Source organism: Mixophyes fleayi, chromosome 4, assembly GCF_038048845.1.
Source record: "Mixophyes fleayi isolate aMixFle1 chromosome 4, aMixFle1.hap1, whole genome shotgun sequence".
Taxonomy (NCBI): domain Eukaryota; kingdom Metazoa; phylum Chordata; class Amphibia; order Anura; family Limnodynastidae; genus Mixophyes; species Mixophyes fleayi.
Window position 1 is genome coordinate 258,321,687 of NC_134405.1, and position 144,179 is coordinate 258,465,865.

The window sequence follows — 144,179 nt, forward strand, 5'->3', positions numbered from 1 at the left end:
TCTGATTGGTTGCTATAGGCAACATCTCCACTTCATACCCGCAGCTTGATAATTTTACCCCAGAGTGTTAAATCAATGGAGGGTGCTTAATGTTTTTTTTTTGTGTTTCTTTTAGTTAGCACTATCGCAACATCTGCTATTGTATTACCTGTGGCTGCAATGAGTGTTCAGTTTTACAATGGAAAACAGGCTGAGGTTCTCTCAAGCAATCCAGCAGGGAATGCTGTGACATTGTTGCGCGTGTGGGACGGTATGGAGACCTCTGCTGTGCTCTGTCTAGTGTAAGTCAAGGGTATTGCACTTCATTCTCCATGCAAAAACATGACCCAACACTAGAAAAAAAACAAAAAAACTGAAATGAGCAACATCATTGGTGAGAATGAGATTAGCCACCTGCTACTGAATACTTGCATTACTTTTTAATGTTTTAGTTTTAGTTATTGTGTATTGTAAGGGTTTGTGGATGGGAAAAAAGCTCCTTAACAGCATACCCAGCCAAATACCAAATTATTGTTTCCACTTACACTCGCTAACTTTCATTTTGTGGACACACTTGATGCACCTACAGAGATCATAAGATGAAATGTGAGTGGTGGAAGGGATGGGCAAGAACATGGGGCAAATGTGGGAAAAATGCAGGTGCACACAAAATAATGGTTTGTACAGAAAGGGATTGAGTCGTTAAGGCACGCATACTGAGCGCATTGTGCGTTTCTTATAAACCGCGGGTAAAGAGGCTCTCCGTACTCCCGAAATCAAAAGGGAACTGATCTAAAGATACATGTGGTGTTGACGACTGGAGGAGTTTTACTGTGCTTTACTAGACCAGACAATGCAGGATACGTACAATTCCTTTGTGTTATATAAAATTTCAAAAGAACGCACAGAAAAAACGATATTAAGCAATTAATGTTACCTATAGTACATATAGTTACCTATAGTATAGTTATTTATGATTATAAATTAAAATTTTAAACTAATTGTTTTTTTATTTATATTTTTTCCCTTTGAAAAACATGTATTAGGCTGTTATTAATATCTACTGTATATACCGAACATTTTTACATTTGCAGACACATGTTATAGCATGCATACAATACTGCCATCACTAGAACTCATCACTTAGACTAATCTTATAGCTGGTACAAGAGATACGGCAAAAAACAAGTATTTTAGACATTGCCAGAGCTTGATTCGGACGTGGCTGTGTGTGCTTGAGGTTTGGCATGCCTTTACTGTAAATGGGCTATGACCAAACCCCTTTCTCACCCTGGTGAATCCGCAAAATGGTAGGCTGTAGCAAGTGTGCATCAACGTACGTAGAAGGCAGTGCTGCATTCTCTACATTATCTCCAGGTTCTTGGTATACGCAGAGTGAATTTACATACAATATGCTCAACATTGGCAGAAACGTGTCTTATTGACTCAAGGCCGAAGTTTTTTTCAAAGTATGTCTGCAGGACTTAGTGTAAATTTATAATGTCTTTATATTTTTATTTTAACAAATTATATTGCGTACAAATAACACTTGGGAGATATAGGGCCTGATTCATAAGCGGTCTCACCTGCAGATTTTGCACGGATTATACGAAAATCCTCTCAGAGCATGCCCAGAACAGGGAGATAAGTACGAAAATCCATCACTTAATAAAAATCTTTCTTAAGTTAAGGCCGCAATCGTTCTTAAGTGCAAATATCATCATCATCATTTATTTATATAGCGCCACTAATTCTGCAGCGCTGTACAGAGAACTCATTCACATCAGTCCCTGCCCCATTGGAGCTAATTAATTATTTGTATCATGTGAAGCACTACATAATATGTTGGTGCTTTATAAATAAAGGATAATAGTAATAATAGTGTTCAAAAACCACCTATGTAAGGAATGGTCTGTATACATATTAGTACAATAGTCTGGGCTACTCATAATTACAGTCAAAAGAAGACATGTAGACAAATAACATTTGTGGATTTTTGCTGTTTAGTTCTTTATGGTCCGTGCACTGTCAATGACCTGATTCTCCAGTGGTTAGCAATTCAGCTATTTAAGCAAAAGAGGACCACAATTCAGAATCATTAAAATTGGTTTTGCAGATGTTTAATAACAATCTTGTCTTGAGCACAAAATTGCAAGGATCACAGAGACCTTATCTTGTCTTAAAGCCACAACATACTTTCCTTATTCAGTATATTTACTCCTGTGCTTTATATACAGTTATTACAAGAGAAGAGCAGTGTGACAATGACAATACTTACTGTTAGAGATGGTCACTGACCCCCGTGTTTTGGTTTTGGATTCGGTTTTGGATCTGGATTGCCGTCGTGTTTTGGTTTTGCAAAACCGCCATTGCGTGTTTTGGTTTTGGTTTTGTTTTGCTATTTTGTTGGAAAATCAATGTTTTTGGGCCTAAAATAACCCAATTTAGTGCTCCGACTGTTTTAGAGATAAGTAATCTAATTGTAGAGGTAATAAATCATCCAAAAAACAGTTTAATTCTTCGTTGGTAGGCCTTCATTTATTCTACACACAAAACAGATTGTCTTCCTCTCCATCTATGCATATTGGCAATGCAGCCATCGTCTTTGGATGTATATTACACCCTACACTTATAGTTAAATATGTAAAGAAATGGAAAAAGGCAGTTTGCTTTCTGTCTCTATAGGCCCCCTCCACTTCTTTAAAAAACAAAAGAAATCAGCCGTTATAGACTGTACAATATTAATTGAAATGGACAAAGGCAGTTTGGTTTCTGTCTATATAGGCCCCCCTCCACTTGTCGATAATACAAAAAAATTCAGCCGTTATAGACTGTACAATATTAATTTAAATGGAGAAAGCCAGTTTGGTTTCTGTCTCTCTAGGCTCCCCATCACTTGTAAAAAAATACAAAAAAATTCAGCCGTTATAGACTGTACCATATTAAGAGAAATGGACAAAGGCAGTTTGGGGTCACTCTGTCTATGACACCCTACCCTTAAGGAGAAATTGCCCAAACAGCAGCCTTTCAAGACGGTACGTGATATGGAAATGCCCCAAGTCCCTTTCCTCTTTGGGGGTAGATTGCACCCTACAATTACATAGAAAGTTTTAAAAAGATGTTATCGTCATCATCTTCAGTTTCATCCTCACCCTCATCAGCATTTATGTCATCATCACAGACTATCAATTCATCGCCGCTTGAATCCGCCATTAGAGAACAGTCAGTGCTTGGATGTCTTGGATGGTGAAGGCCTTCCTCATGGAAGATGTAGTTGATTTTTATAAACATCATTTTCTCCACATTTTTGGGAAGTAACCTTCTACGGTGATCACTGACTAAATTCCCTGCTGTGCTGAATACTCGTTCAGAGTACACACTGGAGGGTGGGCAGCTTAGGTATTGCAAAGCAAGTTTGTACATGGGTTTCCAAATGGCCTGCTTTTTTTCCCAGTAAGGAAAGGGGCTGTCTGACATTTCCATATCAACTACCTCTTGAAAGTAATCCTCCACCATCCTTTGCATGTTTATACTCGTATTGAATGGAGTTATGGGCAAAGTGACACATTTTTTTGAAAAATCCTTCAAACCAGCCCAGATGTTAAATTGTTCTGGTCTGCCCCCTGCGTCTTCCCTGCTTCTTTTTGGGAAATTACATTTTTTACGAGCAGCAGCAGCTTGAGAAATTGAAGGAGGACACGTTGTCAAGCCAAGGCCCAGTTCAGCAGCCAACTTGCTGAGCAATAGCTCCTTGCAAAAGTTCACATCTCGCTCATTTACAAGTAAAGACTCAATGTAGGTTTTAAACCTTGGATCAAGCACAGTGGCCAAAACGTACTGATCTGAGTTCAAGATCTTAATAACTCGAGGATCATTGTGAAGCGAATTAAGTACTTGATCGACAAGGCCAACATACTTTGCTGAATTGCTTGCTTTCAGCTCCTCCTTCATTTTCTCAAGCTGTTTTTCCAATAGTCTAATTAAAGGAATAACTCAAACTAGCAGAGTCTGTACTCACCTCACACATCACAACTTCAAATGGTTTCAGCACCTTGCACAGGACTGAAAGGATTCCCCACTGTGCAAGAGTGAAATACATCCCCCCTCCTTTCCCAATGTCATGGCTTGTGCAATATGCTTATATGGCTTTGCGCTGTTCCTCCATCCTCTGGAGCATGTACAGGGTGGAATTCCACCTAGTTACCACCTCTTGCTAAAGTTGGTGGCAGGGCAAGTTAAACTGCTCTTGGAGCTGCTGTAATTTCCTACATGCTGTGGCTGAATGCCTGAAATGGCCTGAAATTTTATGGGCCACCTAAAGCATCTCCTGCACCTCACGGTTATTTCGTAGGAAGCTCTGCACCACCAAGTTGATGGTGTGAGAAAAACAGGGAATATGTTGGAAATCACCCAGCTGTAATGCTCGCACTATATTGTTGGCGTTATCAGAAATTACATACCCTGGGGAGAGTCCAAGTGGTATAAGCCATGCATCAATCACATCTCTCAGTTTGCGTAACAAATTGTCAGCTGTATGCCTGTTAGTGAAGCCGGTGATACAAAAAGTGGCCTGCCTGTGACAAATTTACGTAGTGGTGTACATGCTGCTGCTGTTCTTGCTGGTGAAGGTGAATGACCAACCCAGTGGGCTGTCACAGTCATATAGTCTTTGGTTTGGCCACTTCCACTTGTCCACATATCTGTGGTTAAGTGGACAGTGGGCAGAATGGCATTTTTCAGCGCAATCTCTACATTTTTGCACACTTTTTGGTATAGTTGTGGAATTGCTTTACGGGAGAAATGGTGTCGCGATGGAATTCTGTAACGCTGACATAAAACCACAATTAACTGTGAAAAACCAGCTGCGTTTATTGTGGAGATTGGACGCAGATCTAACACTAACATTGCAGCCATGGCGTCTGTGATTCGCTTGGCGACTGGGTGACTGCTGTCATATTTGTTTCCCCTCGCAAATGATTGTTTCACAGTTAATTGCTGAAATGTAGGACTGCTCATTTTCTTGACCTGCCTCTGGGATGACGATTCACCCCCAGCAGCAGCAGTGGGACTAACGCTTTCTTCAAAGGAATCAATAATAGTGCAGGAGTCATCCAGCCTTAACTAACTTCGAGCGCTACTGAGGATATTAATGAGGATGGTGTGGTGGATGTATTTTGTAGCCGTCGGGATGTCGGTGAGTGGAGGGTCTTAGCTGATGATGGAGTGCTTGTTTTCTTTTGGGAAGAACTTTCAGCTTTTCCCAACACTTTGCCATGAACTCTCGTTAAATGGCGTAACATAGACGAGGTTCCAAGATGGTTAAGGTCCCTCCCTTGACTGACTGTGGCTTGACATGCACTACAAATGGCTATACAATTGTTGTCTGGATTTGGGTAGAAATAATTCCACACATAAGAAGTGGATTTTTTTGTTTTATGCCCAGGCATGACAATGGCCTTTTTCTTTTCACGTGCCAGAACTACTGCCACTGGTGCAGGACTTACACAAACAACCTCATCCTCATCAACATCCTCATTAGTGCCCTCGTCGCCTACACAAATCTCCCCCTCATCCTCTTCTAATTCCAAAGTGGCATCCTCAATTTGGGTATCACTGGCTACACTCAGGCTATTAAGGCACACATCAGCAGAATGCTCATGATTAGACATCCCACTGTTGGATAAACTCTCCACAGGGATTGTTGTCATTTGTGAATCAGAGCAAACATTCACCTCTAATACATTACTGTTATCTTGCAGCTCGGCTTTGAGGTGTAACAGTAGTTGTGCACCAATTGTAGGCTGGGTAACTTTTTGTGATTTGCCACTAATAGCCAAAGGTGATGGCCTCCTTCTCTATTTGCCACTGCGTGTGTAGAATGGCATGTTTGCAAATTTTTTTTTATTGGCACTCAACTTTTCCTCAGTAACACTTCTTTTTCGCTTCAATATAGTAAAAATTTTTTCGTTTTTGCACTGATTTGGAAACAATCTGTTGTTTGACATCGCCTTGGCCAGATGACATACTGGGAACACTAACATCAGGACTGGTGACAGAACCTGGTTGCTCATTCTGATCATATGTGGACTGCTTTGAATCCATTCTGAGCGCAAAGTACTTGTAGTGGTAAAAATTAGTTGGTAGATACTGCTGACAGATATGACTTTTGACAGCCATAAATATTTATGCACAATTATGGGGGACACCCCAAAAGCATTGAGGAGTGCTAAAAATTAATTGGTGGATACTGCTGACAGATATGACTTTTGACAGCCAGAAATATTTATGCACAATTATGGGGGACACCCCAAAAGCACTGAGGAGTGCTAAAAATTAGTTGGTAGATACTGCTGACAGATATGACTTTTGACAGCCAGAAATATTTATACACAATTATGGGGGACCCCACAAAAGCACTGAGGAGTGCTAAAAATTAGTTGGTAGATACTGCTGACAGATATGACTTTTGACAGCCAGAAATATTTATGCACAATTATGGGGGACACCCCAAAAGCACTGAGGAGTGCTAAAAATTAGTTGGTAGATACTGCTGACAGATATGACTTTTGACAGCCAGAAATATTTATGCACAATTATGGGGGACACCCCAAAAGCACTGAGGAGTGCTAAAAATTAGTTGGTAGATACTGCTGACAGATAGGTCTTTTGACAGCCAGAAATATTTATGCACAATTAGGAAGGACCCCATAAAAGCACTGGGGAGTGCAAAAAATTAGTTGGTAGATACTGTTGACAGATATGACTTTTGACAGCCAGAAATATTAATGCACAATTATGGGGGACACCCCAAAAGCACTGAAGAGTGCTAAAAATTAGTTGGTAGATTCTGCTGACAGATATGGCTTTTGATAGCCAGAAATATTTATGCACAATTATGGGGGACACCCCAAAAGCACTGAGGAGTGCTAAAAATTAGTTGGTAGATACTGCTGACAGATATGACTTTTGACAGCCAGAAATATTTATGCACAATTAGGAAGGACACCCCAAAAGCACTGGGGAGTGCTTAAAATTAGTTGGTAGATACTGCTGACAGATATGACTTTTGACAGCCAGAAATATTTATGCACAATTAGGAAGGACACCACAATAGCACTGGGGAGTGCTAAAAATTAGTTGGTAGATACTGCTGACAGATATGACTTTTGACAGCCAGAAATATTAATGCACAATTATGGGGGACACCCAAAAAGCACTAAGGAGTGCTAAAAATTAGTTGGTAGATACTGCTGACAGATAGGACTTTTGACAGCCAGAAATATTTATGCACAATTAGGAAGGACACCCCAAAAGCACTGGGGAGTGCTAAAAATAAGTTAGTAGATACTGCTGACAGATATGACTTTTGACAGCCAGAAATATTTATGCCCAATTATGGGGGACACCACAAAAGCACTGAGGAGTGCTAAAAATTAGTTGGTAGATACTGCTGACAGATAGGTCTTTTGACAGCCAGAAATATTTATGCACAATTAGGAAGGACACCACAAAAGCACTGGGGAGTGCTAAAAATTAGTTGGTAGATACTGCTGACAGATATGACTTTTGACAGCCAGAAATATTAATGCACAATTATGGGGGACACCCCAAAAGCACTGAGGAGTGCTAAAAATTAGTTGGTAGATACTGCTGACAGATATGACTTTTGACAGCCAGAAATATTTATGCACAATTATGGGGGACACCCCAAAAGCACTGAGGAGTGCTAAAAATGATTTGGTAGATACTGCTGACAGATATGACTTTTGACAGCCAGAAATATTTATGCACAATTATGGGGGACACCCCAAAAGCACTGGGGAGTGCTAAAAATTAGTTGGTAGATACTGCTGACAGATATGACTTTTGACAGCCAGAAATAATAATGCACAATTATGGGGGACACCCCAAAAGCACTGAGGAGTGCTAAAAATTAGTTGGTAGATTCTGCTGACAGATATGACTTTTGACAGCCAGAAATATTTATGCACAATTATGGGGGACACCCAAAAAGCACTGAGGAGTGCTAAAAATTAGTTGGTAGATACTGCTGACAGATATGACTTCTGACTGCCAGAAATATTTATGCACAATTATGGGGGACACCCCAAAAGCACTGAGGAGTGCTAAAAATTAGTTGGTAGATACTGCTGACAGATATGACTTTTGACAGCCAGAAATATTTATGCACAATTATGGTGGACACCCCAAATGCACTGAGGAGTGCTAAAAATGATTTGTAGATACTGCTGACAGATATGACTTTTGACAACCATAAATATTTATGCACAATTATGGGGGACACCCCAAAAGCACTGAGGAGTGCTAAAAATTAGTTGGTAGATACTGCTAACAGATATGACTTTTGACAGCCAGAAATATTTATGCACGATTATGGGGGACACCCCAAAAGCACTGTGGAGTGCCAAATATTAAAAATAATAATAAACCTCTATCCTCCTCTCTTCTCTAAAGATTTTTGCTAGAGCAATTGCAAGAAGATTTCGGGTAGGTTCGGTTCTCGGGGAACCGGACCCGCCCATCTCTACTTACTGTACACTTCATCATACATCCACTGTACAATTAGTATATTCACTCTTCTCTGTACTTCCGCACTCTCGCTTTCAGTCTCTAGTACACTCCTCATAAAATTATGCCAGAAGGATGTATACATACATATGCTCTTGCTCTTCATCCTGCAATAACTGTATAAGGAACATACTAGTGATTAACAGCATCTGCAAAGACTAATACTTCCTCTCACCTTCCAGTGTTTTCATTACCTCTGTTTAGTAGAGCATGAAGGGAATGGCATTTAGGGGAGAGCTTATGTGAACATTCCTACATATGAGAAACATATTTGGTAGAGATTAATCAATAGTTTTAGATTTCATACAAATATGACATTTTTGAAATACAAATATTAAAAGTCCAAATAATTATAAAGAATGTTATTCTGTTGAAGTATAAATGAACCTGTAAGTGCTCTAGCAGATAGCCACTTCTTATAATGTGAAAAAGCAAATCTAAATGCTATCAAACAAAATTTGTTGACTCATTAAGGGAATTCAAAAAAACCTTAACAATGGGAAATAACTTGGTTTGCAAATTTATTTTGTAATTACGAATAGTAGGCTTATGGTCCACAGTATTTCTTGCTTTGTGAGGTCTCGAGTAATCTCTGTTTCCTCATTCTCAAAATGTTAGGTTTGTTTAAGTCATTATACTCTTTAATTTATATGCTCTGGGTTAATGTAGTCGAAATGTTGACTGTCAAAATGCTGACACCATAATGTCGACACTCATAATGTTGACACAATTAAAATATTGACATGTAACATTTGGACATGATTGTAAAGTTGACATTAAACTGTCTACATAAATAAACAGATGTAAACAAATTAAAATGTAATGCAAGTACAAACCGGAAATAAATGTGCAAAAAAAATTGCATGACACTCCCCTCCCCCCAAACAGGTCTGTGTTTTATTTACATTTTTACTGGGTGCAGTACAAGTCCCAGCAGGCCCCTAAGTGTTTCTCCAAGTGATAGAATGCCCTGGAATTCATGGGTATCTGATGCTGCAGTACTACAAGTGCCAGCATGCCCAAACTAATAATAATAATATTAATATTATTATCGTAGATTTGTAAGGAGCCACAGTGCTCTGCAGTGTCGCACAGTAGGGAAAACAGGACATACATAAAGCAAGGATATACAAGGCAGACAAAATAAATGCAGACATGAAAAAAGGGTATGGAGAACCCTACTCATTAGAGAGCTTACATTCTAAGTGGAAGAGGGCACAGCTAAAATAAGAGGAGCAAATGTGGATAACTAGAGAAAAAATAAGCTGGTACCATATTATATATGGAACCAGCTGCATAGCAATGAGCCTGCACTCGGTATATGCCATATTTTAAATGGTACCAGCTGCATGGTAATATAAATACCAATATATGTATACAAAACAATAAGGCAGTTGTTTTCAGTGTTTATCCTTAACACGGCATATCTGTGTGTATCTAGCAAAATGAAAACATAAGGTAATAGTTCATATTTTGAGCAAAACATTCAAGCCTGCATCCCAACATCAAGGGCACCTCATTATATGCAGGACCTCCACTGGCCTATATGCTTTAAACACCATTAAAATGCAGCTAAAATTAGATACACTCACCTCCCAGGTACAGGGGCTTACATCTAGCAAGGGCTGTCTTGTAAGCCACATCCAAATGAGCCATAAATAGGCTTAATGGACAGCTGCTATGACACCATAAGGCAATATTGCAAGAGAAAACCAGAGAAAATATAAACCTGCGCTCAGTATATCTCATATTATATACCGAGCACGGGCTTATCCAGCAGCCAAACATAGATAGCAACAGCAATCACAATTTAGCTCAGTTAGCAGCTGAACAGATGTTGAAACAGCAATGACAGTTGAGCTATTTGGTTCCCACAGCTGAACAGAGATGGTAGTTCAGTAGATCCTTGAACAACCTAGTTTTTCGGAATGAAATTGATCCTCAGCGCATCAATGTCATTGGGTTTATAGAATGGGCCATTATGAAGTAAGGCGTATTCTCTGTCTTGGGCTAATAGATCTATGACCTTTCTTGGCATTCAATTGCCAAAGAACACTTATGAGCTGCAAAATCTTAATATAAGTAGTGTGGTTAAATCAGCAGTGGATGAAATGGCCAGATGGAAACACTTAACACTGTCTTACTTGGGTCAAGCCAACCTAATTAAAATGATAGTGCTTCCTAAAGTACTGTATCTTTTACAAATGTTGCCTATATTAATTTAGCCATCAGATGAAAAGAGACTGAATAGAGAATTCAGAAATTGTATTTGGAAATAAGCCTACTTAAACTTCATCAGTATGTCAGAAGTTGGCAATCATTTTCACAATTTAAAACTTTATGACTATGCATGAACCTTAAGATTTTTTAGAAAATGGTTGCCTGATTGGTAATATATTTGTAAATTATAAGTTGGAACAATAGTTCCTTTCTGGAGAAAGCCTGACTGTTTTTCTTCACTTCAGAAACAAAAAATTCCAAGAGATATTGTGGATAATCCCCTTTTGATGACAGTCTGGAAGGCATGGCATGTCATTTGATGCAAGTTTCATCTGAATAGCAATTATTAACTGTATCTACCCTTTTTACATAACCAGAATTTCAATCTGGTCATGCTCTTCATCCCTTTAACCATTTTCATTTGTGGGGTATTAAGTTTGTCAAATCATTGGTCAATGTTCACTCGCAGGATCCTCTTACCATATCTCAAATCTTGTCTTACCATATCTCAAATCTTGGATAGATTTGAGCTCCCGGACTCAGATATTTGTGATGTTTCAGACTAGGCATTATGTAAGTATTTTGTTAAAGTTTTTACATCCTGCTGATTGGATCGGTTTTTAGATAGGGCACTTGTTGGTAGGAAAGCTATCTAATTTCAAAATAAATTACTGAAAATATCCTTTGATTTTGCTAAAACATTTTCGGGACTATCCCAGTGTTGAATGTTTTTCCTCGTATTTCAGTTGATGTAATTCTTAAGACGTTAGTATACTCACTTCACACTCTGTCTTCTAGCTCATATAGAGAAATGTTTTATAATATCTTTCATCGAGGGTATCTGTCTCCAAACCGCAGATACAACACAGGTATTTCTGATTCTAGTAGTTGCCCTAAATGTCATGTGGATTAGGCTTCTTTTTGTCATTATATGTGGAACTGTTGTTATATTGAACCTTTTAGGAGGCAGGTACACCGATATGCCTCAGAGATCTTATTGAGATGGGATTCACCCCTAAGACATTTAGGACAAGAAAAGGAAGCAGGAAGATGTTGTTGATTGTTTCTGCAGTTGCTATAAAAATTATATAGCAGATGTGGACTCATGAATCTCCACAATCTTTGGCAGTATATAAAAAATTTTAAGTGGAGTTCGAATAACTTTTGGTTAATGATAGATGTGCAATGTTTATATATGGCAATTGAACTTAAAAAAAGTATTATTGCTTGTAGACAATTTTCACACCAAGACCTCCTTCCCCCTTCAGACTCCAGTGCATAAAGATCTTATTTGTGAATGAATTCTTTTCATTTTAACTAATTTGTTTTCAATTTAACACATAATTATTTTAAATCTTTAGACACAGGTATGTGGTACGACCATGGGGACAATTTTCGCACCAAGATTTGTGAATTTTTTTGCTAAGTTGGGAACAGGAATATATTTTAAACCCTAACCCCTTCCCTAAGCATATACAAATGTATATGAGATATATTGATGACATACTAATGGTATGGGAAGGTGATCAGGATTCCATTGACGGATTTTTATCCTATATTAGTAATAATGATTATAATCATAAATTTACTGCAAACTGCAATTCTAAAAGTGTTCTGTTAGGTGTTAATAATAACATTTTATAAAGACAGTATATACCAACAGTTATCTTCACTATGATAGTAGACATGTTAAGAGGTGTTAAACTAATATTCTGTACTGCCAATTTTACAGGATAAAGAGATATTGTACTAATGAGTCCCAATGTAATGAGCAGTTGTCCACTTATGCCCATCAGTTTAGAAACAGATGCTTGATAAGGTAATTACAGATGCCATAGTAAAAATTGAAGGGGTAAGAAGGTCTGATCTACTGTAATACACATTTAATGACAAGGAGAAAGATAGTATTCCCTTTATTACTGATTACAATTGTTGTGAGCATAGAAACAGATCTACAATTGCAAAACACTAGGACATCCTGAGGATGGATTCACTGTTAGCTACCATTTTACCTGAGATACCAGACATTATCTTCCGAAAAAACAAAAATCTTAGTCAATAAAACCTTCTTAGATGTAAGTGGGTTTAACAAGTGAAATCATTGTAATATCTGCAAACTTGTTGGTTCAGAAAAAAAGATCTTTTATAACTGTGAAAATAGTATCAACTTCAATATAAACAGTTTATTAACTGTCAAACATATTCAGTGTTATGCTTAGTAGAATGTTTCTGTGCATATAAGTATGTGGGAAAGACCAAACGACACCTCATACTTAGGATTCAGGAACATATCAGGAATATAACAAATAAAGTGGTAAGCCACTCAGTGTCCACACATTTTAATTATAAGCATAACTCGAACCCAAGTAACCTCACATTTAAAGCTTTAGAACATATCTTTCTAGATCCAAGAGGTGGGGGATATCCAGACGAAACTATCCCAAAGTGAGATGTTCTGGCAGTTCTATTTAAATACTTTGACCCCACATGGTTTTAATAAAGGGCAAGAGATTGTCCATCTTTTTTATAACTATTCTATCATCATCATCATCATTTTTTTATATAGCGCCAGCAAATTACGTAGCGCTTTACAATTGGGAACAAACGTTAATAAAACAATTCTGGGTAATACATACAGATAGAGAGGTAAGAGAACCCTGCTCGCAAGCTTACAATCTATGGGACAATGGGAGTTTGAAACACAAAGGCATGTGCCAAATCCTATTGCAAACTGGACCAGCTAGAATGCAAAGGTAAAAGTACTGAGTGGGCTGTGTATGTACCAATGTTTGTCAGAGGGTTGTTGTCTTGTGTTAGCTGTTTAAAGGGTGGTAATAGGGGAGATTAAGATGGTGGTTGAGGAATATCATAAGCTTGTCTGAAGAGGTTGGTTTACAGAGAACGCTTGAAGGTTTGGAGACTATAGGAAAATCTTCCTGTGCGAGGAAAGGAATTCCACAAAGTGGGAGCAGTCCGAAAAAAGTCCTGTATTCCATAACTTCTTTATAGTATGTAAAAAAACAACAAAAAACTTCTACGATATTTCTTACTATGTATGGTTTTACTGGGTAATGTATAGTTTTGTAATGTGCTGTGTTATCCTGGGATATATAAATATTGTTTTACTGGGCTAGTGTGTGTTGAACCATATATATATGTATACCTTCAAGTAAATCTTCCTTTGGGGTGCTCCGCAATAGCTCCCATTTCCATAGTAACTAGTGCATATTCAAAAAGTCAAAAAGTAGAGAAGGCACTCGCCGTTTAAAAAAAAAAGATCAATCTTTATTTTCAATCCAGTTCACATTTTATTGATACAGATATGTTACTTTATAAAGATGTTATACTGTGCTATACAACATACACAGTATATCTATCTATCTATCTATCTATCTATCTATCTATCTATCTATCTATCTATACATATATATGCTACCTTTTTTATAAGGAGGGTATCCTGTGACATATATTTATATAAGCTCTAAAATAGGCATAGTTTATTAATAAAGTTTAAAATAGTCCTGTCTGCCCCTTTCTAAGATGGTTACACACTGAAAAAATACAGTATGCAGCTGGAATATTCCCCATAAGAAATATGTCTGCAGCTATAAATAAACTAAATTAGGATGGCCGCCATGTAACATTAACTTTATAATTGTTTTTAGTTGATATGTTATCTCCCACATAGTTGTATTGTTTACATAGAACTTGTAGTAGACTCTTTGTGATTCATAATCCTGTTGCTATGTTTAGTATAGTCAACATCTGTACCTTGCATACACAGTACAACTTGCACAGTGTGCATGTACAATATGGCCACCCGCATCATTATAAATAAAAGCATATTCTGATGTATATCCCTATCCTCCTGACGAATTCCATAGCAGCGAAACGCGGAGAGGCCAAATAGGTACATATAGGTACCTGAACTTGCCAAATTTGTGTCTGAACCTATTTATCAGTGTCGGTAACTCTGGACCCCTGGACCCCTGTATCACTGGAGTGATGAATAACGGACAGGAGACAACTGGTGTACAACTTTTCATGGATTACAGATAAGTCTATGCTCTTTTTATTTATTGTGAGCGTGCCTTTTATTATTGGTCAGTAAATTTGTTTTTTATTAAAATACTACACCATATGGCGGCGGTTCCCAAACTGTGCGCCGCGGCTCCCAGGGGTGTCGCGGCGCTGTCACTGGGGTGCCGCGGGCTAGCCATATAAAAAAAAGAAAGAACACAGTAACTTACCAATCCGCTGGGTGCCGGGACCCAGCAGACTCCTCTCTCCTGCAGCAGCTGTCACTGACGTCGATATTCAGTGACAGCTGCTGCAGGAGAGAGGAGTCTACTGGGTCCCGGCGCCCGGTGGATTGGTAAGTTACTGTGTTCTTTTTTTTTTTTTATATGGCTGGCCCGCGGCAGAGGAGTTAGAGGGATCGTGACAGCGGGGCAGAGGAGAGGCAGAGGAGGGTGACAGTGGGGCAGAGGAGAGGCAGAGGAGGGTGACAGCTGGGCAGAGGAGAGGCAGAGGCAGGTGACAGCAGGGCAGAGGAGGGTGACAGCGAGGCAGAAGAGAGGCATAGGAGGGTGACAGCGTGGCAGAGGAGGGTGACAGCGGGGCAGAGGAGAGGCAGAGGAGGGTGACAACGGGGCAGAGGATGGTGACAGTGGGGCAGAGGAGAGGCAGAGGAGGGTGGCAGCGGGGCAGAGGAGGGTGACAGCGGGGCAGAGGAGAGGCAGAGGAGGGTGACAGCGAGGCAGAGGAGGGTGACAGCGGGGCAGAGGAGGGTGACAGTGAGACAGAGGAGGGTGACAGCGGGGCAGAGGAGAGTGACAGCGGGGCAGAGGAGAGGCAGAGGAGAGTGACAGCGGGGCAGAGGAGAGTGACAGCGGGGCAGAGGAGAGGCAGAGGAGAGTGACAGCGGGGCAGAGGAGGGTGACAGCGGGGCAGAGGAGAGTGACAGCGGGGCAGAGGAGAGTGAAAGCGGGGCAGAGGAGGGTGACAGCAGGGCAGAGGAGGGTGACAGCGGGGCAGAGGAGAGTGACAGCGGGGCAGAGGAGGGTGACAGCAGGGGCAGAGGAGAGTGACAGCGGGGCAGAGGAGGGTAACAGCGGGGCAGAGGAGAGTGACAGCAGGGGCAGAGGAGAGTGACAGCGGGGCAGAGGAGAGTGACAGCGGGGCAGAGGAGTGAGAGGGATTGTGACAGCGGGGCAGAGGAGAGTGACAGCGGGGTACAGGAGGGTGACAGCAGGGGCAGAGGAGGATGACAGCAGGGGCAGAGGAGAGTGACAGCAGGGGCAGAGGAGTGTGACAACAGGGGCAGAGGAGAGTGACAGCGGGACAGAGGAGAGTGACAGCGGGGCAGAGGAGGGTGACAGCAGGGGCAGAGGAGGGGCACAGCGAGGCAGAGGAGAGGGGCAGTGGAGGGGGACAGAGCGTGAGAGGTGCAGTGGAGGGGGACACAGCATGAGACAGACAGTGGAGGGGGACACAGCGTGAGAGGGGCAGTGGAGGGGGACACAGCATGAGAGGGGCAGTGAAGGGGGACACAGCGTGAGAGAGGGCAGAGGAGGAGGACAGCGTGAGAGAGGGCAGAGGAGGGGACAACGTGTGAGAGGGCAGATGAGGGGGACAGCATGACAGAGGGCAGAGGAGGGGGACAGCGTGACAGAGGGCAGAGGAGGTGACAGCATGACAGATGGCAGAGGAGGGGACAGCGTGAGAGAGGGCAGAGGAGGGGGAGAGCGTGACAGAGTGAAGAGGAGGGGGACAGCATGACAGAGGGCAGAGGAGGGGGACAGCGTGACAGAGAGCAGAGGAGGGGGGACAGCATGACAGAGGGCAGAGGGGGCAGTTTGAGAGAGGGCAGTGTGTCTGGATGCAGAGGGGGCAGTGTGTCTGGATGCAGAGGGGGCAGTGTTTCTGGATGCAGAGGGGGCAGTGTGTCTGGATGCAGAGGGGACAGAGAGTCTGGATGCAGAGGGGGCATTTTTGCATACAGCTTTCTGTCCTGACCTATTATATTATTTATGTATTTATTACAATTTTTTGACCCAACTACTTCTAAAACAGGACTGCTCAATAATTATATTGGAGGGGTGCCTTGAAAAAATTTGGAGACTCTGAGGGTGCCGCGAACTGCAAAAGTTTGGGAACCACTGCCATATGGTATTCTCCAATTTTCTTGTTATATTTCCTGATGGAGAGGAGTGGATATAAGCAGTGATGAACTGGAAAAGAACCTGTACAGAATCTTTTACCTTCTGGTACGCATATATACTGGTGACTGGGTATATTATTGTTTGTGGGATTAGTCCATAATGCTGGAAACATTGACCACATAATAAAATACCAACTTTTTTCAGATACACAAAGGAGACTAAAATTTGAGTTCAAAATATAAAGTTTGGAACAGCAAATATATTTATCCACAAGAATTTATATACTTTTTAGTGTTTGAACAAACACAATATGAACAGTTTATGAGTAGGATGAAGCTGGATGAATTTATAAGTTTTTGATACATTTTTATTATCAATATAATTGCCACAAGTAGTTGGTTTATTGGATGTCTTATTATATATGTGATTTTATTTGTTTCAACTTATTTCTAATCATAATAAATATGAAAGATATTTTTCACTTTAACATGCAGTCTTCTTCATGTGGATTTGTCAATTTTTGATTGTTATAGCAGGGACAGTAGCTGCTTATGCTGTAGCAATGACTAATGAAGCACCCAAATATACCCGTTAGCAGAACCTAATATAGTTTTGTGAGGTTTTTTTGGGTATATTACAAACCCACTGATGGTTTGATAATAGTCTTGTTTTTTTGCAATATATATATATATATATATATATGTGTGTGTGTGTGTGTGAAAAATATTGGTTGATGAAACCAGAATTTAAGAAATGGACACATAGCACATCAATAGATAAATCACACCTTATTGAAAATATGTATTTGTACATGTGTTTACAATGCAAGTTGTATACACTTTGACACAGGAACCAATAGAGCATGAAAGGATAATTTATTTATTATTGATTTTCTGTGAAATGATCACTGTATTTCAATGTTTTACTTTTACATAACAGAGCACATAGGAGACAACATCATAGATTTAAATGTGCATGGCAACAAATGCGCCACAATTGTTGGACAGACGGTCGTGTGTGCACACACTTCTAAATTTGTGCAACATCATTCCATTGTTGATAGTCATTTTTAGGATGCTTAGGAAACCAAATCAAATGATAGATTGTACTTTGGAACAAAAAAAACATGATTGTGGGAGTGTACACAATATCTGACCAAACAATCATTTTTTGTGTAATCTGCATGATAATTGCTTTAGCTTTTCCCAACCAGCTCAATTTTAACTTAATGATTTCCAGCTAAAGCTGGGTACACACCTATGCAGTCATTCATCAGATGCAATTTAACCACCATTGAAAGTCCTGATGAGCATGTCAATCCAAGCTTACACACCTACACAATTTACCTTCATCTCATAACCATCTGCTGAAAAGATTGTGACTCTGCACAAATCTTCCTATGCTGATGGTCGCGAGTGTGTACACACTTTTACACTTGACTGACATCGTTCTATCACTGATTGTGATTTATAAGAAGTTCATAACACCAAATCAACAGATGCGGTGTGTTTTGGTACGATTAAACATGATCGTGGGAATCTTGTGATTTGCACGATAATTGCATAGATGTGTAGCCAGCTTTGGCTTAGAGGGAACAGGGATCTGCATATCTGATGGAGGTGCAAATCTTTATCTCTGTTTTCTACCACATGTGCACTAGTGACATTTTGTTATATAAACCTGATTTTCTTTTGAAGACAGTGGGTAGAGAAACATGAAATGTATCCTACTTGAATGGCTCAATTCCTCTACATAGATGAAAAGGCCTCATTGTATACAAATGTTGGGAATTAAGAGAAACTGTAACATCCAGCAATGTAGCAAGTGTATTTGCAGAATGTGCAGTTTTTGTTGAATGAATACAAAAGGGAAACAAGTTCACAAGCATTCTTACAATCTAGATGTTCCAAATATAATATACTATCATAACTGTATCTCAGATAAGAGAGAGAACAAAGCATTTCAAAGAAGATCAAATTTATCATTATCTATAATGACAGAAAGAGACACATATATGGTATACTGAGAAGGCATTGGTATACATTATGTTATATAATAACCTTGGTCTCTGCAATGTTCCAAACAATTATACAGTGTTTTTTTTTTAAAATGGTACAGCAGTGCATCACTGTCAGCTTCCTCCATCACTCCCTCTGTGAATGACTGACAGTGGAACTAAAGGAGATTAGAAGGGAAATGAGCTTCTTCTTCTTCTTCTTCTTCTTCTTCTTCTTCTTCTTCTTCTTCTTCTTCTTCTTCTTCTTTCTTCTTCTTTCTTCTTTCTTCCATAATATGCGGGGCTCATTCACATCATCTCATGCCTCAGTGGAGGTTACAATCTATATTTCTTAACTTATATTTCCTGAGAGATTTATATACACATATGTGTATATTTTGATGCATTTTTACTTTTTCGTTCGTGGTTTGTGTATATTTGGGATTTATATGAAATATAGTATATGATTTGATTTATTTTTATTTAATCCCTCTATGGAATTTGTGAGTTTTTGTAGGTATGTAAGGATTTATTATATCACTGTGTTTTGTTGGATTAAATGAATATATTATACATGGTAATTTATTAGATGTCTATTTGATGACAATGACATTTTATATGGGGTGTAATTAATTTCACAGCGCCTTAGTTTTTTTGTTTTTGTATGAGGATTTTTTGAGGGTTTGATGAACCCTGTTGGAGCTGCGGTGCAATTGATACCCCCATATTTATTTATTTACATATGTTCTTTTCCCCTTTTTTACTTATATCAATTTAAAGCCTTTCCTATACTCCACCAGTCTTCTAGCACCGAAGGTGTTTCCATAGGGGTAATAATTGATATATTCCTTAACATGCACACAGAAAGCCATTTAAACTACCATGTATGTCTTTAACCCCCACAAATACAGAGAGAAAATCCACAGATAGTCGGATTTGAATCCATGACCCAGAGCCTTAACTTAAAATTTTAGCACCTGAGGTGAGAAAGAAAAATGCTGCCCCTGTAGCTCTGAATTTTAACCAAAGGAACCTAAAATATTCATAAACTGCGCCCCCCTTCAGTGTTGCACCCTGGCCATTTGCCCCTATTGCACAGCCTTAGTTATGCCCCTACCATGACCCCAGCAATGTGAGGCAGCAATGCTAACCATGGTAACACCATGCTGCCCTTAAAGTATCCACTCTCTTTTGTAGCTCCTGTACTAAAAATATCAAACAAATAACACCCCATATAGTGGTCACTGAATGAAAAAAGTGATGACTGCTGCCAAGTATAAGGGATGAAATGGAAGGTGCAGAGCGGCCAGGAGCTTAGGAAAGAACCTTGTATCTGCTGTCCCTAGAATTTTGCCGCCTTAGAATAGGTCTCATCTTGCATAATGGTAGAAATGGCACTGTGCATTATTTGTTAGGAATTTTGTGGCACATATTTGCACATATGATCTATAATCTAACAATAAGTTATAATATGATTTCTGCATATGTTATAAATTTGGTGAGCAACGCTATTTTTTATATTTCTCACCATGTCAAGATATTGGATTTTATAAGTTGAGTAACAATAGTAACCAGTTAATGGCTGGCATGGCATTTCACCATGTAATCTGCAACACACAGATCCGTAACTTAGAGCTCTAGTGCCTGGGGCGAGAAAGACAAATGCCGCCCCCCCTAGGCCTCAATTTTAACCAAATTAACCTAAAATATTCCTAAATAGTGCCCCCCCTTCAGCGTTGCGCCCTGGGTGGTCACCCCTGTCGTACAGCCCTAGTTACGGCCCTGGCAACACATTTTTTCACTTGTTGGTTGGCCCTGTGTGAAACTAGACTGCATCTAACCAGCCTGGTATATAGTACTTATATAGTACTTAATAGAGGATTGTAGCTCAACTAAATGAATTACATGTCTGGTTAAAGCTTTAGGGTAAATAATCATCACAATTTAAAGGATTATAACACCCAGCATTCATGTCCAAATATCTTTACCTAAATAAGTAGCAGCAGAGTTCACATGAACAACAATGTATAACACATGGTATGTTGACATATGCGATCTGGGGGAAAATGTATCAATCTGCGGGTTTTTCAACACCCGCGTGTTCAGCCTCTTCCGCGATTAAATTTCAAGCGGCGCTGCATTGTAAAGGCTTGAAATTTAATCGCGGAAGAGGCTGAACACGCGGGTGTTGAAGAACCCGCAGATTGATCCATTTACCCCCTGGTGTTAAAAAGATATATAGAATTATTGCAAAATAATACTGAATACTTATCAACAGCATAGTTAAACTGATGGGGCTCATTTAGAGTTGGTATGCCAAAAGTGCAGGTGTTAAACATGTCCTGTAGAAAAAAAATGCATTTATGTATTTATTTTGATTTGCACATATCTTACGATATCTGCAATTCAAAATAAACATGTAAATGTGTCCACATTTAAAGGCCTATTAAGATACACGTCATACCGTTCATCATCAAAAACTTGATGATCGTAAATGGAGTTTTATTTAGAAACATAAATAATTAAATAATAAACAGAGCTCCCCTAAACCAATGTTTCCAGCATCATTGCTCATAGAAGCCTCTCTGTATTGTATCTTGCCGTATAAAGTTATACATTATGGTGGAAGTTTTGGGGCACTTGTGAAAATCCTGGCCTTGTATAGAGATGGTGGCACATATTCTGCTTTTCAGACAGGGAGTGGTGCTCTAGGTTGTGACATCTTAAGCCAGTACCACCCTCCCAGCATATCATGGATAATGGATGAGAATGGTGCTAGTGGCGTAAAGAAAGTAAAAAGTCAGCATTATTGAGTAAGGATGCAGGAAACATTTTCATCGGTGCATTCTGTGCATTCTTGTTATCAGAAAGAGCTGGTTTTATATATATATATATATATATATATATATATATATATATATACTCCAGTAACACTAAAGGCATAACTTGAGATTTGTGCGCCCCATAGCTAAATGCGCAAGGGCCCCATGCTAAGTGAAGTCGACCAATTCTTACTTTCTTCACATTACTGAACCTCCCTCTACTGCACAGTCTGTGACTATTGTTATTTAAACAAATAGGAAGCAGCCCCACAATCACAACTTCTTTTTTAGTTACTGACAACAGCCACAACCTGATCACTAGAGGGAACATCAGTATGCCAGTGAAGGTGAAATATTGTCTGCAGCTTCAGACAAATCTTATCACCACCCGTTGCCACATCAGTTCTATCCTTGAGTAGAATCAGTCTACAGTATCCATTGAAAACTACATAGATATTAGAATTCACAAAATGGTTTTGTGATCATATAAAAAAATGAAGCTATTATATACACCTGAGGTGATTTCTGGTCCGTAATAATTTTGACTCATTGGTTATAAGAAATGGCATTAGAACTCACTATTGACTATGAGCCTGATTCATTAAAGAAAGTTAAGCAAGTGTAAGCAAGTAAGGCAAAACCATGTTTCATTGGAGGGGAGGTAAATCTAAAATGGGATGGCAGATTTATAGTTGGGGTAGAGCATTTCCTAGATCAACTTTACATTTCAGTGTACAACTAAGCTTTGAAGTATTTGTGTGCTACATTTTACTTATGTGCAAAATAATAAATTCATTTGTGCCCCTTGCATTGCAACATGGTTTTGTCCAGAAATCTTACTAAATTTTTGCTTAACTTTCCTTAATGAATCAGGCCACATATATATATATATATATATATATATATATATATATATATATATATATATATATATTGTGGCAAGAGTCCGCTACTGCAGAAGCACACACGAACAACTTCTTCCTTTTTATGTAGTTTTATTGTCAGGATGGTAAATGTTTTGACACCGTACAGATTTCACAGCAATACTTGGAGACCCTAAACGCTAGCTATACATAGACCAGCTCTCTCTTAGGACCAGCCAGCTTACCCAGCGTTGGTCTCCGTGCACAAATGATACAAACAAGCTTTTATACCTGATACTCCTCCCCCAGCCTTAGCTTGATGGACAGGTGACACACCCACCTTCTCTTTAAAAGGAAATGCCCCATCACAGGCTCTGTTTGCACTAAACAGACACACCCTGTCTGTTTGCTGAGAGGAAGGATTTCTCTATCATGTAAGTTAACCAAACTTAAACTATTGTTTGTTACACATAGATCTTTACATTCAATCTAGGTGCATTGCTGCACAAATGTTTTAGTTTACTTCCCTGCTTTCTCTGCATATTGCCAGCTAAATGCCTCCTTTTGTTACAATATATATACACAAAATAGAACAAAGTTGTTGTACAGGTCAAATCTGTATATATCTCGCACAATACATATATTATGTATTGATTCATATTTTAATCAAAACATTTAAGTTCACAACCAAACCTAAGTGTCAACACTCATATATATGCTTTAAATATCACTGATCAGCAGCCAGGCACGGGCTGGCAGGTTTCGGCCCGGGGGGCGCACAGGCGGCCGCATCGTGTGTCACGTGATGCGGCCACCTGTGTGCGGCAGCATCACGTAATTATTACTGGCAATTACACGTCAATATTACCGGCAATGCGGCCGCCGGTAATATTGAGAAATTATTTAATTCACGGGGGGAATGGGGGGAGGCGGCCGGCCTGAACAGCCGTTAGACTGAGCGGCGCGGGTGCCCGCTGCTCCCTTAGCCCCAGTCCAGCCGTCCCCTGTCAGGAGTACACACTAGACAGAGCAAGACAGAAACGTTGCCTTGACCCTAATTCATAATAATCATCTGGAAAATGCCAGGTTTAGCCTATTATTCTAGTTACCTCCTTTACTTTTTCTACTGCTTTCTTTTCCATTGAACGGCCATCTTCTCCTCTGTCCCACAAGTCCACTGCCTCAGTGTTATCCTTGACTCCTGCCTTCCTTTCACCCATTGCAATCAGTTCCTCAGGACTCTGTCCCGACTGCAGAAACAGTCGAGAGGTATATCTTTGAAGTGGGTGGGAAAGAATGGCTTACCACTCTCTAAAGTTATAGTCATGCCCCTTGCCTGATAGGCGCACCCACTTCTGTAGTGTAACGATACTCAAACTGGTGGAGCTATGGCTATGTAGCGCCTGCGGGGAACAGGACAGACGCAACACAAAAGGACTTACCCTGTAAACGATGGTCACCTCCAGTCCGCCTCCGATATCCCAGCTGTGACCCTATCCCAGCTGTGACCCTATCCCAGCAGATCCGCAGCCGCAACCCTTGTCACCTCCAACCAAGTCCCTCTAAGAAAGAGACAGAGATTACGGCCGTGCCTACCAGGTAAGGGCTGTCCGAGAATACGGCAATGAACAAGGACACTCTCAGTCCAAGCCCCCTTGCTGCCTCCTCACTTTGCTCTTGCCAAGGCACGGGGGACTACAGGCACTTGAGACCAGGACTAGTCCCGCCTCAAGATCCTCGCACACCACCCGGTAAGGGCCTAACCGAAAGGGGGAATCGAGCGTGATACTCACCGGGACACTCCCACTTCCGATCCGGTTCTCCTGCATCTCCCTGACACCTGCGGATGACAAGGAACACACAGCCTCCCTCTGCACTCTCAGTGAGACTAATATGGCCACCCACAAAACTCAACTGACTACAACAGCGACCCGACCCTAACAACGCTCTAATGGTCGGCCACGCAACTACGTCAAACAACTATGACTAACTAGGTGTGGTGCACTAACGGAACTGCTCACTAACCACTATGGGGAATACCAGCCGGTGCTCACGGACTAAATCGGAGGGCGGTTCCTAACCCCCTCACCCAGGCCGTACCAAGAAGCTGCCTTCTTGCTATGGGGTCACCCACGGATCCTAAGGACCGGCTGCACCAGGCCCGACTGAGGCTCACTGGAACAGCACACTAACCTGCATACAAACTGCCGCCCGGAACAGCTGATCGAAACTGAACCGCCGGACTGCTTGCACCCAGATATCGAACACGTATCCCACTCCGGAACCGCCAGGGAACCTGCACGGAACTGAGGACTGGGACACTCAACCAGAACCACGGGACGCCCCCTGGAACTGCATTGAGCTGTGCTGCACTGCCACTGACTCACTCAGTCACCCCCTCTGGAAACCAGTGCGACCCCAGGGACCTAAGGGACGGGAAAACTATGTATGTTCTTCCCTGACTATGTGTAAGCTGGTAACTACACTTGTCCCCACAGCACGGGTTAGTACAGGAAAACACAGGGAACAAGAGCCTACCTTTAATGGGGGCCTGACGTCTTGCCCCTGGACACAATTATGTAGCACACCCAAAGTTACAGTAATACAGACAATACTCGCCGCACAGACAGAATACAGTAATACAGTACTTTGTACGCTACTCACCAGAGCACACCGCTGCTAGCCAACCAGCTGGTTGCTACAGCACCCACAGGAGCCTCCGCTCTACTGTACCTCTCAACGTGCTCACCTCACACTGGACCGTGTCCTACACTTACAAGGCTCTCACGCCTCTAACACATCACAAGCATGGCCTTCTGCCAACACACCATGGGCCTCTGCCCAACTATACACAGAGCCTTGTGCTCTTTAAGACTTTGGGCCTCAGCCCCCTCTCTAACTCAGGGCTCTGAGCCCTCTAACTAAGGGCCTTGTGCCCTACTACCTAGGGGGACTAGCCCCTGCCTACATAGGCCTTGTGGCCTCCCTAGCTAACTGCTAAGGGCCTTATGCCCTCTATAGTCTACAGGCTATCAGCCCCTACTCAGGCCCTGTGGCCTTCCTATGGCCTCTAGGCCACTAACTACCTAAGGGCCTTGTGCCCTTGTACAACAGGGGGTTCTGAGCCTCCCCTGCCTAACTAGCTAATTAACAGGGCCTTGTGCCCTTTATCAATATGGCCTACTGGCCCACTACTTTATCGGGGCCTAGTGCCCAATTCCCTGGGCCTTGTGCCCCTATTACTTGCTCCACGGGCCTTGTGCCCGACCGTGGCCAAGGGCCTAGTGCCCGACCTACTGCTGAGGCTACTTACCTGCTCCGCGCAGGAATCTCAGCTTGCCACGCCGTCTTCTGCCTTCTTTTCCGGGTCTTCCAGACCCTCCAGCCGGCGGCGCCTCTTCTCCTGTTCGGCGCTGTTGAAGGTTGCTTGGCGGGGGCGCTCTCAGCCCTTACAAGGGCTCCCCGCCGATGTTCTCTGCTCCGGCGGCTTGCTTGCAGTCTTTTTTCTCCGCCGCCGCTCCAGACGTCTGCTCCCTTCCTCTGCCGACGTACTGCTGACAAAATGGCGCCGCCCGGCGACTTATATAGTGGCCGGCGCGACGTCATCAGCAGGCGCCGCCGCCGCGAGCGCTGATTGGCTCGCCGCGGTGCCAATCTTTCAAACGGCCGGGCGCGAGCCGCGATTGACTCGCGTATCCGGCCGCTTATTGGCCAGCGGGGAAAGATGAGCCCTGATTGGCTCATCCTTCCTCCGCTGCCAGAGCCTTGGGAAAAGGAGCGATACTCACTGCGGGAGCGCTGGACGGGTGAGTAACCTTCTTTCTTCACCCGCTTGTAGGGCTCAGCCACCAGGGGAGTCTTCAGCCCCTCCAGGGGCACAGTGACAGCCGGGATCTTCGCCTTCTTCACGGGCACCGGCTCCGTGGACATCTCCACAGCTACAACATGATGCCCCTTTTAGAATTTTTCTTAGGTCCATTTTAAGTTCCCAACATGCTATATAGAACACTCTTTTAAACATCCCTGGTATTCATTACAGATCAGCCCACATTTATATCCGCACCCTCACAAAATATATACACATAGACTTACATGTTAAATTAATCGTGAACTCTAGCAATGATTACAGTAAAACACAGACAGTAGCTTACAATAGTAATAATTACTTGCTTTCACAATCAATGTTTCATTTTATCATTTTAGGACACTATGACGGTTATATTTCATTTATACATATGCATAAAAAGGCACAATGGTATAAAATTCAGCCAATACTAGCATTTGTATGTTGAATCCAGCATAATAAACAGTAACCATGTAGCAATATACATTTTAACATTGGGAATATGAAAAAATGGGTTGCAATATTTCAAAAATGTATGTGCATCTTGAGAAAAATACAATTATTTTCTGACACTTTAGTTTCTACTTTGTGCAAATAATTTTATGTCTGAATAACAAAAAACACATTATAAATCAATGATACAGATGAAGAGGCTTTCTAATCTGTCCAATCACCTCACCTGCTGCTGAATTATGCTCTCCCAGAAAGTCCAGTTACCTTTCCCAGAAGATCAGGCTACCCTCCTGCATCCTGCCCACTTTCTAACAAAGTGGGGAGGATGGGGGACCTCAATGATGTGACACAATGACACAATCTTGGCAATTCACCACAGGGTTTGGGGGAAAACAACACAATTCACTTTTCTACCATTTAACCCCACCCCGGACTTGCCAGTTAATTGGGAGCATTAGAAAGTTGTCAAGGTTTGCAAGTATGTGCTGAATGTGTAGACATGTCACACTCAAATAGATAACTATAAGAGTTAGTGGGCCTAATGTAACATGCTCTGGAGCATTGTCAACAGTTAGACATGCACCGTATTGTGCCATTTGTACTAAAGAATGTATAGATGAAAAGACTCCAGAAACAGTTAAAGCGAAAAATAAATTGTCCAACCAAAAGTTACTGAAAAGAAAGAAACAAAAAAACTGTAATATAGTCAGACATCTAAACTGTTACAGTTGAAGAATATAAAATAAACCCATTATTCTAACTTAAATACTATTTTGATCACACTTAAAAAATAAAAAGTGAAAATTGAAATGGCATTCAATTATTCCAATTTGGTAGCAATCTTCCTATTGTGACGAGATAAGAAAGTGGTACAGAATGCATTAAATTCAAAGAAAGAGCTAAATGTTGTAATTGCATGTCTTTTGTGATAGCAGGAAAAAGGCAATAAAGAAGATCTTAATTTCACAAAATATCGCTTGCGTTTGAACCCTTTCGGTTTAATTCATTGTGCTATTTTTCAAGGTCATTTGTGACAGAGAATAGATTTGTCCCCTCGTACATTTTCATGTTTGTCACAACACTATATGGCATAAGAATACAAAATGCTGCATATAATGTACAGGGGTGTGATTTTAGTTTTGTATTTATCTCAGTGCATTTTCTTACTGGTGCACAACAGGTCCCACATTTTTGTTCTACAGGCCCCGCACATCCAATCAGTTTTGTGTTGCCAGGACTTGCTGGGACCAGTAGTGTACCAGCACAAAATACATTTATGGAAATTAACTCTTTTGTTATCCCACACCCACCATTTCAGGTATGTGGGAAAAGTTCTAGTGCTCTTAGCACTGGGCTGTTTTCCCCAGGGAGGTACATTTGTTTTGCAGACTCGATTTGCCTTGGGAATTCTGTCCAATGACAAATGGGCTAGGAAGGGTTGACATTATGACAGAGGGACTGCACACTGTGGGTTTTCCTGTTATGGGGTCACCTGCCCACCCTGCCATAGCCTAGGGCTGGTAGCAGCTTTTTTAGGGGGATTCTACTGTGTTCTTCCCACCAAAATTTCCACTACCAGCCTAGATTATGTTTAATGGATGAGTGGCCACTGATGACTGGCTGCCCATTTATTAAGTAGGCTGGCTTAATGGACATTAACTTGGAGCAGTCCTATTCATCTATGCGGGATTTATTTCTCCCTATGGAGTACGTCAGATCAAGAAAATGGCAGGTAAGTATACGGTCATTCAACTGCACTACAGAAAAATATAAGGGGAAAATGATCTACAAAATTAAAAATAACGTGGGCAAAAAATAATAATATCCTATTAAATAGAAGGGGTAGCTATTAATTATACTTATATTGAAGGGGACACAATTTATTATGAACTAAGTTACTCAGCATTGTGCTGGATAGCCCCCATCCTCAATAGTGGCCTGGAATCAATGCTTAGTAGCTTGGCCTGTCACAGATGGGGAGGTTTTGTTGCAAGTTTGAATTTAGCAAATCTGGCAAATTAAAAAACACCAAAAAAGGCAGAAAAATAGCAGTTTGTTTTGTCTTTGGTACTCACATTTGTGAGTGTACCACCCTTCATATCTAGTGCAGTTAGAGTTTCAAGATTCTTCAACTGATTGAGATTCACCTTGGATGATATTATATACTGCCTCCATTTAAATTCTTAGTGCTGCTTTTCATTCCTTCCCTCCTTGATCGTGTTGTCACTGGTGAACGGTCAGAGTTCATAATGGGTCTTCTGATACTAATATATCATTTTTGTTTAGAATTGTGGTCATAGGCGCATGGTAAGATCTGGATAAAATGAGGTACCCTTAACGCTGGGATTCTGGCTCAAATGTTTTGATCAAAATATGACTGCCAACCTCCTGTTTTCATTTTGCTAGTCTCATATATGCAGTATTAATGATAAGAGCTGACTACAGTATGTTGCCAGTTGGTGCCATGCATATTATAAGGTTAACCGAACATGGGGTTATTTTTTCTCTAGGTATGTTATAATGTTGTATTGGATGTTGCACAATTCCATAATTCCTTAAATTTATCCATACATATTTTCTCATTGTACTAGCTTCTGTTACTTCCCCTTTTTTTAATTTCAAAATCTTGCCTCAGTATTTGTTCTTCACTATTTTGCCAATTGCCATGTTATTGTCATTTAAATGTTTAATTTATTTACAAAAAGCAACATAGGCAGATAGATGCCGTAGTACTTTTCCATCAAAGGTGGAAAGATTATTTTCGTTGAACAAAGAAAATAAACACCTATAGGAATACAGAACGAAACACTAAGCATTCATTTAAGAATTTAAATCTACAGTGATTTTGATAATTACCAATTATCCTGCATAACTAATAAAAATATTGCAGTAACATTTATTTCCAAATGGGGTAAATAAATGAGACTTCTTTGAACTTCTTAGCTTTAGTGACAAATTTAGAATCAAATTTAAGGTCTGTGGGCTTAGTTGACCTGAACAGAGACTACCTGGGGATTCCGGTTTATTTGGCCATGGCCATAGTCTTGATGGACACAAGACATTTTTAATTTCTTGCATACAAGACTGAGATCAGCATTTCCTAGAATGGGTGCAGTCAACATCAGTCCCCTATGATTTGACCTTGCCCAGCTTGTCAGTAGGCCCCATACAGCAGCCTGACATTCTCCAAGGCAATGACATAGTTTAATAGCTCATTACTGCTCCTGTAGCCATGTTAGTATATTAAAACTGTTTTTCCATTCAACGAGATCCTCCAGCTTCAACGTGTGCAATTAAAGTGCATTTAACATGTTCAGGTCTATGTAGGGTTAATAAAAGTGAGAGCATGTTTTGCATGCTAGCAACAAGATGGACACCTATAGGAATATGAGAAATAATGAATGGTTAATAAACATTAATATAAGAAATTAAAGCTACAGTTTGAAATGCATTTTGAAAATTGACAGTTAACCAGGGTAACTAAATTTAGAATACATCAATATTTATTTTATTTGGTGACAAGAAGTACATAAAAAAGTTATATATCTGTGAAATCAAAGCTTTGGGGACAATCTGAATCTGTCCTGTTGGTTTATGTAACCTAATGTACCAGGGAGGGATAGCAACAAAATTCAGTTTCAAAGTTATTTATTACAAAGAAGCAGGACCTGGTCAGCCATTGGGCTCATCAGGCTGCAGCTTGGGGCGCTGTGCTGCAGGTATTTTTTTTTTTCTATTATTGAAATGGCGCGCTCTGTGGCTGTCTGGCATCAGGGCCTCGTCTGGTCCCAAGGGGGTGGCCCCAACTGTCACTATGGAGACAGGCAGCCTGACAGCAAATCCTATGCTGTTAGCTGCCTGTCAGTGCAGCCATGAAGCTCTTAGTCAAGTCTCGAGAGATTTCCACATCTCACTATACTTGACTAAGAATTCTCTGCCGCTGCACTGACAGGCAAGTGGATTTCCTGCAGGCTGCCTATGTAGAAGAAGATGACTGCTGTAATGAGATAAGTGAGTTCAGTGGGGGGGAAGCTGCAGGGGTGTGTGTTAGACAAATAGTTGCAGTGGGGGTAAGAAAAATAGCTGCAGGGCAGGAGGAGTGAGTGTAGAGGTGTCCCCGGGAGCCCTGGATCTGGTGCCTGTGAAGAGGGCAAAGCTGAAAGCTGATGCCGTGTCCCTGGCGGGACAGAAGATGGCCCTGCCTGCTGTGCCAATCAAGAGGGCGAAGAAGGAAGAGGAGGGGTACTCACTGTTCCAGCGATCCAGCATTGGTGAGTATATCTTCTCTCCCGTAGGTCTGGGCAGCGGAGGAACAATGAGCCAATCAGGGCTCACCTTTTTCCGCTGGCCAATCAGCGGCCGGATCGGTGAGCCAATCACGGCTCACCACCGGCCGTTTGAAAGATTGGCACTGCGGCGAGCCAATCAGCGCTCGTGGCGGCACCCAATGATGACGACGCGCCGGCGAGTATATAAACCGCCGGCTGGCACCATCTTGCCAGAAGTTTGTCGGCGCAGAGAGAGGAGGACGACGTGGGAAGTCCGGAGCGGCGGATCAAGCAGAAGAAGATGCTGGAAGTGGCAAGGTGCCCTTGTCAGGGCAAGGAGCTACCCTGCCACTGTCACTCACCGCCGGAGACATCGGCGGGGAGCCCTTGTAGGGCTGAGAGTGCCCCCGCCCTTAGAGCAGCTGGAAGAGCCGCGCCGAAGCGGAGAAGAGGTGCCACTGGCTGGAGGGTCTGGAGGACCCGGACAAGAAGACGCTAGACCAAGTTGAGTATCCTGTGCAGAGCAGGTAAGTATACTCTGCGTTAGGTCAGGCACAAGGCCCGTGGGCACAGTCGGGCACTAGGCCCGTGTCCACTAGTCAGGGGCACAAGGCCCAGGGAGCTGGGCATTAGGCCCTTGTAGGTAGAGGGCTGGTAGCCCATAACGTATAAAGAGCACAAGGTGTCACTCACCGGACTGTGAGTGCTTCTTCCCGGACATTTAGGAACCGTGGCCGTCCTCCATCCTGAGGGACTGCGCATGCGCAGCCCTTTCCAAACCTTCAGTGTATGTTCCTTTAACTTAATTGGCAGATCAGGCAACCTCCCTATATTAAGCACCTGTGGTCAACACCACGTTGCCTGATCTTGGAGTCTCATTCCCCATGAGTCTCTGAAGGTGTTCCTGTGTTTCCTCGTTTATTCAGCCCAGCTGATTCCTGTGGTTTCCAAACCACTTCTACCTCTGTGGTTTCCAAACCACTTCTACTACTGTGGTTCCCATACCACTTCTACCATCTACTGTATCATCGTGACTGTGAGCTGATTCCTATCCGCTGCCTCCGTGCACTACAGTCTTCAAACCACTTCTCCTACTGTGGTTCCCATACCACTTCTACCATCTACTGTATCATCGTGACTGTGAGCTGATTCCTATCCGCTGCCTCCGTGCACTACAGTCTTCTAACCACTTCAACTCTACCTTGTATCATTGGGACTGTTAGCTGATGCCTATCCGCTGCCTCCGTGCACTACAGTCTTTCATTCACATCCACTCACCTGTTCATGATTGTGACTGCCAGCTGATTCCTATCCGCTGCCTCCGTGCACTACAGGCTTCAACCTGCAACTCGTCTGTGTTTCATCATCGTGACTGCTAGCTGATTCCTATCCGCTGCCTCCGTGCACTACAGTCTTCAACCTGCAACCCGTCTGTGTTTCATCGTGACTGTTTAGCTGATTCCTATCCGCCGCCTCTGTGCGCTTCAGTCTTCAGCCCTTGTCAACTCTCCCGTGTTTCCTTGAGTCTGCTGCCACTATTGCTACCCGCTACTCTCCGTGATCAACTGTTCCAGTTCAACTCTGCTCTGGTGTCCTATCGTTACTGCACCTGCTGGTTGCTATTGGCTACCTCCGTGTTCCCGCAGAGACCCGCTGCTGTTACTTCTCAGCGCTACGCATCCATCTACTGCTGATCCGCTCTCCACGCCTTCCTGGATTCCCTGCTGGTCTACCTACCTGTGCGCTGCACCTGCTAGACCACCGCTTCACCCATCCAGGGACTTTGCATCCTGCCGGCCTCCTGCCGTTCAGGTATCTCTGCACTTCTGTCTGACTGCCTTCTCCTGAACCACGGTATGCATACTTCCCATTGACTGTGCTGTGTATTGCATACCTTGCTGGACTGTGTTGGTTCTCCTCTGGAGTGTACTATCCGCTGAGTCTATTGCCATCATTGACTGTGTTATCTCATGCTGGATTACTTCAAGAGACTTTCTATATTGGCAGTGTTGTTCAGTCATTTATACATTTATATTGTGCATATTACTGTGGATCAAAGTCAAGGTGCCCGTGTATATATTGTGTTGCAGTCTCTCCCCGTGCACCTCCTCACATATATATTCAGTAGTACAACTTGCTAGTGGCAGACCACTGACTCCTGTTTACAGTTTCACCTGTTCCAGTATCCTCTCACATAGCAGTGGTACACCTTGCTAACGCAGACCACTGACTCCCCGGATACCTCCACTTGGATTCCATTCCTTCACTCAGACAGCGGTACAACTTGCTATCCGCAGACCGCTGACTCTCATCACCTCCTCGTTTCTGTTGGACATTCCTCCTCACTATAGCAGTGGTACAACTTGCTACCGCAGACCACTGACTACCTTCACGTGTCCTTTGTCCATACAGTTCCTCGTGTATTACTACCTCCATATTGCCAGTGCTGCTAGTCATAGACTTTCCTGAGCATCTCATCATCTGCTTTTCCTGTTCCGTGATCACCCTGCTACCAGAGTACCATATTACCACCTATACTGCTCTGGTAAGCCTATCACCTGGTGATCCCTGGGTAAAGACTCCTAGTGCCCGTGACAGTAAGATCAGGCCATGACAGACCCAGATACGGAACCTACTGCTAAAGAGATGCTGCAGCATCTGGTCAGCCGTGTGGAGCAACAGGATGCTCGCCAACAGCTGTTACTTCAATGTTACCAATCGTTAACCTCCCAAGGAACATCTGGACAGACTGTTACAGCTAGTATTGAAGCTCCTGTGCTTTCCTCCGTTTCCCCAGTGCCATCCCAGGTGTCTACAGCTCCTACGCTTCACCTGCCTACTCCGTCAAAATATGACGGGGACCCCAAAACTTGTAGAGGTTTCCTTAACCAATGTTCAGTCCATTTTGAACTCCAACCTCAAAATTTTTCTACCCATCGTTCCAGAGTGGCCTATCTTATCTCATTGTTTTCTGGACAAGCCCTGGCTTGGGCCTCCCCTCTGTGGGAGAGAAACGATCCAATTCTACAAGATAGTGCCAAATTCATTTCCACGTTCCGAAGTGTGTTCGATGAACCAGGTCGTGTGACCTCCGCTGCTTCCAGCATTCTTCGTTTGCGACAAGGCTCCCATACAGTAGGACAGTATGTCATTCAATTTAGGATCTTAGCCTCTGAACTTCAGTGGAACACTGAAGCATTAGTTGCCGCCTTCTGGCAGGGGCTCTCCGATAAAATTAAAGATGCACTGACTACCCAAGAGCTTCCTTCGTCACTAGAAGATTTGATCTCTCTTTGCCATCGTGTAGACATGAGATTTCGTGAAAGAGAATCTGAGAAAACAACTTCTGCTAAAGCACCTCTTCGTTTAAACCCTCAATTTCGTCCAGTTTCACCTTCTGTGATTCCCATGGAGATAGGACGTTCCAAATTATCTTTAGAAGAGAGGAAACGAAGAGTAAAGAATAGACTCTGTATCTATTGTGCTGATTCCACACATATGCTCAGTTCTTGCCCTAAGAAATCGGGAAATGCCAGGCCCTAACTAGTTCTGGAGAGGTGAAGTTAGGGTCCCTGGAGTCCTCTCCATTGTCTATGAAATCTAAAGTCTGCGCTTTCGATGTTACGATTTCCTTTGCTACCAAATCCTTTGAGTCACAGGCATTGATTGATTCCGGAGCAGCAGGAAATTTCATTTCTAAATCACTAGTGAATCAATGGTCCCTACCAGTGATCACTTTAAAAACACCCATTACTGTGACGGCTATAGATGGATCACGTCTCATCAATGGTCTCATCACCCAGAGTACGTCTCCAGTAACCCTTCAGATTGGTGTACTACACCATGAAGAAATTTCGTTTTTAATTCTTCCTGTTACGACAAGTCCGATTGTCTTAGGCCTTCCATGGCTTCAATGTCACTCTCCCCAGATTGACTGGCGCACCCCTCAAGTTACGTCTTGGGGGCCTGAATGTCACCATCGTTGTCTCTCTCAAGTTATTCCTCTTAAAGTACAGCAATCTTCCATCTCATCTTCCTCCCCGGGACTCCCTCCTCAGTATGCTTCATTTGCCGATGTGTTTGATAAAGCTCAGTCTGAACGTCTTCCTCCTCATCGTTCTTGGGATTGTCCGATCGACCTTCTACCTGGCAAGACTCCTCCCAGGGGTCGGGTCTATCCTCTCTCGTTACCTGAAACTCAAGCCACATCTGAGTACATACAGGAGAATCTCCAGCGTGGGTTCATTCGACCTTCCACCTCTCCCGCTGGAGCTGGGTTCTTCTTCGTCAAAAAGAAGGATGGATCATTACGCCCTTGTATAGATTTTCGTGGACTCAACGCCATTACTATCAAGAATCGGTATCCCATTCCGCTGATCACTGAGCTATTTGATCGCATCAAGGGAGCTCGGATATTTACTAAGTTGGATCTTCGTGGTGCCTACAATTTAATTAGAATCCGTTCCGGTGACGAATGGAAGACCGCGTTTAACACCAGAGATGGGCATTACGAATATTTAGTAATGCCCTTCGGGCTGTGTAATGCCCCCGCGGTTTTCCAGGGTTTCATCAATGAGATCTTTCGGGACTTATTATATGTATGTGTCGTTGTCTACCTGGACGACATATTGATCTTCTCACAGGACCTGCCTTCTCATCACCAACATGTGGCAGAGGTCCTCTCCAGACTACGGAAAAACTCGTTGTTCTGTAAATTGGAAAAATGTTCATTCGAGTTACCCCAGATTCCATTCTTGGGGTATATAGTTTCCGGAGTTGGCCTGAAGATGGATCCAGACAAAGTAAATGCTGTACTACATTGGCCTCAGCCAACTACTCTTCGTGCCATCCAGCGTTTTTTAGGTTTTGCCAATTACTATAGACGCTTCATTCAAGACTTCTCATCCATTGCATCTCCCATTGTGGCCTTAACTCGGAAAGGGGCTAATGCTAAGCAATGGTCATCTGAGGCTCTCCAAGCCTTTCAAATCCTCAAAGAGTCCTTTTCGTCTGCTCCCATTCTGCGACAACCTGATGTGACACTCCCCTTCTTCCTAGAAGTAGATGCCTCTAATGTGGGCTTAGGAGCTATTCTCTCCCAACGCTCGGAGCAACAAAAATTACATCCTTGTGCCTTCTACTCTCGGGGTCTTCTGCCCGCAGAGAAAAACTATACTATCGGGGACAAGGAGTTGCTGGCCATCAAAGCTGCATTAGAGGAATGGAGATACTTGTTGGAAGGAGCTCGCCATCCGGTGACGATCTTCACGGATCATAAGAACTTGTCATATTTGCAATCTGCTCAATGCTTGAACCCTCGTCAAGCAAGATGGTCTCTTTTCTTTTCCCGTTTTGAATTAATTATAACCTTCAAACCAGCTGCTAAGAACAAGAAAGCTGACGCTCTATCTCGAGCTTTTGTGACGTCCTCTGATGTAGAAGAGGTTCCCAACCATGCTATTCTAGATCCCAAATGTATTTCTCTGGCTGCTTCATCCACCAAAATGCTACCATTTGGGAAGACCCTCGTGCCTCCTACTCTGAGGAGGAAAATCCTTTCGTGGTTCCATGCCTCTCGTTTTTCTGGACACGCCGGTGAACATAAGACCTTTGAGATTCTCTCTCGTAGTTACTGGTGGCCTTCAATGAGGAGAGACGTCAAAGAGTTTATTGCTTCCTGTGATTTATGTTCTCAGTTCAAATCCTCCCGCAGAACTCCAGCAGGGTTGCTGCGACCACTACCCATTCCGTCCAAGCCTTGGACCCATATTAGTATGGATTTCGTTACTGATTTGCCACCAAGTAAGAATCACAATACTATTTGGGTAGTGGTAGACAGATTTTCGAAGATGGCTCATTTCGTCCCTCTGTCCGGTTTACCTTCCTCGTCTACTCTGGCTGAACATTTCATTAAAGAAATCTTCCGCATCCATGGATGTCCGTCTGAGATTGTGTCAGATAGAGGAGTACAATTCGTTTCCAGATTCTGGCGGGCCCTTTGTAAAACCTTGGGCATACGATTAGCACTCTCATCGTCTTACCATCCGCAATCTAACGGACAAACGGAACGAGTCAATCAAGATCTTGAGACTTTTATTAGGATGTTCTCTTCAGCCAACCAAGACAACTGGGTAGAATTGCTCCCTTGGGCTGAATTCGCCCATAACAACATGTACCATGAGTCATCATCCAAAACTCCATTCTTTGTGGTCTACGGTCACCATCCGTCTTTTCCGGAATTTCCTGCCCTCCCGCCCACCCAAGTTCCTGCTGTGGAGACTGCTTGTCAGACCTTCAAAAATATCTGGTCTCAGGTCAAAACCTGTTTAAAGAAGACATCTAACAAATATAAGTCTTTCGCAGATAAGAAGAGGCGGGCTATTCCACCACTAAAAATTGGAGATCGTGTCTGGTTATCTACCAAAAATATTCGTTTGAAGGTTCCATCTATGAAATTCGCCCCTCGTTTTATTGGTCCATATAGGATCATTCAAGTTATCAATCCAGTATGTGTTAAACTTCTTCTTCCTAAGAATCTTCGGATCTCCAATGCCTTCCATGTGTCCTTGCTCAAACCTCTCATCATCAACCGTTTCTCGACTCCTCCCTCAGCACCGCAGCCAGTTCAAGTTCATCAGGAGGAGGATTTCGAGATTACTGAGGTATTGGATGCAAAAATTTCGCGAGGAGTCCTCCGTTTCCTCGTTCATTGGAAGGGCTTTGGTCCTGAAGAGCGTTCATGGATCAAAGCTGAAGATCTTAACGCTCCTGCCCTTCTGAAGAAGTTTTATTCCAAAAATCCGGACAAGCCCGGTTCCAGGCGTTCTGTGCCCACCTTTAAAAGGGGGGGTACTGTCACTCACCGGACTGTGAGTGCTTCTTCCCGGACATTTAGGAACCGTGGCCGTCCTCCATCCTGAGGGACTGCGCATGCGCAGCCCTTTCCAAACCTTCAGTGTATGTTCCTTTAACTTAATTGGCAGATCAGGCAACCTCCCTATATTAAGCACCTGTGGTCAACACCACGTTGCCTGATCTTGGAGTCTCATTCCCCATGAGTCTCTGAAGGTGTTCCTGTGTTTCCTCGTTTATTCAGCCCAGCTGATTCCTGTGGTTTCCAAACCACTTCTACCTCTGTGGTTTCCAAACCACTTCTACTACTGTGGTTCCCATACCACTTCTACCATCTACTGTATCATCGTGACTGTGAGCTGATTCCTATCCGCTGCCTCCGTGCACTACAGTCTTCAAACCACTTCTCCTACTGTGGTTCCCATACCACTTCTACCATCTACTGTATCATCGTGACTGTGAGCTGATTCCTATCCGCTGCCTCCGTGCACTACAGTCTTCTAACCACTTCAACTCTACCTTGTATCATTGGGACTGTTAGCTGATGCCTATCCGCTGCCTCCGTGCACTACAGTCTTTCATTCACATCCACTCACCTGTTCATGATTGTGACTGCCAGCTGATTCCTATCCGCTGCCTCCGTGCACTACAGGCTTCAACCTGCAACTCGTCTGTGTTTCATCATCGTGACTGCTAGCTGATTCCTATCCGCTGCCTCCGTGCACTACAGTCTTCAACCTGCAACCCGTCTGTGTTTCATCGTGACTGTTTAGCTGATTCCTATCCGCCGCCTCTGTGCGCTTCAGTCTTCAGCCCTTGTCAACTCTCCCGTGTTTCCTTGAGTCTGCTGCCACTATTGCTACCCGCTACTCTCCGTGATCAACTGTTCCAGTTCAACTCTGCTCTGGTGTCCTATCGTTACTGCACCTGCTGGTTGCTATTGGCTACCTCCGTGTTCCCGCAGAGACCCGCTGCTGTTACTTCTCAGCGCTACGCATCCATCTACTGCTGATCCGCTCTCCACGCCTTCCTGGATTCCCTGCTGGTCTACCTACCTGTGCGCTGCACCTGCTAGACCACCGCTTCACCCATCCAGGGACTTTGCATCCTGCCGGCCTCCTGCCGTTCAGGTATCTCTGCACTTCTGTCTGACTGCCTTCTCCTGAACCACGGTATGCATACTTCCCATTGACTGTGCTGTGTATTGCATACCTTGCTGGACTGTGTTGGTTCTCCTCTGGAGTGTACTATCCGCTGAGTCTATTGCCATCATTGACTGTGTTATCTCATGCTGGATTACTTCAAGAGACTTTCTATATTGGCAGTGTTGTTCAGTCATTTATACATTTATATTGTGCATATTACTGTGGATCAAAGTCAAGGTGCCCGTGTATATATTGTGTTGCAGTCTCTCCCCGTGCACCTCCTCACATATATATTCAGTAGTACAACTTGCTAGTGGCAGACCACTGACTCCTGTTTACAGTTTCACCTGTTCCAGTATCCTCTCACATAGCAGTGGTACACCTTGCTAACGCAGACCACTGACTCCCCGGATACCTCCACTTGGATTCCATTCCTTCACTCAGACAGCGGTACAACTTGCTATCCGCAGACCGCTGACTCTCATCACCTCCTCGTTTCTGTTGGACATTCCTCCTCACTATAGCAGTGGTACAACTTGCTACCGCAGACCACTGACTACCTTCACGTGTCCTTTGTCCATACAGTTCCTCGTGTATTACTACCTCCATATTGCCAGTGCTGCTAGTCATAGACTTTCCTGAGCATCTCATCATCTGCTTTTCCTGTTCCGTGATCACCCTGCTACCAGAGTACCATATTACCACCTATACTGCTCTGGTAAGCCTATCACCTGGTGATCCCTGGGTAAAGACTCCTAGTGCCCGTGACACAAGGCCCTAGTTAGTTAGTCAGTGGGCTAGTGCCCATAATGTATAAAGGGCACAAGGCCCTTGTAGTTAGTTAGTGGCCACAAGGCCTAGTGAGGTAGGGGCTAGTGCCCCTAGGTAACAGGGCACAAGGCCCTAGTTAGTGGGCTCAGAGCCCAAGGTAGAGAGGGGCATAGGCAGAGCACAAGGCTCTGGAGTCAGCTGGGCAGAGAGGCCCAGGGTGAAGGGTATAAGGCGCTGGTCGTATGCAGTGGCGTGAGAGCCCTGATCAGAGTAGGTGCGGTCCTGTGTGTGAGGTGAGTACACTAAGAGGAGGAAGGTAACAGTAGAGCAGAAGGCTCCTGTTGGTGCTGTAGTAACCGGCTGGTTAGCTAGCAGCTGTGTACTCGTGTATTAGCTTGCCATATACTGTAACATAGTTTTATTCTGTCTGTGCGGCGAGTATTGCTTTGTATATTGTATTTTGGTGTGCTGCATATTTCTTTCCAGGTTCAAGACGTCAGGCCCCCATTAAAGGTAGGCTCTTGTTTCCTGATTGTTTTCCTGTACTAACCTGTACTGTGGGGATAAGTGTAGTTACAAGCTTACACATAGCCAGAGAAAGAACACACATAGTTTTCCCACCCTATAGGTCCCTGCGGTTACGCTGGTTTCCAGAGGGGCGGCCCGTGGTTCTGGTTGATTGTTCCAGTCCTGAGTTCCGTGCAGGTTCTCTGGCGGTTCCAGGGGTGGGGCACGTGTTCCACCTGGGTGGAAGCAGTCATCGCGGTTACGGTGGTGATGATCGCCTGTTCCGTGCGGCAGTCTGTGCTCAGGTTGGTGTGCTGTTCCAGTGAGCCTCTTTTGGGCCTTGTGCAGCCAGTCCTTAGGATTCTGTGGGTGACCCCATAGCAAGAAGACAGTCTTCTTGGTACGACCTGGGTGAGGGGGTTAGGAACCGCCCTCCGGAATAGACCATGAACACCGGCTGGTGTTCCCCAGTAGAGTACAGTGAGTAGGTCTCGTTAGTCCACTACACCCAGTTAGTGTTATAGCTGTTTATTGTAGTTGCGTTGCCGGCCATTAGAGAGTCGTTAGGGTCGGGTCGCCTGTTGTATTAAGTTTAGTGTTGTGGGTGTACATCTTAGCCTCACTAATAGAGCAGAGGGAGGCCGTGTGTTACTTGTCTTCCGCAGATGTTGGGGAGGAGCAGGAAAGCAGGGACCGGAAGTGGGAGTGCCCCAGTGAGTATAATTCTCGATTCCCTCTTTCAGTTAGGCCCTCACCGAGAGGTGTGCGAGGTATTTAAGGCGGGACTGTTCCTGATCTCAAGTGCCTGTAGTCCCGCGCCTTGGCAAGAGAAAAGCGAGGTGGCGGCAAGCGAGCTTGACTAGAGTGTCTTCGCTCATTGCCGTGGTCTCGGACAGCCCTTTCCTGGTAGGCACAGCCGTAATTCCTGTTTCTTCCATAGAGGGAAGTGGTTGGAGATAACAGAGGGTCGGTTGCTGATCTGCTGGGATGGGACAGCGGCTGGGGTGCATCGGAAGCGGACAGGAGGTGACCATCATTTGTAAAGTAAGTTCTTCTGTGTGCGTCTGTCCTGTTCCCCGCAGGCGCTACATGAGAAAAATAGCTGCAAGGGAGGTGAGAAAAATAGCTGCAGGGGGAAGGGTGAGAAAAATAGCTGCAGGTGGGGAGAATGAATGCAGGGTGGGAGTAAGGAAAATTGCTACAAAGGGGGCTATGGCTGCAGGGAAGGGTAAATAGAATGGTTTAAAGAAGGGGAGGGGAGGTGAGGAAAATGTGTAGGGGGAAAATGGATGCAGGGTGGGAGGTAAGGAAATCTGCTGAAGGGGAGTTAAGGAAAATGGCTGAAGGGGAGGTGAGGAAAATAGCTGCAAGGGAGAAGGTAAGGAAATTAGCTGCAAGGTGGTGAGAATGGATGCAGTTTTGGAGGTATGGAATGACTGAGGGGGTTCTTAACAAATAGAGCAGCTTTAGGGGGGGCGTGATCTCTTTATTGTGTGGCGTTTACATGAATGCTCTCTGTGGTCTCAATAATCACTAGGGGCTGATTCATTAAGGATCTTAAGTTAAGAAACTTCTTATTTAAGTCTCCTGGACAAAATCATGTTCAAATGCAAGTGGTGCAAATTAGTATTCTGTTTTGCACATAAGTTAAATACTGACTGTTTTTAATACTAGTGAGATAGAGCTGGTAGAGGTTTGTATTTGATTGATCACAAATGTTCAGATTCTCCTTATGCATGCCTGTGCAATGGGGTAATATTATCTGGCCATAATGGAATATTTTGTTTTAACTAAAGGGCCTAATCATTCAGGGTTTGTTAACATTTTGCATTATATTACAATTTTTGCATTTTCAAAACAGGACCCCAAGTTTTCAGAAGGCAACGAGAAGGCAACAAAGCTGCAAGAACAAGCAAGAAAAAAGAACAAGAACAGGTAAGAGAGAATGGCACAATCTGTCTAAATTTGAATTCCTATATGCTTATACTTTGGGGGGAGAAGCTAGAGGTGTATTAGCCTAGGGCAGCCAGAAGCTTTAATCAGGCTCTGCAAAGAAGTTAAGGGATATAAACATAGAAATGGATAAGTGATTAAATGATGTTAAAAAGCAGACACAGGGGCCTCAGCGGAGGGCTCGCAAAATTTAGCCCGGGGAACAAGACTCGACTCAGCAGCCTATTAGGAACATTTTAAAAGAAAAAATGCTGGTGGTAGCCCACTAAGGGACCAGTCCAGGGCAGATGCCCCCAAGCCCAGCCAGCCCCTGAGAGGGCCCCAATATGTTTACACAATATTTTGAATAAGGACGAACAGCAAGATCTGTCCGATACAGTGCATGTCTTGTACAGAAGGCAGTTACATTCTCCCAGCCTTATATGTACAGCAGTAAGCTCAATTCTTAGAAATAATTTACCTTGAATAAGAAACAAAGCTTATGTAGTTGCTGCTAGACAGAAATTAAACTAAAAGAAGATTCTGCCAAAATATGTGTAGACAATGAAACAAAATGGAAGTGCAGCAGCTCTTATTAAGCATAATATTACACTTGAACAGATTGCTCAAGCCTGGGGAATCTTGTTTATTTGGTGGCATTGGCAACAGCACATTATTCATTAATTGCACTCACAAGACTGAGATCATCATCTCCCCGATGGGTGAGAATAGCTGGCATAAGTCTCCTAAAGATTTGCCATTGTCTAGGATGTCAGCAACAGGAAATAAATCCATGGTGTAGTACTTCTTGGCTTTTTGTTGCTCATGAAGCCACACAAGCATAGGCAAGCAAACTGTTAAAACTTTTTAACAGTACTGTACTGTATATGAAATATACATTTAAAATATACCATTATTATAAATGGTTATATAAACTAGCTTTACTTACAAATGTTTACATCTGAAAAATCCACAAAGCATACATATTGTAAATGTGTTCTGATTATAGTGTAAAAAAATATCCAAGTCAAATATTGATACATCTAAATCCAACGTGTTCATGGAATTCACATGAAGTAAATTATACTTGCCAACTCTCCCGAAAGGTCCGGGAGACTCCCGCATTTTGTGAGAGTCTCCGGACTCCCGGGAGAGTGTGGCAATATCCCAGATCTGGGCACTTCCTAGTGAAGTGGGCAGAATTAGCTCCCAAACGCCGCGATTCCCGGTGAATCACTGCATTTGGCCCCGCCCCCCCGCTGTTAAATGTTTGTGTCATTACATCATGGGGGCGGGCCAAAAATGACGCAGATTTTGGAGCCCCCCCCCATCACGTCCACCTCTCCCGGAAACCAACTTTGTCAAGTTGGTAAGTATGAAGTAAATTCCTTCTTAGAATTTGATGTTAAACTGACACACTTACTACTAATTTGGATTTAAAACTTGCCTTACTCTGTGTGCTATGTTTCTTTAACTAAAGATCACACAAATACAGACTGTTTCAAGGGCTTGTCTTGCAACCACAACAAAATATTTTCTCAGTTTTATAGTTTTTTTTAAATTTTACATTTTTATTGAACTCTGCAACAAGTGCAGAAACAAAAACACCCTCCTCGTCAATTTCCTCCACGATCTCGATCAGAGATAGTCCTGCAGTCCAGAAATATTAGTACCAGAGATTAAACTACGTTCACTGTTCCTGCAGTCCAGAAATATTAGTACCAGAGATTAAACTATGTTCACTGTTCCTGCAGTCCAGAAATATTAGTACCAGAGATTAAACTACGTTCACTGTTCCTGCAGTCCAGAAATATTAGTACCAGAGATTAAACTACGTTCACTGTTCCTGCAGTCCAGAAATATTAGTACCAGAGATTAAACTACGTTCACTGTTCCTGATTGGTTTGTTAAAGTGCGAATGTCCTATATCAACAACATCAGGGTGGGTGTGAGGGCCCAATGACAATTCCATCTTGCACCTCTAGCAAACTCTTGCAAACTGCCATCCTGTGTGCCACTGCAGTGCCACTCCTAGATGGGCCACGTGTTTGTGCCGCCCACTTGTGTCGCTTAGCTTAGACATCCAGCTACCTTGGTGCAACCTTTTGGACTAAAAACAATATTGTGAGGTGTGAGGTGTTCAGAATAGACTGGAAATTAGTGGAAATTAATGTTATTGAGGTTAATAATAGTGTAGGAGTGAAAAAAAACCATAAATATGGATTTTACCAAAATCAGAAGCAAAACCTTTTGTGGGGTGTTTTAGCAAAACAAATCAGAACCCAAAACCTCAAGCTAATCAGAACCCAAAACCCAAAACACCAAAAGTGGCCGGTGCACACCCCTACTCATAGCGAGTGTGTTTTGATTTTTTTGCTGCTTTTTTGTTTTCTGTATTTCCTCTGTGTTTTGCTTGTCAGTGTGTTTGTTGTTTTTTGTTTATTTGCTCTGTGTTTTGTTTGTGAGTGTATTTGTTTGTTGTTTCTGTATATTGGCTCTGTGTTTTGTTTGTGATTAAGGATGGTGAGAGGCAGGAAAGGTGAGGAGTCTAGGGAGAGTGTGGAAGAGGAGAGAGAAGAGCAAGGAGGTGATGAGAAGCAGGAGGTTGAGGCAGAGACTGGGACTTAATTTGGCAAGACGAAGTCTGGGTGCAATGTGCGCCTTAGTTTTGGAGAAAATTGTGTGCATGTACACGGTTTAGTGCCCATTTATGAGTGCATTTTGGGCAGTCTATCTGAAAAAACACCTTTTGCACACAAAAAGAAGCTGTGGAGTCAAGTATGTGATGGGGTAATTCCGTTGGCCCCATCAAATGGTCCATAGTAAACCACAGCAATAAATATCTGATATCAAAAGGTGAGTAAAGGAGAAGATGTCAGAGGAGAGGAGAGCAGCAGCAGAGACTGATAGTTTGCCCGCTCTGGTGGTAACATACACCTCCTATAAGGAAGAAATTAAGCAGCTAATCCCAATTGAGCACCTAGAACAGGGACAGATTTGCAGAGAGGGGTTTTCACGCCACACCATGGCACCAGTGGGCATGGCCATAATTTTAGGCTGCTCTTCAACTCTTCCTATCCCCATCATATACACGGCAATGCAGGTTCTACTCAAAAGGAGCCATCACCAGCAGCCGCTAGCCAGGATAGCGGTGGTTCCTTAAAAGGTAAATCCACCTACAGTATGTTGTAGTGGGGAGAACAAAACACTAACAGTACACATTTGACTGCAAGATGCTTTTGTCCTGATAATGGTTATTCATTTTTTTTTCCATTTAGTAAGAAACATCACAAGGCGCAAGGGAGGCCAATGTGGACATAGCATAAACAGAGGCACCAGATGTCGAAAATAAGAAATATATAACATTGGAAACTGTGTCCAACTTTCCAGAAGTGCAACAACAACCAGTCCATCAACTTCCATAACCAGCCTAATTTGGCTGAATCAATTCAGCAATTTAGTGAGGTACAAGCAGATTTAGTGGCATTCCAGCAGGACTCCATGAGGGGTGTACAGTGCCAGCTTTCAAAAGAGATTTGCGCACTATTCAAGACACACAACACAGGAATTGTACCTCCTTTGTGGAAGTCAAATAATTGGATGAAGTCGGCTAAGTTAATTAATATTGGTTTATCATGCGATTACGATTAATACGCCACGTCTAATGACGCAATAGCACAGGTAAATAGCACACACACTTACATTTATGCTTACGCTTGCAAATAGTACACATTTTCTAAAAGTTCCAATCCACACTCTATTATTTAATAAATTAATTAAAGGCTATTTATACACAGATAGTATTACAGTAAAGGTATTTATGGTTCAGGTCCTCTAAAATATATAGAGTTTGGTTGCATATTAATCCATATTTCACCAGCAGTAACCCGGTTTCAACGGAGCAGCGTTCGCGTCTAGCAGTCGCTAGTTATGGACAATATGAAATTAATACCCAAAAGCACTTTAAAGTTGGGATACTTTTATGGCAAAGTGCCTTTTTTGTTTCTGCAAATCATACAAGTGTCTGTGCACATTTTGTTCTTTATGTTGTCAGACATTTATTTAGAAAATAAATACTTTATGCACACTGGTATTAGCAAAGTTGATTGATTTTAAGATGTTCAGATGAGCAATCTGGGTAAACTTGTGTTATTCTTTTTTATCTTACAATTATGCTTAAATGGTTAGACAAAAAAAGTCTGGATGATCCTTTCTCTGACCTGCCTCCCCCTATGTATTAGCCAAATCATCTGATAGAATGAATTCACCTGCTTTGTCATTGTCTACTGCTGGTGTTAGGGGTATACTTTGGTTTAGGTATACTTTGGTTTAGGGCCAACTTATGCAGCAGTAGGCACAACAACATGATAACAGCCACCTTACCTGGGGCATAGAGAAGTATCCCACCAGGTATATCACCTGAATATGGTCTTCAAAAGGCTAAAAGTACGTTCTATCACCCCGATAGTGGCTGTGTGTGACTCATTATATCTCTGTTGGGCAGGAGTTTGTGGATTGAACAGAGGTGTCATTAACCAGGATTTACACCCATATTTTGAATCACCTAGAATGAGACATAAATACAAACAATGTATTCAGACCTATACATTTAAAAGAAATATGCATATATAATGCATGAAACTGCATAATTATTATATCACATACCCAGTAGCCATTCCACCGACATTTCACCATTCTAAAATATGTGATAGAGGGCTGACTGGTGCAGGATATAGGCATCATGGCAAGACCCAGGATAGCTTGCAACAACACTAATGATTTTCATGTTTGCACCACAGACCACCTGCACATTCATAGAGTATGAGTGGTGTCTGTTGGTAGACACTTCAGGTCTTTGATGAGGTGGACACAGCCCAATGCGTGTGCAATCTGTAACCCCCAAGACATTAAGTAATCCTGAGATCTATAAAAAGCTCCTTCAACTCAGAATCATGGTGGGAGAAGTAGATATAGGTTAGGGATGAGCGCACTCGGATTTATGAAATCCGAGCCCACCCGAACGTTGCGGATCCGAGTCGGATCCGAGACAGATCCGGGTATTGGCGCCAAATTCAAATGTGAAACTGAGGCTCTGACTCATAATCCCGTTGTCGGATCTCGCGATACTCGGATCCTATAAATTCCCCGCTAGTCGCCGCCATCTTCACTCGGGCATTGATCAGGGTAGAGGGAGGGTGTGTTAGGTGGTCCTCTGTGCTGTTTAGTTCTGTGCTGTTTAGTTCTGTGCTGTGCTGTGCTGTGCTGTGCTGTGTTCTGCAGTATCAGTCCAGTGGTGCTGTGTGCTGTGCTCTGCCCTTCTGAGGTCAGTGGTGCTGCTGGGTCCTGTGCTGTGTCCTGTTCAGTCCAGTGGTGCTGTGTCCTGTGCTCTGTGCTTCTAAGGGCATAGTTATTTCCCCAATATTCCCCTGTGTTTAAAAAAATAAAAAAAAGTTTTTTTAAAAAATACCAAAAACTACTTAAATTTATTTTAATTACCACAAAATTTGCACAACCAATCCTGCAGTATAAGCCCATTGGTACTGCAATATTACCAAGTTCACAAATTCAGCAGTAAAAGTCCAGTGGTACTGCAATATTACAAAGTTTACACATTCTGCAGTATCAGTCCAGTGGTGCTGTGTCCTGTGCTCTGTCCTGCTGAGTTCCGTAGTGCTGCTGGGTCCTGTGCCGTGTCCTGTTCAGTCCAGTGGTGCTGTGTCCTGTGCTCTGTGCTTCTAAGGGCATAGTTATTTCCCCATTATTCCCAAGTTTTTAAAAAATAAAAAAAAAGTAAAAAAAAATAAAAAATTTAAAAAAAAAAAAAAAATATATAATAATTATAACCAAATTTGCAAAACCAATCCAGCAGTATAAGTCCATTGGTACTGCAATATTACAAAGTTCACACATTCTGCAGTATCAGTCCAGTGGTGCTGTGTCCTGTGCTCTGTCCTGCTGAGGTCCGTAGTGCTGCTGGGTCCTGTGCCGTGTCCTGTTCAGTCCAGTGGTGCTGTGTCCTGTGCTCTGTGCTTCTAAGGGCATAGTTATTTCCCCATTATTCCCAAGTTTTTAAAAAATAAAAAAAAGTAAAAAAAAATAAAAAAGTAAAAAAAAAATAAATAAATATAATAATTATAACCAAATTTGCAAAACCAATCCAGCAGTATAAGTCCATTGGTACTGCAATATTACCAAGTTCACACATTCTGCAGTATCTTGTGCTACATATAATGGAGACCAAAAATTTGGAGGATAAAGTAGGGAAAGATCAAGACCCACTTCCTCCTAATGCTGAAGCTGCTGCCACTAGTCATGACATAGACGATGAAATGCCATCAACGTCGTCTTCCAAGCCCAATGCCCAATCTCGTAGTACCGGGCATGTAAAATCCAAAAAGCCCAAGTTAAGAAAAAGTAGCAAAAAGAGAAACTTTAAATCATCTGAGGAGAAACGTAAAGTTGCCAATATGCCATTTACGACACGGAGTGGCAAGGAACGGCTTAGGCCCTGGCCCGTGTTCATGACTAGTGGTTCAGCTTCACCCACGGATCTTAGCCCTCCTCCTCCTCCCCCCCCCTACAAAAAATTGAAGAGAGTTATGCTGTCAGCAACAAAACAGCAAACAACTCTGCCTTCTAAAGAGAAATTATCACAAATCCACAAGGCGAGTCCAAGGATGTTGGTGGTTGTCAAGCCTGACCTTCCCATCACTGTACGGGAAGAGGTGGCTCGGGAGGAGGCTATTGATGATGTAGCTGGCGCTGTGGAGGAACTTGATGATGAGGATGGTGATGTGGTTATTGTAAATGAGGCACCAGGGGGGGAAACAGCTGATGTCCATGGGATGAAAAAGCCCATCGTCATGCCTGGTCAGAAGACCAAAAAATGCACCTCTTCGGTCTGGAGTTATTTTTATCCAAATCCAGACAACCAATGTATGGCCATATGTAGCTTATGTAAAGCTCAAATAAGCAGGGGTAAGGATCTTGCCCACCTAGGAACATCCTCCCTTATACGTCACCTGAATAACCTTCATAGTTCAGTGGTTAGTTCAGGAACTGGGGCTAGGACCCTCATCGGTACAGGGACACCTAAATCCCGTGGTCCAGTTGGATACACACCAGCAACACCCTCCTCGTCAACTTCCTCCACAATCTCCATGTCAGGCGCCGTCCGCACGGCCGCCTGACTGTCTGATCGCGCGTCTGGTTGCTAGGCAACCAGACGCGTCACTTCCGGATTCCCCCTGCCATCCATTCCCTAGCAGTATGACGCGCCCCGTTGCTAGGCAACGGGACGCTATGTGATTCCCGGCGGCAGGCATGACAGCGCTGCAGCGCTGATGCTGATTGGATCCCCACATTATTTAAACCCCTTCCTGTCCTCTAGTCAGTGCCAGAGTATCAGGTCTTCCTGCCTCCAGCGTTTGTGTGTACCAGTTGCTATATTGTTCCTGACATTCCTCGTGCTGCTTGTGACCCTTTTGACCCGGACCGTTTGACCACCCCTATCTGGATTCTGCCTTTGTACTGCGCTCCCTGTAGGTTACCGACTTGGCTTGCCTCACCATTCTTCTGGATTTCCCTTTTGTACCTCCTCTACCTGAACGTTGCTGAACCGGCCTGTCTGACACCCCCTTGTATCTCGCTGTGGACTCTAGGAAGGACCGCGACCTGCGTGTCCCTGCAGCGGAGTCCATACTTCCTTGCGGGGGTTCCTGGTGAATACCAGGGGCACGTTAGACTCCACGCCTTCCTCTGAGTTGCGCCAACAACAGCAGGTACCTTCTACCAGTCATACACTCACTATCAGTCGTGACAGTATACTCTGGCCATGACAACGGAGGGGTCTGGTGAACCGTCTGCTCGTGACCTACTCCTGCATTTGGCCCAACGAGTGGAGCAACAAGAAGCAGCCCAAGCGCATCTTCTACAATGTGTCCAAGGGATTGCTACCCGCTTCGATACATTTCAGAATGCTGCACCCGCTACACCAGCCATAACCTCTGCGGCATCCACAGCATCCAGTGTGGTTACGGTCTCTACAGCGGCCTCCGGTGTACGCATCCCGACACCCGAAAAGTTTGACGGTGATCCCAAGAAGTGCAGGGGCTTTCTGAACCAATGTGCCATCCAATTTGAGTGCAACCCAGGGGCCTTTTCTTCAGAACGCACCAAAGTAGCTTTTCTCATCTCCCTCCTCAGTGGTCAAGCCCTTGCCTGGGCCTCACCTTTATGGGAACAAGGGGGTCCACTTCTTAATAACTCCAACTCTTTCATTGAAGCTTTCAGGAAAGTCTTCGATGATCCCGGAAGAGTTGCTTCTGCAGCTACCAGCTTGTTAAACCTCCGCCAAGGTGACCTGTCCGTGGGGCAATACGCAGTTCAATTTCGAACCCTGGCTTCCGAGTTAAAATGGAATAACGAAGCACTGGTGGCAACCTTTTGGCAAGGTCTGGTGGACCGGATTAAGGATGAGTTAATTTCCAGAGAACTCCCGGCTGAGTTAGATTCTCTCATCTCCATGTGCATCAAGGTGGATTTGCGCTACCAAGAGCGCACGCAGGAACGCTCTCCTGGCAAACGGTTCATACCACGGCTAGCACCCCAGTTCCAAAATCCCATCCTGCCAGTGGACGAACCAATGCAAGTAGGACGCTCTAAATTATCCCTTGAAGAGAGGGAGAGACGCTTCAAACAACGCCTGTGTCTGTATTGTGGAGATCCGGGACACCTGCTAAGAGTTTGTCCCAATAAACCGGGAAACTCTTCCTCCTAAACGGTGGCGGGGAGGCCGTTTTAGGAGAATCCACAGTTGCTCCCTATTCTAAAGAAAATTCCCCAGAATTTCAGATGGCTGTCATCCTGAGCACCCCCAAGGGTACCTTTTCCACCACGGCCTTTGTGGACTCCGGCTCCTCCGGGAACTTCATTTCGGCGGATCTAGCTTCGCAGCTCCAAATACCTCTGAACCCATTGCCCCAACCGTTATCTCTGACGGCAGTCGACGGAAGTCGTGTCACTCACGGCTCCATCTCCTCCGTGACTTCTCCTGTTCGGTTGAGGGTAGGAGTACTTCATAGCGAAATGATCCAACTTTTGGTGTTGCCGAGGTCCATTAATCCCCTCATCTTGGGGCTACCATGGCTGAGAAAACATTCTCCTCAGATGGATTGGGACCACGCTCAAGTTATGTCGTGGGGTGAAGGATGTCGCTTTGAATGTCTGTCTAGAGTCTTGCCTCCTAAATGTCAAGTAATGGCTCATTCCGAGCTAACCCACCTTCCTGAGGCCTATATGGAATTCCAAGATGTATTCAGTAAAGTGGAAGCGGAGATCTTGCCTCCTCATCGTCCCTGGGATTGCGCTATTGTTTTATCTCCTGACCAACCCATCCCCAAAGGGCGGACCTACCCTTTATCTCGTCCAGAGACGTCAGCCATGTCTCAATATATTTCAGAAAACCTGAAACGGGGATTTATCCGCAAATCTACTTCCCCAGCGGCCCGTGGTTCTGGTTGATTGTTCCAGTCCTGAGTTCCGTGCAGGTTCTCTGGCGGTTCCAGGGGTGGGGCACGTGTTCCACCTGGGTGGAAGCAGTCATCGCGGTTACGGTGGTGATGATCGCCTGTTCCGTGCGGCAGTCTGTGCTCAGGTTGGTGTGCTGTTCCAGTGAGCCTCTTTTGGGCCTTGTGCAGCCAGTCCTTAGGATTCTGTGGGTGACCCCATAGCAAGAAGACAGTCTTCTTGGTACGACCTGGGTGAGGGGGTTAGGAACCGCCCTCCGGAATAGACCATGAACACCGGCTGGTGTTCCCCAGTAGAGTACAGTGAGTAGGTCTCGTTAGTCCACTACACCCAGTTAGTGTTATAGCTGTTTATTGTAGTTGCGTTGCCGGCCATTAGAGAGTCGTTAGGGTCGGGTCGCCTGTTGTATTAAGTTTAGTGTTGTGGGTGTACATCTTAGCCTCACTAATAGAGCAGAGGGAGGCCGTGTGTTACTTGTCTTCCGCAGATGTTGGGGAGGAGCAGGAAAGCAGGGACCGGAAGTGGGAGTGCCCCAGTGAGTATAATTCTCGATTCCCTCTTTCAGTTAGGCCCTCACCGAGAGGTGTGCGAGGTATTTAAGGCGGGACTGTTCCTGATCTCAAGTGCCTGTAGTCCCGCGCCTTGGCAAGAGAAAAGCGAGGTGGCGGCAAGCGAGCTTGACTAGAGTGTCTTCGCTCATTGCCGTGGTCTCGGACAGCCCTTTCCTGGTAGGCACAGCCGTAATTCCTGTTTCTTCCATAGAGGGAAGTGGTTGGAGATAACAGAGGGTCGGTTGCTGATCTGCTGGGATGGGACAGCGGCTGGGGTGCATCGGAAGCGGACAGGAGGTGACCATCATTTGTAAAGTAAGTTCTTCTGTGTGCGTCTGTCCTGTTCCCCGCAGGCGCTACATGAGAAAAATAGCTGCAAGGGAGGTGAGAAAAATAGCTGCAGGGGGAAGGGTGAGAAAAATAGCTGCAGGTGGGGAGAATGAATGCAGGGTGGGAGTAAGGAAAATTGCTACAAAGGGGGCTATGGCTGCAGGGAAGGGTAAATAGAATGGTTTAAAGAAGGGGAGGGGAGGTGAGGAAAATGTGTAGGGGGAAAATGGATGCAGGGTGGGAGGTAAGGAAATCTGCTGAAGGGGAGTTAAGGAAAATGGCTGAAGGGGAGGTGAGGAAAATAGCTGCAAGGGAGAAGGTAAGGAAATTAGCTGCAAGGTGGTGAGAATGGATGCAGTTTTGGAGGTATGGAATGACTGAGGGGGTTCTTAACAAATAGAGCAGCTTTAGGGGGGGCGTGATCTCTTTATTGTGTGGCGTTTACATGAATGCTCTCTGTGGTCTCAATAATCACTAGGGGCTGATTCATTAAGGATCTTAAGTTAAGAAACTTCTTATTTAAGTCTCCTGGACAAAATCATGTTCAAATGCAAGTGGTGCAAATTAGTATTCTGTTTTGCACATAAGTTAAATACTGACTGTTTTTAATACTAGTGAGATAGAGCTGGTAGAGGTTTGTATTTGATTGATCACAAATGTTCAGATTCTCCTTATGCATGCCTGTGCAATGGGGTAATATTATCTGGCCATAATGGAATATTTTGTTTTAACTAAAGGGCCTAATCATTCAGGGTTTGTTAACATTTTGCATTATATTACAATTTTTGCATTTTCAAAACAGGACCCCAAGTTTTCAGAAGGCAACGAGAAGGCAACAAAGCTGCAAGAACAAGCAAGAAAAAAGAACAAGAACAGGTAAGAGAGAATGGCACAATCTGTCTAAATTTGAATTCCTATATGCTTATACTTTGGGGGGAGAAGCTAGAGGTGTATTAGCCTAGGGCAGCCAGAAGCTTTAATCAGGCTCTGCAAAGAAGTTAAGGGATATAAACATAGAAATGGATAAGTGATTAAATGATGTTAAAAAGCAGACACAGGGGCCTCAGCGGAGGGCTCGCAAAATTTAGCCCGGGGAACAAGACTCGACTCAGCAGCCTATTAGGAACATTTTAAAAGAAAAAATGCTGGTGGTAGCCCACTAAGGGACCAGTCCAGGGCAGATGCCCCCAAGCCCAGCCAGCCCCTGAGAGGGCCCCAATATGTTTACACAATATTTTGAATAAGGACGAACAGCAAGATCTGTCCGATACAGTGCATGTCTTGTACAGAAGGCAGTTACATTCTCCCAGCCTTATATGTACAGCAGTAAGCTCAATTCTTAGAAATAATTTACCTTGAATAAGAAACAAAGCTTATGTAGTTGCTGCTAGACAGAAATTAAACTAAAAGAAGATTCTGCCAAAATATGTGTAGACAATGAAACAAAATGGAAGTGCAGCAGCTCTTATTAAGCATAATATTACACTTGAACAGATTGCTCAAGCCTGGGGAATCTTGTTTATTTGGTGGCATTGGCAACAGCACATTATTCATTAATTGCACTCACAAGACTGAGATCATCATCTCCCCGATGGGTGAGAATAGCTGGCATAAGTCTCCTAAAGATTTGCCATTGTCTAGGATGTCAGCAACAGGAAATAAATCCATGGTGTAGTACTTCTTGGCTTTTTGTTGCTCATGAAGCCACACAAGCATAGGCAAGCAAACTGTTAAAACTTTTTAACAGTACTGTACTGTATATGAAATATACATTTAAAATATACCATTATTATAAATGGTTATATAAACTAGCTTTACTTACAAATGTTTACATCTGAAAAATCCACAAAGCATACATATTGTAAATGTGTTCTGATTATAGTGTAAAAAAATATCCAAGTCAAATATTGATACATCTAAATCCAACGTGTTCATGGAATTCACATGAAGTAAATTATACTTGCCAACTCTCCCGAAAGGTCCGGGAGACTCCCGCATTTTGTGAGAGTCTCCGGACTCCCGGGAGAGTGTGGCAATATCCCAGATCTGGGCACTTCCTAGTGAAGTGGGCAGAATTAGCTCCCAAACGCCGCGATTCCCGGTGAATCACTGCATTTGGCCCCGCCCCCCCGCTGTTAAATGTTTGTGTCATTACATCATGGGGGCGGGCCAAAAATGACGCAGATTTTGGAGCCCCCCCCCATCACGTCCACCTCTCCCGGAAACCAACTTTGTCAAGTTGGTAAGTATGAAGTAAATTCCTTCTTAGAATTTGATGTTAAACTGACACACTTACTACTAATTTGGATTTAAAACTTGCCTTACTCTGTGTGCTATGTTTCTTTAACTAAAGATCACACAAATACAGACTGTTTCAAGGGCTTGTCTTGCAACCACAACAAAATATTTTCTCAGTTTTATAGTTTTTTTTAAATTTTACATTTTTATTGAACTCTGCAACAAGTGCAGAAACAAAAACACCCTCCTCGTCAATTTCCTCCACGATCTCGATCAGAGATAGTCCTGCAGTCCAGAAATATTAGTACCAGAGATTAAACTACGTTCACTGTTCCTGCAGTCCAGAAATATTAGTACCAGAGATTAAACTATGTTCACTGTTCCTGCAGTCCAGAAATATTAGTACCAGAGATTAAACTACGTTCACTGTTCCTGCAGTCCAGAAATATTAGTACCAGAGATTAAACTACGTTCACTGTTCCTGCAGTCCAGAAATATTAGTACCAGAGATTAAACTACGTTCACTGTTCCTGATTGGTTTGTTAAAGTGCGAATGTCCTATATCAACAACATCAGGGTGGGTGTGAGGGCCCAATGACAATTCCATCTTGCACCTCTAGCAAACTCTTGCAAACTGCCATCCTGTGTGCCACTGCAGTGCCACTCCTAGATGGGCCACGTGTTTGTGCCGCCCACTTGTGTCGCTTAGCTTAGACATCCAGCTACCTTGGTGCAACCTTTTGGACTAAAAACAATATTGTGAGGTGTGAGGTGTTCAGAATAGACTGGAAATTAGTGGAAATTAATGTTATTGAGGTTAATAATAGTGTAGGAGTGAAAAAAAACCATAAATATGGATTTTACCAAAATCAGAAGCAAAACCTTTTGTGGGGTGTTTTAGCAAAACAAATCAGAACCCAAAACCTCAAGCTAATCAGAACCCAAAACCCAAAACACCAAAAGTGGCCGGTGCACACCGCTACTCATAGCGAGTGTGTTTTGATTTTTTTGCTGCTTTTTTGTTTTCTGTATTTCCTCTGTGTTTTGCTTGTCAGTGTGTTTGTTGTTTTTTGTTTATTTGCTCTGTGTTTTGTTTGTGAGTGTATTTGTTTGTTGTTTCTGTATATTGGCTCTGTGTTTTGTTTGTGATTAAGGATGGTGAGAGGCAGGAAAGGTGAGGAGTCTAGGGAGAGTGTGGAAGAGGAGAGAGAAGAGCAAGGAGGTGATGAGAAGCAGGAGGTTGAGGCAGAGACTGGGACTTAATTTGGCAAGACGAAGTCTGGGTGCAATGTGCGCCTTAGTTTTGGAGAAAATTGTGTGCATGTACACGGTTTAGTGCCCATTTATGAGTGCATTTTGGGCAGTCTATCTGAAAAAACACCTTTTGCACACAAAAAGAAGCTGTGGAGTCAAGTATGTGATGGGGTAATTCCGTTGGCCCCATCAAATGGTCCATAGTAAACCACAGCAATAAATATCTGATATCAAAAGGTGAGTAAAGGAGAAGATGTCAGAGGAGAGGAGAGCAGCAGCAGAGACTGATAGTTTGCCCGCTCTGGTGGTAACATACACCTCCTATAAGGAAGAAATTAAGCAGCTAATCCCAATTGAGCACCTAGAACAGGGACAGATTTGCAGAGAGGGGTTTTCACGCCACACCATGGCACCAGTGGGCATGGCCATAATTTTAGGCTGCTCTTCAACTCTTCCTATCCCCATCATATACACGGCAATGCAGGTTCTACTCAAAAGGAGCCATCACCAGCAGCCGCTAGCCAGGATAGCGGTGGTTCCTTAAAAGGTAAATCCACCTACAGTATGTTGTAGTGGGGAGAACAAAACACTAACAGTACACATTTGACTGTAAGATGCTTTTGTCCTGATAATGGTTATTCATTTTTTTTTCCATTTAGTAAGAAACATCACAAGGCGCAAGGGAGGCCAATGTGGACATAGCATAAACAGAGGCACCAGATGTCGAAAATAAGAAATATATAACATTGGAAACTGTGTCCAACTTTCCAGAAGTGCAACAACAACCAGTCCATCAACTTCCATAACCAGCCTAATTTGGCTGAATCAATTCAGCAATTTAGTGAGGTACAAGCAGATTTAGTGGCATTCCAGCAGGACTCCATGAGGGGTGTACAGTGCCAGCTTTCAAAAGAGATTTGCGCACTATTCAAGACACACAACACAGGAATTGTACCTCCTTTGTGGAAGTCAAATAATTGGATGAAGTCGGCTAAGTTAATTAATATTGGTTTATCATGCGATTACGATTAATACGCCACGTCTAATGACGCAATAGCACAGGTAAATAGCACACACACTTACATTTATGCTTACGCTTGCAAATAGTACACATTTTCTAAAAGTTCCAATCCACACTCTATTATTTAATAAATTAATTAAAGGCTATTTATACACAGATAGTATTACAGTAAAGGTATTTATGGTTCAGGTCCTCTAAAATATATAGAGTTTGGTTGCATATTAATCCATATTTCACCAGCAGTAACCCGGTTTCAACGGAGCAGCGTTCGCGTCTAGCAGTCGCTAGTTATGGACAATATGAAATTAATACCCAAAAGCACTTTAAAATTGGGATACTTTTATGGCAAAGTGCCTTTTTTGTTTCTGCAAATCATACAAGTGTCTGTGCACATTTTGTTCTTTATGTTGTCAGACATTTATTTAGAAAATAAATACTTTATGCACACTGGTATTAGCAAAGTTGATTGATTTTAAGATGTTCAGATGAGCAATCTGGGTAAACTTGTGTTATTCTTTTTTATCTTACAATTATGCTTAAATGGTTAGACAAAAAAAGTCTGGATGATCCTTTCTCTGACCTGCCTCCCCCTATGTATTAGCCAAATCATCTGATAGAATGAATTCACCTGCTTTGTCATTGTCTACTGCTGGTGTTAGGGGTATACTTTGGTTTAGGTATACTTTGGTTTAGGGCCAACTTATGCAGCAGTAGGCACAACAACATGATAACAGCCACCTTACCTGGGGCATAGAGAAGTATCCCACCAGGTATATCACCTGAATATGGTCTTCAAAAGGCTAAAAGTACGTTCTATCACCCCGTTAGTGGCTGTGTGTGACTCATTATATCTCTGTTGGGCAGGAGTTTGTGGATTGAACAGAGGTGTCATTAACCAGGATTTACACCCATATTTTGAATCACCTAGAATGAGACATAAATACAAACAATGTATTCAGACCTATACATTTAAAAGAAATATGCATATATAATGCATGAAACTGCATAATTATTATATCACATACCCAGTAGCCATTCCACCGACATTTCACCATTCTAAAATATGTGATAGAGGGCTGACTGGTGCAGGATATAGGCATCATGGCAAGACCCAGGATAGCTTGCAACAACACTAATGATTTTCATGTTTGCACCACAGACCACCTGCACATTCATAGAGTATGAGTGGTGTCTGTTGGTAGACACTTCAGGTCTTTGATGAGGTGGACACAGCCCAATGCGTGTGCAATCTGTAACCCCCAAGACATTAAGTAATCCTGAGATCTATAAAAAGCTCCTTCAACTCAGAATCATGGTGGGAGAAGTAGATATAGGTTAGGGATGAGCGCACTCGGATTTATGAAATCCGAGCCCACCCGAACGTTGCGGATCCGAGTCGGATCCGAGACAGATCCGGGTATTGGCGCCAAATTCAAATGTGAAACTGAGGCTCTGACTCATAATCCCGTTGTCGGATCTCGCGATACTCGGATCCTATAAATTCCCCGCTAGTCGCCGCCATCTTCACTCGGGCATTGATCAGGGTAGAGGGAGGGTGTGTTAGGTGGTCCTCTGTGCTGTTTAGTTCTGTGCTGTTTAGTTCTGTGCTGTGCTGTGCTGTGCTGTGCTGTGCTGTGTTCTGCAGTATCAGTCCAGTGGTGCTGTGTGCTGTGCTCTGTCCTTCTGAGGTCAGTGGTGCTGCTGGGTCCTGTGCTGTGTCCTGTTCAGTCCAGTGGTGCTGTGTCCTGTGCTCTGTGCTTCTAAGGGCATAGTTATTTCCCCAATATTCCCCTGTGTTTAAAAAAATAAAAAAAAGTTTTTTTAAAAAATACCAAAAACTACTTAAATTTATTTTAATTACCACAAAATTTGCACAACCAATCCTGCAGTATAAGCCCATTGGTACTGCAATATTACCAAGTTCACAAATTCAGCAGTAAAAGTCCAGTGGTACTGCAATATTACAAAGTTTACACATTCTGCAGTATCAGTCCAGTGGTGCTGTGTCCTGTGCTCTGTCCTGCTGAGTTCCGTAGTGCTGCTGGGTCCTGTGCCGTGTCCTGTTCAGTCCAGTGGTGCTGTGTCCTGTGCTCTGTGCTTCTAAGGGCATAGTTATTTCCCCATTATTCCCAAGTTTTTAAAAAATAAAAAAAAAGTAAAAAAAAATAAAAAATTTAAAAAAAAAAATATATATATAATAATTATAACCAAATTTGCAAAACCAATCCAGCAGTATAAGTCCATTGGTACTGCAATATTACAAAGTTCACACATTCTGCAGTATCAGTCCAGTGGTGCTGTGTCCTGTGCTCTGTCCTGCTGAGGTCCGTAGTGCTGCTGGGTCCTGTGCCGTGTCCTGTTCAGTCCAGTGGTGCTGTGTCCTGTGCTCTGTGCTTCTAAGGGCATAGTTATTTCCCCATTATTCCCAAGTTTTTAAAAAATAAAAAAAAGTAAAAAAAAATAAAAAAGTAAAAAATAAATAAATAAATATAATAATTATAACCAAATTTGCAAAACCAATCCAGCAGTATAAGTCCATTGGTACTGCAATATTACCAAGTTCACACATTCTGCAGTATCTTGTGCTACATATAATGGAGACCAAAAATTTGGAGGATAAAGTAGGGAAAGATCAAGACCCACTTCCTCCTAATGCTGAAGCTGCTGCCACTAGTCATGACATAGACGATGAAATGCCATCAACGTCGTCTTCCAAGCCCGATGCCCAATCTCGTAGTACCGGGCATGTAAAATCCAAAAAGCCCAAGTTAAGAAAAAGTAGCAAAAAGAGAAACTTTAAATCATCTGAGGAGAAACGTAAAGTTGCCAATATGCCATTTACGACACGGAGTGGCAAGGAACGGCTTAGGCCCTGGCCCGTGTTCATGACTAGTGGTTCAGCTTCACCCACGGATCTTAGCCCTCCTCCTCCTCCCCCCCCCTACAAAAAATTGAAGAGAGTTATGCTGTCAGCAACAAAACAGCAAACAACTCTGCCTTCTAAAGAGAAATTATCACAAATCCACAAGGCGAGTCCAAGGATGTTGGTGGTTGTCAAGCCTGACCTTCCCATCACTGTACGGGAAGAGGTGGCTCGGGAGGAGGCTATTGATGATGTAGCTGGCGCTGTGGAGGAACTTGATGATGAGGATGGTGATGTGGTTATTGTAAATGAGGCACCAGGGGGGGAAACAGCTGATGTCCATGGGATGAAAAAGCCCATCGTCATGCCTGGTCAGAAGACCAAAAAATGCACCTCTTCGGTCTGGAGTTATTTTTATCCAAATCCAGACAACCAATGTATGGCCACATGTAGCTTATGTAAAGCTCAAATAAGCAGGGGTAAGGATCTTGCCCACCTAGGAACATCCTCCCTTATACGTCACCTGAATAACCTTCATAGTTCAGTGGTTAGTTCAGGAACTGGGGCTAGGACCCTCATCGGTACAGGGACACCTAAATCCCGTGGTCCAGTTGGATACACACCAGCAACACCCTCCTCGTCAACTTCCTCCACAATCTCCATGTCAGGCGCCGTCCGCACGGCCGCCTGACTGTCTGATCGCGCGTCTGGTTGCTAGGCAACCAGACGCGTCACTTCCGGATTCCCCCTGCCATCCATTCCCTAGCAGTATGACGCGCCCCGTTGCTAGGCAACGGGACGCTATGTGATTCCCGGCGGCAGGCATGACAGCGCTGCAGCGCTGATGCTGATTGGATCCCCACATTATTTAAACCCCTTCCTGTCCTCTAGTCAGTGCCAGAGTATCAGGTCTTCCTGCCTCCAGCGTTTGTGTGTACCAGTTGCTATATTGTTCCTGACATTCCTCGTGCTGCTTGTGACCCTTTTGACCCGGACCGTTTGACCACCCCTATCTGGATTCTGCCTTTGTACTGCGCTCCCTGTAGGTTACCGACTCGGCTTGCCTCACCATTCTTCTGGATTTCCCTTTTGTACCTCCTCTACCTGAACGTTGCTGAACCGGCCTGTCTGACACCCCCTTGTATCTCGCTGTGGACTCTAGGAAGGACCGCGACCTGCGTGTCCCTGCAGCGGAGTCCATACTTCCTTGCGGGGGTTCCTGGTGAATACCAGGGGCACGTTAGACTCCACGCCTTCCTCTGAGTTGCGCCAACAACAGCAGGTACCTTCTACCAGTCATACACTCACTATCAGTCGTGACAGTATACTCTGGCCATGACAACGGAGGGGTCTGGTGAACCGTCTGCTCGTGACCTACTCCTGCATTTGGCCCAACGAGTGGAGCAACAAGAAGCAGCCCAAGCGCATCTTCTACAATGTGTCCAAGGGATTGCTACCCGCTTCGATACATTTCAGAATGCTGCACCCGCTACACCAGCCATAACCTCTGCGGCATCCACAGCATCCAGTGTGGTTACGGTCTCTACAGCGGCCTCCGGTGTACGCATCCCGACACCCGAAAAGTTTGACGGTGATCCCAAGAAGTGCAGGGGCTTTCTGAACCAATGTGCCATCCAATTTGAGTGCAACCCAGGGGCCTTTTCTTCAGAACGCACCAAAGTAGCTTTTCTCATCTCCCTCCTCAGTGGTCAAGCCCTTGCCTGGGCCTCACCTTTATGGGAACAAGGGGGTCCACTTCTTAATAACTCCAACTCTTTCATTGAAGCTTTCAGGAAAGTCTTCGATGATCCCGGAAGAGTTGCTTCTGCAGCTACCAGCTTGTTAAACCTCCGCCAAGGTGACCTGTCCGTGGGGCAATACGCAGTTCAATTTCGAACCCTGGCTTCCGAGTTAAAATGGAATAACGAAGCACTGGTGGCAACCTTTTGGCAAGGTCTGGTGGACCGGATTAAGGATGAGTTAATTTCCAGAGAACTCCCGGCTGAGTTAGATTCTCTCATCTCCATGTGCATCAAGGTGGATTTGCGCTACCAAGAGCGCACGCAGGAACGCTCTCCTGGCAAACGGTTCATACCACGGCTAGCACCCCAGTTCCAAAATCCCATCCTGCCAGTGGACGAACCAATGCAAGTAGGACGCTCTAAATTATCCCTTGAAGAGAGGGAGAGACGCTTCAAACAACGCCTGTGTCTGTATTGTGGAGATCCGGGACACCTGCTAAGAGTTTGTCCCAATAAACCGGGAAACTCTTCCTCCTAAACGGTGGTGGGGAGGCCGTTTTAGGAGAATCCACAGTTGCTCCCTATTCTAAAGAAAATTCCCCAGAATTTCAGATGGCTGTCATCCTGAGCACCCCCAAGGGTACCTTTTCCACCACGGCCTTTGTGGACTCCGGCTCCTCCGGGAACTTCATTTCGGCGGATCTAGCTTCGCAGCTCCAAATACCTCTGAACCCATTGCCCCAACCGTTATCTCTGACGGCAGTCGACGGAAGTCGTGTCACTCACGGCTCCATCTCCTCCGTGACTTCTCCTGTTCGGTTGAGGGTAGGAGTACTTCATAGCGAAATGATCCAACTTTTGGTGTTGCCGAGGTCCATTAATCCCCTCATCTTGGGGCTACCATGGCTGAGAAAACATTCTCCTCAGATGGATTGGGACCACGCTCAAGTTATGTCGTGGGGTGAAGGATGTCGCTTTGAATGTCTGTCTAGAGTCTTGCCTCCTAAATGTCAAGTAATGGCTCATTCCGAGCTAACCCACCTTCCTGAGGCCTATATGGAATTCCAAGATGTATTCAGTAAAGTGGAAGCGGAGATCTTGCCTCCTCATCGTCCCTGGGATTGCGCTATTGTTTTATCTCCTGACCAACCCATCCCCAAAGGGCGGACCTACCCTTTATCTCGTCCAGAGACGTCAGCCATGTCTCAATATATTTCAGAAAACCTGAAACGGGGATTTATCCGCAAATCTACTTCCCCAGCGGGTGCAGGGTTTTTTTTTGTTAAGAAGAAGGATGGGTCTCTTCGGCCTTGTATTGATTATCGTCCTCTCAACCGCATCACTGTCAAAAATCGATATCCACTACCTCTCATCTCCGACCTCTTTGACAAAATCAGTGGATCTCAAATCTTTTCCAAACTAGATCTCCGTGGGGCCTATAATTTAATTCGCATCAAAGAAGGAGACGAATGGAAAACGGCCTTTAACACCAGAGACATTTCGAGTACCTGGTGATGCCCTTTGGCCTCTGCAACGCCCCAGCCATCTTCCAAACCTTCGTTAACGATATCTTTCATGACCTGTTATACACTTCTGTGGTAGTGTATTTAGACGATATATTAATATTTTCTAAAGATCTGAAGACTCATCGGGAACAAGTAAAGGAGGTCTTACGTAGACTTCGGAAACATCACCTCTACTGCAAGCTGGAAAAATGTGTGTTTGAGATTAGTCAGGTATCTTTTCTTGGTTTCATCGTGTCGGGTCAAGGTCTTTGTATGGATCCCACCAAGGTGTCAGCTATTCTGGACTGGCCTCAGCCACAAGGCCTTAAAGCTATTCAAAGGTTCATCGGCTTTGCAAACTATTATCGCCAATTTATTCAGGGATTCTCCACCATTATAGCCCCCATTACAGCGTTAACCAGGAAGACTGCCAACCCTAGGGTCTGGTCTTCGGAGGCCATGTCTGCCTTCATAACGTTAAAGAAAGCATTCTCTTCAGCCCCAGTTCTGTCCCAGCCAGATCAAGAACGACCTTTCTTCTTAGAGGTAGATGCATCCTCAGTAGGCATTGGGGCGGTGCTTTTTCAAGAGTCTCCGGCTGGCTCACACAACCCGTGTGGGTTTTTCTCCAGACGATTTCTTCCAAGCGAATGTAATTATGGAATAGGGGACAAGGAATTACTGGCCATCAAGGCGGCTCTGGAGGAGTGGCGACATCTGTTGGAGGGGGCTATATTTCCTGTTACTGTGTTTACCGACCATCGGAACCTAGTGTTCATTCAAGAGGCTCGTTGTCTTAATCCTCGGCAAGCCCGCTGGGCATCCTTCTTTGCTCGATTTAACATGAAGCTCACATTCTGCCCGGGAGCCAAGAATGGACGTGCTGATGCATTATCTCGCTCATTTGACGATTCCGATCGTTTAAGACCGTTGGTTCCTCAGCATATTATTGATCCTTCTAATATCGTAGCCCTTACTAGGACCAAAACGTCCTCTCCTCCTCCAGGCCTGTCATTCGTGGAACCCCATCTCCGGTTCAGGACCCTGCAGTGGGCTCATTCATCCCGCATTGCCGGCCATGCTGGAATAAAGAAGACAACATCGCTGCTTTGCCGACGCTTCTGGTGGCCTAATGTACGTGCCGATGTTGAGAGATTTATTGCTTCCTGCACTACTTGTGCTCAACACAAAACTTGTAGAAGAGTCCCGGCAGGCCTTCTTCGTCCACTTCCTTTCCACGATGCTCCTTGGGAAAGTGTGGCCATGGATTTTATCACAGACCTACCCCTCAGTGCAGGGTTTACCACTATCTGGGTGGTTATTGATCGATTTTCGAAGATGGCACATTTTATTCCTCTAACTGGACTGCCCACGGCCAGTCGTCTGGCAGATATCTTTATCAAGGAGATATTCAGACTACATGGTTGCCCAAAGGAGATCATTTCGGACCGCGGAGTCCAATTTACATCCCAGTTTTGGAGAACCTTTTGTAAGAGATTAAACATAGAATTGAAATTCTCTTCGGGATACCATCCGCAAACCAACGGACAGACGGAGCGAATCAATCAGGATCTCGAGACATTCCTCCGCTGTTTTACCTCCGACAACCAGAATAAATGGTCTCAATTCCTTCCTTGGGCGGAGTTCTCCCATAATCAACACATTCATGAGTCTACCGGATTCTCTCCGTTCTTTATTGTATACGGAAGACACCCTGTGTTTCCGGATCCTTTTCCAGTGTCCTCTTCACCGGTTCCAGCCGTAGATACTCTTTATCGGGAATTTTCTCTCATTTGGGCTAAGACTAAGACGGCTTTACTCAAGGCTACTCAGCATCACAAGATCTTTGCAGATCGTCATCGGAGGGCCACTCCTCTCTTAAAGGTGGGAGACCAGGTATGGCTATCCACCCGGGACCTAAGACTAAAGGTCCCTTCTATGAAGATGGCTCCTCGATTTATTGGCCCGTACACCATCATGCAAGTCATTAATCCTGTATGCTTCAAATTGAAACTTCCTCCTTCTCTGAGATGTCATAATACTTTTCATGTCTCATTACTACGACCACTGGTACTCAATAAATTCTATCGACCTCCCGGTCGTCCCCCACCAATACAAACCTCTTCTGGAACTGAATTCGAAGTCAGTCGGATCTTGGCCTCTCGCATTCTTCGTGGCAAACAGCAATTTCTGGTCCATTGGAAAGGATTTGGCCCAGAGGAGAGATCATGGGTGGACAAGCAGGACCTTCACGCTCCTAGAATTCTCAAAAAGTTCCTTCAAACAGGAGGAGGAAGAGGAGGGTATACTGACGGCCGCCTGACTGTCTGATCGCGCGTCTGGTTGCTAGGCAACCAGACGCGTCACTTCCGGATTCCCCCTGCCATCCATTCCCTAGCAGTATGACGCGCCCCGTTGCTAGGCAAAGGGACGCTATGTGATTCCCGGCGGCAGGCATGACAGCGCTGCAGCGCTGATGCTGATTGGATCCCCACATTATTTAAACCCCTTCCTGTCCTCTAGTCAGTGCCAGAGTATCAGGTCTTCCTGCCTCCAGCGTTTGTGTGTACCAGTTGCTATATTGTTCCTGACATTCCTCGTGCTGCTTGTGACCCTTTTGACCCGGACCGTTTGACCACCCCTATCTGGATTCTGCCTTTGTACTGCGCTCCCTGTAGGTTACCGACTCGGTTTGCCTCACCATTCTTCTGGATTTCCCTTTTGTACCTCCTCTACCTGAACGTTGCTGAACCGGCCTGTCTGACACCCCCTTGTATCTCGCTGTGGACTCTAGGAAGGACCGCGACCTGCGTGTCCCTGCAGCGGAGTCCATACTTCCTTGCGGGGGTTCCTGGTGAATACCAGGGGCACGTTAGACTTCGCGCCTTCCTCTGAGTTGCGCCAACAACAGCAGGTACCTTCTACCAGTCATACACTCACTATCAGTCGTGACACTCCATCAGATTCAGTCCTGCAGCCCAAGTCAGCAGCCAGACTGAGTCCTCCTCAATACGGGATTCATCCGAGGAATCCTGCAGCGGTACGCCTACTACTGCCACTGCTGCTGTTGCTGCTGTTAGTCGGTCATCTTCCCAGAGGGGAAGTCGTAAGACCGCTAAGTCTTTCACAAAACAATTGACCGTCCAACAGTCGTTTGCCATGACCACAAAATACGATAGTAGTCACCCTATTGCAAAGCGTATAACTGCGGCTGTAACTGCAATGTTGGTGTTAGACGTGCGCCCGGTGTCCGCCATCAGTGGAGTGGGATTTAGAGGGTTGATGGAGGTATTGTGGCCCCGGCACCAAATTTACTACCGGGGCCACTCCACTGTGCAGTCCATATTTAGGTGTATCAGATATTAAACAACGGTGACAGTTGATGCCCAATTTTTTAATTATATTGTGGCCTCGGTACCAAATTGTGTACCGGGGCCACCACACTACGCAGTCCAGATACTTGTTTGGTGGAATTCAGACCAGTTGAGGGTTTTATTATTATTATATTGTGTGGACCACTCTATCTATACCACACTACAACTCTATATACCACTCTATTTCATACTTTAATTCTATTTCATACTTTAATTCTATTTAATACTTTAATTCTATTTCATACTTTAATTCTATTTCATACTTTAATTCTATTACTAATTACCATAAAGAGGAACAAAATAAACCAATTTTACCAAAAGTATAATATGACTTAGACTTACAAACACTACACTTGAAAGATCGTGCCTTTAAATGAAAAAGTCAGTCTTCATTGCACGACTATGTGCAACAGGGACAGTTTTTTGGGTTTACAAAGTCAAACAATAACACTTTGACCCTGTCTGTCTGGGATCTCAATGACGAATTGTCTGTACCATGTTTGGAGGAGGTATTGTGGCCCCGGTATCAAATTGGGTACCGGGGCCACCCCACTATGCAGTCCAGATACTTGTTTGGTGGAATTCTGACACGTGGAGGGTTTTTTAATTATATTGTGGCCTCGGTACCAAATTGTGTACCGGGGCCACCACACTACGCAGTCAAGATAGATAGATGCGTATCATAGATAAAGTACATTCAGTGGTGTGGGGCAAATTGAAAAATATTCAAAATGCACTGACATTATCAAAAACAAGAGGTTGTCACACGCTAAAACTCCAACATGTATATGATGGAGAGGATGGAGGAGCAGCCGTATGTGTAGTGTAATGCAGATCTGTTGAAGGTTTTTTATATATTTTATTGTGGTGCCCAGTGCCCACTCCTCTACGCAGTCCAGGTACATTTATTGGTGCGATTCATAAAAGTTCAGGGTTTTTAAGATATTGTGGTGACCCACTCCTCTACGCAGTCCAGGTACATTTATTGGTGCAATTCATAAAAGTTCAGGGTTTTTAATATATTGTGGTGACCCACTCCTCTACGCAGTCCAGGTACATTTATTGGTGCGATTCATAAAAGTTCAGGGTTTTTAATATATATTGTGGTGACCCACTCCTCTACGCAGTCCAGGTACATTTATTGGTGCGATTCATAAAAGTTCTGGGTTTTTAAGATATTGTGGTGACCCACTCCTCTACGCAGTCCAGGTACATTTATTGGTGCGAATCATAAAAGTTCTGGGTTTTTAAGATATTGTGGTGACCCACTCCTCTACGCAGTCCAGGTACATTTATTGGTGCGAATCATAAAAGTTCAGGGTTTTTAATATATATTGTGGTGACCCACTCCTCTACGCAGTCCAGGTACATTTATTGGTGCGATTCATAAAAGTTCAGGGTTTTTAAGATATTGTGGTGACCCACTCCTCTACGCAGTTCAGGTACATTTATTGGTGCGATTCATAAAAGTTCAGGGTTTTTAATATATTGTGGTGACCCACTCCTCTACGCAGTCCAGGTACATTTATTGGTGCGATTCATAAAAGTTCAGGGTTTTTAATATATATTGTGGTGACCCACTCCTCTACGCAGTCCAGGTACATTTATTGGTGCGATTCATAAAAGTTCTGGGTTTTTAAGATATTGTGGTGACCCACTCCTCTACGCAGTCCAGGTACATTTATTGGTGCGAATCATAAAAGTTCAGGGTTTTTAATATATATTGTGGTGACCCACTCCTCTACGCAGTCCAGGTACATTTATTGGTGCGATTCATAAAAGTTCAGGGTTTTTAATATATATTGTGGTGACCCACTCCTCTACGCAGTCCAGGTACAATTATTGGTGCGAATCATAAAAGTTCAGGGCTTTTAATATATATTGTGGTGACCCACTCCTCTACGCAGTCCAGGTACATTTATTGGTGCGATTCATAAAAGTTCAGCATTTTTAATATATATTGTGGTGACCCACTCCTCTACGCAGTCCAGAAAGATACCTTGTTGCAACGTTTTGGACTAATAACTATATTGTGAGGTGTTCAGAATACACTGTAAATTAGTGGAAATGCTTGTTATTGAATGTTATTGAGGTTAATAATAGCCTAGGAGTGAAAATAAGCCCAAAAACTTGATTTTTAAACTTTTTATGTTTTTTTGCAAAAAAATCCGAATCCAAAACCTTAAATCCGAACCGAGACCTTTCGTCAAGTGTTTTGCGAGACAAATCCGAACCTCAAAAATAACGAAAATCCGGATCCAAAACACAAAACACGAGACCTCAAAAGTCGCCGGTGCACATCCCTAATATAGGTAGGCACCAGCTTGTTAAAAGCACTTAACACTGCAGATAAGTGCCTTGAGAGAGTTGCCTGCTACAACCTGGGAGCATACTGACTGGGATAAGCCTGTGACAAAGAAATGTAGAGCACACATTAATTTGTACATCCTAATTAATGCATTGGAGCAAGATGTTAATGGCTCCAATTCATTTTCACATGCTCATACAGCTGCAGAAGGTTTGCTCTGTTGAATCTAAACATTTTAAAAATCTCCTGCTGACAGGCAGTCCAGACTCAACCATGTCCTAAAATTACATGGCCTAGGCAGCCTAAGAGGAGCCTGGTGCCTGGGATGTTCCTCTCTCCCTCTCTGTTTTGACTCCAAAATATGATGTTGCTTCAAAACACCCAACTATATTTCCATCCACCCTCAGATTAGTGGCCATTTGGGGCCTATACAAAGCAGCGTGCTGTAGGGCCACAACTATGTATTTTAATTGGTGTTCCCATCTGGAAATATTAAGTGTTGCCATATCAGTAAAAAATAATTATTGCCCCACTAGCAATGAAAAAATAAGCCACTATAATTTAATATAATAAAAATCCCATACATATAATCTTTAATGAAATTTGGGGCACTAATTTATTCATAAAATAATTTTGCACTGGTAAGATAATTAATAATGATTTTTGCCCCTCTAAACCAGAAATCATGATTACCCTCATAAGTAAAACTTGCATTGTTCCTTTTGTTATGTTAACATTGGCCAGCAGTGGAAAGCTGATGTGTTTGCTAGTCTCGCCTATCCAAAGCAGTTTGTTTGGTGACTTTCAAAGCAATCTCAAGCTAGTTTGCAAAATATTTATGAGGACCTGTATTGCTAAAGTGGCAAAATGTCAGGACTGTGATTTGTAGTGATTTTTGGAATGGCAATTTTGAAAAACTCACTTTAAACTTGCCCGAGAAAATCGCAAGAAATGTCAAATCGCATCTTGATACATTTACTACCAGGGGGTATATTTACTAAACTGCAGGTTTCAAAAAGTGGAGATGTTGCCTATAGCAACCAATCAGATTCTACCTGTAATTTTCTAGAATGTACTACATAAATGTATGTAGTTCCAAGTATTAAGAGTGAAGAGAGAGAAATGATTGTTTTCTTGCATGTCTGCATAGGAAGAAGGAGCAAATTCTCCCAAAATAGGAATAAATGCTGGTCTGTTGAGCCTGGACAGCTATGGGAGGTAGTCAATGGCAATTTCTGGGTCCATAGAATTCTCAATACTGACCCATTTCTGTCCCTGTTTGGAGTACCTGGAAACAATGTGATTAATTTGTGCTGCAAAGTAATAACTTTGGAACGCAGGACGATCAAGCCCACATTCTTCTGGCACCTCTTATTCTACGTTTATTTGCCTCCCCACTGAATTTACAATGATTGTAGTAATGTCAAATTTGGAAATAGGAACCTGTACAGGAAGGGTTTGGAATAAGTGCAGCAGCCATGGTAATATATTCATTTAGTTACATTTATTTTTCTAATCCAAGATATGTGCAAAGATTACCACTTTTGTCAGCTTTAGGTGGATCATGTAAATGGGGGGGGGGGGGTATATTTTGACTGAAGTAGTCTAGAATCGTTTTTTGCAATAGAAATTACCAGATAGCGGTTCGCCAAAAGACACCATCAATATTTAAATGGAATTCCAAAGTTTTGGAGAACATTGACTGCCAGGGCCTCAGATTTTGTATCACACATTCTATACCCTGGCAGGTCCCCAAAGCGTTTAAGTTCTGTGAAAAGGTTGGGTATCATTGCCATCAGCTATTTGCACCTGCCCTTGACTACCCGCAAATAAAATGGCTTGGAAAGGCATTTTAAGGCATGAAATTGCTTGAGCCCTCCCTTACTGTACATGATCTACATTAGAATTCCACTTTTTCCCCTGTCCTCCCTCTCCAGGCGCAAGCAGGCATAAGTGCCAGAAACATTGAAACCTGCCTAGGCTCATATGTGCGTGTCCACTTTTCTGGGAATGATCAGAACAATTTCATGCAAGACACGGTATGCACTGTATAACACAATTTCTGCAATAGTTTGTCTCAACATAGCGCATCTCTGTTATTATTCCCATACTATGGAGAATTAGTTGCATGCAGAGACGTTATCTGAGCATGTTCTAAGTATGTTTAAGTAACCATAGTGAGAATTATGGAAATGGAAATGTGTTGTGGTTTGTCAGTTTATCCTTAGCCAATAGCCATAAAATTAAAAGCTATCTTTTTCAATATGGTGTCAAAACAAAATATTTCTTTCCCAGCAAATAATATTTGCTTGAGTAGTTTAGGAATTTAAAAAGTAATGCCTGTTTAAATTAATGCAGGTCAAAACCATGCCGATGGATGTGGTCATAGAGATGCAAACCACCTCCAAACGGTTATTGGCCAATTTTTATTTTGTTTTTTACTCCTTAATATTAGTGCTTTTGAAAGATACAGTATAGTGCAATGCATTTAAGTGGATTTTATAACAGAAAGTTTGCTCTATTTTTCTACTTTTGATAAATGTCACTCTACAGTATTTGCAGCACTGTCACTCTGCTATGAGAAATGATGGCCAATTTTCTTAGCATGTCTGTTAGATTGAAATTCCAAGTAGTGTAGAACATATATAGTATTTAATCTGTATCTGCCTTTATGCACAATACTTTTTTATATTTTGGGTAATTTTAGACAAGCAGATCCATATTGTAATGAGATCTGTCAAACACCAGTCTTTTCATTGTGTCTGAAATATGAATAGACAGCCACATTACCAGATAGATATTGCTATTACAGAGAAAGAAAAAAGGTGACAGTTATGTCCCCATTTTGGTGAGCTGTGGTCACATTTCATTTTAATGTGATTAGAGGCCATTTGGCACCTTAATCAGCACGATATCTCATATGCCTAGAGCATTTACCTGTAAAGTACATGCTGGGAGACAACCCTTTTCCAATGCTAATAAAACCTAGCAGTAAATAGGACTTTTGATTTCCAAAAAAGATGCTGCAGTCTGTGTGCAACATTGACTCAAGGGAATACTAAGTAATTACATATGAAATGATGAAAATAAATCTATGAAAACAAAACAAAAGAAAATAGATTTCAGCAACATTCAAAGAAGCAGTAAGACTTAAATTGCTCACCTTTCACAGATTTCCCCTTGGTGCTGCCCTTGTTTAAACAAAAAACTGAAGATTTTAAGAAAATAATTTGGATGAAATGAAATTATAATGTTTTATGAAGTTCTCTTTTGAGATTTTCAGGTAAAAGAGAACTTGTTCATATTATTACTCTAGTGATGTAACACAAATTCATCAACTGTAAATAGAACCTTATGAAAACTGAATACACTGAATATAAGACCTTACTACAGGGACCACTGTAATGCTACGAACTAGAGGTGGGTGAATCGCATCAAGAGTTGATTGGCCTTTCAGTATTGATGCAGACTTCAAAATTGACAAATAATTTACGCCACCAGCTAATCGCAATGCAGGAACATAAATAAGCCAATAAGCCAGGATCAAGATATGCCTATGTGTATAGCCTGATAACAAGTGCACTTAGCCTCTCTGGCACTTATTCTTCCTGGCTATAGAAGAAAACATTTGTAAATGCTACTATTTATCATTAACAATGTAACTTATGAGATGATCTGTGATCTACTGGTGGCCGAAAATTCTAATCTTCACTTCTGTTCTGTGCTCACTTGTTACTTAATGAATTCAAATTCCATTATTTTTTACAACACTGACTGTCGCATAAAACTATTTTGTTTCTCCATTAACACCAAGGGCTAGATTTACTAAGCTGCGGGTTTGAAAAAGTGGGGGTGTTGCCTATAGCAACCAATCAGATTCTAGTTGTCATTTTGTAGAAAGTACTAAATAAATGAAAGCTAGAATCTGATTGGTTGCTATAGGCAACAACTCCACTTTTTCAAACCCGCAGCTTAGTAAATATACCCCCAAGTGTATACAATAACATGACATCTCAACTGGTGTACTTTTCTACAATGTACTTTCTGATGCAAAACCCCCCACTTGTTTCTGCACGTGTTACTATCACTAGTCAATCTGTTCATCCCCTCTTATTAAAGCCCTTATTGTACTGGGGAGCATCAATATAAAGTTTAATGTATTGTCTGATACTTTATAGAGATTCTTGTCATGTGTGAAGAAGTACCTCCAAAACATGTGACAAACTAAACTTAAAGTTGCACTACCACCTAAAGCAGTGAATATTTAAATTCACCACTTTATGGCAGCAGAATGACAGTTTTTAGTGTAAGGATCAATTAGAAGCCATGTTGACCATGGATTGTGACATCTCATTGGTCCTCCCGCTGACACCTCTCTCCAAGACATCACACAGCCACGGTTTTTCAGTCAAATTGCAAGCCACAAATGTTCAATTTGGAAACTATTTAATAAATACATAACAAGGCAATGGTCAAGATTGTTGTATGTGCACAAAGGATCAGTCGAGGTCGCCAGAGCACAAAGCTCATGATTTCAGCCCCAATTTAACAAGGAAAAGCATTTTTTGGAGAAACATTGGAATACATGCAAACCAGATGGCAGTTGTAAAAATAAAAATAAACATGGCATTATTTTAGTTCTTTATTTCTAAATTGCATAATTCACAATGCTGTATATTGAGGGGACCATGATAAAATAAATAATATGCCTACTTGGAGTCCCAGACTATTGCATAGCTGGCATTCTGCTTCATACTGATTAGAAAGACGAGTTGCTATTACTTATTAACACAGCACTTCGAAATGCCCCAGCTTTCTTTGCCCCAGATATAGACTCTGCCTTTGTTTCAATACTCTGTGTCAAAATGAATAATGACCCCACTGACAGGATACTGAAAAAAGTATAAATATGCAGACATGGCTGAGCCATTATTATATGTACTTGACAAAGACAAGAGAGCAGGTGAAATAGAATGTTTGCTGCTTGGAATTTCTTGTAGCCTCTAAATGTGCCCACCTTAAAGCTATAAGCACAGCTACCCTCATCATATGCCAGACCTTTAATTATATTACTAACACACACCAGTCTTGATCGCTTACCAGAGTAGGTCTTGTAGATATTTTCCCTAAATTTCTGTATTTTTCTAATTTGTTAGATTCAAATTTGTTTGGGCCTTTGTTCATTGAAGATGTAAGGAAATTTTTTCATCATGGGGGTCATATTTCCAAAGTTAAGGGTCCTTCCTGAGATTACCAAGGCTTTGGAAGATCCTAGAGTGAAGGTTTTGCACACAGACTCCTAGACAAAACAATCAAGGAATTTCCAAGTGCTTGGACTCCCATCAAAAAAGGAAAAAGACGGTAAGGTTACCGCCTTCCTTTCATTTCATTTCACACAGACACCCTCTACCTGTGTGGCAACAGTTTACCACAGACAGGTGGTTGATATGGGTAGTTTAATCAAGATTAAACTTTCCATTAAAATGGTTGTGTCCAGCAATTGCAGTCCTTTGCTGTCCTTACCTTATCCATGAAACAAGGAAAAATATGACTGATAGATCTGTATTAGAAATGTTGTATACCAGTTCGCTATCAAAAAACAGGATGGTCCTTTCAGACCAATCTTCAATGTCAGGTCCTTAAATCACCTTTTAAAACAAAAAAGATTTTGACTAGAAGGTTTGCCTGATATCCTTTACTTACTAAGCAAGGGGTGTTGTTGCATAAATATAGATTTAAATTAGTTTGTCATTCTATTCACCCAAATCACAAATGCTTTCTGTGGTTTTACTAGTAAGATCACCTTTTTTTAATGGACTGTAATGGTGTTTGGCCTCTCCATTGCCCCCTATAATTTCATGCAAGTCAAGAAAGCAGTCATAAAACACAAGTCAACAGAACGTTCATTGCCTAATTTATCTCAAGACATGATCTTGGTACAACCAGATCACACCACCTTGGCACATCATGGGGATTAAACCTTGGCACATCATGGGGACCTTTTTACAAGTCACAGTGAAAGAGCCAAATTCAGATTTTTCCAGTGGCCACGGATCGGTGGTGCAGTTTAACAAGACTCCCCCATCTGCTATTCCCTCTCTGGTGCAAACCAGAAGCCCCTTGTATACCTTTGGACTTGGCTGAGGCACAATCATTTCCCAAGCCTTACCTTCCTGCTTCTATTTGCGGGCGCCATCTTGCCAGGGGTGACGGGAAGCTGCCAATTACATCTTGCCACCTGTTGCTCTGGTGTGATGTGGCTGTACCTTCCACATGGATATTTGGCCTGCAGAGTTCTTCCCACACCTCCTGTGACTGCTGAAATTGAATTGTACCCCTGCTTTGGTGCCTATCCGGCACGTGCTTATCCACACATATACCATCTTCCCCCTCCCCCCCCCTGCCTGTTCTGGACTGTGCTAATAGGAGAGCTTACTGTCTGCTGCACACTGGCTTAACTGGGTGTTAAACTCACAAATCTCTATATTACTCACTGGGATTTGTAACTTGGGACTCATTCTTCTTGTATACCAGCAGGGAGGACCTGCAGCATAGCGGCTTGGATGGGGTAGAGAACACTTCTGAACTCTTATGCTACCCTAATATTCGTAATTATGGACAAATCAGGCCATGAGCTCCGGCGGCGGCCAAACTGAAAAAATATACCCGTCAACCCTCATCCTGTCATTGCTCTCAGACTGCATTCTCACTGTAACTAGAGCCTTAGTCCTTTCCTGCCCTCTTGGGAACAGATGCCCAACCATCTCTCTTCATTAAGTCCTCCAGGCCATCACATCCCCCAAGAAGGAGGATATGGACAAGATTTAAGAGGTGCAGGCAGATCTGTTGCTGATACAGCATGACTTTCAGAAGATGTGAGGGACAGTGGGGGAGGGATTGAACACAGATTTTCGAACTGTGACTGGTTCACTTATAAGTAACTTATGGTATAAATTTATTTAAAGGAAATAGCGCAGGGCGCTTATTTATATAATTGCAAATGCACTTATCTTTTGATATTGTTTATATTTTGGCATAGGAAATCTTTATTTCTGAAACCAGGAGAGATAATTTGTTTTTTCTGTTCTAACCTTGCTATAGGAATTGCATTATTTTCTGATGCATATATCTGATTAAATATGCCTTTGTTTAGGAAGTCTTTTGTGTATCTTGGTGTAAGGAAATGCCTTGTTTGGAGTTTTGCAACTTTTCTTGGGGAATTCTTTTCTTTGGAGGAAATGTGTATTCTGCAACTGTTAGAAGAAAGGACACATGTTAATTAGACCTTTTGATGTGTGAGAGTCTAGCACCTGAAGGCATAGGAAGGTTTAATTAGACTGCTGTTAGATTTTCTCTGTGGCTGAAACAAGATCCAGGAAATCACAGCAAAGTTTTAGGATATCACAGATAAGTGTAAATATTGTTAGCTTTGCATTGCATGTAAATCCATGTTTGGGTAAACAAATTGCATCCTGATTCTAAAAATAGCCTGTGAGACTGTGTCCAAATCTGTATAAAAGGCGCTGTCTTGTATTGAAAATTGTTCTTCTGATTCCATCTGAACTGAGCACTAATATCTTCAATCAGTGTGACTGCAAATAAACATCACTTGCATCAAAGACTTGCTTAAAAATATCTTCCATGTTGAAAATCCTGTGCCCATTACGCCTATTTAAGGCACATTTGGGTGTGGCTCACAAGCCAGCCCTTGCTAGATGTAAACCCCTATACCTGGAAGGGGAGTGCATCTGATTTTAACTGCATTTTAATGGTGTTTAAAACATATAGGTCAGTGTAGGACCTGCATATAATGAGGTGCCCTTGACTTTGGGATTCAGGCTTAAATCTGTTGATCAAAATATGAACTAATACCTCATATTTTCATTTTGCTAGACACACACAGACATGCAGTTTAAAGGATAAGCGCTGGCAACTGTCTTTTTGAAAATCCTGTGACCTACAGATTAGACCCAAAATCTAATCCATTCCTGGCTGTTTCTGAGGTTTGGATGCAGCATTCAGTACCACCGCTCTGCCCGCTACCCAGCAACTCTCAGAGTGATAGGCCGGGGGGATCCATCGACAGCAACCCTGATCCATAGTAAGAGATCAGGAGTACCAACCCAGGCACACCAGCAACGGGGTACATTAGCAGCATCAGTTATCCAGAAGAAACCCGGATCTGGATGCCGGTACAGGAGTCCAGTGGTGGCAGCACTTGTAAACCCCTCCTACTGCGGTGAGAGGGCGCGTTTGGGATAACGAAAGGGAACGGTGGCAAAGTAAGTCCAGCCAGTTCCCAGCAACAGCAGACAGGGTGTCATAGGCGGTCCATCCTGTCACACCAACCTTGAGGTATCTACTGCCTCTCTTCGTGGTGAGATTACAGGTTTGGCTACACAAATTAGCCAGTTCCAATTGAAGGTGAAATATTTTGAAGGCAGACTTCATCGCAACAAATTTTGCTTTGTCGGGTTGCCAGAGAGAACAGAGGGCTCTAGCGATGAAGTGTTTCTAGAGGAATGGCTCGTAAAGGAATTTGGCAGAGAGGCATTCTCTCCACACTTTCTGCTGTAGAAATTGCTCATCGGTTGCCTGCTCAGCCCACGCAGCCAGGCATGCACTTCCATTGCCAAATTGTTGCCCTTTATGATTTGGGAACCATAGAATTTCGGTGTCTCCAGACTTTGTGGTGGAATTTCAGAAGGCTCACTCTCAGTTCCCATTTGATATAGAAGAAGTTGCGAGAGCACTAGCTCCCGTATACCCCGGCTGTAGGTGACGGCAGATGTCAGGTCCCACTTCTTCTCCATCCTGCATTAGACATCCACCTGCCAGGCGCAGAGATCCTTGAACTATATTTGTGGATGTGACCACAGCAGTAGGATGATTGTATATTCTCTTCTGGATGTGAAGAGGCTATGCTAGAGGAGCTAGGTTATTTCCCTCTCCCATTCCAGTTTTTCACCTATCTTTTTAGCCTTTCTCTCTCCCTGTTCTTTACCCTACCGTTTGCTAGTGGAGAAGTGTAGGGAAGGATCCATTGATTGTAGAATTAAGGGTTGACAGGTGGGGTGTTTTTTTTTCTCTTGTGCTTTGGCTAAGATATGTGTCTTAGGTTAGGGAAAGTATGCTGGGTGGGTTGGTAGGGGATTCATGGGGTAGGGGAATTGTTATGTTTTGCTATGTTATTCATTGCTGGGTTGAACTGTATCTCTCTGTATTGTACAGATTTATGCAATATATTTAGCTGACCTCTTGGCTGTGCAGGTCTGGCTGCCGTCGCAGAGTTTCCTGTCTGCTCGCTTGGAATGTCACTGGTCTGAACGAAAAAAATCAAGAGGTCCTTAGTGCTGACCCAGATTAGGAAGAAGAAAAACCATGGGCCTATCATGCCACCCATTCTACATTTTCCAGGAGGGTATTCATTCTCATGAGAAAATATAGTAAGTTTGTGTTGAATCAGGTGCAGATTGACCCAGGTAGTTGGTATGTTTTTCTTCGGGCCACATTTAACTCCACACATATGACTTTACTAGCTATTTATATTCTGCCTCCTTAAGCAAGTGACATTCTCTGAAAAGAAGCCCCCTTCCTTCCTAGCTACTGCTCCAGACACCCTAGGGGACTTCAATACTGTGGTTGTCCCTGCTGTGGACAGATTGAAGGAAAATCCTCTGCTGCTGACCCCCTTTGCTATGATGGTAAAAGATATGGGGCTGGTTGATGCCTGGAGATTCCGTAACCCTAATATTAACCCTGATATTATACATTTCTCCTGTCACTCCTCCACACATCACACCCTGTCTCGCATTGATATGCTTCTAACCTTCCATAGATTGATCCCCTTAGTTTCTTCTGTGAGGTATCTTTTTAGGGGCATCTAAGAATATTCCCCAATCCTTGCAGATGCTGACCTCCTATCAGATTGTGGTGTGCAATTCTGGAAGCTTCATCCCCATTGATTGACGAGGCTGGGCAAGAGTATTGGTCTGGCTTGTCTGTGGGAGGGATATTTTTGTGACAATTCTCTGAGTGTAGATCCTGGGTTGCTATAGGGCTCCTTCAAGGTCTTTATGCTGGGTACTTTTATCAGTGAGGTGGCAGGGCTTAAAAAATTGAGCAGACAGAAGAAGGAGTTGAAGCAAAACTGTCATGATTTGGAAGCTTTAAACATCACCTCCTGCTCGATAGCTGACAGATGAAAGTGGCTTCAGGCCAAGTCGGAGTGGTCCAATCATTTAGTCGATAAGAATGCTCATAAACTACTCTTTTCCAGAAACAATCAATACTTCCTGGTTGACATGGGGGATAGCTATTTGGCATGTCAGGCAATGAATGAACTTTCCACGAGGACAATCCCTACCATCCTGGATGCCAGTAATACTAAGCAGTAGGTGGGTAAAAAAATTGCTGGTCTGTTTTTTTATTTTTATAAGCAATTGTACACCACACAAGCCTCTTACACTCCTTCCCAGCTTTCAGAATACTTGAACACAATTCAGTCACCCCAGTTATCAGAGGATTCTGCTACATTGTTGGATTCTGCCATTATGATGGAGGAGATAGTTGCTGGCATTTCCTCATTCCCAAACAAAAAAACCCTGGGCATAGACAGCATTCCCATAGAGGTATATACAAAAAATTACGAACAATTCTTTGTGCCTGAGCTCTTGGAGCCCTATTCCCAATTACATGAGCATGGGTCACTCCTTCCATCTATGTCATAAGTCCTTGTCATCCTCATCCTCAAGACTGGTAAAGATGCATTTTGTTCGGACTCGTATCTCCCCATTTCCATTTGTGCAGGACAATATCTGTGTTTTATGCTGACCTATTGTCTACGGAGGGTCTAAATCCTCTTAGAGCCAAGTGGGAGATTGACCTGGGAGCTATTTCTGAGGAAGATTGAGTATCATGACTTATATTTTCCATAATGTATATTTTACTCCCACCAGATTACATAACTTGGGATGCCGCAGTAATTCCCATTGTTCCAAGAGCAATGCTCCCTCAGGCACTTTTTGGCATATGATTTGGGTGTGTCCTGTGGTGCAAGCCTTCTGGAGCGCAGTGTGGTGATGTATTTCATCCACACTAGAAGTTGCCCCTGCTTTTTGTATATGTGTTTGTCTCTTTGGCCTCCTATTAGAAGAGCACCTTAATAAGATAATGTTTAAATATATATTCAAATTGACCTCACTTGCTAAGGTGATCATAGCATGGAGGTGTATGGCCTTCCAGTATTCCAAACTACATTACTCTGGTAAATGACTTTTGGAAATATGAAAAATTCATATATGAGAGTCGAGAGGCTCTCCACAAATATCATAAGGTTTGGCATCCCTGGTATAAATCACAGTTTGTTACTCATCCTCATCAAGACGAATAGAAAGTAAGGAGGGTGGGACGGGAACCAGTTATAATGGCCCTTTCAGTCCTTCCTATCACTATTCTTGTTGGGCCTACCAGCCTTGCGTGGCACTGTAGTGCTGATATGCAGCCTTTCTGTAGTATCACAATGCTAATTGCAATTAAGATACAAATCTGTTGAGTCTACATATATGTATGGAATTTTATCTTTTCAACTCAGTGACGTTTGCCTGTTTATACCTTTTAGGTCCTAAAAGCAATTAAAACACTTTAAAACAATATGAGGCCGGATTGTCTTCTACAATTAAATCATACAACTCTGTGCTTTCTCTAGTACTTCCTAACTTATCGAATATGTTATATCTTCATGTGCTAAATGTTATCTGTCTCTCGAGATTTATTTTACCTATATACTTCAAAATGTTAATACTGTCTTGCCTTTTTTGGCCCCAGTAGAGACAGGTTCTACTATCTATCAGCTATCATGGAAGTAGCCTCTCTGACAGCATTGGCCTTTGCGGCTAGAAGTGCTAAACTCGTTCTTATTCATGTCACAAACCCCTGATTAATACATACTTCTTAAGGGTACATGTTCTTTCAGTTAACCATCGTGGAATTTGATCTAATCCAAGATCCTATATATAATTTGTGCATTGTGTCTTGTATGCATCTACCTTGCCCTTACAACTTTTCTGAGTGGAAATTTCTCCCAGTTGTTTCTGACATGTGAAAAACCTTTCCAGACCATGAGATCCTCTGCTATTAGTGGATGGAATGTTGTGACTAAGAGGAAAGCAAGTATCGATGCTAACCATTTTAGGAGCCATTCACTGCAACGTGCAGCCACCAATACAGCAGGAAAAGGCAAACATTAACAAGCAATTATGCATTTGGCTCACTGGTCTTCAGCTTGATCTTTTGTGAAACATAATTGGAGACCATAAATTGACTTATAAAAGATTACGTTTCTCGGAGCAACCACCAGGTATGTGGTAGTCTGCCCACAACCTGTTCCTAGGTGGCAAGCCTCCTGACAAACAGAACACTAGTTTACCAGAATCTAAACCTGCAAACATGATTTGTTCTAGGGTATAGGATTTTCACATAGCAATAGCTCCCACCCTACACATATTGTTAGGTCTGTTGTTTTCTCTGGATAAATTTTTGTTTAACTTTAATATTGTATTTTCTACTATTCCCACCAGGCACCGCAAGGGTTCAGTGAAGGCCTCAAAACAGTATGCCTAATAAGACAAAGGGAAGCTCCATCTCCTAATACAGCTGGAGTATCCAGATTAAAAGTTCTAAGGCATCCACCAGTTTATCATAGTTTTATACTTAGAGTTACAGTGTTATGGAGACCACAAATAAAAGGCATCTCGTGAAATCTCTGTCACTATGGTTCCCCTTCAATTGGACAGTGGTATCATTATGTACCATGCATGTACCAAGCATCTTTAAACATTATAGTACAGTAAGCATCGAGTAGTGGTTACAAAACACTTTGTGCCATTTGTGTTCTTCCCAGCTCAAGCGATAGCTACCTCCTTTTATTCATTGGTTTTTCATTTCTCTAAGAGTGTATTCCCATCAGAAAGTTTTCAAAAAATGTTTTACTTGTCCCTGCTTTCAGCTTACAATGAGAGGACTACTACCTAACCAGCCAGCCATTGCTAGGTTACAATCCTAAAACAGCTTGAGTTTGCAGGTCATAGATTCTTGCCAACTACTATCTTCTTTTAAGCTGCAAACTCAATCTTTAAACCACAAATCTATCTGCGGCAGTCAAACCAAAATTTCAAAAGAATGATAGCACTATCTGAAGAAAATGGACCAAAAAAGCAAAGAACAAACGGAAAATTTGTAACTCCTGTAATATGTGATGTCTTTATATTAATGAGATCCACACATTTAACTCTTCATCCAAACAAAGGGAATTTAGGGTCCTGGGCAATATTGACTGTAACACCAGTTAAGTGATGTATTTTTTAACCAGTTCTAGTAATTTATACTATATTGAAACTACAATTAGACAATTAGATTAGATATGTAGTCTATGAACATCAGTGGAACATCAAATGAAAATTTACCTCATATGAACTCTATAGACACTTTACTCATACATACAATGCACATTCTGGGGGTAAATGTATCAATCTGCGGGTTCTTCAACACCCGCGTGTTCAGCCTCTTCCGCGATTAAATTTCAAGCGGCGCTGCATTGTAAAGGGTTAACCCGCAGATTGATACATTTACCCCCTGGTTGTTTTAAATGCCAGGGGAAATGGGAATGGGCTTTTCAATTGATTACTGGGGTGGGAATCGTCTAAGCCTAATCATAAAAAGTCTACTTGGATTATTTATATGGAAAGTTTAATATTGCTGGTTTTATTGGTAATTGAATATATAATGTTTTATCATTTATAATATTTTTCATGTATGATTTTGTAAATAATGTTTTGTATGTTGTAATCTTGTAATTAATGCTTGACTTGGAACTTGTGTATCTATAGAGGATTAACTCCTATCCACACATGTTGTTCCTTTATGCCTGATGAAGAAAGTGTTACTAATGAAAAACATAGCTGCGAGCATCACCTTCCCTTTTCTGATGTACCTGGTTATTTGCTCTAGGGTGGAGGTGTGACAGTTGCCGAGGAAAAAGGGAAACACTTACCTACCTGACGGGAGCTACATATACCTGCTCCATGCAGGATACCAGCCTTTCTTCTGGACCCACTTTCAGACTCTCCAGCCCGCGGTGCCTCTTCTCCTGTTCAATGCTTCCTCTTCTCCTCTTCAGGCGGGGTGCCCTCATCCCTGACAAGGACTCCCTGATGCCGCTGCCATCTTATTTTGTTCTTGGTTCTCGCTAGCCAACTCTGGATGTCCCCCGATGTCCTCTCATTATGGATCCGGTGTTGAAATCTCAATGTCTCTGGGTGTGGCAGTTCTTTTTGGCTTGCCACAGAACCAAATATTGAAATGGCTGGATGTGAGCCTTAATTGGCTCACCTCTCCAGTCGGTGATTGTCTAATGGCGAATCATTAATTATATGCTATCACCAGTGCCAGGAACTGCCAAGAAGTAGTAGAGCGACCTACCTGCATCGGAACCCAGGATGGATAACTCTGTCCTTCTGTTCCTTGCCTTCCTCACGTGCCCCGCTCCTCTTCTTTTCTTCGCCCTCTTCCCATGTTTTGGATGCTGGGGACACCATCTCACAGAGGAACATCATTTTTATTTTTAGTGTAATATATGCCACTTACTCTGTAGGTGGAATTTTTAACCTTTCTATTCCCTGTAATAAACTTGCTTGATCGATTGTAGGTCTATTCTCTATAACTGTGCCTGCTCACTGTATTTTAAATATCCTATTTGTTAGGATCTAATTCCTTATATCTTATTGAAAATTGGCAGAATTAAACAAATTTTCCATTGACACTCTTTCCTGCCCATATTCTAGTGTAATATCTGAACATTAATTCACTGCTGAAGGTTCAATAAAAAAGCACAGTGAGCTAATGATGTGCAAATGTAATAGGAAAATCAGCAAATTTTTAGAGTTTGAGCCAACTATTTATTTTTGCAAAATTTTGTCAAATAAATAACACCCACTAGAGAATCAGACAAACCCATCCCCATTTACAAATAAGTTAAATATTCAGGGGCTGGCTGGGAAGGGGAACATAGGCCCCCCTGGGCTGGCACCATAGTGGGCTACTTTTTGCTGGGTCACTGGGCTTCTTGCATTGTTTTTCCTTTAAAATGTTCCTAATAGATTGCTGAGCCGATGCTCAACCCACGGGCTACAATTTGAAAGCCAGCCCCTGGTAATGTGATTGTCACATTAAAATTAGTCTTATATATGGAGCTCTCTAGTGTATCCCAACATGTCAACATTGATATCTGGCATATTTCGACTTATACTTATACATTTTTTAACTTTTGATTTGTAATTGTGCTGTAGTGGTTTGCTGACCATATGTCTACTATATATAAATTGCTAAGTGATAATGGGTTCAACCCTTCTTTAAGTGCAATGCCTCAGAAGCACAGCTTGCTAAAGCATATTATGAAATCTAAGCGTGTATGAGCCTTCAGTGTGTACAGAGAATACTGTGCAAACCAATTTATAAAACAGAGACAATGAAATATATTCAGTCATGAATGATTAAAATGGTAATGTGCTAATGCTAAAGTAACTCTGCTAAGTCCCATATGTTCAGTTTAAGAATCAACACTGCACTCCCAGTTCAATTAAATGCATTTAATCAATGTTTTGATTAAAAAATGCTCAATCAGGATTTTGTATATATTGACAAGAGAACAGTATTTTTCAACTACTGGAATTTTAATATTTTAATTAAAAGAACCTTAAAATGTGTATATTTTTTTCTATTAATTAGCTTTCGTTGGACAAAGACCATGTATAGAGCATTTCACATGCAGTCATATCTACATTAACGGTTGTACATTAACAGCAGTAAAATAAATAAAAAACAAATAGGTGAATACCCAAAGGCCCTGAAGATATTATGCAGATCCAAAAGGTTCTCCACTAAAAACTGAAGATAAAAACAATAATTATATTGTTTATATGAGACCCTACGTCTTTACTTTTCAAGCAATCTCAGTGAAGATGCTCTCAATTAAACAGGTGGTTTTTATGACAAGTTTAGTGTCTTAAAACAATCAGTATGGAGAAATAGATTAGTAGCCACTATAAAATAATGCATAGTCACTGTTAAATATCTGCACCCACCAAATCTCAAAATAAAAACGTATGTCCAAGAAAAAACAGAAGATTTACTCCCTTGAACCAGGTAAGGTAAGACAGTATACAATAAAGAGTTCCTAGACACTGATTCATGTCCAAACACAACTGGCACATAAGTTGTGTGTCTAAAAAGAGCATGCAACTTGAGCATAGTTACGGTCAAATTCAACTCCAAGCGTATCTCAAGAAATTTAAATCTGGGTGAAATTATGCCCTGCTTAAACAGTATTTGCCGTATGTAGACACAAAGAACAGACTGCAGTATACGCACATGCGTAAGTACAATAAAAGTTCAGAATGCATAAAACATTTATTTTATAAAAAATTAAAATAACAACACTAATAACAACAACATTATTAACAGTATAATCATTTATAGAAATATTTATTACATGTATATATATATATATATATATATATATATATATATATATATATATATATATATATATTAATGATATAAATAATGAAGATTTCAATGACTTTTAAAGCATATCTGCATTGCATACAATTGTTATGTGATAGCTACTGACACGCATATGTGTCATTTTTAACTATGCTGTGCCATCTGACCTTTAGTGGGTGCAAAAGATACAGCTGATAACAAGCGCACTTATGATAAACATAGGATAGAATCTGCCACATCTGCATTGAAGTGTCCTTACTGTACATGGTCTAAGTTAGTTCGCCCCTTTCCTCCTCTGTTCCACCTCTCATGTTGTAAACAGTCGCAAGTGTCAATTGCATTTGGACATGAATTGCATGCAATTGTGTTCACTGATGTAATATCTATTTCTGGGCATGTGCAGAGCTATTTTATGCAAGATACAGCAAACAGACAGACGTCCAAACATGAATCAGGTCCCTGATCTCCTGCATATGCACGTACATGGCATAGCCTTAGGAGCACCATATACGTCAGCGGTCACTATCTCTCCCAGTATGGCAAATGCTTTTCATACAATTGATCCCTAAACCAGATAGGAGTATAAGATTCTGTAATAGTTTAGAAAATTGAATAGTATGTCTAAATGTTATGCTTACCCTATGCTTCAGGTTTATAAGCTTATAGATATACTGGAAATATACATTTAACTTGGTGACTTCTGACTGAAGTTGTGACTTCTGAGGTTAGCTTGCTTGATGTTTTTTACCAATTCAGAGACAGTGATAACACTCTTTGAAAAAATTGTACAAATGTCTGGACAATAAAATGGATGCTAGTATCAATCAAGTACAAGAATAAATCTTGACCAGACAAGTCCAACAATAGCAGTATAACTAAATGGTTTTTGGTCATATGAACATTTACATTTCCATTTGAACATACATATAGTAAATGTCAAGGCAATGCAGGTACAATTTTATTTATTAATTGCATGCTGGCTATAGCTGCAGTGTCTTCATAGGGAGAATGGGGTTTTATGGGTACAGTGTTACACTTCTGATTAAAAAATAGTGGAAGAATGCTAAATTTCCCCCAAATCTTTGACTTACCGTATGCAGGAATTTAGTCATGTTCACATCATGTTTTTTTCATCCTGACCTCTAATGAATTTCCAGCAGGTATATAAGAGTGAAACCTAATTTGGGCATTCAGTTCTTAAATGCCTCACATGTCAAGCTGACAGTTATCCCACTAATAATGAACTTTTCAAAATAGTTCTATAAAATACCAATTCTTAAATCAAACCACATCAAACTCATTCTAAATTTGATCAAGAGGCCTGGAAAACTTGTTTACCAGGTAGTAGTGGGCAGCACGGTGACTGTAAGTTAAAATGAGGAAAGGGCAGGGACTGATGTGAGTATGTGAGTGAGTTTTCTGTACAGTGCTGTAGAATTAGTGGTTCTATATAAATAGCTGCTGTTGCTGCTGATGATGATGATAGTATTGCTACAATTGCCATTAAGAAACATTTCTACTATCCTGAATGGAGCAAATATCTACTGTATGTAACAATGGGTATATTTTTCCCTTTACTTTCACAATTAAGGATATATTTATATATTGTTTTGCTCAAGGTAATAGTGAATGACCACTCCTTATATTTATAACCAAGAACCCCAAACATTTATGTCGGCCATATGCTTGGTTTTGATGAATGGTGTAGGACAACTAGGAATGAAAAAATAAAATAACTGCTTATCACCTAAATGGTGTTGCCCTAAACTATGCCAATCTAGTATATGCTGACCTGCCCACATCTTTTAGTTCAGAAGAAAATAACACATTGGGCCTGATTCATTAATGAATGTAACTGCAGATATGTGCCTTATTTTGTGTTAAATTGCACCGCACATGGCCAGAAATGAACACTAGTGTACGCAAGAACATCCATTAATTTTCAACTAGTAAATGTACAGTAAGGGTGTGCACGCAGCCGCACCTTACTTAAGATTTGAGCAACTTTAAAGTAAGTGTTTTTTAGTTGTATCACTTACACAAGCTGCAGGTCATGTGTAAGTAGCGAGTGATAGTGATGTGATGTATACATGCTTGAAAATGTGTTTGCATGTTGCATGAGCAACTTTTAAAATGCCTTTATGTACAGCAGACATTAATAGCATCCTGTCAAATGTATTTCATGAGAGGGGGGGGGTTTAAAAAAAATAAAACTTTTTCATTAGTGACTGTATTATTTACAGGTGACAATAACTGTAAACCTTTTTTGTGTGTTTTGCTCTGACTTTGTACATATCCTGCAGTGTATTATGTGTGTCTCAATACGGAAAGTGACGTATATGCAATGAGTACCTAGACCCATATTCAAAAATAGATGTTTCTTTAGATCTGCCTCTAGTTTATCTGGCCCAATGCTACCCACTTCGCGCTGGCTGGCCACCCCAGTACCTTCTAAGGCTTTTATGGTCACTCAGGCAAATGCAGTTAGAAAGTAAAACAATACATTCATTGTAATAAAAACAATCTCTACAATATTAAATACACACAGTTAATAAAATTCCAGGCAGGCTAACCACATTATCTTTCCCTTACCCCACTAGCTTAAGGAGTTGCAGTCACCTGGCTGTCCTGACTTGACGACCCATGGATCTGCTGATATATTTCACTGGTAGAGAATGGCAACTCAACACCAGGTCTTGCACCTTCCAGGAATCAAATCACAGATTGAACATCAATCCCCTCCCCTGGAATGGCTCCTTATATCTAGGGTCAAATTTATATAATGTTTTCCCCTGCCTGTGCAAACCCCTGGGTCTCTCCTTTTTAAACATTGGTCAGTGCTGGACTAGAGGGTTGGAGGGGGAGTGGAGATGAGCTGTTATTCAAAAGTGGCTCCACTGCGGTTTCCAAGACAGAATGTCTCAAGCAGTCCTGTGGAGGACAATTGGTATTAATTGGCCTTCGCCACCTCCAAATATCAGATAATAGTTAACGCCTCCTCAAATTATCACTTTGCAATACTTTGTGATGTCACAGGGTCCCCATGCTTACCGTGAAGAAAGGACAGGGGAGAAGGAATGTAGTTACAGCCCCCTCACCTGTATGCTGGAATCTGATCCTTACCCATAACCCACCTGGCTTCACTTTAAAAAAAATGGATAACAGCTTCACTGCAATATCAACAATATACAATAAACAATATACATATTTACAATGAGCTACAATGTCCCTTTATCCACATGTACTTGTGTACTCTGTTGAGCCACGGTACAACAGCAAGGGCTATAGAAAGTACATGCTATAATCCACATTTTGTGAGAAACAGGGGACAGGTTGGTTAAGGTGTTATCAAACTCATTTAGTCACACAGGCCAACTATGATTATTACTCATATATTACACTGAGGCCGTTACAAAACATGGGAAGTCTCTAAAATGTTGACTGCTCTGAATGCACAAAATAATTATTACATTATTAATAGTTGTCTGTTTTTGCTTGTGAAACACTCGAGGTTAATGTCTCGTGAAGGTATCTTTCCCCTATAAATAATAACACAACAGTTACTTCAATGCAAATAACATTTCAAAGTAAACAACAACAAAAAACTTCAACTGGAATAAAGTGTTTTTAGTATTATTTACCTAAACTTGATAAATTTGCTTCATAAATCTAAATTTAAGTCTGATTTTGAAAAACATTTTAATCAAGTGCTTTACTTTGTTAAAGCACTTTCTGTGTAGAAAATCTCTTAATCTCACAATGTTGTGTGCATCAAAAACATACTCACTGTGCCTTATGCACCATAACACTAACCAAAACTTTTGACATAGTATCAAAACAGCCACAATTTATGGTCTTTAGTTTAGGGGTCTAATATATCAGATTGGAATGCAAAACTACTGCATAGTTTTCATAATGTTAAAGTTTATGTTCTGTGCCAATGCTTCCAAAATCCAGTCCTCAGCGAGCACTAACATTGCAGGTTTTCCAGTCCACAAGTGACATATTTAGCACTACCTGTGGATCTGTTACAAGCAAGGAGATAGGGAAAACATGCACTACTAGGGCTCCCTGAGTACTGGATTTGGGAAACACTGGAATATGCTGTTATAGATGAATCTTGTTTGCTTGACATTTTCTTAATGAGAAATTAAAGCCACTATTTGACATTAATACATACTTGCCAATGGCTCCAATTTTGGTGGTACTATTTCTATTGGTGTAACCAGACTGACATGTAGTAGTAAAAAGGGGCTTAAGCAAATTATGGTGTGGTTGGCTGGATTGAGTTTTAGTGGATAATGAATGTGATATATTTGTATCTGTGCTTTACATTTTTTAGGGCTTATTAACACAAAATACTCTGGGAAAAAAGTAGATTAAAACTAATGCGTGCTTTAAAGCATGTTTTGAATCTATTATACTGGCAGTGAATGAGAAATATTGTGGGCCACATTTTAACATTTTAAACACATAGTTAAAATTTAGAATACAATGGTAGGCATTGCACTATTGTCTGATATTTAACTAATTTAAATGTATTTAGCTAATTTATTAATGAGTTAAAAGCACAAAAAAGCAGGTAGGTGAGAGCAAGACCCGAATGAATAACTAACATATTCATATTTCAATGCAAGCAGAAAAACTACTACCCACTTACAGCTATTAATTTATACGGACACAGCAGTGGTAATTTTTGACATTTCATTTATCAGTGCCACAGTACAAAGTAAGCATTTTATTTAGAGCTCACTTAGAACCACTGCTCATTTGCCAAGATGGTGCTTAAGTGCAAAGTAAGATCAAAGCACTTTCGCTCTCTTCTACGGACTTTACCCCTCTCATACATTTTAATTTTCATTTCAAAATAGATTCTATTACACTAAAACCCAATGTACATTTACTTTTAGATCATAAATAATTGCGATAATTTAGATAATGGATCAAGGATAATTGCAATAATTTGAAACCTAGAGACTACACTTTAATTTTTTTCAAGACACCTAAAGCTATAGCTATAGTTACCTAACTAATGTTAAAACATAATTCACTGTTCATAACTCATCCTCGACACAAACACTACTCCTCTATGTCACTAAGATGCCTCCTAAACTGTAAGTTGTTTTTTTAATAAATGTTTAAATGCATCTAATAAAAATGTATTTTATAAATCTCAAAACAAAAAAGAAAAAAGTTACAGTGATAAAAATTATTAATACAATTGTGAAGTTGCTCTTTTTGATTGTAGCTGTTCTGAAAAAGATAAAATATTCCACACTTCAGGGATGATTTATTGGGTTTGCACTAGAAGCAACTAAACCAGCAGGTTTAACTAAACCATATAAAACAATCGGACACTTGCTTTATATTATCTAAATTGCACAAGGCAAGTAAAATCTAACTGATGATTGCTTGCTGTGGGTCAGTGCATGATTAATAAATGAGCCCTTTTATCTAAATTTACCATTAACCAGTCAATCTGGTGTTTAGAATTCACCTTTTCGTTCAAAATGAGTGGTTCTCTGGTTTGCCGACTAAAGCTGAAACTTTAGGAAGTGGCAGCACTAATAATGCTGCTGAGAGATGAGCTTCTAATAATGTTAACAGTTTTTGGGAGAATATTGGGATGATTAAATGGTGGATGCAGTGGTGGAGCCAGGGCTTGTGGAACTCCCGGGCAAATACTTTGAGTGAAGAAGCTGCATCTCCATGTCAGTGACCAGTACTCAATGTGTGTGAGCCGGCCACCAACATGGAAGAGCTGCAGCTGGCAACATATTAGCGTCCAGCTCTTGTTGAATGACTGAATGACACTCAAACAGTGTATTTAACAAAGTATAAGCATTGGTGCCCTTAGTGACCGCTTAGATTCGCCAATTGGTAGCACTGGCCCTTGATGGAGCTTGGTTTTCAGTAATATGGTTTGATTTTGGATAAGAAGTTGTATTACTTTGGGTAAGAGATTAAAAGAAATATGTGGTAGCTTTGCAAGTAGTGGATCTTTTTTTAGTGAGTGACATATTTTTCAAGTTAGACGCATATAAAACATCTCATTACAAGCAAATATTTTCGCACAAGGCCTGGTTACCATTTTACACTTCTTAGCCATGCTTAGAGATGTGCTGGATGCCAATTTTTAATCTGTTGTCAGGTGGATACAAAGGTACAGCCGTAATGCTTTCTACCATGTTTTAGAATTGATTAATGATACAATCTGCTCCAATGTGAGTTTGGGTTATAGTAACTGCTTTTGCTGTGTTCCTTATGAAAAATTATGAAAACGTAATAAGTTTGATCAGTTAATGATTTTGCTGCAAAATGATTGTAGAAATGTTGTACTTCAAATGTCCACTGTATTTTCCAAGATTGTGCTATACATTGGTTTTAGTCTCATTTCTGTGAAACATTTTTTTACACATTAAGGGGGTGAATTACAGTTGGGCACAGGCGCACTTGCGCTGCCTAAATATGAGTCTTCCATAAAATTTAACACACTGTGCATGCACAAAACATGCTCTAGTATTTTTAGGTCCAGGTAACGAACACTTGTAGCTCTGAAAGGCTGATCTGAGGCATTCATGTGCAAGTGCAGTACATTGAGGACATGCGGATCCAAGTTAAATATGCTCTTTTTAGACACGTCTTATGAAAAAACAGGATAAGCACTCTATGATTTATATATAAATGATTGTTGGTGCCAGACAGGGTGATTTGAGTATCTCAGAAATTGCTAATCTTCTGGGATCAGCACGTTGGACCTTGAAGTGGATTGTCTACAGCAGCAGAAGACCCCAACAGGTTCCACTCCTGTCAGCTAAGAACAGGCAACTGAGGTTACAGTGGGCAAAGCCTCACCAATACTGGCCAACTTGATTTCCGCTGCAACATGCAGATGATAGGGTCAGAATTTGACAACATGAATCCATGGATCCATCCTGCCTTGTTTTAAAGGTCCTGTACATATCAATTGGATCTCATTTAAATACCACAGCCTTCTAGAGTAATGTTGCTGACAATGAGCATCCTTTTATGACCACTGTGTACCCATCTTCTAATGGCTACTTTCAGCAGGATAACGCACCTGGTCTCAAAGCACAAGTCATCTCAAACTTTTTCCATGAACATGAAAATTAATTAATTGCTTCATCCAAGCCTATCAGCCCTTCCCCTAACTCTTCTGCCTCTCCTCTAATCCTCCAACACAGTGCCACTCTATTTGTGTTTATCCTTATACAAAATGCATATTTTCGCATTAGAAAATAGTCATCTTTCACTTTCAACAATACCGCAGAAATGTTTTTGCACTTGCAATGTGATTTTATTTAAAGAGGAATCACCTATCTGAGTTGCTTTAGTTGTTTGTTATAAATAAGATGGATTTAAGTGTATAATGTGTCTATCACATGTGGATGAATGGTCACAGTTTGGAAGGGTTGGGAGGAAGATTCATAAAGATTCAGGCTTCACAGATTCATCCATATTTAATTGGTTCCTGGGGATAAAAGCAAACATTTTTAGATTTGTAAAAATTGGTTTTCCCCTCCCCTAACCCAATAACCAGGTCACTATTGGGAAATACCCTCTTTATTTATTCAAACGTTCAGATTTATGTCCTTTTATCCAATAAATAAAGGGTTGTGACTCCAATGAGATGAGCTGAGACCCATGATTTTCCCCACCCGCCATCACCAGTCATTACAAGAGAGATCATAGTGACTTACAGTGTGAGAAAAGGGACAGGAACTTTCACTTCGGATCCTTCTCCTGTCACTGTATCAGTCACTGACTCAACGATCTCACTCCAGTGTGTAGCTGGTGACCATAGTAACAGCATGGGGTTGCAATGTGTCGGCCCAGGTGGCAAAACGGGATTAAAGGCCTCGGGCACCTAGATTCAATAAAAGTGAAGATCACCCTCTTCTACAGCTGAACCACAGTGCTATTGTTATCCAGGATTGAGTTTAAGAAATCTCTGGGAACAGGAATTGGTGCTATAGTCCATTAAGCGGTGAGCATGCTAATTTGGAAGAATCCCTTTCTGAAAGAAACCCCATGGGAAAGCCCAGGGCTCCTGCAAAAGCAAATGATCACTGCTGATTAGTTGGAAGCTCAAGATGATAGAAGTGGCTGTACCGCTTATGCAATTACAACCATTCCCTTTTCTAAGTGATGGGTGAAAAGAAGTAAGATCCCTGGAGCCCACCATAAATGATCCTTCCACAAAGTACAGAGTAACTAACCAATTAGAGATCAATTCATTTTTCAAAACTGCTCCTCAATATATTTAACTCATTTCACATATGGCATCAAAAGTTCTCACATTGTGCTGGTACCAATAGGTCTTAAGAGTTCCCTGTCCTACCCCAACCATATCACACAGCAGAATGAATTGACCTTTGTTACAGCATCTGTATTCTTAGGATATAAATTCTGAGAAATGTGAATTTAAAATTTATAGTGTAGAATGGTATTCCACAGAAAAGCTAAGCAATTGCAGACTCTAGACTCTAAGATTGTGTAATTGCAACGTCGGTTCGCAGTGAAATGCTTATTCCACTGCAAAACTTGATTTTATGAAGTTCCAAGCTTTGATTATATTCATTCCCAATAATCAGCCAAAGTTGATGAATGGTTATTTTAAGTTCTAAAAGAGGAGAAATGGGCACTAATTGAAAAGTTTAAAGAAAAAGTTTGTTAAAGAAATAAAAAATATATGAAACAGGCAGGGGTTCGGGGGAACACAATAAAACAGAAGCATGTGAAGACAGGTGTACTTGCCTCTAGCTGCAAGAGACACTAGGGTCATAAATTCACCAGTGCAAGCCTCCTAAAATATGGCACCAGACACTGCCTAGCATTTATGGCAGTGGAAGTGAAAGGACAAAAATAGATGGGGAAGGATTTGGTTTTATGTATCTGCATACAATGAGAATTTCTCCCAGACGAGAAATTTGGTCAGAGGGCTTTACTAACATTACCCAGTAGAGGTCTACTAGTTTCCCCCACCCCTTTTTTTCTCACAATAGTTAGGCTTTGCCACGGATTACAAATACCATATCTGACCAAGTAATTGATTAAAAACCTGCTTCTAACTAATCAAAGGTGAAATGTACACTATGATCCATCTGCCTTATTTTTCATGATATTCCATGGAGAGAATGACACCATTTATGCTTAGGGCTTGAATTACTACAGGAAGAGGTGAACAGTTAAATATATACCATGGAACTATCAATTTTATAAACCATATACACAATCTATTATATTCTTCTTTTTTGCATGGTTTATATTGTGCCGCAAAATCCCACTACTTAATTCAGGAAAGGGAATCACTTACTTTTGTACAAATGCCTCTCTTTGGTAGTTGGGTACAGCATAAGGTACATTACTATAAATAGTCAACACTCAACAAGTAAATCACTAATTCTCCCGTATGGCCCAATCAAAGGTACTAAATTTAACATTGATACAATATTCAACATTTCCTACCTTGGAAATGTCTGCCATACAACAATAATATGAGACAGTGCTAAAGATATCCATGCAATCTTTTTCTATTCTAGTATTTTCCTTATCATCATCTGATCGTTATTGGAGAAATTGTACTCAATCAGGTATTTTTGTCTACATTTGTTGGTCTTGCCCTAAATTAGTACCATTTTGGAGGAGAATTAAAATATTAATGAAGCTATAACAATCATCAATGTTCCTCTCACAGCAGAATTTTACTCCTTCTGCTCTCAGTTCTTGATATTATTGAACAGGGGCAGGCTGGGCTGGGGGGCAGGGATCATCTAACACCCAGGCTGGTTCCATAGTGGGCTAACTTGGGCTGGGTTACTGGGCTAGCTGCTTTATTTTTCTTTAAAATGTTCCTAATAGGCTGAGAGTCATGTCTTGCCCCCCGGGCTAAAATTTGCCAGCCCATCCCTGTGTCACGGTTCAAATACAAAGTGCAGCTCAGAAGCCAGGAATGAGGTGAAAAAACAACAATGTTTATTGCTGGAGAGTATGAACAGGTGATCAAATAATGAAATTGCAGAAATTACCAGATGTACAGCAGTTGCAGGTAAATGGGAAGTGAGGAAAAATTCCAGGCAGCATGAATCCAGGAGGAAGTGACCACAGAGTATACTATCAGGATATGACAACAATAACCAGCAATGACTGCTGGGAGAGACAGGTTTAAATGGAACACACCCAGGTGCATGGGATAATGAGTGAACAGAAAGGTTAACTCCTAAAACACAAAAGCAGGCACAATTACAGCACCTCTAGTTATCAGAGGTACTGCTGCTAACACATAAAATGAAACACAATAATACAGACCAAAACTCCAGGAGACAGGAGCTACCAATACAAGCAGCAAGCTGTAAGCAGATCGTTACAGTACCCCCTCCCTTAAGGGCGGATTCCAGACGCCCAAATTACCACCAATGTCTGAATTCATCGGAATCATAGTCCAGAATGGGGGGCCCGGCAGAAAAGTCCTTGTCTATGGGCAGAGAGGCAAAGGAGACCATGCCAGATGGAAGTTGAAGCACTGCAGAACCTCCTTTCTTTTTACATGACTTCCTTGGAGTTTGGACCTGTGCCAACTGGGAGGAGCACAAAGATATCTCTTGGCCAGGTGAGATGGGTGGTACTGCTGATATTGCAGAGGCCCCGCAAGATGGCATAGCAGGGGGAGTTACACACTTGTTAATTACTGCCTCAATAAAGGATTGTAAGTCCGATATGATGGGATGGTCCGTCTCAATAAATGGGTTTTCCCATTCTAATGCCTCTCCCTTGAAATGGGATATTAGGAATAATACCTGTCTCCTAGGGCTACTAACAAGGCTTGGTATGGAGGGAATCTGTGAAGCAAAAAACCTCGAAAGGGCATTAAATTGGGAAGGATGCCCTTCAAAGAAAGGTGACGGTTCGGACTTGGCAGCAGGCCCGGACTGGGCGGCAGACTTGGCAGCAGGCCCGGACTGGGTGGCAGGCTTTGCAGCAGGCCCGGACTGGGCGGCAGGCTTGGCAGCAGGCCCGGACTGGGCGGCAGGCTTGGTAGGGACAGCACTGAGAGAAGCCTCGGGGCAGACAGCACTGTGAGAAGCCTCAGGGCAGACAGCACTGTGAGAAGCCTCGGGGTAGGCAGCGCTGTGAGATGCCATGGGGCAGACAGCACTGTGAGAAGCCACAGAGCAGACAGTGTTGTTAGAAGCCTCAAAGCAGACAGCACCAAGTGGGAACTCGGGTTGAACTGCATAGAGTGGCAACTCGGTCTGAACTGCATGGACAGGCAACTCGGGCTAAACCGCATGGACAGGCAACTCGGACAGAACCGCATGGACAGGCAACTCGGGCTGAACCGCATGGACAGGCAACTCGGGCTGAACCGCCTGAACAGGCAACTCGGGCTGAACCGCATAGACAGGATACCATTCTGGAGCAGGCTTTAAGGGCAGCGCCCCCTCTGGAGCAGGCTTCAAGGTCGGCACCCCCACTGGAGCAGACTGTAGCTCAGGAACAGAGACAGCGGCTGAAGACTCGGAACTGGAGACAGCAGCTGAAGACTCGGAACTGGAGACAGCGGCTGAAGACTCGGAATTGGAGACAGTGGCTGCAGACTCAGGGCCGGACACCGTGGCAGCAGACTCAGGACCGGACACCGTGGCAGCAGACTCAGGACCGGACACCGTGGCAGCAGATTCAGGACCGGACACAGTAGCAGCAGACTCAGGACCGGACACAGTGGCAGCAGACTCAGGACCCGGACACAGTGGCAGGAGACTCAGGACCGGACACAGTGGCAGCAGACTCAGGACCGGACACAGTGGCAGCAGACTTAGGACCAGGCACAGTGATTGGAGACTCAGGACCGGACACAGTGGCAGGAGAGTCAGGACCGGAGGCAGATGATGGCACTTCGGAGCAAGAGGCAGATGCTGGGACCTCGCAACAGGAGGCAGAGGCTGGGACCTCGCAACAGGAGACAGAGGTTAGGACCTTGTAACAGAAGGCAGAGGTTGGGACCTTGTAACAGGAGACAGAGGCTGGGACCTGGCAACAGGATACAGAGGCTGGGACCTCGCAACAGGAGACAGAGGCTGGGATCTCGCAACAGGAGACAGAGGCTGCTGGCGCCTCAGGACAGGCAGCTGGAGCTGGCGCCTCAGGAGAGGAGGCTGGAGCTGGTGCATCAGGACAGGCGGCTGGAGATGGCGCCTCAGTACAGGCGGCTGGAGCTGATGCCTCAGGACAGATGGCAACTGGAGCTGGCACCACAGGACAGGTGGCAACTGGAGCTGGCACCACAGGACAGGTAGCAACTGGAGCTGGCACCACAGGACAGGTGGTAACTGGAGCTGGCGGATTAGACTCCATCCCAGGGAAAAGATCAGGTTGTAATATAGCAACAGGAGGTGAAGTGCAGACAAACCCAGGGTCTGGAGAGGAGCACACTGAAGGCTTCTGCATAGGATGTCGTGGTCTACGGATAGGACAGTCCTGTAAGAAGTGTGCATTGCTGGCACAGTAGAGACACAACTTGTTTGTTATTCTGCGCCGTCGCTCCTCTTTGGTCAGATGGGGGCGTGGACCACCTGTAAACTGGGAATTAGTTACCCCATAGTTCTTACTAAACAGCAAATTTGTAGAAGCACAATTAAGAGGTGCTGTTTGCACAGGTTCAGCAGCAGTAAAGGTGGATTGAGACAGACCAGCAGCTTCTGTATTATGATAGACATAATCAGACAGTCTCCTGAGAGGGTCCACAAGTAAAGCGGAAAATCTAGCAAGCTGAGAACGTAGCAAGATAATGTCCATTTCTAAAGTTTGTAGCAGTGGCAATTCCAAGATTGGTGAAACAGGCATGTTGCAAAAAACAAATGAAAAAAGAATTGCAGAAAAAGGTCCCAGAATAAATATCTTCCACACGACTCCAAAGCTGTTTTTTTCTTTAGGCTGGTTATACTGTCACAATTAAAATACAAAGTGCAGCTCAGGAGCCAGGAATGAGGTGAAAAAACAACAATGTTTATTGCTGGAGAGTATGAACAGGTGATCAAATAATGAAATTGCAGAAATTACCAGATGTACAGCAGTTGCAGGTAAATGGGAGGTGAGGAAAGATTCCAGGCAGCATGAATCCAAGAGGAAGTGACCACAGAGTATACCATCAGGATATGACAACAATAACCAGCAATGAATGCTGGGAGAGACAGGTTTAAATGGAACACACCCAGGTGCATGGGATAATGAGTGAACAGAAAGGTTAACTCCTAAAACACAAAAGCAGGCACAATTGCAGCACCTCTGGTTATCAGAGGTACTGCTGCTAACTAGGGATGTGCACCGGCGACTTTTGGTGTCTCGTGTTTTGTGTTTTGGATTCGGATTTTCGCAATGCTTTGGGTTCGGATTTGTTTCGCAAAACACCTGCCAAAAGGTTTTGGTTCGGATTTAAGGTTTTGGATTCAGATTTTTTTTTAAAAATGCATAAAAAGTTCAAAAATCAAGTTTTTGGGCTTATTTTCACTCCTACGCTATTATTAACCTCAATAACATTCAATAACAAGCATTTCCACTAATTTACAGTGTATTCTGAACACCTCACAATATAGTTATTAGTCCAAAACGTTGCAACGAGGTATCTTTCTGGACTGCGTAGTGGAGTGGTCCCCACAATATAATAAGAAAACCATCAACTGGTCTTAATCGCACCAAAAAATGTACCTGGACTGCGTAGAGGAGTGAGTCACCACAATTTAATTTAAAAACCCTGAACTTGTATGATTCGCACCAATAAATGTATCTGGACTGCGTAGAGGAGTGGTCATTACAATATAATAAGAAAACCATCAACTGGTATGAATCGCACCGAATAATGTACCTGGACTGCGTAGAGGAGTGGTCACCACAATATAAATTAAAAACCCTGAACTTGTATGATTCACACGCACCAATAAATGTATCTGGACTGCGTAGAGGAGTGGGTCACCACAATATAATAAGAAAACCATCAACTGGTATGAATCGCACTGAATAATGTACCTGGACTGCGTAGAGGAGTGGTCACCACAATATAAATTAAAAACCCTGAACTTGTATGATTCGCACGCACCAATAAATGTATCTGGACTGCGTAGAGGAGTGGGTCACCACAATATAATAAGAAAACCATGAACTGGTCTGAATCGCACCGAATAATGTACCTTGACTGCGTAGAGGAGTGATCACCACAATATAATTAATAAAAAACCCTCCACGGCTCTGAATTTCCCCCAAAAAAATTCTGGACTGTGTAGTGGGGTGGCCCCGGTAGTAAATTTGATACCAGGGCCACAATATAATAAATAGTTACACCCTCAACTGGTCAGAATTCTACCAAACAAGTATCTGGACTGCGTAGTGGGGTGGCCCCGGTACTAAATTGGATACCGGGGCCACAATATAATAAATAGTTACACCCTCAACTGGTCAGAATTGCACCAAACAAGTATCTGGACTGCATAGTGGGGTGGCCCCGGTACTAAATTGGATACCGGGGCCACAATACCTCCTCCAAGTTCCAAGTGTAGTGTTTATAACATATTAACACTACACTAATTCTAGCACGTCAAACCCTCTTGTTTTAAATAATGACAGGGCATTTAACTTTTGATTAAATTTTTTGAATTTGTTGACATTTTCTTTTACTTTTTGAACATGGCAAACGACTGTTGAATGGTCACATAATGCCAAAAAAATAGTTGCAAGATGGAATTGTCCTTGGGCCCTCCCACCCACCCTTATGTTGTTGAAATAGGACATGCACACTTTAACAAACCAATCATTTCAGCGACAGGGCCTACCAAACAACTGTGGCTGAAATGATTGGTTTGTTTGGGCGCCCACACCAAAATAACAATTCATCTCTCCCTGTACAAACTAAACAAGCTCTACTGAGGAAAGATGTCGTCCTCATCCTCAACCTCTGATTCCTCTCCCCCTACAGTGTGTACTTCCTCCTCCTCACACATTATCAATTCGTCCCCGCTGGACTCCACAACCACAGGTCCCTCTGTACTATCTGGAGGGCAGTGCTGTACTTCATTGAGGAATTGGTTATTCATTTTTATAAACATCATTTTTTCAAAGTTGTGAGGAAGCAACCTCCTTCGCCGCTCACTGACCAGGTTCCCCGCTGCACTAAAAACTCTTTCCGTGTACACACTGGAGGGGGGACAACTCAGGTAAAATAGAGCCAGTTTGTACAGGGGCTTCCAAACTGCCTTTTGGAGTTCTACCACGTCACTACCTCTAGTTAATTTAGATTGCAAGGCTTGTAAATACTTTGAAGATAAAAAAAAGCAGGCTGCACAGACTGTGGAGCCAGAAAGTGAAATTAAATGGACCACGTTACTTTGGTGGCTATCTATGCCCCCCCCCCCGCCCTACACTTGTAGTTGAATATAAAAAAAGCAGCCTGCATAGACTGTAGAACTAGAAATTCAAATATACAAAGAAATGGACAAAGGCAGTTTGGTATCTGTCTGCATCAGATCCCCTCTCCACTAGGAGTAAAATAGAAAACTATTCAGCCGTTATATAATCTAGAATATAAATAGAAATTGAGAAAGGCAATTTGGTATCTGTCTGCATCATAATCATCAACATCCTCCTCAGCGCCAGCTACATCAATATCCTCCTCCCGGTGTACAACATTCACACCTTCATTAGCCAAATCTGTAACTGGACTGTGGGTGATCCTTTCAGCATATGCAGAGGGCGTGCTGCAAATGCTGGATGGAGTCACCTCTTCCCGTACAGTGATGGGAAGGTCAGGGTTCACAACCAACAACACCCTTGGACTCGCCTTGGGGATTTGTGATGTCATCTGTTTAGAAGGCAAAGTTCTTTGCTGTTTTGTTGTTGTTGCTGACAGCATAACTCTCTTAAATTTTTTGTAGGGGGAGGAGGAGGAGGGCTTAGATCCTTGGGTGAAGCTGGGCCACTAGTCATGAACACGGGCCAGGGCCTAAGCCGTTCCTTGCCACTATGTGTCGTAAATGGCATATTACGTTTCTCCTCAGATGATTTTAAGTTTCTCTTTTTGCTATTTTTTGAGAACTTGGGCTTTTTGAAATTTTACATGCCCTGTACTAGGAGATTGGGCATCGGGCTTGCCAGACGACGTTGATGGCATTTCATCGTCTATATCATGACTAGTGGCAGCAGCTTCCGCATTAGGAGGAAGTGGGTCTTGATCTTTCCCTACTTTATACTCCAAATTTTGGTTTTCCATTATATGTAGCACAAGAGAGCGTACCCCTAAGCCACACACACTCGGCAAAGCCTTTAAAAATTATATGCGGCACAGGAGAGTACCACTGGACTTATACTGCTGAATCAGTGAACTTTGTAATAGCAGTACCACTGGACTTATACTGCTGAATCAGTGAACTTTGTAATATATCAGTACCACTAGACTTATACTGCTGAATCAGTGAACTTTGTAATATATCAGTACCACTGAACTTATACTGCTGAATCAGTGAACTTTGTAATAGCAGTACCACTGGACTTATACACTGCTGAATCAGTGAACTTTGTAATAGCAGTACCACTGGACTTATACTGCTGAATCAGTGAACTTTGTAATAGCAGTACCACTGGACTTATACTGCTAAATCAGTGAACTTTGTAATAGCAGTACCACTGGACTTATACTGCTGAATCAGTGAACTTTGTAATATATCAGTACCACTAGACTTATACTGCTGAATCAGTGAACTTTGTAATAGCAGTACCACTGGACTTATACTGCTGAATCAGTGAACTTGGTAATATTGCAGTACCAATGGGCTTATACTGCAGGATTGGTTTTGCAAATTTTGTTGTAATTAATTTTTTTTAAAATTATTTTTTGGTATTTTTTTTTATAACTTTTTTTAAATTTTTTAAACACTTGGGAATAATGGGGAAATAACTATGTCCTTAGAAGCACAGAGCACAGGACACAGCACCACTGGACTGAACAGGACACAGCACAGGACCCAGCAGCACCACTGAACTCAAAATTGACAGAGCACAGCACACAACACCACTGGACTGATACAGCTGAATGTGTGAACTTTGTAATATTGCAGTACCACTCGACTTTTACTGCTGAATGTGTGAACTTGGTAATATTGCAGTACCAATGGGCTTATACTGCAGGATTGGTTTTGCAAATTTTGTTGTACTTAAAAAAAAAAATGAATTCGTTTTTTGTATTTTTTTTTACAACTTTTTTAAAATTTTTTGGGAATATTGGGGAAATAAGAACTATGCCCTTAGAAGCACAGAGCACAGGACACAGGACCACTGGACTAAACAGGACCCAGCTGCACCACTGAGCTCAAAATTGACAGAGCACAGCACACAGCACCACTGGACTGATACTGCAGAACACAGCACAGCACAGCACAGCACAGCACAGCACAGAACTAAACAGCACAGCACAGAACTAAACAGCACAGCACGAGATCTACCAGGACAGAGGACCACCTAACACACCCTCCCTCTACCCTGATCAATGCCCGAGTGAAGATGGCGGCGGCCAGCGGGGAATTTATAGAATCCGAGTATCGCGAGATCCGACAACGGGATTATGACTCGGAGCCTCGCTTTCAAGTTTTCATTTGGCGCCAATACCCGGATCTGTCTCGGATCCGACTCGGATCGGCAACGTTCGGGTGGGCTCGGATTCAGGAAATCCGAGTGCGCTCATCTCTACTGCTAACACATTAAATGAAACACAATAATACAGTCCAAAACTCCAGGAGACAGGAGCTGCCAATACAAGCAGCAAGCTGTAAGCAGATCATTACACCCTGTTAATAAATAGTGTAAAAAATGTATATAACCTATCTGCAGTGCTGCGACTTCTCAATTAGCTACCATATGGAAAGCTCCAGATGCACCCTTGCTCACAGCTATTATTAATAGACTTAGGTATGTTTATAAAATGGAGAGCCTTCTTAACAATTCCTCTAAAACATTCTAGATCACATGGAAACGCTAGTTATCTTATTATAAGGCTAACAGATTCTGACTGAAAATTATCCATATATTATGTTGTATATTAATAATTATATACTTATATGGTATGTATGATGATATATTATTATTTTCATTATAGTATTATATTATACAAATAGTTATTTCATTATGAACGTATTGTTTCTTTGAGATCTTTTTTTTCTGTCATTGAAAATTAATAAAATCTGTACAAAAGATATCCATGCAACAACTTTATTTTCAGATTTTAAACAGCTCATAGTTATGGGCGGGATTTAAAAAATATGTGTGAACTACATGCGCCCATTCATGGGAAGCAAATCCACCCCCTATTCTTTGAAAGTAAAATAAAATATGCCAATATGAGCAATTTTATTTTTTTTCTGTCCTAGTCAGACTCTGATAACTCTGGCTCCTATAGTTTGTTGGTTATAGATAATTTATTTATTTAAACATTAATATATTTCTGTTTTTCCCCCTATGAAAAACTTCTAGAAGGTCCAGAGAAAGGATCTCTGCCTTATCCATGCTTTATGATCAGTTGTGGACACTTCGATGTCCAAGATGCAAACCCTATTTTTACCTCACAGGAACAGTATCAAAAGTGGATGCCCAGTGTCAATAGAAATAAAGTGTACTGTAATATGTCACTTCCTGGTTCAACGTATGATCAATAATATTATACCACATAAAGTAGATCTTCAGCTGAACTGGAAGACCTGGAAGCAAAATGCACAAGTCACTGACATTATAATTTATTTGTAATGGGACACGGATTCCCTAGCGCCTGACATAAATATACAGATATGACATACATGAATACATGCGTAATAACAGGATCAGAGTGCAGTTCAGCATAATAATGAATACATTGATGCAAATAACAGAACAAATTGCTTAACATATAGAAAAAATTTAGCTTAAGACATGAAAAGGACAAGCATGGATGATGGAGAGTGGACAGACATGAGACTTAGGGTAGAGGGCAGGCCCCTGAAAGCTTACATTCTAGAGGAAGGGGGTAGTGAGATTCAATAGGAGTAAATGGGGCATTAATCTTAAAGGGCCAGGTGGATATGACAGGCAGTAGAGTTTGAATAGTTATAGTTGCAAGAGGGTGGGTACAAGTGGTGATCCTGTAGGTTGAAAGGGGTAAGAATATTAAGTAGGGAGGATACGGAAGAAGAGGTACAGGGGAGGTCATACAAATATATGAAAATAACATATGTTGGGAAGAAAATAATATGTGAAAAAGGGCACTAAAAAGGTTAATTGAAATAAAATATAAACTTTATTAATAAAATTAAATCCATTATAAATTGTCAATTTTATTGATAAAATTTTTATAAAATTGACAATTTATAATGGATTTATAACTTAACACCCTATTTCTTTATTTAATCGCTATTAATAAAGGTTACATTTTATTTGAGCTAACCTTTGAGTGCCCCTTTTCACATATTCTTTTCCTCCCAACATATGTTAATTAAGTGTTACATGTGAAGGTGCACATTCCCTGTGATATCATGTATGTTGGAGATTGCATATCAGCACTTAATGAATAATTAATACTATGATATATCAATGGGATATTGGGTCTACCCAGTGCGATACATAACTGTTTAGCATCAAATATTTTAAAATGTATTGTATAGCACTATTTGCTTCAGAAATGAAAAATCCAAATTTTAAACATGGAATTTTCCCTGTGAACATCATAAATTTCACCCAGCATTTCCAACATTATCTACAAAGGTCCTGATTTATTAAGGAAAGGATTGGTTGGGGAGCTACACTTATAATGTGAGGACAGATTTATAGTTGCTGAAGTGCATATCCTAGATCAACTTTACATTTCAGTGTAAAAATAAAGCTATCAAGTATTTGTGTGCTACATGAAAAAACAGCTAGTATTTATCTTATGTGCAAAATAATAAACTAATTTGGACCCCTTACATTGTAACATGGTTTTGTCCAGGAGAAAACTTACTCAGTCTTTTGCCTTATTTTCTATAATGAATCAGGCCCAAAGTATTTATTATATGTTACCAATTGTGTAACAAAGAAAGATTCATAAATTACATGTGCAACTGAGCCCTACATTTTCAAGAGGCAAGTAATGGTTAGATCAGATGGAGACATGGGGAAGCATTCTGGGTTAAATAAGGAAGTTTAATGTTGTGCTGCAATAGTTTATCATTGGTTCTCTATGATGATGTGTTCCAGCACACTTCTGCATTTGACATTTAAGCCAGGACATTGGAACATGAACGAGATAAATAATTATCTCTGTGGGGTGATTTGTTCAGCCAAATTATTATATTTTTATTAGATCAGGATGATTTAATATAAGCTGGTTTTCTTTTGGATTACTAGCTCCCTATATATACACAGTTGGAGTAGGTTTAAGTTAGACATCTGGCACAATACTGTGAGCCCTAAAGAAAGCAGGATGCTCTGCATCAAGACACACCAGTCCCTACCACTTCACTGTACTTCAATTTTAGTGCTGTGCACCGATTTATCAATTGCACTCTTCACCTAACCTAAAAGTGCTTCAACTGTACTTGTTGTCCTCCATATTGCTAATTCGCCCATTTGAATTATCATTTTAATCTACACAAGAGTTTATGTAATATATTAAATTGATATCATCACATTGACAGTTTTTTTTAAATGTGTAGGCATCCCTAGCTGTACTGAACAGTAGAACCTGAGCAAAGAGGTTGTCCCAGGGTAGAATATGAGCCAATCGTGTAACACTCATATCCAATCTGGGGATGACCTAATCAGGCAGCCACGTCCTGCTACTATTCAGTGCACCAGCCGCATTACGATAAATATTGTGATGCAGCTACAGTCTTTTTACTCCCTTATATACATTCATCACAAACTAATCAAGTAAAATGATTCTCAACAGAAGGGTTTAACAAGTTCATGTTAATTTATTTTAAGATTTTCATGTTTCTGTATTTGATCATCATTTAAGGTGAATTGCTTTTTTGACCTGTTTCCAGCTAATGGCTTTGATTATCAAAACAAAAGATATCTTTGTATCCCAGCTGTTCCTGTTTAAATTGGCACAGATCTGTTATCATGGCTTAGGCAGTTTTAACCCTCTGGAGGGGCATATTTACAGAATGGCACACATTTACGCATGTTTATTATCTTCTCAATTAGGAGTTTAGATGTTACAAGCCAAATATCTAATCAAAAGGTTTCTCTTGGCAAGTCACCTGAGAAACTTTATTGAGTTTTGAAATTTGATGGTAATTGTTCTGTTTCCAAGTGCTTATCCTTGAGGTCTTTGCATGATAAAGACATTATAGAGCTTCATTCGCACTTTACAACTAAAAATAAAGCCTCATTATTTGCAGAGAGAATATCAGAGGTTTGTTTCAGATGCTGCAGTATGTAAAATGTTTAAATAACATTTGTGAGAAACTAAAATACTAAGGTGAAAAAAAAATGTTAAAAAAAACCACAGAATTGTATTTTAGTATCTTGTTTGTTTAACAACTTTAATGTAATCCAACAGACATGACTGTTGAACTCAACAGAACAGACAGTTGAACTCAATGTTTGAGCTAAGGCCTCCCTCCCACACTTCCCCTCTTACCTGTACCCTACCTACCAAAGACCCCAGCTAGTTGGGTACTGTGATCTCAAAATATTGATTCAAGCAGCACTAGACCTGCATCCCAGAATCCAGATCAGTCTTGTCAGGGAAATCAGTTCAACTGATATACTGTGTTACACTATTGAACAGATAAATGTAACTTCAGTGTTAGTGTGTCTCATGGTTTCAGAGCTTTACATAGAAATACCAAGACAGTTACTTTAATTATCATATTTTACTATTCTCTTTTTGAGCACCTTTTGGTACTTATAAATTGATTGAGTACCTTGGCTTGCTTTTATATTTTTGTCAAAACAAGCACTCAAAGAAGGTCTGCAGTTATCATTTAGTATGGTCCATCTTGTACCTACTGGAGCTTAAGGGGCAGCTTGTAAGTGGTGGGTGGTTTACAATATATTTGCAAATATATGTAACTTAAACTACTTTTTTAACTATTAATCTAGAAGCAGTATTATTGTGTTTACCTTTCTTGGTAGCAGGTGAGTACTGAAAGATCTTATTTCACATCCTTTGAGTAATCTTTGCTACTTAAAAATTGAGTGAGCAATTGTTTTATATCTTTTGTTATGGCTAACGGTCTTATCAACCTGTAGAACCAGATGGGGCGTTCTTCACCTATAGCAGCCGCCTTTCCCGTAGAGCTCGTTATGCTCACAGGTACTCAGTTGGCCCCAGGTCTTATACTCACAGTAGTACAGGTGTATGAACGTACCATAGCGAGAGTAGCGGGATGCAGGGTTGTGAGGTCAGGAAACAAGCCGAGGACAAGGTCCGAAGCAGGTATCGTGGTCAAGGTCAGGCAAAAGGTCAAGGCTGGCAGCAGACAGGGTTAATCCAGGAACAAAGCAAGGGTCAGGGCAACAGGCAAACAATCGAATCCAACAGAACAGGCAAAGGTCATACACGGGAAGTCCAAATAGAAATATAGGTTCAGGCACAGCAGCAGGCTAGGAACACAGAAAAACTGGAGCTATAACCGTCAGGGAGGCTAAGCCCAGCCTTATGTACAGGTGCAGACCAATGAGAAGAGGCAGTGTGAATCAGCCACATGGGGCTGCTAATTAATGTCCCCTGGCCTGATTTGTGCACGTGCCCGGCTGACCCTAATGCCGGGACACGGCGCTAACTACAACAGCATCTCGACCGTTGCCTAGGCAATGGCCGGGACGATACCCGGAAGTGACATCCCGGTCGTCATAGCGATGGCCGGGATGCAGGTGAGAGAGTCGCGGCGGCTGAGCACCACCACGACTCGTAACGTCTTTTATCAATCTCTCTTCTTTTATTCTCTTTTTCTCAAAAAAAATTATGGAATAGCCTCTCTCATTTGGTATCACAGCAAGTTAATAGTTATAATGCTTCGCATTACAGTTAACCCCAGAAACTACAGAATGATACATTTTAAATACTGTATGTTAGAATAGTTTTAGTTTACTAAACTAGTTGCATTAGAGAACAAAAATTACGGTATATTCTCCATTTTGAAGAGTTAAGCAGGGACATGACAACTCTGACAGACCTGGGCCTTTTATTGGGAATATTGTGCCCACCCGGTCATCAGTGGGCCAATTGAACAACCGAGGCCCACCCTGTTATTAAATGCCACCAGGTGGTCATATCTAATACTTTGGTGTCTAGAGAAGGACGGGGAGGCAGCTCACAGGAACAGTGAAACAGCTGTGGACCCTGTGACATAAAATAAGATTAAAATTAGAAGGTGGACTCTGGCTATTTGCTAACAATTGTTCCAGCACCTCTTCAACCCAGACTGAATGACAGCAGATGAGAGATGATTGATGTCATGCTTTACATGCACCACTCTTACCACCCAAACTCTTCACACCACCAATCACAAGGGCACAAAGTGCAGGACAGGGGTTTGTCCCAGGGAGGGGGGCCTGAAACTGGTGTCTTCTGTGAAGGGACAAAAAGGGATGTCCAGGGAGGGAGAGGGGTTGTTGGAGAATCTTGAGAGAGCAAATACTTGGACTGATTGAGTGTAACCGTATTCTCTCAGGGCCAGAAGGTATTCTTCTTCAGACAGAGCAGAGGGCACCTCTAGTACTGATTCTGTCACCACACCATAGGAGACCTTTGTAGATTCTGGGGAAATAATGAGCCTGCATCTGCAGACTAATACCCAGGGTCCCACCAAACTGGTGGAGATTTGGCAGAGTGGACAGGATCCTCAAGGTATATGGACCTACCTACAAGACCAGAACCCCCTGGCCCACTTAGGCTATCTTCTGTGGACTGTTGTTGCCAAGACTTTGTACTTGCTAGGCTCTGTGCTGAGGAGGTAACCTGCTGGGGACTTTGTTGGTGAATTTACTTGCAATGGTAGGGTAACATTGTTGTATTTTACTAAGAGTGGACTTTGTTTCATAAGAGGGATTATTATCTCTTTCCTGTCTCCTTACTTGGGTGACCTATGAACCTAGAGGACCGTGTATCTAGTGAGTTTTGTTTTCAACCCTGGTGTTCTCACAACAAGCTTTATACTAGTAGATATGGCTTAGCAAAGAATTCATACCTTTACAATGGTGCAGAGCTTATTATACAATTGCTGTTTTAATTAATTTATATTAATTTAATTAATTTATATACATAAATAACAGACATGTTTGTTGCAATGTAAGTATTCAAATAAAAATACCATATTATAATAGATAATTTTATCATTTAATTTCATTTTACTTTTTTCTAGCTGTCTTTCGGCATCCATGCTGTATAGACGTGCCGTGTGCGCTCTCCAATAGGGCATAGGCTCCGATTTCTAGTGGTGTAGCCCCAGCTCAGCTCCATTCTTCAGCTTCCACTTACCTCACCTGCAGCAGAGTTTACGCGCCTGCTGGGGATTTTCTCCACAAGTCCCTCCAGTGAATTCTTCTACCCGAATCCCATTGCCTCCAAAATACTTGAGAGGCTTGTCTGCAACCGTCTCACCACTTAACTTTCTGAACATTCGCTCCTTGATCCTCTCCAATATGGCTTCCGTCACCTCCACTCCACTAAAACTGCCCTGGCTAAAGTCACCAACGATCTCCTCGCAGCTAAAGCCAGGGGTCTTTTCTCTCTTCTGATCCTCTTGGACCTTTCAGCAGCATTCAATACTGTTGACCACCCCCTCCTACTTCACACCTTTCAGTCTATTGGTCTCTCTGGCACTGTCCATTCCTGGTTTATCACCTACCTTGCAAACAGCTCCTTCTTTCCACCTCTGGCCTCTGGCTCCCTCTCCCCCATTTCCACCCTTCCATTTGGGGTCCCACAGGGCTCTGTTCTTGGCCCTTTACACTTTTCACTTTACACTTCCTCCCTGGGTGGGCTCATTTGCTCCTTCTGCCTCCAGTACCACCTTTATGCTGATGACATTTCCCGTACTGTTCCCCTCCATTGGAACAGTCTCCCCCCAATCTTAGCTGTTTCAAAAGGGCATTAAAAACCCACCTCTTCTTAAAAGCCTTTCAATTATCTGCCTAATTTCCCACCTGTCAGCTACCTCTCCCCTTCCTCCTTCTCGCTCCGTTCAACCCTGTTCCATTTCACTTTCCCTATGTCTTTAGTTTGTCAACCCTTCCCCTTAGACTATAAGCTCCTCTGAGTAGGGTGCTCTCTACTGCTGTTTCCACCACTTTTAACTCTGCTGTACAGCTACTCTGCCCACCTCCTTCTTTAGCCTCCTGGCCACTGACTCCACTCCAGATTTTCGTTGCACCTTTTCTACAGCTCTTAACCGGTTGCTGTGCACACACTCTTTGTTTTATGCTGGCATACCGCACATCTTCTGCTCTATTCATTGTGAAACTAACAAATTCCATTCACATACATTTACCACCTCTTCTCTGTCAGGTGTCAGCCATAGACTTGAGTATAGAGAGCCACTAACCGGTATTAGCACTACTGAACTAGCAGGTGCGGAGTCTAACGTACCCCTGTTCGCCAGGGATCCCTGCACAGGGCACGCAGGTTGCGGACCTAGTAGCCAGTTCCTGGTGTAGCGATAAGGAGGGTCAGACGGTCCAAATCAAAGTCAATCGGGAATGCAAGGTACAAAGGAGAATCCAAACAGGTAGTCAAACAGGCCAAGGTCGCAGGAACAATATGGGACAGGCAGAATGGAGGATGGTTGACAAGGCGGGTCACAACAGGAGAGCGCAGAGGCAAGAGAATGGTCTGTAGAGCCGGGTCGCAACAGGAAGAACACAGGGAAAACGTCAGAGCCAGGTTTAAATAGAGGCAGCAAAATGATGTTTGAAGGAGAGAGAGGAGAGGCACGCAGCGTGCAGAGGTAGCGTCCCGTTGCTAGGCAGAGCGCATGCACCCGACAGTGAGGTCTGGCGGAAGCTGCGGCACGCCTGTTGCTAGGCAACAGGGCACCCCGGCCAGAGTCAGCAGGGGTCCGTTCCCGTATGGCAGGGGAACAGCGGGGACAGCGCCTGACATTCTCCTTCCATTACACCAAGTGTGGTGTACAACTTCATTACCAAATTGTCTAAAGTAGGTACTCTGTCCAAGGCAATGGCTGCCAGACTAGGAAATACATGAATGATTGTTGATACTGTTGAACCTTTTAATCACTAGGGCAGTTTATTCCTGAACTAAGTTGCATAACTAATTTGCACCAGTGAGTTTTGCACTTTTTATTGCTAGTTTTCAACATGAAAATTACACAAAGACGTTTGGCTGAGAGACAGCTGATAATTAATATACAAAATTAAAATCAAACTGAAATGCACATACACTTACTAAAACTCCTAAATAGACTTTTGAGAATATTTTAGAAAATGTTAAAGACAATATAGATATTGAAAATCAACCAGGAAGGCATCAAAACCAAAAGTTGTCCAATTCGCAAATCTGGTATACTCATATGTATGAGATGCAGCACAGTGGGGCAGCACGGTGGCTTAGTGGTTAGCACTTCTGCCTCTCAGCACTGGGGTCATGAGTTCGATTCCCGACCATGGCCTTTTCTGTGGGGAGTTTGTATGTTCTCCCCGCTTGCGTAGGTTTCCTCCAGGTACTCCGGTTTCCCCCCACACTCCAAAAACATACTAGTAGGTTAATAGGCTGCTAACAAATTGACCCTAGTCTGTCTTTGTGTGTTAAGGAATTTATACTGTAAGCTCCATTGGAGCAGGGACTGATGTGAATGAGTTCTCTGTACAGCGCTGTGGAATTAGTGGTGCTATATAAATTGATGATGATAATGTTTTGTCAGCACACAAAATATTATTGCTGAATTAGAAGAGAGCCTTGTAACATAAATAATGGCACACACTGTGAGAAATTTCCTTCATAAGCATGATTTCACTGTCAGGGTAAATGGAACACTACGCTCCATCTCCATAGTGACCCGTTTCCCCAGTAGACTAGGTGAAAGTGGGGCAGGACATCTGTGTCCTAAATGTGCTACTGCGCATGTGCAAACAGCACAAACCGAAAATTCGGCTTTGCGCCGTTACTTCCATTAGAGACCTGCACATGGACAGTCGTAGTATAGAGAGCTGCTTGCCACATTATTTATAGCTACCCCAAAATGCCTCAAACAGTGACCGGAGGCTCCCTACTGTGCACAACCATATTAGAAGAGTCCATATTATAGAGGACTGCCTGCATATCTAAATACATGTAAGTGCATAAGTGCATATTCATCTGCATATCTACAAACCTGTATATACAAGTGTGTATTGCCTGCTGTACTACAAGTTACAAACCAACTGTGAGTACCTGCATGCTTCATCTGGTGTATCAAGTTCAATTAACAGCAACCTGTTTAAGATAGCAAGGGGTATATTTACTAAACTGTGGGTTTGAAAAAGTGGAGATGTTGCCTATAGAAACCAATCAGATTCTAGTTGTCATTTATTTACTACATTCTACAAAATGACAGCTAGAATCAGATTGGTTGCTACAGGTGACATCTCCACTTTTTAAAATCTGCAGCTTAGTAAATCCAGTCCCAAGAGTTTGTATCTTGACATCTACTGTAACACCGCTAACACCTTTAATAACATAAGAAGGTATAACCAACAGTTACTGCACTCACCTCAAGAAAAATTCCTTACTTAAGAATGAAGGCCACATAAAGGTGTGAAGATAGAGTGGAAAACCTAAATGCATTGGGCTAAATGTGAAGAATGGTGGAGGCCCTGCTGTGGTCTGAAACTGCATTAGTAAATTAAAGTAGCAATCTGGAATTTATTAATGGACTACAAAGATATTTTGAAAAGAAATGTCATGTCGTCAGTGATAAAGCTGATTTTAGGAAGGGTTCCTGACAGTCCCTAAAACTTAATTGCGATGATCACATGTGGAGAAGATGAGAACATTAAAAAACCATCAATTCCATTTAGTGTGATGGAACTTGAAGTTTGGAACCAATATCTTTTGAGACCACTATGGTACTTGCTGAACAGCATGGCATCAATTGGCAGTGGTTTTTACCAACTGCCACAGTATCACTCTGACATAAACTTGTGTGGTGTTGTTGTGTTGTGTTCTGTTGCACAATTTATAAACTTATTCTGAATAAAAATATTATAATTGACACTCGATTTACTGTAATTACATATAATCATCATTTATTTATATAGTGCCACCAGTTCCGCAGAGCTGTACATAGAATATTTATCAGTCACATCAGTCCCTGTCCAATTAAAGCTTACAGTCTAAATTCCCTAACACACACATACATAGACTAGGGTTAATTTTGTCAGCATTCAAATAATCTACTAATATATTTTTGGAGTGTGGGAGGAAGGTGGAGCACCCGGAGGAAACCCATGCAAATACAGGGAGAACATACAAACTCCACACAGAGAAAAGCCCTTAACAGTACTCAAACGCATGACCCAAGAGCTATGAGGCAGAAGTCCATGCTGCCCATACATATGAACTAGAACTTTTACAAATGTGCATAGATTTACAGAGCAATATAGGGCATCTGCAGATTAGCAGAAGTTTGCACCAGCCGATCAGAGGAGTTAGGCGGAGGAAGTCCAAAAGGAAGATTTTAATATCTGATGCAAGATTATTGAAATTAGATAAGCAGTAGGCTAGGTACAGGGTACAGTTTCAGAAGTGTTCCTAGCAGTGCTGGGTTGTGCTGGGCCATTTTCAATTCACAAAAGCACTTTCGTTTTGCATTGACTCTGAATTGGCAGAGATCATGGACAGTCCAATATTTTTAAATGGGACATAATTTAATGTTACATTTTCAGCAGAGAAGTATATTTCTAACCTCATTTTCCATCTGAATCTAAGCTTCAAACACACAAAAGTATATGTAATAAATGCAGTACTGATGTCCCCTCATTCTCATGATTACTTAAACAAGAGGTTAAACTACCGTTTTTGCAGGGCATAAAGTTGCTACGGGGTCAATTACTCATGTATAACACACAGCTGTGTCTACATCCCCTGAAGCAGCTGCACACCCTTAAAATTTGCAAGTCCTCCTGTAATGTAATAAACATTTGTTCTGCACAATTATACTATATATGTCAGTGTGTCACCCTTGTCCCCTTTATATAATTGACATGCTTTGTCTGGTTGACTCTCTTATTTTTATGATTTTTTCAGAATGTTAAGTGGTTTCAGTCTACAAAAAGAAGACCTGCCCTCCCAAGTGAAAAGTTCAATTTGTGTCATTAGAAGAGACATATTTTTGTCTTCATTCTCTAAATGGCTCTTGCTATTCTGTTTCCGTAGCAGACACTCTTTCAAGTCCTTTCTACAAGAGCCAGACCCAAAAGGTTGTTATCTCTTTCTACCTAGCTCAATGTTTAGCTAAACATTTTAATTGATTCCCTTTACACCTCTAATGACTTGCATTCCTTAAAATGACCTTTCTGGAAGTATGTACATTTTCTGCAGAACATATAATAAGTATCAAGTGATTTTACCAGATAATGTACAGTCCTGAAATAACACTTCAAACTTTGCAAATTCCTCTCCCTCCACCAATCAAGTCCTTTGTAACTTAATGAAATAACTATCTTTTTTTGATTGCTGGAAAGTCCTACATATTCATTCTACAGAAGCACACTTATTCTTTTTATGCTGTGCTTTTAGCTTTCATAATGTTTTTTCATGATCGGATCATAAAGCTATATAATACTATTTTGCAGGACATGGAGGCTATATGACTCATTGCTGAGAAATTTCATTTGTGGACAAGTTATTTAGGAATAACTATAATTTATTTCTTGTGAAATTATGATGATGATGTTTCCCCCACCCCTGCTAGCTGACAATTATGTATTTTATGAGTAGGATTGTCTTAAAAGTCTTAAGGACTGTATTGAATCCCAAGGAGAAGCTCTGAATTGTAAGAGTCTGAGCACTTTTTTGGATCCAGTCTTTATTTTCTGTTTGTCCATAATGTCCCCAATTTTGAAGTCAGCAGATATAAAACAACCTTTAGCCAGCCAGATAATCAGAAGATTCACAAGGGCACATGGCATTCCAGCAGTTTAGCTTACTGATCTTGTGTGACCTTTCCACTTGTGTAATTATGTTAGAGAGTTAGTTATTTTACTGACTTGTTTGTCCATCCACAGTTTATTATGTGCCTAAAATATGACTCCTCCAGTACTCAGGCCCGGCGCTCCCATTAGGCAAGGTTAGGCCAGGGCCGGTGCTAGGATCTGTGGCGCCCTAGGCACATTTACAAAATCGGGGCCTCCCGCCCCCCCGCCCGGCACATTTTCAAAATCGGCGCCCCCACCCTGCACACTTACAAAATAGTGTGTAAGTGTGCAGAGTGGGGGCGCCGATTTTGAAAATGTGCGTCTTTTCTTACCTGCTTCTAACTTGCCTCCTCTCTGCTCCGTCTCCTCCCCTCCACTCACTGACACTGTCGGGCCGTGATGATGATGTCACGTCCGATAGTCAGTGAGTGGAGGGGAGGAGACGGAGCAGAGAGGCGGTGGTGGTGAGCAATAGTCCCTCCCCCCTCCCTGTGGATGTATGTGAAGCTGTGCGGCGGCCGTGAAAAGTATGGTCAGCGGTCGCCGCACAGTTTTAAAGAAATTTTTAATTTGTGGTGCCCTCCAGGCGCCGTCCAGAGCCCGGCGCCCTAGGCAAGTGCCTAACCTTGCCTAATGGGAGCGCCGGGCCTGGGTACTTGTCTAGGGCGCCGGGCTCTGGAGGGCGCCTGGAGGGCGCCACAGACATGCAGTTATTAGAGCTGCGACTGGTCTGTGCATAGTATTAATGGAGTGGGGCAAAGCTGAACTTCCGGTTTGCACTGTTTGCGCATGCGCAGCAGCATATATATCGAATGCTAGGCGTCCTGCCCCACTTCCTTTCCACTAGACCACCGGGGATACAGGTAAAGGAGAACAAAGAAGAGATATATAGGGCAATGTGAAGTTGGAACCTTTTCTTGGGAGCGAGGGGATGCCCACCATGGATAGGATACACTAATGTTTTGGGTACATTTAGGCAGCAGTAATTTGACTTATTTTTCACTCTTTTACTGTTATTTAAAATTTACAATTGGGAGACAGTGGATCAAAGGAGGGGGTTGTTTATTTTCATTAAATGTATCATTGTCTGTGTTTTTCTTACTTATTTTAATTTGTAGAATTATCTGATTAATTAGACCCACTCTGGATTATATATATTTCACTTGTGCAGGGCAAATTATTCAAAATAGTATAATACCTGCTTTGTGCTTCGTTGCAACACATTTTGCATGGCACATTCTTAGGAGTATTTTATTTCAAACAAAATAACATCTTTTGAATTGTTGTTGCTTGTGATTACAAGTGATCAAGGTTATATTTAATAAAAGGCATAAAATATATGTTTTTATGTTGGAAAGCCACCCTTGCACCCAGGGAAAGGCTGGGCTGGGGGAAGGGGGCATCTGCACCCCAGTCTGATCCCACAGTGGGCTACCTTGGGCTGGGTCACTGGGCCACCTGCTTTTTTTTTTCTTTAAAATGTTCATAATAGGCTGAGTTGAGTTTTGCCGTGCGGGCTAAAATTTGCCAATCCTCTCCTGCCTGCACCCTAAAATCTTTGATGCAGGAGGCATGCAATGGCAATGTGATCTGTGACTTCATTCAGCAATAGATAGGGTCAGGACCAATTAGGATGAAGGAATTTATAGCAGCTGCAAGTGTAAGGATGATAGGCAGCAGAGGGCAAAAATGTATGCTAAGTTTTTACTTTAAAATGTAGTATCTTAACATTTCTTGAAATATTGATGCAAGTGTTTACAGGTAGTTAGTTAATCACAATTATATATAAAGTATCATTTTTTTTATCTATGAAAAATACCCCTGCCCTCAAGCATAGGTATAGTGGGCATTGGAAGAGAGGAACCTCTTCTTTGGGGGCAATGATTGGCTTTGATAGATAAAAACAAAACACATACTTTATATATAATTGATAAACTGACCATTTTAACACCCTAAAATTTTGGGTATAGGTTGGCTGGGGAAATGCTACTTATTGTTTTATCTTATACCACTATAGAGAATTTAAAATCAATATGAGTTTGACAGTGGATGAGACCCTGGTGAGAATGAAGAGAAGAAAGAGGAAGAAGAGAAAGGAATTGAAGGAAGGATGAAGAAGATTACTAGGATGCTCTGAGCATTCTATTGGCCAAACAAGCAGTATTCCCATGCTCCCATCATAAGATACAAACCATTCTATTTGGCTATTTGTGTATTGACCTCTTCATTCACTCTCATTGTGACTTAACAAGGAATAAATACCTTCGTTCTGGTATGGTTTCATAATTTTTTTCCATTTGGACCACTTCAAGATTGAGAAAGATAGAAAGAGTGTAATAAAGGGGTAAATGTGTACTGTGTGTGTTTTTGTGTTTTTGTTTTTACTAAAAGTGTTAGAAAATCATTGTTTGTGTTTTTTTACTACTTGCACAGGAATTATCTGTTTAAGTCCTATCTGAATTAAAGATCTTTCACTAGTACAAGGGATTATTATTAAAAACTGCAAAATACATGATTTGTGTTACATGGCACATTAATGAAACATTAGAAAACATTAGAAAATTTAATTTCAAACAAAAAAAGCATCTGATGATTTGTATATACTAGTACATACAAATAATCGAAGTTATATTTAAAAGTATGTGTTTTTATGTTGAAATGCCACCCCTGCTCCCAAGAAGAGGGCATTGAGATAGTGAAATCTCTTTTTTGGGGGAAAGGCAGTCACACCACCATGGCTGGAACAACTTAAAATCTTTGTTGCAGGAATCAGGCGATGGCAATATGATCTGTGACTTCATGTAGCAGTAAAGAGTTCCTAGAGTCAGGGCAGAATCAGATGGAGGGGAATATGGCTGCTGCAAGTGTGAGGATGACAGCCAACAGAGGACAGTAAATTTTCCACTTTAGTGTAGTTCCTGTCATTTAAGGCTGCCATGCCACCTTTTACTTTAAGCTGTATTCAACCTTTACCCCTTATTCAAAACCAATTGTATATGGAAATTATTTTAATAACAACATATGGTATACCTTCTGCAGGCTGGGTAGGTTTTGCTACGCCATTCAACTCAGCCACATTTTTAAATGCATGTTCCAAGGTTGCATTGTTAAGCTTGCTGTGATCAAAGTCCTGGAAAAGGAAAGAAGTTGATATTGCAGACCAATCCGTGTCCTCACCAACAGGTGTGGAAGACTCATCCACAACGTCACCAGCAAACATTGCTTTTGACTGTCCAGTCTTCCTCGAAAGATGACACTTTCATGGAAGTCCTGCCATAACCCCCAGTATAGCATTCCGTGTTGGCAGTTCCAAAAAATCAAGGGCCAGACACTGTGATTTCTTGGGAAGATCCTTTATGACCAGACTTCCAACCGTTGAATCAGTTGCCAATATGTCCAACTGGACTTGCTTACAGAGGACCTCTTTAAACAATGGGAAGTCTCACTCCAGAATAGGGGCTATGGCAGCCACCACCATCACAATGATTTTTAAGTTTGACTGGAAGCAGATTTCTCTCAAATTCCTCAGTCATCCCATGTATGCAAAGGACTTGACACCTGGACAACTGTGTAGCTGTCACACGGCGCTTATTTGGCTTCCATAAACAAAGACTAAGACACTCACCTGTGCCTCATTAGCAGCCCTCAAACCCTTAGTCTTGATCTGCACATGTGCAGACTGAGTACCTGTCTGTTGCTGGCAAGATTCCTATTGGTTCCTGGTTCTGGCTCTAAACTTGAAAAGGTACCTCCTTCCTATTATCTGGGCCTGTTGATCAAGTTACCTGTCTGATTAGGTTCCTACCTATTCTGTGTACTCTCACCTGGATCATCAGTGCCTCTGCTGTGTTGCTGTTCCATGGGCTATACTGCTCAAGCTGCACCTGTCTCTGCTGTGTTGCTGTTCCACGGGCTATACTGCTCAAACTGCACCTGTCTCTGCTGTGTTGCTGTTCCATGGGCTATACTGCTCAAGCTGCACCTGTCTTCGCTGTGTTGCTGTTCCATGGGCTATACTGCTCAAGCTGCACCTCTCTCCGCTGTGTTGCTGTTCCACAGGCTATACTGCTCAAGCTGCACCTGTCTCCGCTGTTTTGCTGTTCCACAGTTTACACTACTCAAGCTGCACCTGCCTTCGTTGTATTGCTGTTCCACGGGCTGGATCGCTTAAGCTACACTTATCTTCGTTGTGCTGCTACTACACGGGCCGTGCTGCTCAAGTTACATCTAACTCTACTGTGTTACCCCTCCACGGACTGCACCACTGAAGATCATCTACTCCACATTTGTCTCAGTGGCTCAGTGGCATTACAGGTCATATCATCTAAGCTGCTTGTTCTTATCCACTCCTTGCTGGCTGGACTGTTACTTGTACCTCCTGTATCGTGCTGCCTCATTGTGGTCTCATATACCTGCTGCATTACCATCTCCACTTTGTTGCTGGACTGTTCCTGCTATTGTTATATTTGAATACACTGATTATACCGCTATATTGTATTCAGTCATACTACATTGCCGGCTGTACTGCTCACCCTGTTCCTATGTTCCTTGTGCCAATTTACCAAGACTATTCTGTGATCATCCAATCATCATTAAATCGCTGATATTACTTTTATCTAGGGATGAGCGCACTCGGATTTATGAAATCCGAGCCCACCCGAACGTTGCGGATCCGAGTCGGATCCGAGACAGATCCGGGTATTGGCGCCAAATTCAAAAGTGAAACTGAGGCTCTGACTCATAATCCCATTGTCGGATCTCGCGATACTCGGATCCTATAAATTCCCCGCTAGTCGCCGCCATCTTCACTCGGGCATTGATCAGGGTAGAGGGAGGGTGTGTTAGGTGGTCCTCTGTGCTGTTTAGTTCTGTGCTGTTTAGTTCTGTGCTGTTTAGTTCTGTGCTGTTTAGTGCTGTGCTGTGCAGTGCTGTGCTGTGCTGTGCTGTGCTGTGTTCTGCAGTATCAGTCCAGTGGTGCTGTGTGATGTGCTCTGTCCTTCTGAGGTCAGTGGTGCTGCTGGGTCCTGTGCTGTGTCCTGTTCAGTCCAGTGGTGCTGTGTCCTGTGCTCTGTGCTTCTAAGGGCATAGTTATTTCCCCATTATTCCCAAGTTTTTAAAAAATAAAAAAAAAGTAAAAAAAAATAAAAAATTAAAAAAAAAAAAATATATATAATAATTATAACCAAATTTGCAAAACCAATCCAGCAGTATAAGTCCATTGGTACTGCAATATTACCAAGTTCACACATTCTGCAGTATCAGTCCAGTGGTGCTGTGTCCTGTGCTCTGTCCTGCTGAGTTCCGTAGTGCTGCTGGGTCCTGTGCCGTGTCCTGTTCAGTCCAGTGGTGCTGTGTCCTGTGCTCTGTGCTTCTAAGGGCATAGTTATTTCCCCATTATTCCCAAGTTTTTAAAAAATAAAAAAAAAGTAAAAAAAAATAAAAAATTAAAAAAAAAAAAATATATAATAATTATAACCAAATTTGCAAAACCAATCCAGCAGTATAAGTCCATTGGTACTGCAATATTACCAAGTTCACACATTCTGCAGTATCAGTCCAGTGGTGCTGTGTCCTGTGCTCTGTCCTGCTGAGTTCCGTAGTGCTGCTGGGTCCTGTGCCGTGTCCTGTTCAGTCCAGTGGTGCTGTGTCCTGTGCTCTGTGCTTCTAAGGGCATAGTTTTTTCCCCACTATTCCCAAGTTTTTTAAAAATAAAAAAAAAGTAAAAAAAAAGAAAAAATTAAAAAAAATAAATAAATATAATAATTATAACCAAATTTGCAAAACCAATCCAGCAGTATAAGTCCATTGGTACTGCAATATTACCAAGTTCACACATTCTGCAGTATCTTGTGCTACATATAATGGAGACCAAAAATTTGGAGGATAAAGTAGGGAAAGATCAAGACCCACTTCCTCCTAATGCTGAAGCTGCTGCCACTAGTCATGACATAGACGATGAAATGCCATCAACGTCGTCTTCCAAGCCCGATGCCCAATCTCGTAGTACCGGGCATGTAAAATCCAAAAAGCCCAAGTTAAGAAAAAGTAGCAAAAAGAGAAACTTTAAATCATCTGAGGAGAAACGTAAAGTTGCCAATATGCCATTTACGACACGGAGTGGCAAGGAACGGCTTAGGCCCTGGCCCGTGTTCATGACTAGTGGTTCAGCTTCACCCACGGATCTTAGCCCTCCTCCTCCTCCCCCCCCCTACAAAAAATTGAAGAGAGTTATGCTGTCAGCAACAAAACAGCAAACAACTCTGCCTTCTAAAGAGAAATTATCACAAATCCCCAAGGCGAGTCCAAGGGTGTTGGTGGTTGTCAAGCCTGACCTTCCCATCACTGTACGGGAAGAGGTGGCTCGGGAGGAGGCTATTGATGATGTAGCTGGCGCTGTGGAGGAACTTGATGATGAGGATGGTGATGTGGTTATTGTAAATGAGGCACCAGGGGGGGAAACAGCTGATGTCCATGGGATGAAAAAGCCCATCGTCATGCCTGGTCAGAAGACCAAAAAATGCACCTCTTCGGTCTGGAGTTATTTTTATCCAAATCCAGACAACCAATGTATGGCCATATGTAGCTTATGTAAAGCTCAAATAAGCAGGGGTAAGGATCTTGCCCACCTAGGAACATCCTCCCTTATACGTCACCTGAATAACCTTCATAGTTCAGTGGTTAGTTCAGGAACTGGGGCTAGGACCCTCATCGGTACAGGGACACCTAAATCCCGTGGTCCAGTTGGATACACACCAGCAACACCCTCCTCGTCAACTTCCTCCACAATCTCCATCAGATTCAGTCCTGCAGCCCAAGTCAGCAGCCAGACTGAGTCCTCCTCAATACGGGATTCATCCGAGGAATCCTGCAGCGGTACGCCTACTACTGCCACTGCTGCTGTTGCTGCTGTTAGTCGGTCATCTTCCCAGAGGGGAAGTCGTAAGACCGCTAAGTCTTTCACAAAACAATTGACCGTCCAACAGTCGTTTGCCATGACCACAAAATACGATAGTAGTCACCCTATTGCAAAGCGTATAACTGCGGCTGTAACTGCAATGTTGGTGTTAGACGTGCGCCCGGTGTCCGCCATCAGTGGAGTGGGATTTAGAGGGTTGATGGAGGTATTGTGTCCCCGGTACCAAATCCCCTCGAGATTCCACTTCACTAGGCAGGCGATACCAAAAATGTACAGAGAAGTACGATCAAGTGTCCTCAGTGCTCTTAAAAATGCGGTTGTACCCACTGTCCACTTAACCACGGACATGTGGACAAGTTGTTCTGGGCAAACGAAGGACTATATGACTATGACAGCCCACTGGGTAGATGCATCCCCTTCCGCAGCAACAGCAACAGCTGCATCAGTAGCAGCATCTACAAAATGGCTGCTCATGCAAAGGCAGGCAACATTGTGCATTACAGGCTTTAATAAGAGGCACAACGCTGACAACATATTAGAGAAAATGAGGGAAATTATCTCCCAGTGGCTTACCCCACTTAGACTCTCATGGGGATTTGTGGTGTCAGACAATGCCAGTAACATTGTGCGGGCATTAAATATGGGCAATTTCCAGCACGTCCCATGTTTTGCCCACACCATTAATTTGGTGGTGCAGCATTACCTCAAGAGTGACAGGGGTGTGCAGGAGATGCTTGCGGTGGCGCGCAAAATTGCTGGACACTTTCGGCATTCAGCCAGTGCCTACCGCAGACTAGAGGCACATCAAAAAAGCATGAACCTGCCCTGCCATCACCTCAAACAAGAGGTTGTGACGCGCTGGAACTCCACCCTCTATATGCTGCAGAGGATGGAGGAGCAGCAAAAGGCCATTCAGGCCTACACAGCCACCTACGACATAGGCAAAGGAGTGGGGATGCGCCTCAGTCAAGCGCAGTGGAGACTGATTTCCGTGTTGTGCAAGGTTCTGCAGCCATTTGAACTTGCCACACGAGAAGTCAGTTCCGACACTGCCAGCTTGAGTCAGGTCATTCCCCTGATCAGGCTGTTGCAGAAGCAGCTGGAGAAAGTGAGGGAGGAGCTGGTAAGCCATTGCGATTACATCAAGCATGTAGCTCTTGTGGATATAGCCCTTCGTACGGTTTGCCAGGATCCGAGGGTAGTCACTCTTTTAAAGTCAGAGGAATACATTCTGGCCACCGTGCTTGATCCTCGATTTAAAGCGTATGTTGTGTCTCTGTTTCCGGCGGACACAAGTCTACAGCGGTGCAAAGACCTGCTGGTCAGGAGATTGTCCTCTGAAGAGGACCGTGACATGCCAACAGCTCCACCCTCATTTTCTTCCACATCTATGGCTGCGAGGAAAAAGCTCAGTTTTCCCAAAAGAGGCACTGGCGGGGATGCTGATAACATCTGGTCCGGACTGAAGGACCTGCCAACCATTGCAGACATGTCTACTCTCGCTGCATTGGATGCTGTCACAATAGAAAAAATTGTGGATGATTACTTTGCTGACACCATCCAAGTAGACATGTCAGACAGTCCATATTGTTACTGGCAGGAAAAAAAGGCAGTTTGGAAGCCCCTGTACAAACTGGCTCTATTTTACCTGAGTTGTCCCCCCTCCAGTGTGTACTCGGAAAGAGTTTTTAGTGCAGCGGGGAACCAGGTCAGTGAGCGGCGAAGGAGGTTGCTTCCTCATAACGTTGAAAAAATGATGTTTATAAAAATGAATAATCAATTCCTCAATGAAGTACAGCACTGCCCTCCAGATACTACAGAGGGACCTGTGGTTGTGGAGTCCAGCGGGGACGAATTGATAATGTGTGATGAGGAGGAAGTACACACTGTAGGGGGAGAGGAATCAGAGGTTGAGGATGAGGACGACATCTTGCCTCAGTAGAGCCTGTTTAGTCTGTACAGGGAGAGATGAATAGCTTTTTTGGTGTGGGGGCCCAAACAAACCAATCATTTCAGCCAAAGTTGTTTGGTAGGCCCTGTCGCTGAAATGATTGGTTTGTTAAAGTGTGCATGTCCTATTTAAACAACATAAGGGTGGGTGTGAGGGCCCAAGGACAATTCCATCTTGGACCTTTTTTTTTTGCATTATATGACCAATCAACAGTCGTTTGCCATGTTCAAAAAGTAAAACCAAATTTAAAAAAATACAAGAAATTAAACCAAAAGTAAAATGCCGTGTCATAATTTAAAACAAGAGGTATTGACGTGCTCTAAAACTACTGTATTGTTGTTTATATTTTATAAACACTACACTTGACAGCTTGAGTCTTTCAATAAAAAAGTAACTGTCCATTGCACGAATATTTGCAACAGGGACAATTTTAGGGTTAAGAAAGTCAACTAATAACACTTCGACGCTGTCTGTCTTTATAAACACTACACTTGGAAGTTGGAGGAGGTATTGTGGCCCCGGCACCAAATTTACTACCGGGGCCACTCCACTGTGCAGTCCATATTTAGGTGTATCAGATATTAAACAACGGTGACAGTTGATGCCCAATTTTTTAATTATATTGTGGCCTCGGTACCAAATTGTGTACCGGGGCCACCACACTACGCAGTCCAGATACTTGTTTGGTGGAATTCAGACCAGTTGAGGGTTTTATTATTATATTGTGTGGACCACTCTATCTATACCACACTACAACTCTATACCACTCTATTTCATACTTTAATTCTATTTCATACTTTAATTCTATTTCATACTTTAATTCTATTTCATACTTTAATTCTATTACTAATTACCATAAAGAGGAACAAAATAAACCAATTTTACCAAAAGTATAATATGACTTAGACTTACAAACACTACACTTGAAAGATCGTGCCTTTAAATGAAAAAGTCAGTCTTCATTGCACGACTATGTGCAACAGGGACAGTTTTTTGGGTTTACAAAGTCAAACAATAACACTTTGACCCTGTCTGTCTGGGATCTCAATGACGAATTGTCTGTACCATGTTTGGAGGAGGTATTGTGGCCCCGGTATCAAATTGGGTACCGGGGCCACCCCACTATGCAGTCCAGATACTTGTTTGGTGGAATTCTGACACGTGGAGGGTTTTTTAATTATATTGTGGCCTCGGTACCAAATTGTGTACCGGGGCCACCACACTACGCAGTCAAGATAGATAGATGTGTATTGCGTATCATAGATAAAGTACATTCAGTGGTGTGGGGCAAATTGAAAAATATTCAAAATGCACTGACATTATCAAAAACAAGAGGTTGTCACACGCTAAAACTCCAACATGTATATGATGGAGAGGATGGAGGAGCAGCCGTATGTGTAGTGTAATGCAGATCTGTTGAAGGTTTTTTATATATTTTATTGTGGTGCCCAGTGCCCACTCCTCTACGCAGTCCAGGTACATTTATTGGTGCGAATCATAAAAGTTCAGGGTTTTTAATATATATTGTGGTGACCCACTCCTCTACGCAGTCCAGGTACATTTATTGGTGCGAATCATAAAAGTTCAGGGTTTTTAAGATATTGTGGTGACCCACTCCTCTACGCAGTCCAGGTACATTTATTGGTGCGAATCATAAAAGTTCAGGGTTTTTAATATATATTGTGGTGACCCACTCCTCTACGCAGTCCAGGTACATTTATTGGTGCGAATCATAAAAGTTCAGGGTTTTTAAGATATTGTGGTGACCCACTCCTCTACGCAGTCCAGGTACATTTATTGGTGCGAATCATAAAAGTTCAGGGTTTTTAATATATTGTGGTGACCCACTCCTCTACGCAGTCCAGGTACAATTATTGGTGCGAATCATAAAAGTTCAGGGTTTTTAATATATTGTGGTGACCCACTCCTCTACGCAGTCCAGGTACATTTATTGGTGCGAGTCATAAAAGTTCAGGGTTTTTAATATATATTGTGTTGACCCACTCCTCTACGCAGTCCAGGTACATTTATTGGTGCGAATCATAAAAGTTCAGGGTTTTTAAGATATTGTGGTGACCCACTCCTCTACGCAGTCCAGGTACATTTATTGGTGCGAATCATAAAAGTTCAGGGTTTTTAAGATATTGTGGTGACCCACTCCTCTACGCAGTCCAGGTACAATTATTGGTGCGAATCATAAAAGTTCAGGGTTTTTAATATATTGTGGTGACCCACTCCTCTACGCAGTCCAGGTACATTTATTAGTGCGAATCATAAAAGTTCAGGGTTTTTAATATATATTGTGGTGACCCACTCCTCTACGCAGTCCAGGTACATTTATTGGTGCGAATCATAAAAGTTCAGGGTTTTTAATATATTGTGGTGACCCACTCCTCTACGCAGTCCAGGTACAATTATTGGTGCGATTCATAAAAGTTCGGGGTTTTTAAGATATTGTGGTGACCCACTCCTCTACGCAGTCCAGGTACATTTATTGGTGCGATTCATAAAAGTTCAGGGTTTTTAAGATATTGTGGTGACCCACTCCTCTACGCAGTCCAGGTACATTTATTGGTGCGATTCATAAAAGTTCGGGGTTTTTAAGATATTGTGGTGACCCACTCCTCTACGCAGTCCAGGTACATTTATTGGTGCGAGTCATAAAAGTTCAGGGTTTTTAATATATATTGTGGTGACCCACTCCTCTACGCAGTCCAGGTACATTTATTGGTGCGAATCATAAAAGTTCAGGGTTTTTAATATATATTGTGGTGACCCACTCCTCTACGCAGTCCAGAAAGATACCTTGTTGCAACGTTTTGGACTAATAACTATATTGTGAGGTGTTCAGAATACACTGTAAATTAGTGGAAATGCTTGTTATTGAATGTTATTGAGGTTAATAATAGCCTAGGAGTGAAAATAAGCCCAAAAACTTGATTTTTAAACTTTTTATGTTTTTTTCAAAAAAAATCCGAATCCAAAACCTTAAATCCGAACCGAGACCTTTCGTCAAGTGTTTTGCGAGACAAATCCGAACCTCAAAAATAACGAAAATCCGGATCCAAAACACAAAACACGAGACCTCAAAAGTCGCCGGTGCACATCCCTACTTTTATCCTGCATCTGTTGTCTATTCGCTGTCTGGGTTTAGAACTCACATTACCAGTATGCCTACCTCACACCACTTACTATCACTCCCACAGGACTCTGCCCAACACCCCTGGTAGGGACCGCGACCTGCGGGTGAACGCCGCTAAACCCAAGTCACTGTGCGGTGACCGCTGGTGAAAACCATTCGCCCGTTAGACACCGCACCCTGCTAGGGTTAACATCTGTTGGGTGGATCCAAGAGTCCAGAATACCAAACCGTGACAGTAGCTATGGTTTCGGCCGGGGCAGAGCTGAACACCAACATGAGTTCAGAGTCAATTAAAGCTTGGAAAATATTTTGGTTGAAAGCACAGTAACTTGGAACAAACAAGGACTTCCTGATGTGGGACTCATAGTCCAGCCTCTTAGATAAGATGGTCCATCATGCACAACAGAATAATCCATGGGTTTCGATAGCTAGGATTATCAAACCTGACTTTTGACGTGGCATGGATTTTTGGCACAAATGCAGGTGTTTTGTTCATTTGCTTGAAAAACACCAATCCTCTCTATCACCGTGTCTAGATTTTCATAGAACTGTGTGTCCGACTGCAGAACCCATCTTTGCAGTGGATGCAGTAATCTATTGCCAAAACATCAAGAATCTGAACATGCAAATTCTCCTCTGGCTGCAGACATTTTTTTTTAAAAAATTTGAAAAGCTCAGACAATTGTGCTCCGACCATCTTTTTCTTGGTCATAACACCGCTTGTAATATCGCTGTGCTTTGCCTGGCAAGAAACCCCAATGTGAGCCAATATCTCAGACTTTAAGCACAGAGGTCCGTTTCTCATCCAGATTCATATAAGCTTACTGAGTTTTGGTAATAAGATATAGCGCCAGCCTCTTAGCCCAGACATCAGGAGGCTAAAAACCAGATATTCTTTTATATAATCATTTGGTGGCATTTTCTCCAGAGCTGGACTAGGTGGTATGTTTCTGTCATGCATCACCTTGGCTAGCTGTGAGCGCCTGGAGACTTCCTCTCGTGCCCCTGCAACTCATAGCACATGAACTTGCTGCTCTTGCTGTGCAACGGCAGCATTCAAAAGGGCTCTCAAATTTTCCCTCATGTTAATGTCTACACGGTTTGGGTAATGGAAATTTGCTTCCCTAAGCATTCACACTTCTGACATCATTTGTGGCACAGGAAACTTTCTGTTGATGCAAGCACAAATTTCTTGCTTTGCACTTTTCTTTATTTGTCAGGATGGCAAAGCAACTCATAACATAAACACTTTCTTGTGACTCTAATGCTAAATTAACAAAGACCAGCTACCTAGATACTGACCAACTTATTTGGCATCGGTCACACTGAACAATGAAAAAAGACAGGTTTACATTTTTTACACTCTTCCCACAGCCCTAGCTTGATGGATAAGTGATTCTTGTAAAGAACTTCAAAATATGTAAGTTAAATCACACTCTATACTTTTATATTGTCACACAAATGTCCTCCTCCTGTATAGCTTTGAACTAGATGCACTGCTGTGTAAGTGTGAAATGTCAACCTAACTCTTCTCTTAGAGGGCTGTAGCTAACCATTCCCTTTGTCACAATACATTAAGTTAATAATACAGTAATACACCAGCTGGCACAATATAGTAAAAAAAGAAAAAATAAATACAACGGAGCACAATGTACAAAAAATGTGTGCCCCCCAAACAGCATAACCAACCCTAGTACTGCCAGCCTAGGTTGCTACTGGCAAAATCAGGGGTAGAAAAAGCTTGTGACCCCCCCCCAATTTTACTAGTGCCAGCACTAGGCTGTGCCAGTCAGAGCTGGTTGCACTTCAGCACCACTTTGTCATTATGTGGTCCCTCTGCCATAATGATAAACCAGCCCCATTTCAACACGGGGCTGGATTCCATAGGGAGATGGGGTCCACAAAAAAAGCTGCCCCCCCCTTAGGGTTACCCAGTCTTGTGCTAAAAGCACTAGGGCTCTTCGAACACCCCTGAGCAGTGGGTGTGGGGTAAAAAGATATATTTTATATTTAAAACACCATTTTGTAGTTGGTACACTACAGGTCCCAGCAAGACCAGGCTGCGATTAAAAGTTTGGGCATGCTGGTGCTTGTAGTAAAAAGCACCAGCATAAACATGGCTGCCAGGATTTCATCTGTAATCCAAGTATCTCTGCTTGTTCAAGTAAAGCACAAAACACATCCAAGGTCTTCCAGTTTGCAATAAAAGAATGAAAACCATGTCTACAAAAAAAACAAATCCAATATTATACATCTTGTAATAAAAAAAAAAGCATTAAAAATATCCACAGATCCAGGCTTGGCAAAATAAAAATCAAACCACATACACTGGAGGACAATGATAAACTAGTGCTTTACTCCAGAACTCCCGGCCTGTAATGCAGTCATTACGTCCGCTAGTTCTATCTACAACATTTGGTTTTCCCATGACCGCAGAAGTTTAGATTTGTGAAAAGGCAGAATAAAGATTGGAGGTTAAAATAGAAGGTACAAGTAAGGCATGGGAAACTGCAATTATGGATTATGAAATGAAGGTCTGAAATGAAAGCAGAAAAAAAGATGCTAACATAAGATGAAGAAGTATGCATCTTGCTATAGTGAGAATAACATTTGTGCAGTGGTAATCGTTTTCACGATTACTACCAAATCTGTAAAAAAACGAATTAAAGAGAAGCAGACTTACCTGCATACCGACGTTGGAGATGTCCCATCGGCGCAAGACGCTGACCCCAAGTGACTCCGAATACTGAGGTGTCAGTCACTAACTTTTAACATCATTGCGACTTCTCTCACTTTTAATTTAAAGCGGTAAGTCTGCTTCTCTTTAAATCGTTTTTTTACAGATTCGGCTTTTAATTGGAGGAGTCCTCGGTGTCGGAAAATTCAGCACCGATCACCCATACCCAACTCCATTTGTGAGTGTAATAAAAAGCAGAAAAAAAACAAGTAGTTTAGCTATTAGTTCATATATACTGGTCAACGGCTTGCTAGAAAGAGATGTTTCTACAAATGTTCCTTTAGTTGTGTGTCATAAATGAAGTGGATACTTAATATTACAACACTCTGTATAACTGACTTTAAACAGCATGTTAATGTCTATAATAGCAGGAAGAATATAATGTAAAATGTTTTATCTTGCTGTTTAATCACTTTACCACTATGGGGGACAGGAAACTGAAATGGAAAAATAAATTGCACCATTGACACAGTGCTTTGTGCTAAAGGGAAGCTTTTTCTTTTTTCTTCATAAATTATTAATAACTCACTCTTCGTACATTGAATTCATTATGCTATTTCCATGGCTGAGTTTAATAATAAAATGGTAACTTATTCATCCTGATGACATGACATCTGGGGCACACAGTCTTCTTCTACTATTTCTCATTTGGCAATCAAGTTTATATAAAATATTTGAGAGTGGGAGTAGAGTAGTGACTGGAGAATTGACAGCCAATAGGAAACTGACACTATGTATTCTAGCAGTCACTTTTCCATTCATATAACTACTCCTGGACACATCTCTTTGTAGAAGTGTGTGTAAGGTGGGGCTTTGGATAGTTTCCATATCCACAGATAGATACATTGAGAGGGAGAAGTGATCTCAACAGTTTAAGTGGCTTTAGAAAACTTTTTAAGTGATATAAATAAACAAATATGTTACCTCTTAATTTTTTTTTATGTAGAACATACAGTGATGCACATATCTATTAGACGAACAGTTCAATTAAATACCTTTCATTCAGAACTGTGATTGCATTCTCTAGTGAGCCACACTTCCATGGGTATAGTATAATCTGGTACATCTTCCACGACTTCAGAGATGCCAGATAGGGCCATTTGTCCAGAGGAAATGCTAGGTATCAATACTCTGCTCTAATACTCTGCTCTGACACCCACGGCGATATGACAATTATGGCATATTATAAAATTCCCTATTACCTGTATGTGAGGGAAACAAAAATAGAAGTTGTATCCCTACGATCATGAAAAATCAAGGTGACTAATTCTAATTCCTTGCAGGATTGTCTCAGGTCACAACACAAGACTACAGAAGGTCTGGATGTCAAGCACCTGCATTCTTGGTGCAGTGAAAAATTAAAGATGTTCATGCTACGAAATAATGAATTAACTTTACCGCACCATTAATGCTCCTAGTTTTACACAGAAAATGGACCATGGCCAGTATACTTTTAGTCCTTCTGTCCCCCAGTCTATTGTTAAATATCATTATGACCAGGACATTTTAAAAAGATCCAAGTTAGAGGGTAAAGAAAGAGCAGCCTCTATCTTTTTTTGCAGAGAGCTATCTAATGATGCATGAAGCAGAAAATTACAAGTCCATAACAATGGCCTGAATCCAATCAGACTCACAACTATAAACTATAAAATTGTAAATCTTTGTCTAAAACAAAAACATAAGTAAAAAAGTTTTTTTCCTTATGCCCTGGTCCAGAAACTAAACACAATAGCCACCATAACTAATAAATAAGACCGCATCCAAAAGTAGACTCTGTTGTACTGCATGTCCACATTTCTGCATTTTAACAACTACAGTGCGGGCAATACGTGAAGTGGCACCCTATCTGATGCCCACTTGCTTATGCAGTCATACCCACAAATGGCATCTAATATGTTGTGTCTTGCCCAGGGTCTACATGGTATTTCTGAAAGGTAATCACAGGAATAAGGAGGTTATGTTGTGTTAGGAACCCCTCCAGTCAGCACGACAAAACCCGGAGTCTGCTCCGAAGTCTGGTGTTCGCTGGAGCCCCTAGTGGTGGGGACAAACTTGGCTGCAGACAAACGGAGGGTCGTGAAATGTGCACTGACTGGGGAGAACCCAGGGGTAGCGTGAAGTTGTACACAGCAGTGTGAGATCCAAGCAAAGGTCAAGGCCCGGCAGCAGACAGCGATACCAGATAACAAGCCGAGGTCAGGGGTCACAGGCAATACAGCAAGGTCCAGAAACAAGCCAGGGGTCATACACGGGAAATCCAACTAGAATACAGCACAGGATCAGGGAAACAAGTAACAGGAGCCTAGCTACACTGGGAGCTATAACTGGCAGTGAGGCTCTGTCCTCACTGTCTTAAATAGTGAAAGGAGCCAATAGCAATAGAGTGCCAGCGAGACCCCTCCTACTGCACTAATAGCCAGTAAAAGAAATGTGCATGGAACCTGATAATCCTACCCTGTGCCAATATCCAATACATATCACAGACTAAATGCCTACACACTGAGGACAAGTCTGCGCTAATACAATACAAAAGAAAACAGAAGCTGAAAGTTATTTTCTTCTGCACGCATGTGCCCGGCTGTATGATCGCTGGCCGGGCGCTGCGGCAGAGGAGGCTGAGCGTCCCGGTTGTTGCCCAGGCAACCGGGACGTGGAGGGCGGAAGTGACGTCCCGGTCGCCCGTAAGTGAGCGGACCGTCGGGGAGCCGCGACTCATGACATGTTGTAGAAAAAAATGTTATGGAGTTTATTGCAGTATCAAAAGCAGACAGGAAAAGCAGAAGCTTTGAGTTAATGCTGGGATGAGTAATTGCCCACAAAGTAATGCAGGAACAATACAATAGTATAACAGTATTTTCTTGCAACACAGAAATTAAAATTAAATCTGATGCAGGTTTACACAGTCTGAGGCAATGCAAGGATATGAACAATGTCTCTGAAGAAATGCTGGTGCAGGTTATGCAGTCTGAGGCAAAGCAAGTATATGAACAATGTCTCTGGAGCAATGCTGGTGCAGATTTGCACAAAGTCCAGTAAGCACCGAGAAGTCACACAAGAGAGCAATAGATAGTTACTGAAATCTGTGCATAATCTAGGTAGAGCTATAAAAGAATAGTAAGTAAATGCAGACTATAAAACAGTCAGGAGACAAATATAAGCAGAGCCAGGAATGAGCAGATTTGCATGCTACAGTCCATGTATCAAGATATAAATGAATGCAGAGCCAGGAACAATAGATCCAAAGAAACAAATAGAAGACAGCTACAGAAACCAGGAAGCTTGCATGTCCAGCGCTATCGCTGCCAATTAAAGCATGACAGGTGAGGATTAAAATAGTGGATTCTTCCAATCATCTCACAAAGGAGGACATAGCTTAAATGTGTAGAAGATCTGAGTATTCAGCAGGATTTAAGACAGATTTATCCCTAACAATTTGTTAAACTGTGAAATAAATCAAAACAACAAATCCCCAGTTTTGCTTGACAATAAAAGAAAGTTTCAACAGTTGCTATTGCGTGCATACACTTATAGACACTAACATAAAAACATACAGAGGCAAAAAAAGGAACAATCAGTAAAGAAGCTGTTACATTAGTAAACCAAACAAAATGTTATGTTTCATTAAATAAGTGAAGGTGGATATATGTTTAAGATCAATACACTTTTCTAATGGGTGTTTATTTTCAATTTTAAAAATAATTCTGTGTTATACTGATCTAATCAACTTCTATATTCCCATCAGGATAAATGCTAAATATTTCATTGTAAAATCATAATGTGACATTCCTTTATGATTACAGTATTCCCTTGGCTATCTGTGCTGTCAAAAAGCCTGATATGTAAATTTAAATGTACGAGATTTAAGAATGTAATGAACCATAAGAAATACACTAGAGCCCTATAAACTATCAGGACTCCATCTGTGACTGTAGTGCTGCCTGGGAAATGAGGAACTGAAATCACCCATACTGCAGATCTACAATGTCTAATAATATTAATTTACCAAAACGGTAAAAAATGCGAAGACTGCACAAAAGTATTCAGAGTATATATTTATGTAAATGTATGCTTATATAGTTTTGTTGATTGTTGATGTAATGCTGTTTGTGTGATGTAGTATTTTCTAGATAAAATGGGCATGATTATTACAAACATGAACATTTCAGTTACAAGCCTGTATTTTACCTAATGAGTAAAAATATAATATATCAGTATATTTTTATTTATTTTTAATAATAAATAAGATTTAACTTCTTCAACACTGACATAGCTTGCATGTATATATGTATATATATATATATATATATATATATATATATATATATATATATACTGGCAAGGTGGCCTATTTGTCATACCTCTTCTGCGTAGGGACAAGAGAGATCCCAAGAGTCTGCAGGTGCAGACAGCAGACGGGTTAATTCCCACACAGCCTGTTCCGATGCGCACAAACACACAGGTGCATCATGGGTGCTATTGATTGGTTTGCAGTGTTTGGGTGGCAGATAAAAGACTGTGCTATTCACTTATGTTGGTGACTGATGCTGAGAAATTTGGACAGTCGGCAGAGAGCCGTACTATCTATAGCTAGCATTAGGGTCACCTTGGAGTTGTAGGCAACGTGACATTGCTTACTGGTATAAAACAGTAAACTAAGAGCTTATTGTCTCATGCATGGCTAAAGCATGGCTAATAATTGGACCTGGCACCAAAAAAAAGGCACCATCACTTTAACAAATGGTGCTTTGTGCGATGGTTATAATCCACTGTATTTACTATAGAGTGGATTGGAGGTTGAATGTGAAATATGTGTGGAGGTTTAAAAACACCTAAACCGCTTGTGGTTTAGTTAAAACCACCACAAAACCGCCCAAAAAAAGACAGCTTATTTTAATACCAGTTTCTTAGGCTAGTTAACTCAAACAAGCTGTATAACTAAGTATAAAAATTTTGAATTATTGCGACAATCATTATATAATTATTATGGGGACAAAATGAACTATTAACTTTTGGGGACAATTTTTAATTGTTCATTATATTATGTATTATATTGTTTGTTATATTAAGAGGGCAATATAAATATGGAATTATATTAAGGGACAATAATATTTGATTTCGAATGAAGGCAATAATTATTTCTGATGGGGCAACAGTTATTGTTTAAAGATGCACCATTTTTATTCCTCACATATGTCACTACAAATACCAGCATACACATGTGCGCAAGTGCATGCTGGTACTTGTAGTACCATATATTAAGTGTTGCCCCATCACAAATAATTATGGCAATCAAATATTATTGCCCCTTAATATATTTATATACTCATATTGCCCCTCAATATAATGAAGAATAAAAAAAGTCCCTATAAGTTCCCAAAGAAGTAGATGTGCACCTTGAAGTACACTGAGCATACCACATAGGCGCACCACTGCAAAAGCATTGGAATTTGCAGTAAATGTCTAATGTGATTTGTAAATAAAGTCATGTGTGTTTACTCTCCTGCTGCTGATGAATTTGAAAACATTTATTTGAGACATCAAGTAGAAGAATTAAAATTAGTGAAGTGTATGAGTTAATTGAATGGTGATGGGAGGGGAAACAGCAAGGGTTTATTAATAAAGATTGAATGAAATTATTTAAGAAGTTTGGATTTTGAGATATTTAATTTAATGATGTGAACTGGAGGCACTTAATGAAAGGTGGAAGAGAGATCAGAGGAACGGATATTGGGAAACTGGGGGAAATTAATTGAAAGTGATTGATCTACAAGAGGATTAGTAAACATAAAACAAAAGGCATACAACTGAAAGGTGCTAGGATTAAATATGCAAAAATTAAGTTTTGAATTGAGATGAGCTGAAGAGAGTGGGAGGATGACCCCAATGATAAGAAGAGAAATTAACTGGCAAACAGAACAGGAGAATTGTGAATTAACATGCATGAAACTGTAGTCAATTCTAAACTATTGTTCATTGTTATAAATTTGAGAAGCCAACTGTCTCCCAATTTTTTTAAGATGCTGAAAGTTTGAACAACCAGTCTGTAACTCTGCTATTATCGTGGTCCTTGTTGAACCTCTTTTATGAAGCACAAAATGGGCGAAGTGCAGCACAAATTTATACTTGGTAACATCATATATCTCAATTTGCACTAACGAGTACATCTAAATTTCTGCCAAGTGCATTAGGGCTCAGAAATACATTTCTCAGATGAACTGCAAATAGAAGGCACAACATGTATCCTATTAAAAGTGTAGAATGGACCTGATCTCTGCCACCTCTGAAATGGGGAAAAGTCAAGCTTCTTTCATTTAGGGAAAATGCCTGTGCACCATTCTGCAAAGCAAGAAATAACCATAAAAAGTGCCCTCTCAACCTCCTTAAATCATTTTAGTATTCTTGCTCTGCAGGATGAAATCTTGCTTTTTGACTGCATCACAAAACTAGGTAAGGAATGCCATTCCGATCTTCTACTCTTCTTCAAATATTTCCATCTTTCCCAATGCACTGGGATCGCTTCAGGAAAAAATACACATCTCTATTTTTCTTTTCTATCCTTTCAGCTTCAACACATGGATTTACACAAAGACTCCTGGCTTCAATATAAGGAGTATGATCTAAAATTGTATTTATTGTAACATAGGAATGATGGGTAATTGTGTTGGGATAGTAATAGGAGTTGTAGATAGTCTCTGTGGATAAAGTAACTTGGAAGAATAGATTGTTTGTTTAAGTGATATTGCTACATGGTACTTGTAATCGAAGTTAGTAATGAAGTTTGGATTCAGAATATGTGGCTTTGGTTTAAGGATGACTAGAATAAGAAACTGGAATATAGTTTGTTGAATGGATTGAATGGAAGCTGGTTTGTAATGTGAAACTTTTGAAGTAATGTAGTATAAGGCTGGAGAAATTGAGCTCATGGGATGATATGGCAACAAGGTGATATACAATGTGTTTGTTGGAGACAAGCGAGAAAATGGAGCTTGATCTAATCCCTCCATTCTTTCAATATGGCTACCACTGCAAGTTAATATGATCACCATGATTGACCAAAATGGCTCCTGTGTGAGATGCATGATATATTGTTGTAATGGTAAAATAGGTGGAATATGGACAGTGTGTAATGGCTGCTTTATGAGACACTGTGTATTGTGGACTAAGGTACTCCATTATTGTTGAAGTTAAGAACTGAGCTTATTGCTATGTTTACAAAGGTTACATTGTTACTGTTGGAGTTTTAGCATTAATATTGTTTATACTGGTTGTATAGTTTACATATTTTGTATAGTTTACATAGTTGTGTAGATATTTTACTACTACTATAACTTAATATATCTATACTATACTGAACTAACTTTCTAATATCTACCACCATGCGGTCTGTCCTCTGTCTTGTTCACTCTGTCCTCCTTCTTGTGTTCACTCTCTCTTTCATGTCGGCACCCTCTCATGCATACATACTCTCCCTCACGTGCACACACACTCTTCTTCCTGTGTACACACATCCTCTCTCACATGCATGCACACTCTCTCTCACATGCACACTCACTCTCTCTTTCATGTCGGCTCCCACTCCCTCTCATTCATACATACTCTCCCTCACGTGCACACACACTCGTCCTCCTGTGTACACACATCCTCTCTCACAAGCATGCACACTCTCTCTCACATGCACACTCACTCTCTCTCTATCAATATATACATATAGACTCACGTACACTGAGAGGACATACTGATATTTCACTTGCATGCATTATATCTATTTTATTTCACTTTTCCACGCTCATATAATCCTACATACATAAACACATATAGTAAAAAAACCCTGGAACATACATACCATGTTAACTTACGAACAGAATGAAATGAGACACATATACACATTGATAAATCAGTTGCAGTAGGCAATGTAATGTATTTGATATAATATATATTGTGCTTTTGAGACTGTCTTATTATATGTGTAGATTGTTACTGAAAATACTTATTGTTAGTAGGAATACATATTACCTTAAATGTGACTTTGTGGAAAGCCTTTCTTGATATTATTATCATTATTTCCTGTATTTTACTGTGTGTACCAGAGTAAATTGAGCATAAACTGAGATAAAGCTGGGCTTAAACTAGAATCCACCCTTGGTGAGTGGTAATTAGTGAAGGTAGGTATTAAATTGTCATGAGCATATTAGCATATTTACATCAGCATTGGACAGTCACAGCTAACAAATAGCAAAAATAGAAACATCACCAGTTTACATACCCTTGTGTTTTACTCACTACTGAAAAAGAGTGGCACTTTTACCTGCTTTTTCTAAACCCTTAAAGTAATCTGCCTTATAAATTCTGACATAGTAAAATGTATTTCTGTGAGGTAATGATTTGCATGTGCAGTTTGGACAGTTGTCCAAAATAATTTAGGTTCTGGTTTGAAAACAGATTTAGCAATTTAAGCTCATGAGCAACATCCTCTGCATATTATACATTAGGAGCAGTGAAAGTAATTATAAATCAGTGATTTAAACACAGCATTTAAACTTGCAATGTGACACCATCATGACATTGATTAATGAAGCATGTTCTGTTTATGTTACTGATATTCCAGCACAGGCATCTTAAAAAATGTTACGCAGAATAAATATAGAAAAGCAGAATAGGAATAATAGCCCCCTCAAAACATATTACAGTCAACCATAGTGATACTGTAGATGGAGAGGGAGAAGTAAATACAATAATATCCAACACTAATACAAAAAGTATTAAGGCACAAGTCCCACTGGACATTAAGGTGATCATGTTACAGTGTAAAGGAATTGAATTTGGCCCTTTATAGAGCAGGACCTTGCCTTATGAAAGAGGATTTTGAAATAGTCCAAAGCAAATTTATTTCTTTTTCAATATTTATATTTACATTTTCTGTGGAACAGGTATTTTTTAAAGATATTCCCATGTTAGTTTTATAGAGTATGTGAAATTGTCTTTTCAATATGGTATAATCCATTTAATCCCTACCATGAAGATAAGTGTAAGATGTTTAGGGTGTTGAATTAAAGGGAATGATAAAAGGTGTCATGATGGAGAAGTATCTGTAAAACTTAGTGTTTAACTAACATGATATTTGAAGCTAAGTGACAGTCATATGCAGTAGTGAAAAGAGATGGGTCAATCAATTTGTCCGATTCTGAGATTCTCCTTCTGCAAAATAATCTATAAATCTTTACAAATTCTAAATTCTAAATTTGCTGAATAAATAATACCCGCGATAAAATCAGAGCAATTGCAGTGAAAGAAATGTATAGAGTCCAATCAGCGAGCATCAACAAAATGTTACATCTATAGCAGCTTAAATCCTCTAAAACACTCTTTTTCCTAATCTGTACTAGTGGAAAAAAATGTGTGGATGATCTCTGTGACTTTTACTAACACAGACTTGTGTGTGTGACTGCTGTGTAAACAATCATGCAGCCTTGCTTGTTTTAATTATGTTTAACATTTTGTTCTTATATATTGTGCACCCTCACCCCAACACAATGACCACTGCAAATCATAATTATGTTCTGGACTTGTTATTAGCATCGTATAAAAACACAGGTAATTTTTGGGGATCTAAAATACACTAATACACTTACACAAACACTTCAGTTATTCATAGAGCAAGAAAAGGAAGTATGTTGGTGTGTCCACAACAACCTGAAGTTGGTGGTAATGAATGTAATAATGAAATTCAGCAAATTGTCACCAAAACTCCCTCCCAGAGAAAGATAAAATCTAATAACAATCAAAAAAATCTATTTTGATGGAAGTGATTGAGACTTTTTTGAAGAAGGAAATCTTAATTGACATGTAATTCTTCAGCCTGACTGTGATCTGCTGGAAAATTAGTAGAAAAATCTTCTAATTCCATATTCCAGGATCATCAAAATTTGCAATTCAAACACTTTTCTGTCCATTTCATAATGTATTGTCTGAACATGTGTTCAGTTCTTTCAGTGGAAATGTAAGCAAAAAGGTCCATTAGTTATCTACAAAAACATAATGAATATACAAATGGAGAAAACAACTAATTCAATAGTACACATAAAATTGCTACCATTTCTAGATTACTTTCATTGTATTCCATACCATCTATATTATTATTTTCATTTTTAAATTATAAGTGTAGTTTTTAGTACTGTGGCATATGCAATACTCTATATACAGAAAATTTTTGCCTCATTGGATCTGTTTGGTTAAGTTGGATACATGTAAAAAAATGCGAAGACAAACATCTCAGTCTATATCTTAATGCTTTCATCATACAGTCAATTACTCATATATACCATACAAACCCACCACATGGGCATTGATCCTCTGCACTCTTCAGGCTTGATACACAAAGTGACTCATACTGAGCGTAATGTGTATTTGTTTTAAAAGGCATGTAATTTGGGCATACATATGCCCAAATTCAGCGAGGAGCATATTTGAAGATATGTGCGCTGATAAATATGGGTGTAGATCTGCTCTGCTCTACTACACAGAACACAGGATACGTCCAATACCTATGCAAAATATAAGTTCTCTGTAACGAGCCGCGGCTGCCTGTCTGCAGGACTTTCGCATCCCGGCCGTATTAAAGTAATTTTATCGCTTACCAATAAAACATTGTCCAATGCGATTATTGTGGTTCCAAAGCACAAAGATATTTAATTGCAAAATATAGCAGGATTTACAGCACGCCATTATTACACATAAAAGATATTACAATAAAGCAGGAAAGTATAAAATACAGAATACATTATATTTTCTCTAACACTTCATCCAGGCCCATGATAAGATAGAGTTATGCTGTGTATGTAGTCAGGATCAGAGAGATCTAGCTGGGGGAAGCAGCTTGATTATATCCAGTTTCAGTATAGAAAAAAAATACTGATGATGTCACTATATACACAAGCATCACGTCTAGGGTCCTCATTGGCTCAAGGTTTAATGATGTCCCAGTTGTCTGCTGGTCATAGGTTAATTCAAAGGATTCATCTGATAAGGTGTGACCAGCTGAACACATGTTATGTCTAAAGAAAAACTGACCTAAACCAGTTTTCATAAAATTTAAAACACAGTGTCATTTTGATCATTAATCTTTTATCTTCCATGACTATTGATCGCAGGAAGCGATCGCAAAAGTCGAAAGTAGCGGATTAGAGGTGGTAATGTGCATATCAAAATGACACTAAACATGATACACTCCCTATATCCTGAGCCTTAGATACCTTTAATATATTATCATTTATGTATAAACAATCTCTAATACATTTTGCTAATGTGGATTGGAACCTTAATAAATGTGTGTTATTTACGAGTGTAAGTGCGAATGTAAATGTGTGTGTTATTAACCTGTGCAATGGTGATTAATACGCCACGTGTTATGACGCAATCGCACGGGTTAATAACACACACATTTACGTTCACACTTACACTCGTAAATAATACACATTTATTAAGGTGCCAATCCACATTAGTAAAATGTATTAGAGATTGTAATAGAGATCACAATTGCACGGTAAAACAATATTAATCAATTAGCTTTACTTCATCCAATAACTTGTCTTACACAGCCGTCTCCATGGTGACTGGGATGTCACTTCCTCCACAAGTCCCAGCTGTCGCCACTGGAACAGCCAGGCTGCTTCTCTGATCACCGCTGCGGGCCAGTTAGTTTGACAGCTGGTCGTATGTTCACACCCAGCAATTTTGTAATTATAGCCTCTGAAGCTGATTGCGGCCCCCTGTGGTTCTTTCTTCTGATTGGCTCTAATGTGTTTAAAAGGCAGGGATCCCTTTGCCTTCCTGCCGGTTATAGCTTCAGTTTTGCTGTTTGCTGACTAGTGTGTGGTTCCTGTGTCTCTCAGCTCCTGTCTGTACTTCTCGATTCTGACCTCTGCCTGATTTCTGGATATTGCCTGAACGCCTGTTGCCCTGACCTCTGTCTAATTATTGGACTACCCTTGAACGCCTGTTATCCTGACCTCTGCCCGATTACTGGACTTTGCTAGAAAGCCTGTTGCCCAGACCTCTGCCTGATTACTGGACTCTGCTAGAATGCCTGTTGCCCTGACCTTGCCAACTCCTGGATTCTTCTCGCCCGCCAGCTGTCTTTTTTCATCCTAGGTTCATCTGGTCTCCAGGTAGCCGCCATCTGCCCGCACAGTGTTGGCCAAATATATGCTTCTACCAATTAAAGTTTAAGGCCTGGGGGCATCTGAGTATCTGTGAGAAAGACCCTGTTACCTGTTCTAGGAGTTTATGTTTAGGGCGCAGGCCTAACATTCTAAAAAGAATGAGAGGGGGAAAAAATAAATTAATGACATTGAAAAAAATTCAAAATTTTTTTTTTTTTTTCCAATTCAATACATGTATTAGGATGTTCTGAAAGTCTACTGTACCTAAAATGTTTTTTTTATGGTTGCTACTGATTGCATATGCCTGTTAGAGCATGCTTACACAGCCATCATCATTATTAAGTGGAACTTAGACTAGCCCTGTAGCTGGGGCAAGAGATATTCCTGAAAAACAAGTAGCTGAGAGATGCCCAGAGCTTAGATCGGAAGCGGCTATATATTGACTATGGGCAAATGCCCCCCTCTCCACCCCATTCTCTTCCCAAAACCATAAGCTGTAGTAAGTGTCCTTTGTGCTCGAAGATTAATTTGTCACGGGCACTAGGAGTCTAGCCCAGGGTTTCACCAGTTGACTATGCTTACCAGAGAGTTTGCACAGCGGTCCTCTGGCAGCAGGGTGAATAGTGGAACGTATATAAAACAGCAGATGGAGAGAGGATACCAATGGAATTGATGATAGTCAATGACTTGCAGCTATACTGGTAAATGAGTCAGCAACTTGCAGCTATACTGGTAGATGAGTCAGCGACTTGCATCTATAGTGGAAAGGCAGGTTTGAACCACGGAGACCAGGGTGGACGTGAGCAGGTGAAGGAAGGTAACAGGAGAGTCAGTGGTCTGCGGATAGCAAGTTGTACCACTGCTGTGAAGGGAAGACTTGTCCAGGTGCAGGTAGGTAGCGGGGAAGTCAGTGGTCTGCGTACAGCAAGTTGTACCACTGCTGTGATGAAAAGACTTGTCCAGGTGCAGGTAGGTAGCGGGGAAGTCAGTGGTCTGCGTATAGCAAGTTGTACCACTGCTAGTAAGTGAGGAGTAGTTCAGGTGCGGATGAGTGGAGGCATGAAAAGAGTCAATGACGGTATGAAGACACTGAGAGCACAGAGGAACTTGTTCCAAACAGATATGCAGCATTTACAACTAATAGTCTATAACGTTATGTATACCGCTGCTGAGTAGAGAGGCTTGCACAAAGCGGATATGCGGGATAATAACTGATAGTCAATCACAAGTATGCATATTTCTGCTGAGTAGAGAAGCTTGTTCCAAACTGATATGCAGCGTAACAACAAATACTCTATAGCGGGTATGGATACCGCTGCTGAGTAGAGAAGCTTGTCCTAGGCGGATATGCAAAGTAACAGTTGATAGTCAATAACAAGTAAGCATACCACTGATGAGTAGAGAAGCTTGTCCACGAGGATATGCAGGTACAGCGGGAGCACTGAA